This window comes from Mesocricetus auratus, unplaced genomic scaffold, assembly GCF_017639785.1.
Source record: "Mesocricetus auratus isolate SY011 unplaced genomic scaffold, BCM_Maur_2.0 Super-Scaffold_100028, whole genome shotgun sequence".
Classification (NCBI taxonomy): domain Eukaryota; kingdom Metazoa; phylum Chordata; class Mammalia; order Rodentia; family Cricetidae; genus Mesocricetus; species Mesocricetus auratus.
The window spans coordinates 13587046-13731224 of NW_024429209.1; the positions used below are offsets into that span (position 1 = coordinate 13587046).

At 48.3% G+C, this 144179-nt stretch overlaps 1 protein-coding gene and 2 long non-coding RNA genes across 4 annotated transcripts; 2 read left to right on the forward strand and 1 right to left on the reverse strand.

Annotated features, from left to right (window-relative positions):
- Window positions 1-312: 312 nt before the first annotated feature.
- On the forward strand, window positions 313-3808 carry LOC121134486. Its single transcript, XR_005871580.1, has 2 exons — window positions 313-788; window positions 2976-3808. It is a non-coding gene; the product is annotated as an uncharacterized LOC121134486 (long non-coding RNA).
- A 36864-nt stretch (window positions 3809-40672) lies between these two features.
- Window positions 40673-89858, reverse strand: B4galt5 (beta-1,4-galactosyltransferase 5). Of its 2 annotated transcripts, none has more exons than XM_040732641.1 (9): window positions 89692-89858; window positions 56730-56864; window positions 51808-51921; window positions 49743-49867; window positions 48857-48973; window positions 47715-47902; window positions 47065-47187; window positions 44055-44156; window positions 40673-43659 (listed from the first exon to the last, which is right to left on the reverse strand). In XM_040732641.1, the coding sequence occupies exons 1-9, from the start codon at window positions 89804-89806 to the stop codon at window positions 43512-43514; spliced, it is 1167 nt and encodes a 388-aa protein (XP_040588575.1). In that variant the 5' UTR covers window positions 89807-89858; the 3' UTR covers window positions 40673-43511. The 2 variants fall into 2 exon arrangements, with proteins under 2 accessions (XP_040588575.1, XP_040588576.1); XM_040732642.1 differs by lacking the exon at window positions 89692-89858 and adding an exon at window positions 71923-72503.
- A 6531-nt stretch (window positions 89859-96389) lies between these two features.
- On the forward strand, window positions 96390-99876 carry LOC121134505. Its single transcript, XR_005871594.1, has 3 exons — window positions 96390-97706; window positions 98033-98138; window positions 99836-99876. It is a non-coding gene; the product is annotated as an uncharacterized LOC121134505 (long non-coding RNA).
- Window positions 99877-144179: the final 44303 nt, after the last annotated feature.

The window sequence follows — 144179 nt, forward strand, 5'->3', positions numbered from 1 at the left end:
TGGAGAGACTTCTTACCTCTACTGAATCCTCAGACCCAAGGGGCAATTCTGTCCCTAGGATTCCTCAGCCAGAATGCAACAAGCTCCTGTCTGCCCCTACCTTATAGTCCTCTGTCTGCACCCCAGCGCTGTCCTCTGGGGTTTGAAGCCCTGTGTCCTGGAGGAGCCTCCGTGTCCAGCACTGATCTGGAGGAGCCCCTGAACCCCAGCGCTGTCCTGGAGGAGCCTCTGTGTCCAGATGTCCTCCGTCTTCAACAGGCTGACAACTGGGCAAACCTCCACTCAGCCCCTACTCTCCTTCCTGAGGCCACACAGTCAGAGGATAGTGTCAGCACACAGTCTCAGAACCAAGGATCTGCCTGGGAACACACAGTTCTTTGCTCCTCATGGTATCCTTCTTTCTCCTCCCAGGATCCCATCTGCTTCGTGTCTGGGGCGGAAGGATCACAAACCGTCCAGAAGAGGAAACGCCATGGGTTGCTCTCTTCAAGCTGATACCGGCCATCAGGGAAGCCCTGGCCCCAGCTGGGAACTTAGGGCATCGGGATCTTCTCTTAGCTCATCTGCTTCCTACATGGACCCTGTGAAGTAGGCACTGTTGTTATCCCCAGTCTTCAGAAGATGAACTCAAACCTCCGAGAGGGTCAGCAACTTGCCCAAGGCCACACAGCACTTCCTGTGCTAGGCTGGAGTACATGGCCACTTGGCTCTGCTAAGAACACAGAGGCCTCCGACCTCCATCCCTGGCTTGTTCTGCTGGCTGCCTGGATGCCTTCTCTTCTACTTTGGTGGGTGATATACATCAGCTATGGGAACAGGTGTTTGATCAGAGCCCCTATCAGATAGAATGGGAAGACAGATGCCATGGCATGGAGGACATACTAAGTCTACTTCTAGCTTTCCTTTGCTGCCACCAAAACTCTTGAGAAACTAACAGGAAGGGTTCTTGCTGCCCCCTGTTTCAGAGGTGTCAGCCTAGCTAGCTTTTGTGACAATGGGTCTGTGGTGTGAAGAACATAGAGGTGGCGGCTTGTGACAGAAGGGGTCCGCTCACAGTGCCCAAGAAGCAGAGGGGTGGGAGGTTAGGGGGATCACAGTGGCCCACCCCCTCCAGCCAGGTCCCACTCTCTAGGTCCCACCACTTCCAAGACTGATGAGTTCATCAGCGGATGAATCTATTGATGAAGTCCCCACTCCACCCGTGACCCAGCCACCTTCCCAAAGCCCACCTCTGCAGCCCACATGGGGGACCGTGCCTTCAGTGCATAGGCCTCTGTGGAGTATGTCACCTCCAAACTAGAACGGAATGCGCTTGAGAGGAAGCCAGAGGAGGTTGGGAGAAGGGGGAGAGAGTGGAGAGAGAGGGAGGGAAGGGGGGAGGGAGGGAAGGGGAGGGCAGAATGCAAAGGAGAAGGTGGGGGGCTGCAGGGTGTTCCAAGAAGCTAGAGAACTCCCGCCTCCTTCACTGAGCACCAGGAAACATGACTAATACCCATTGCAAGGAAGAGCCATGGTCTCTGCGCCTGAGGCCCCAACTAGGGAGCCCTGAGAAGCCCTTGGGAGCTGTGCCCAGTGTCCCTCTTATGCCCCTGATGCAAAGGTGGCACCCTCCTCTCACAAGTGCTAAACAATGAAGTGACAAGATGGAGATCCCCGCCTGCAGTCTCTGCCGTCTCATGCTCCTGAAGAGAGACGGTTCTGTCTCCCATCGAGAGCTGTTAATAAAAAGCACAAGCTGCACACCAGGGGAGGTACAGGAGAAGGTGGGGACCATGGAAAACTGGATGGTGATGGCCCATCCCAAAACCCAGCCTCTCAGTTCCAGCCAGTACAGCTGGGTAGAGAGACAGGCCCTCATGGCCAGATCTGACTGACGAGAAGCCAGAAATAGCAGCTCAATTTATTTCAAAACACAGGACAGCCAACAACATATATCTGTCTCCTAGTTTGATCCCTGGAGTCTAGCTGTGCCAAGGGCCTGTGTCTTGAAACAATCTGTAGTTGTCTGTATGAGAACCAGCCACAAGATTCTGTAAGACCAAAGAGGGAGGCAGACGGACCCAGGACCTACAGGACCTCAGTTAGGGACACTGGGCAACAAGACCAAGTGGCTTGCACAGGACTGTGAGGACAAAAGTGACTTCATCCTTGTAGCAAAGTCCTCGTTTGCTGGACACCGAGATCAGGGTGGGATGCTCACTCTCTTTCTCTGGATTTTCCTTACAATGTGCTGAGAAACTACAAGAAGCCCCAAGGGTCACTCGGCTCAGTCACAGAGGTCAGGACTCAGGTGGCAATGACCCCAGGGTTTAGTTAAGTTCCTGCTTGTCAGCAAGGTGGCTCAGCAGGTCAAAGCATGTGCTCACTAGTCTGACAACCTGAGTTCAAACCCTGGACCTCACTGGAAGGAGAAAACTGACTCCCAAAGTTGTCCTCTGACCCCCACGTGGCCATGTGGGGCACGCACACACACACACACACACACACACACACACACACACACACACACACCACATACACACACACACACACCACATACACACACACACACACACACACACCACATACACACACACACACACACACACCACATACACACACACACACACAATAAAATAGAAAGGACGAAATCTCCAGCACCATATCAGCCTCTCTGTTGGGAAATTTTAAAAGAGAAAGGAAGTACCACCTCATTTCAAGTTTCTGTGCAGTAGATGAAGCGTGTCTAGGTAAGGAGCCAAAGCAAGAAATGACTTTCCCCTAAAACCCAGGCCTTTCCGTTCTCAGCTGCAGCAGCCTCCCTGGGGAGAGCCAGGATTAGGAGGAGAATGTAGTCAGAACAGACCCTGGGGGCCCCAGAGCAGCCCAGATGAACACAGGGCTGGCTGGCAGCCTCTGCTCTTTACCAGGCTAATCCCACCTGGGCCTCAGCTGGGACTGGGAGATGGCATTCATTGTTCAACTCTTTCCCACAGGCTGTCTTCCACCTCTGAGTGCCCAGGACTGGGGTACAGGCGGCTGTGTGGCTCCTCACCAGCCACTTTGGCAGTCTGGAGCAGAGACATGACACAGCCAGCTCTCAACCTCCTTAGCGCCGGCCCGCTGTCCTGCCCAAGGGCCAGCCTGGCAGGGAGAACAGGGAATCGATGCCATTGGTCCAGTCACTGTTCCCCACAGCTGGCTCACTCTCCTGCCACTTTGAAGGGCTCCCCCTCCCCAGCCTGGGATCCTGCTTTCTTCTGTGGAAAATGAGGGCCAGTCATGGCTGTTCTGCTTGTGTCCAGAGGGTGGGGTTGAGAGGACAGGGATAGGGCTGCCTAGAACACTCTCCCTTCCTCCATAACAAAGCATCATGAAGAATAGAGAAGCGAACAAATCCAGCAGAGAATGGAGCCCATGGAGTTTACTCAGTGTGTGGGCGACATTTCCCCAAAGCAGCTGAGAGAGGGGGAGGTCACACCGGGATGTGTGTGTCACTGGTGACACTCTGGGAAGCTTTAGCAAAAACATTTGCCAGGGGCAGATGCATGCCTGTCCTCCCAGCAGAGGCAGCTGGATCTCTGTGATTCTGAGGCCAGCCTGGTCTACATAGCAAGTTCCAGACCAGCCTGGTCTACATAGCAAGAGTATGTCTCAAAACAAAATAAAACACTTCCTGGAAAGTTTCATTCCCTACTGCTACAGATGGAGGAGAGTTGGGAATGGTGGAGGGTGTCTATGATCCCAGTATTGGGGAGGCTGAGCTTAAGGCCAACCTGTGTTACATAGCCGTGTCACAAACAAATGAAACAGAGCAGTTCCTAAATCACATTGGCATGAATGTGGTGTTATTGTTGTTGTACTGAAACAGGATATCACTGTGTATTCTAGGTTTCTTCAAATTTAGAGAAGTCGGGAGAATCCTCCTGCCTCAGCCTCACCACCATACCTAGCTGGAAAACGAATTGTAAAGGTTTTAAACCCTTTCAAAGCAATCAAGTGACAACTGGGTCTGTGAAGGATCCCAGTAAAGCAGAAGTCTGAGCTCAGAAGGGACTTGATAACCAGAAGGTTAAATGAACACGAGGCAGTCAGGACAGCACGGGAGGGACAGTGGTGTGCTCGTGTGCCCTGCATTTCAGGGACACACTCCACACTGGGAAGAGGAGACAGAGCATGGGTGTGACTGCAGCTCAGCCTGAACGTGCTGTCCTGATGGCACTGATATGGCAGGAACCAACCAGATTCAGTGTTTAAGAAGTACCCGAGGGGCTGGAGAGGTGGCTCAGAGGTTAAGAGCCCTGACTGCTCTTGCAGAAGACCCAGGTTCCCTTCCCAGGACCCACACAGTGTGGCTCACAGCTACCTGGAACCCCAGCTCCAGGTTATCTGATGCCCCTTTCTGGCCTCTGCCAGCATCTGCATGCATGGACATATACACAGGCACACACGTACACATAAAAAAAGTTATATCTGTTGTTGTATTTCAAGACAGAGTTTCTTGGTGTATCTCTGCTTGTCCTGGTCACTTTGTAGGCCAGGTTATTCTCAAACTTAGGAGATCTGAACATGGCTTGAAATTATTTAAAAAAAAAAAGTCTGAGCTCAGACATCCAGAGAATGGATGCCCGGAGAGGCAAGCCTGATCACAGGAATGACTGACCACCTTTGTCCTTCCTTCGTCCCCCAAAGTCAGTTGGCTGGGGATGAGACAGAGGTGGTTTTTAAGGCGTTAACCTGCTGTCTTGTCACAGTCTTGGCTCTGTAAGTAAAGAACAGTACAAAGGCTCAGGTCCTGCCTCTACTCATCCACCTCTGAGGTGACAGGCAGTGAGGGCCCTGGTTACAGTCACACACTGGAAAGAATGGGGTAGGGGACATGAGAGGAATTGAGAAAATTAGAGTGTGGAGGCTCATTCTGCAACCACAGCAGGAAGTTGATGCAGGAGGATTGCTGTGAGTTGAAGGTTAAGCTGAGGTACATGTTGAGTTCCAGGCCAGCCTAGGCTATAGAATAAGACCTTGTCTCAAACAAACAAACAAACAAGCAAAAGATAACTTGGAAGGAGCATAAATTAGCCCCGCAGGAAATGATGGAAATAAGTTATGGGAATGAGAGGAGAAAATAACAGTTAGAGGGAGAAAGCATTGGCAAGACTAGACGAGAAGGCAAGTGCAGGAATGGGGTGGAGGGTACAGCTGGGGTCCTTAAGACATCATGACAGCTGAGAAGAGCAAGTGTGAGGAGACGCACAGTGAGCTCCCAGCACTCGGGACGGTCTCTAAAGAAAATGAAGAGCGTCAAGCCGGGCAGAGGCGACGCACGCCTCTAATCCCAGCGCTCAGGAGGCAGAAGCACGCAGATTTCTGTGGGTTGGAGGCCAACCCGGTCTACAGAGTGAGTTCCAGGAGCCAGGGCTACACAGAGAAACCCTGTCTTGAAAAACCAAGCAAATAAACAAAACAATCAGGGGCTGGGAGAGGGTTAGTGGATAAAGGGTCTGCTATACAAACATGAGGATCTGTGCTCCATCTCCAGATGCTATGTAAAAGCCAGTTGTGGTGATCTGCTCCAGTAACACCCCCCCACACACACACACTTTGCCAACACACACTCGGGGAGAGACAGGCAGGTCTCAGGGCTCAGTGCACAGTCAGACTGAGTGAGAGACTCAGTCCCCAAGGGAGATGAGGAAGGCATCTGGCTGGGTGTGGTGGCTCATGCCCTTAACACGGGAGGAGCTCTGCGACTTTGAGTCTGAGGTACATAGGGAGTTCCAGGACAGCCAGGGCTGCATAGAGGTACCCTGTCTCATAAGAGAAAGGAGGGAAGGAAGGAAGGAATGAGGGAAGGAAGGAAAGAAGGGAGAGAAAGAGAGAGAGGGGGGTAGGGAAGGGAGGGAGAGGGAGGGAGGGAGAGGGATAAAGAAAACCCTCTAGAATGAGGAGAATAGGGTCCCAATGAGCTCCATGGAATACTAGGGCTCTATCAGATATTGTAAAGCTGATAATTTAAAATTTTTACACTGGTGTATCAATAGATTGGGGAGGGGATAGCCTAGGAATAAATCCAAGTCCATTCAGAAATTAATATGCAGTAAAAACCAATGTGGCATGTGGCACTTGTATTTTTAAGATTTATTTTATTTTTAATTACACACACACACACACACTCACACACACACACACACACACACACGGTGGCAAGCGGTGGGGGGGGCAAGTGTGTTCAGGTGAGTGCAATAGAACAGTTAACATCACTGAAAACCACTGGTGAACTGCATGTTACTCGCTAAGTGGTGTTGGGGCAGCTGAGAGACAGCCTAAAAGAATTAACGCAAGACTCATGCTTCACACTTCTGTTGGAAACACACATTCCCGGGGTCCCACAAAGAGACACAGGGAAAAAGCAGAAGTAACCCAGCAAGGCCATTTCTTTATTTAAAAAGGTTATTATTCCAAGACCCAAGCCAGGCTAGCAGACAGGCTGGGGCAGGACGGCAACTTGGTTCATATTCTAACACGGGTGTCGGCTGTCTTTTCCCCATTGACTGGGGTCCAACTCACAGCTGGTATAACAGAATCTAAACAAAGGAGAAGCCGCAGAGCAGAGGGAGGGGCTGGCTGATCTGGGGACACAGCAGGGCTCTGTGAAGGAGTGTCACCAGTGAAGAGACTGAAAGATTGGCATAAAGCCGGGCCGTGGTGGCACACGCCATTGATCCCAGCACTCGGGAGGCAGAGGCAGGCGGATCTCTGGGTTCAACACAGAGAAAACCTGTCTGGGGAAAAAAAAGACTGGCATAAAAGTTTCCAAAATGATGAGATTCAGGGAACATTGACCCGTGGGGTTAGGGACTAACTAGATGGAAACTAGGACAGCCAGGGATTGTGGCCACGCCTATAGCCACAGCTTTTAGGAGGCTGAGGCAGATAGATTGCTACTTAACTTGAGGCCAGCCTGGGAGACCTTATTATCAATTAATGAATTAAATTGGATTGGATCAGATTAGATTATTGTTAGAATAAAAAGAAAAGTGCCAGGGATGGAGGCTTACACCTTTAATCCCAGCACTTTGGAGGCAGAGGTGGGTAGAACTCTGTGAGTTTGGGGCTAGCCTGGTCTACACAGAGAGTTCCAGAACAACTAGGATTATGTAGTAAGAATCTCTCTCAAAGAGACAAAACAATAAACAAAAGCATGTAACAATAAAAGCCTTCCTAGTGCCGTGTGCAGTGGCTTTGCCTGTCACCCAGACTCAGGAGGCAGAGGCAGGGGGCCCAGGAATTCAAGGTCACCTTCAGCTGCAGAGCTGGTTTCAGGTCAGGTGGGGCTACGCAGGAACCTGCTTCACAAAAATCAATACAGCAACAACACAACAGTCCTCCCAACAGAAGCTCCTTCATAACCTTGGAAAGGCGCCCCATGAACCCCATCACCAGTCCTAACCTGAGCAGTCTCTCCACCTTCTGGCTGAGGAAACAGGCTTAGAAAGAAAAGTCAAGGAGCTCAGAGGCAACCCAAGCTCCTGCCATCCTGGGCCAGCACCTGGGTGACCCTGACATCTGCACCAACTTTAAGAAGACGCCACCCTGTGGCAGGAGAGCACTTGGGCTAGCAGAGGAAACCAGCACTGGCTCATTGGAAGGAAGAGCTAGCCAGAAGACTTAAAAGACACGGGAACTGTGGCCCCAGGGCGGCAAGGAACAGAACAAGACACCCAACTCCCACCCTGTGCCACAAACACTTCTAGCTCAGTCGTTTCCTTTGTTGCCATTGGCTGCCCTGAAGGACTAAGTCTTTCAAGAGAGTCCAGTTGACTGATCTTGGATTGTACGACACACCCACCCATTAACACTGACGGGAAGCCAAAAAAGGAAGAGTGTCAGGAGGGTGTGTGCCCATTTCACAGATGAGAAACAGGGAGCCAAGAGAAGCACAGGCCTTGGCGAAGTGACCACAGAGCTGGGATGTGGGGTCTGTGGTGTGAGCAGAGGCCTGGTCGCCCCTCACAGAGAATGACTGGCGGAATAGAACACCTCATCATCCCTGAAGGACACAGTGTCTGGGTCTTCCCAGAAGCAGCCCCCGGGCAGGGCACAGGAAACTGCCTCAGAGTGGCCTCATCCCAACCGGGGCCTCAGAGGTAAAGTGACTCCCTTAAAGCCCTCAGTTTTTTATAAAGAAACTGTAGCCAGGGGCGATGCCTGTTTTCCAACACACAGTGCTAACCAAACTAAATATGCCCAGACCTGGAGGCAGCCCAGGCATTGCTGGTTCGTAAGCCCTGGAATGTTCCCTCCTGCACACAAAAATGAAGGCCCTATTTACACAGTTTTCCCGAGGGAGGGGTGGGCTTGGGTAGCAGAGTCCCCAAGTTCAGTCCTGCCACCAAAACTCCCCTGCAGAAACTAGCAAAGGGACTGGTTGGAGCCCAAGGACCTGGTTTCACATCTCAGCTCTGGCGTTAACTGTGCAGCCTCATGTAAGTGACCCAACCTCTCTGGGCTTGGAGGAAGTGAGTGGGGACAGTTAGACAGCAGTCTGGCATAGAGGAAGTTTCACCGAAGGTACTGCTGCAGTCTGTCCAGGCCGGCCTGTGGCGACATATTATTTATGATTTTTTAAAGCTTGCCTGAGGATTCAGAAAGCAAAGTCAGCCACAAGCCATAGAAGCCAGGTATACACCTTTAGTCCCAGCAGCCAGAAGCTAGGAGGTGGTGGTCACACCTTTAATCCTAGGACTCAGGGTTAAGAGGTAGATGGATCTCTGTGAGTCCAAGGCCACCCAGCTCTACACAAGATTGATCCAGTCCTAAAGAGTAACAGCTCACACAAAGATGATCTCAGCACCCAGGATCACAGGTCTTTCATGCCAGCATTAGGGAAGTATATAAGACAAGAGCAGGGTCTCAGTATCAGGCACTCATTGTCCAGTCACAGTGAGGATGGGAAGACATTCAGTCTCAGGATTCTCCAGTAACGCTGAGGAGAGACAGCAGGATCAGCCCTTTCAGCCTGAGGTAGTGGTCAGAGCTAGTGACCAGCTACTTTGTTTTCTGTTCTTCAACTTGAAGTTTGAAACCCAATATCAGTCTCTGAGTCATTTATTTTTTAGTGTTACACCGGCCCATGGTCACGAACACTCACCTAGGAGTCACAGGCCCTGGTCAGGTTTTCTCTCCCGGGGTCAGCTTCCCTGGGGTTTGGGGGAGGCAAGCCACTGTTGGTCTGCCTCCCTCCTCTTTAGAACTCCCAGATGATGTTTGCCTGGCCCCACTTTGGTGACAGGGAAACTGAGTCCCTGGAAGGAAGATGAAGGTGAGGAGGGCCCACTGAGCCAGCCTCGGGGTACGCTGGAACCTCGATGCGCATGGCAGCCATGCTCAAGACAGCCTTAGCCCAGGGGACCGACCACACAGTGAGTCTTTCCCCTGTCTGTGATCCCGTGGTTGGTGATAACACAAGAGGCAGAGGCTTCCATACTCCTCCCGACACATGTCACTTGGTCTCTAAAAGCCCAACGCTCTCCAGCTCATTGGCCAACAGAATAGCAACTTGTCAGGTCATTCCGGGAGAGTCCATGGGTAGATTCTTGGTTTCAGGAACAGTGGGATCCAGGTCTCCAAGGACAATGTCCAAATTCATCCCCACTGCTTCCTGCAGAATGACTCCCCCAGAGGTGGCCTCTGCTACTGTTTCTCCCATGTCTGGGACCTAGATCTCAGGGAGTCCATTTCCACATCTGCTGCCACAGAGGCGGGCCTTAAAATGACTTCGGTGGGTAGAAAGGAAGGCAAGGGCTGGTGACCACTCCCAGCCTGAGCCTCCATGAAGCGCCTTCTTTGTCCATGGGAGAGCCACAGTGACTGTCAAATGAGGGATCGCATAAGGGCCTTGGAACAGGACAGTACTTTTGACAGCATTGTCAGTGGCAACCTGTATGTGTGTGGGTGAACATGTGAACATATGCACGCAGATGTGGACATGTGTGTGGAGGACAGAGGACAGCCTCTGGCATTAATCCTCAGGTGCCTCTCACCTTTTATTATTATCATTGTATTATGCAAATGGGTGTTTTGTCTGCATGCACATCTGCACATCGTAAGAGGGCATTGGATCCCAAGGGACTGTAGTTATAGACAGTTGTAAGCCACCATGTGGGTGCTGGGAATTGAACTCAGGACCTCTGGAAGAGCAGCCAGTTCTCTTAAGACCAAGGCCATCTCTTGAGAATTATTATCATTTTTTTAAAAGAGAGTCTCTCCTCAGCCTGCAGCTCAGCCAGTAGGCAAAGCTGGCTGCTTGGCTGGTGAGCCTCAGGGACACTCAGGCCACCATGCTGACTGGGGATTAACTCCCATCCTCATGCTTTTCCCAGAGTTCATTCAGAGCCATCTCCCTGCCTCCAGGTCCCTGCACACAGTAGGAACTCCCTGCTGTGGGACCTGCACACAGTAGGAACTCAGAACATCAATGGCAATGGAGTTCTGTTACTCTTTGGTGTTTCTGTCTCCTCCAGGAAAAGGAGCTGGTGGAAGCTTCTCTCCTCTTTCTGGAAGGGTGTGGTGAGGTCTTCCGGCTCAGCATCACTGAAGTGTTCTGAGTCACGACACTTCCCAGCTGGAGGCTGGATGTCTAACTGTTAGTGGGGAGCTGGGTCCAGATAAGGTGCGTGGGGAGAATTGGCAAGCCTCAGTGGCTAGGACACTCACTTGCCTGGAACTTGGCATGATGGTTAGACCTCAGTGCCTGCCAGAGATGCTGACCTAAAGCCAGAGGAGTGACCGTATTTCAAGGGGAGTGGCCCAGACACCTAACTCAGACAGGCACAGGCTGCAGTGGCCAGCCCTGCACCCAGAGCCCGGGGCTAATCAAGTCCTCGTGGACCAGGAGGAGAAACAGCCGGTTGTGGTAGCACATGCCACCATGGTATCCTGAAGAGTACAGATTCAAGGCCAAGGCCGAGCTTTGCCTGTGGGGACAGCATTATGGTCTGAGTTTCGTTCCTGGGCCCACATGATGGAAGGAGAGAAGTGACCCCCTTTAATTGTCCTCTGTGTGTACCTCTGACCTCTGACCTCTACACACAGGTACTCAGGTGCCCACACCGAAGTAAATAAAATGCAAAATAAAAAAAACATATTAAGTTCCTGGCTAAAAAACAAAAAGAAGAGTTGGGGCATGGTGGCACGTGCCTTTAATCCCAGCACTTGCAATGGAGAAGCAGACAGATTCCTGTGACACGAAGACACGAAGCCAGCCTGGGAGTGTGTCCCAGACCAGCCAGGACTCAAGAAAAGAGGAGAAACAGAGGCCCAGAGAAGAGTGAAACAAGGTTATGCTGTGAGTCTACTATCCAAAGCCACATGCAGGATGCTAGCTCCCAGCCTGGTGTCTGCAGGAATGGAGCACAATGAGAAAGGCCCAAGGGCATTGCACACAGAGAGTGCAGAGTGCAAATGCCCAGGGGTGACAGAAACCAGGCCCTCTCTATACTAGGGAGAGCAACGGGGATCCCAGAGTCTGTTTCCAAGTATGATCCACACACCACCAGCACCAGGACCCACACACCACCAGCAGCAGGAATTACAGCAGGGCTGTCAGGGCTGATCAGTACATGTTTCTGGGACCTACTGTTTTCACTGCTCCTTCTCAAGGGATTCTGAAGACCCCACTGTTTTTGTCAATTTGGGCGTGCTGCTGACATCCCAGTTAAAAGTCCTGGTCTCAAGGAAGTCTGGCTTCAAATCTCAGCTCTGCTTTCTTTTGGTCAGTTTCTGTATCTCTCTGAGTCTCGTTTTCTCCTTCTTTAAAATGGAGACACCCTTAATGTTTGTCCCATGATCCTGTTGTAAGGAATGTTGAGGGCGACATTTGTAAAGCATTCAGCATCAATCCCAGGCCCTCCGAGTATGGTGCTGTAGTGGGGGAGAACAGGCCAGAGGCAGGGAGGCAGGTGGTGCTGTAGAACCCAGAGTCAAGGCCTGTGGCTGGCTGCGTCGTCCTGGGTCCCCTGGCTGCTCTGAGGTGGCAGATCTACCTTAGTATCCACTTCAGCCACCACGGTCAGGCGCATGACAGCCCATGTCTTTTGCTTGGTGACACGCCCTTCCGCGGCCCTCCCTGAGAGCTGGGTAATGCCTCAGGAATGTTTTCCCTCGACTGAAACAACTGACAGCATCCCTAGACTGGGCCAGCAGGTGAAGTCAGCCATTGTTCAGATGTTGCTGTGCCTGAACTACACAGGGGAGCAGCTGGGAGCCCAGAGACCCCCAGCTCCGTGCCCACTGTCACCCAGCAGCAGAGCTGGAAGACGGGAAAGAAGCCAGACACAGGGTCCCGGGTGTTAGCCACTGCTATGAAGAAGTCTCTGCTGTGGCAGACCCCTTGTCTGTGTGGGAGGTATCGGGACAGTGTTTGGTCCCAGGAGGTGGCTGCCAGTGGCTGTAAGCAGGTGAGTGGTAAGGAGGACATGCAGAGTCACTGAGGGCAGTTTACAAGCTGGAGATCACAGGTAGCCAGATCCACACAACACCGCCAGGTCTTCCCCAGGGGCCATCACTCATTGCTCCCTGACTAGTGCGACCAAGGGGATGGGAGGACCTGAGGGAGGCCAGGCAGGACCAAGATGGCGCCTTCTGGAGAAGCTGAGTGAAGGCTCTGTGCCAGGACACCCACCCCCTCACTCCACCCTGCCACCAGGACACCCACCTCCCACCCCCACCCTGCCACCAAGACACCCACCCCCCACCCCACCACCAGGACACCCACCCCACACCCCACACCCCACCACCAGGACACCCACCCCACACCCCACCACCAGGACACCCACCCTCACCCCCACCCCCACCCCGCCACCAGGACACCCACCCCACACCCCACACCCCACACCCCACCACCAGGACACCCACCCCACACCCCACACTCCACCACCAGGACACCCACCCCACACCCCACACCCCACCACCAGGACACCCACCCCACACCCCACACCCCACCACCAGGACACCCACCCCACACCCCACACTCCACCACCAGGACACCCACCCCCTCACTCCACCCTGCCACCAAGACACCCACCCTCACCCCCACCCCACACCCTACCACCAGGACACCCACCTCCCACCCCCACCCCGCCACCAGGACACCCACCCCACACCCCACACTCCACCACCAGGACACCCACCCCACACCCCACACCCCACCACCAGGACACCCACCACCAGCTCCTCAGAAACTGCAAGCTAAATATTTGTAGGGGATTCTCCTTCCCTGCCTGTGTGGGCAGCTAGAGGCTTAGAGACAGGAGGCAGAATCCAGGGGAAGGGGAAAGGCCCAAGGTCAAAGGTCAAAGGCTAGGCAAAAGAACTTCCAACACCCAGAATAGTCTGTCCCCTCCCTCTGTTCACTCCAGTGCCATTAGAGTGGCCGCTGCCACCACAGTCAGCCCCTCGGGGAGGAGTGGAATCCAAAGCATGTTTTGGTTTCCTTAAAGATACTTGGGAATAAAATTACATGTTTCTTTCTCGCAGTTTTGATTTTTTTTTTTAAATCAGGGGAGTTAGAGGTGAGGGCTCAACTAATTCAAAAGAATCTTGCCCAGAGGAGACTGCTCTCCTAAGCCCCTTCTGTTTATCCAGACGGCTGGTGCAGGCCGACTGAGGGCTGAAGAGAGCTGGTGTGGTGAGGAGACCCCCATCTGCTCCCCTCAGTCAGAGTCAGGCAGCTCTGCTTTCCAGGACGGAGCGGAGCGGCAGCTCCTCTAAGCAGTGCTGCTTCCAAGTGAAGGACACAGGATGTAGCCTCTGACTGCTATTTCCTGTCACCTCCGACCTCTAGGCTCTGATGGCCCGCAGGTCTCAATGGACTGCTAAAGGAAATAGATTCTACCAAGAAAATAGCAGGGGGCTGAGGAGGATGGGTGAGCGGCTGAAAGTGTTTGCTGTTGGAGCACACGGACCTGAGTTCAGACCAAGATCTAGGCTAAAGCTGGCCGGGGCCAGGGAGTCTCCCAGGAGTCTGCAAGAAGGACCCACCTGAGGCTCCCAGCAGCAGCGGATCCATAGCCAAAACTGGCCATCTCCTGTGACCAGATTGGTGCCTAGCATCATCAGAGTCGTCATCCAACAACTGATGGAGACAGGTGAGGACCACAGCCAAACATCAGGCAGAGTTCAGGAAGAGGAGAGGAGAAGAGGAGGAGAGGGGACTCTGGGAGCCAGCGGGGTCAAGGACACCACAGGAAAGCTGTCAGAGTCAACTATCCTGGGCTCACTGGGGCTCACAGGGACTGAGGCAATGGCCAGGGAGCCTGCACGGGACTGACCTAGGCTCTCTGCATACATGTTTCAGATGTGTGACCTGGTCCTCTTGTGGGACTCCTGGCAGTGGGAACAGGGACTGTCTCCAACTCCTTTGCAGGCTTTTGGACTCTACTGTCATGCCGGGTCACCTTGCCCAGGCTTGATGCATGGGGAGGTCCGTGCTTAGTCGTGCTGCAACTTGATACATCATGCTTTGTGGGTACTCATGGGAGACCTGCTCTTTCCTAAGCAAAAGTGGAGAGACAGTGGGTTGAGGGGTATAGAGGGGAGATAGAGGGACTGGGGGCGTGACCAGATGTAAAATAAACAAATAAACAAATAAATAAATAAATAAAATAATTCTTTAAAAAAGCTGTCATGGCCGCACACACCTATAACACCATGAAGGGGAGGAAGGCTCTTCCTGGGGCTCACTGGCCAGCCAGTCTAGCAAACACTGCAAGCCCTTGGATGACTGACAGATCCTATCGAAAGGTTTCTACCCCATAAGCCTCTCCGCTGAAGCAGCAATCCAAACCGGACTAAATCAAACTTAATTAGAAAAAGCCCGAGTTTAATGGATACAACGCTCCCAGATGGCCTTCCAGCCCCTCAGAGAGGAGACCCAGGAAGAGACCAGAAAACCACATGTCAGTTTAAATACCCTTTGGGAGTGGTCTTGAGCATCTCTGGGGGGAGGGGTCAAGGTTTGGCGGGCTTTCTGAGATGCAGCAGGGTTTGGAGGGAGATAAGGGAGTGGGTTCTTGGATGGAACCTCCACTATAATATTCCATACTCTTTGGGTGTATGGATGCCAGGGGCTGGGGTGAACCTCCGCCATAACACCTGTCTCAAACATGTAAGGATGGAGACTAAGAAAGACATCTACACTAACCTCTGGACTCTACTCATGTTACAGGAACGTACCTACACCCACCTCTCCCTGACAGACACACACACACACACACACACACACACACACACACTCAAAAGTATCAGTGAAGTTACTAAAAACAGAAACCAACAACCCCACTTTATAAGTAGTGGGGAAATTATATAAACCAAGTTCCCCTCACAGTGATGTTATCATTCACCAAATACTGCTGTTGATGGAGCCTTGAAGCCCAGGGATGACTCAAGGTCTCACTATGTAGCCCAGGCTAGCTTAGAACCCACAGTCCCTTGCATCAGTCTCCCAGCTGCTGGAGTGTCAAGTGTGCTCCCCGTGGCCAGCCTCCATCTTTCTTACAAAGGATGTGGTAGATGTCAGAGAGGCTCGGGCAGGCTAGCTCCGTGCCGAGACTGCTTTCCTGTCACTTTAATCTCTCATACCCCAAACCTTCTTCAAAGAGACAAAGCCTCTCATGGGCTCCCCCTGAAACCCAAGCACAACGGAGCCTGTGAGTGACCTAAGATTCTCTTCTCCACCAGCAATGGTAATTTTCCTCCCTAGTTAGCCAACCAGTATCTCCATCACAGAAAAGTCTGAGTCCCTCATCAAGAGAGTCCAGTGATCTCACTTATAGGAAGAGGCAGAGAGGTGACCACACAGAACTAATAATCAGTGCTTATTGATACCCACAGAACTCCAGGCCCGTTGGGCGGTGGAGAGTGCCTGGCCTCACTGAACCCTTCACAACCTCTGTGTGAGAGGTGCTGTTTATTCTCTGGCAAATGAGGAGACTTGGACCTTTGGAGCCAAGTGGTGAAGTCCCGACTTAGGCCATAGCAAGGATACACTAGAGCCTGAGGGTTCCAAGAGGGAGGGAAAGTGGGGTGACATGGATCTCTCTGAGACTAGGGTGGTGACTTAGCTTTCTCCAGACTTAGTTTCTCAGAATTAGGCCCTGGCCATGCATCCATAAATTTCCCTTCTACCATCCTTCCATTCAGTCATCTACCCACCCACCCCACCCATCCACCTACCCCCCATCCATCCACCCAGCCACCAATTCACCCATCCATCTATCCATCCATCTATCCATCCATCCACCCATCCACCCCCATCCATCCACCCATCCACCAATCCACCAATCCACCATCCATCCACCCACCCATCCATCCATCCATCTATCCATCCATCTACCCATCCACCCCCATTCATCCACCCATCCACCAATCCATCCATCTACCCATCCACCTCCATCCATCCACCCATCCACCAATCCACCCATCCATCCATCCACCCATCCATCCTCCCATCCATCCTTCCATCCATCCTTCCATCCATCCATTCATCCACCCACCCATCCACCCATCCATCCATCCATCCATCCACACATCCATCCATCCACCCATCCATCCATCTATCCATCCACCCACCCATCCATCCACCCATCCACACATCCATCCATCCATCCATCCATCCATCCATCCACACATCCATCCATCCATCCATCCACCAGCTCATTTATCTGCCTACCCACCCAGCCACACAGCCATCCACTCATATCCACCCATCTTTATCCCTCTTTATTCATCCACTCACACTCATCCATTGTCACATCTATCCATCCATCCATCCATTTCACATCCGTCTATAATCCATCTGCTCACCTATCCACCATATATGTCTACTCACCTACTCATCTACCAACCCACCATTTATAGTCCCAACCATCCACCAGTTATTCACAGATCTCACCATCTACATCCGTCTATCTGTCCATTCACTCATCCATTCTTCCATCCACCATCAACCCATCCATCCATTCCCCATCCATCCATTTGCCCATCTGTTCATACTTACATCCAAACATCTACCCATCCAGTCAAACGTTCATCCCTTTGTCCACTTAACCCTCTATCCAGTTATTTTCTCACATTCAGCCAGCAATCAGACATATGTTGCAGGCCTACAAGGTGCCTACATTGCATAGGTAGGGTAAAGAGTAGAGGCTGGGTGTGCCTTTCTGAGACCTACTCATTCTGCAACTGGAGTTTCAGGCCAAAGAGTTCCAACATATCATGTCTCAGTTACAGACATCTCAGAGAAGAAACAGGAAGGAAATTTAGCCAGAATGGGCATTCCAGAGTGTCTTAGTTAGGGTTTCTATTGCTGTGAAGAGACAGGATAACCACAGCAACTCTTAAAAAATTTTAATTGGCACTTGCTTACAGTTTTAGAGGTTTAGTCCGTTATCATGGTGGGACATGGTGCTGGAAAAGGAGCTGAGAGTTCAACAGGAAGTGAACTGCATCACTGGGTATAGCTTGAGCATAGGAGACCTCAAAACCCACCCCCATGGTGACATACCTCCTCCAAGGTCACACCTACTCCAATAAAACCACACCTCCTAATAGTGCCACTCCCTGTGGAGGCCATTTTCTTTCAAACCACCACAAGAGGCTGGAAAGCAGGAGCCTTGCCCATCTCCAGGGCGCTGAATGGGCTTTCCACTTAGAGAGTTGGGGTGGGAGGGACACATAACTAAGCAGCCTTTACGACACAGGGTTCGGTTGATCATGACCACTACCCTGGTTCTGCATGACCCCCCAGAGAAGTTCCTGTCACCTGAGGGAACAAGGCGTACCCCATCAGATGATTGCTCCTGCTTGACATCATCATGGGATTATTGTCTGTCAGGAGCCTTCACCTTCCTGGAACCAGACGTGACCCCAGGTTTAAGACAAGACTGGAGACCCCAAGTGTCTCTCGGGTCTAGAGCAGGACACAAAACCCAACTATAGGGAGCCTTGGAGAGGCTTTGCCCCTTCAGCCTCCAAGGGGATGAGATAGGTCAGCTGTCAATATTTTCAAGACAGACAATCCACAACGACTCACAGTTCTCCAGCAATGCCCCTGAGCAGAGAGGCAACCGATAGGCGAGAGCCCAGCTACATCCTGTTTCTAGCTCCCTTGAGGCCCGGGTGGCAGCTCCTCTGGGGGCTGATGCTTCCCCCGCCTCTTGGACGAACCTCTCCTGGGTGGCTGGCTGGGGAGCAGGCAGATTAGGATTCAGGGGCGTCTGTCTGCTAGGGCCCATGTTGTTCGGAAAAAGTGAGAACCTGGGCTTGGGATTGCAGTGGGGCCAAGCTGAGGCCAAGCTGGGATGGGTTTTTGGGAAGTGGTTGTGGGGTCAGATTTCTTCAGGAGGTTCCTGCCAGTGCTGCGTCTGTTCCTGGGTTGGAGCAGGTGAGGGGGGTGCCCAGAGGACTGCCTGGAAGACAGACAGCTCTGCCGTCTGACCTGAAGCCTATGACTCCCCAGGGCTGGGCTGTCTCTGACCCTGGGCTGTCTCTGACCCTGCTCCCTCACTCACCAGGTACTACAGTTTAACAGTCAGCAGGAGGACAGAGGACTTACTCACCCTGGAGTCAGTCAGAACCTTCTCTGCAGTGAGAAATAGTTACCACCACCAACGTGATCACGTGGACATAGGAGGGGCCCCATCAGCTCCCACCTCAACCTGGTGTCTTCCCTGGTTCCAGCCCCTCTCACCCTGTCCTGTCTGCTCCTCTTCATCCAGCCCAGGTTTCATGCACACTCTGTAGGGGCCACTTGACTCTGGGAGCCACCACAACAGAGCTCTGTCATCTGCTTAGGGGCCGCGGACTGGTCAGAGCCAGTACTGAAGAAGTCAGGGCCAAAGGCCATGGGCAGCTTGGGTCAGATGCACACCCCATCCTGATGCGTGGCTCTGACCACCACACGTTCTCTCTGAGCCTCTGCTTGTCACCTGAGAAGTAGCCAGACCAGCCTTGTCACTTGGTCCCATGTGTACTTAACATTCAAGGGATCAGGACGTGGTGGTACACACCTATATCCCAATATCTGGAAGGCTGAGACCAATGGATTATTTTGAGTTCAAAGCCAGCCTGGATAACATAGCAAAACCCTATCTCAAAAAAGGGAAGAAATATGCCAAGTGTGGTGGTGCACACCTTTAATCCCAGCAGAGGCAGAGGCAGGAGGATCCCTGTGAGTTTGAGGCCAGCCTGGTCTACATAGCAAGTTCCAGGACGGCCAGGGCTACATAATGAGACTGTATCTCAAAAACAAAAGCAAAATAATAGCAACAAGATGAAAGAGAGAAAGAAAGGGAGAAAAAAGAATCAAGGCCAGATGGCTTGGTGGGCAGGGACTGATAACCTGAGTTCAATCCCCAGAACCCATATGGTAAGATCGAGAAAACCAACTCCCTAGGGCTGTCCTCTGAGTGACAGCCACATGTGGAATGCATGCGGTGCGCACACATGGGTTGTAGTCCCAGGAAATAAAAGGGGAAGGAAGGAGGGAACCTTAGAGTCCCAAGCTGAAAACTCAGCTTGCGAGAGCCCAGGCAGGAGCCAGCAATGACCACAGAGCTGGGTGGGGACCTGGCAGTGGCTCCCTCAGCCTGGTCACCCACAAGGCCAGATCCTCCAATTGCTCAGGAAAAGCTAGGACGCTTGAGTCCAGGAGTTTTCTCTAGTTTTGAGTGTTGACAACTAACTTAAAACACGTAAATACATCCGTGGACAGGATGTAGCTATCGGCTGTTCATTTGAGGCCCCTGATTAACCTGGGCACTCAGGGCAGAGGGGAGCTGGAGGCCCAGAGAGGTTGAGCCACCAGCCCCAGGCCATGGAACACAGGAAGGGAGGAGACACGATGACCTTTCTTTTTAGGCCGCAGACAGCCGCCCAGATTTGGAATGGCCATCCTCTGACCCTCAAGTAGCCTCAGCCTCACCCTCTGGGCCTGGTAGCTGGTGCTAAGGGCCATGCTGTCCTGACCAGGGTGATGTAACCTCCTCCTCTCTGGTCTGCCCAGTCGTGTCAGATACTGAGTGTTGCATGGTATCCACCAAAGAATGGGTTTAAGCCAATAGAAAGTCTTTATTAGCAGCTGGCGACTACAGAGGGGATTCGGATTCCAGTGCAGCCCGAGGCTTTCTCTGGGTGAGATTTTGAGCACAAACACAATGTTGTGTTGACATACTTCAACTTACAAGATATGTTCGCCAGAAACAGATCTACAGAAGTCAAAAAGCAAGGCATGTTTAGAGGCTTTCCCATAGCCACGGACTTGGATGGATTAGGCCTTTGTTTCAAGTTTTGGCAGGTGGTACCGTCTGCATGCTGACAGTACCCTGAGGAGCACTTCCATCATGGAGTCGGTTGTGCTAAGGTCTGGGGCCTGCTACACTGAGATCAAGAGAATGGCTCAAGAAGGAATCGCCCAGCAGGCAAGAGCAGGAGGTGGCAGTGAGGAAGGCCACTCCTTCATTGTTTTGGTGACCTGGACACCACTATGGCAGGCTCGGGCAGAGCTGGGGAGGTGGGGAGAGGGCAATTAAGGTCAAAGACCCTGATGCGTGGGGTCCGGAACTTGGTACAATTGCTAAAGCATACATCACACGAGCATGAGGACCTGAGTTCAATCCCCAGCAGCACAGAAAAGCCAGGTGTGGCAGCATGCACCTGTAATCTCAGGACGGAGGGCAGAGGCAGGGGGTCCTGGAGGTTCTCTGGCCTGCAGTCTAGTCAGAGCAGCAAGCTCCATGCTCAGTAACAGACTCTATCTCAAAAAGTAAAATGAAGGGCATATGAAAAGGCTATCTGACATCAACCCTTTTTAGACACACACACACACACTACACACATACCACACACATGCATACACACACACATGCACACACACACACACACACACACATACCACGCATGCACACATCTACCACACATGCACACACACCGCTTTCTGGCTGCCTTCACACTCCCCTTGCCTTCTCTGCCCAGCCCGCGGTGCTGCCTGTACTGAGGATGTACCAGATGTGCCCGCACCTCTGGGCCTTTGTACTCCCTGCTCATCCAGCCTGACTGACTTCCCTCATTAGACACGTGACTTGCATTCTCACCTCTTTTTTTTTTAATTTTTTAATTTTGGTTTTTCGAGACAGGGTTTCTCTGTGGCTTTGGAGGCTGTCCTGGAACTCGCTCTGTAGACCAGGCTGGTCTCGAACTCACAGAAATCCTCCTGCCTCTGCCTCCCGAGTGCTGGGATTAAAGGTGTGCACCACCAACGCCCGGCTTATTCTCACCTCAATGTCACCTTGTCAGTCTGGCCCTGCAGGATTCCCTTCCCTTTGCTCGCACTAGCCAATCAACCGTCACAGACTCGGTAGCAGAAAGCAACATGGAGTTACTTGGAAGAGCCATTTGGATCTCGGGAGGTTAAGACTGAGGTGAGGTGAGGGTCCCCTCTGGAGCTGTCTCTGGTCTTTTGCAGCTTCTAGAAGCTGTTGCGCCTTGGCTGGCAGTTCCCTCTGCAGTCTTCCGAGACGCCATGCGTCTATCCCGTCCTGTGTTGTGTTCTTCCTGTCCTGGCTCCGACCCCCATGCTTCCTGTTATGACACTGGAACCCCCTGGCTAATGGGGACAGTGCCCCAGACTGAGGTCAGCTGCTCGGTCACCTAAATTCCACCTGTGGCTTTTGTCTTCTTTCCCACAAGCAACCACAGTCAGAGACCCCATCAAGAGGCCCAGGTGGCGTTCTGTGACCACACAAGAGTGAACACACATGAGAACTCCTGTGCACCAAGTGTCGCCTTCAGGAGGACACACGCTGCTGGCTCTACTTGGAGCCTGGCACGGTGGGTGGCTTTATGGCCGAGCTCACGGGTGACAGAGAAGAATGTGTGACTGAAGGAGGCGGGGCAGGAAAAGTTACTCAGACAACCTCACGTCGTCTCATCAGACAGAAGGGACATGGAGGCTTGCAGGGGCCTCCACGCCAAGGGCCAGGGACCAGTGTTGACAGCTTCTTTCTCTCACTCAGGACACACCTGGGGAGACTGGCAGTCCCAGAGAGCAGGCTGGAGGTGTGGGGGTAGGAAGCCTGGGGGCGGGCTTTGGACAGGCCAGGCCAGGTGGTGGGTAGCCCTCGGCTGGGCCCCAGGGGCAGGACCAGGTTATTCTATGGCAGTCAGAGTGAGGCTACTCCCTCCTACCCTGAATGTCTTCCCAGCTTTGGCGTCACAGCAGACAGGCTCCAGCCCAGGTTTCCTCACAGCTGAAAAATGTTCTGGCTGGGAGGACGCGAGCAGGAGGGCTCAGGAAGGAAACAGAACTAAAGAGCGTTCAGCCTTGGGCCAGGCGCTGGCCCACAGAGGTCAGGAAGCAGAGGAGAGCTTGAGACACTCAAGAGCACTGTGGCGTACAGACAGAGCCTGGGTACCAAGGACCTTGTCCCTGCCAGCCCTGGCCCTGGGCCAGGGCCTGGGGTTCTGTCCCCTCAGTGACCACCTTGGCCTTCCAGAAATTTCCAGAGTTGGGACCCCAATTCCACCCAAACCTCAACCCCATCTGCCGAGCCAGTGTCCCCATGTCACCTCTGCACCCTGCCCAGCCTGTTCCCGCTGTCCCACTCCCCCACACACCTCCTGCATGGCCACCATTCCCTTCTGCATTTGGAAACAGTCTTTCCACATTCTCTCTTTCCAGCATTCTCGCAGCTCTTGGCTGCCTCGAGGCCCAGAGCCTGTGTGTCACCTGGACCAGTCCCTAGCATGGAGGCCACATCCGTTGCAGCCTCACGTAAGCAGGCACAGTGCTCACAGCAGGGACTCGTGCCCTCTCTGGACAGGAGAGGCCTCTCAGCACAGATGGACTCCAAAAGCATGATTCGCACCATGTGTTCGTATATTGGAACACGTGGTCCCCAGCTGGTGCCATAGTCCTGGGAGGCTATGGAACTTGGGGAAGCTGTAGCCTGGCTGGTTGTCGGTGAAGGTCAGAGCCCTGCCCTGATTCCAGTCCTGACCCACCAACAAGTGAGCACTTACACTGGAGGTGCCACCAGCACAGACCCAGCTGCCCCAGCCACGTCTTCCGCCATGATGGGTTGTGGTTCCTGTGCAAATAGGCCCGCCCTTTCTTCCTTCCTTCCTTCCCTCCCTCCCTCCCTCCCTCCCTCCCTCCCTCCCTCCCCCTTCTCCTCCTTCCTTAAGTTGCTCCCTAATACTGGTGGGGACCTGGAACGCCTAGGGCAGGGAAAGCCCAGGGACAGAGCTTGGCAAGAACTGATGGCCGGAGGAGAAAGCCAAGGTCTGATGGGCATCAAGCAAGCCCGGAGGCAAAGCCAGGGAGAACTGAATGCAGGGAGAAATGCAGCAGAATGTAGGTTTGTAAATGTTATTTTATATGAATAGGTGTTTTGCCAGTACATACTGCTGTGTGCCGTGTATGCGCCTGGTGCCATGGAGACCGGAAGAGGACATCGGATTCCATGGAACTGGTGTTAAGGACAGCTGTGAGCCACCAAGTGGGTGCTGGGAATAGAACCCAGGTCCTCTGGAAGAGCAGCCAGTGCTCTTAACCGCTGAACCGTCTCTCCAGCCAGCATTAGACTTTCTTTCTTTTTTTTTTCCTCGAGACAGGTTTCTCTGTGTAGCCCTGGCTGTCCTGGAACTCACTCTGTAGACCAGGCTGGCTTTAAATTCAAGATCCACCTGCCTCTGCTTCCTGAGTTCTGGGATTATAAATTTAAAAAAGAAAGTATGTATTTATTTGCTTGTTTGTTTATTTATTTATTTTTACTTCCCGGTCCATCAACATGTGGGGTGCAATTAAAAACTTCTTACGTTCTGTTTATTTATCTAGTGAGTGCACACACGCGCACTCCTGCAGACCACAGCACTCTTGGGGAGATCAAAAGCAACCTTCAAGGAGTCGATTCTCTCCTTCCCCTGCGTGGAGTGTGGGAATGAAACTCGAACTTGGCGACAATTGCCTGTATCTGCTGAGGCATCCCTTCATCCCTCTTGTTACCTTGATTTGTTTTCAATTAAAAGTCTTCCAAGGGACCCAGCACACGGCTTTCAGCAGGTGGACATGGGCCAAAGTTCCAGCCCCAACACCATAAAATGGAATCGCCCCCCTTGTGATAAAAATACAGAGTGGTGGACAAGCCCCCAGGAATTTCCCTTCCACCAACTCACCCAGCATCTTGGATGGGGGGTCCCAGACCCCCAAGACATTCAGGGAGGGGGCGTCCCAACAAGTGTTCTCCTCTGCACGGCCACCGGCTGTTGGCTCAACCTCTGGGCTCCACAATGACCCCATGTGACCCCATGTGAGTCCCCCTCACTGTATGTGTCACACCCACAAATATTTGTCAAGTAGGTGCAGGGGGTGTGGTGGGTTGTGAGGGGGTAGTGGCAGCTTGCTTGCTCAGGGAGTAACGGTTCCTCGGTCCCCATGTCTCCCTTTCTCCTCTGCGTGAGGAATACTTTTTAAACTCTTTCTTAAAACAGATATTGTCAACTAGGCAGTGGTGGCGCACGCCTTTAGTCCCAGCACTCAAGGAGGCAGAGGCAGGCGGATCTCTGAGTTCAAAGCCAGCCTGGTCTTACGGAGAGTGTTCCAGGACATCCAGGGCCACACAGAGAAACCGTTTCTCAAAACAACCTACTGTCCCTCCTCTGATGCCCCTTTCCAATTGTATATCCACTGTTGTACTGGGGTCAAGCCACAATTTTGGGGTGCGGTCTGTGGAGTAGCTGACCTGGGGCCTCTTCAGGGTGATCCTGAGTCTGGCAGTAGAGAGCTGATTGGGCGAGGCACCATACTTTGAGGCTGCAGACGCCGCTCAGGGCCCGTATGTTTGCGTCCTGAACTCAGTGACAGAAGGACACGGAATCATCCCACAGCCCCGGGAAAGTCCCGAGCTGGCCCAGTGCCTTGTCCCAGTGAGAGTGGGTGGCAGGATGGTCTGTAATTTCAGCCTTCCTTGTCCCTAAAATATTTCCCATGTGACATGGGTTTTCAAGCCCTGCCTAGGAAAGAGTTGGTGGTACAGGGAATGGTTTGCTACACAAAAGAAACACAAACAAAGAAAAGAATTCAAATCTCCTAGCAGATACCCAAGGCTCCGGAGGCCAGGCTGAGAGAGAGAGAGACAGAGAGACAGAGAGACAGAGAGACAGAGACAGAGAGACAGAGAGAGAGAGAGAGAGAGAGAGAGAGAGAGAGAGGCCTCTGTCTGGAAGAGCAGAGGGGGAGAAGGAACAGTGGGGTTCTAACCCAGGATCTCCCATCCTACCCCGAGCCTGGGCAAGGGTGTGGTGGACATCCGTCTGGAGGCCTCAGGCAAGCCGAGAAGATGTGGCCACCTGCGGCCAGGGGCAGGTTCTGGGTCACACAAGCCAGGGCGTTATCAGCTGGGTGCTGTTTTATCCAGACTCTTTGCATCATTGGGTGGTACCCTGGGCTTCCTCCCTGCTGTCCTCTGACAGGGCCCTGTCATGGGACAACCCAGCAGCTAGAGCCTGTAGGAGTGTTCTGGGCATTGCTTTTCATAGCTGTGCCATGAGGATGGTCATGAGTACGTTCTACAACAGCGCCCTCTCTCGGTCATAAATGGTACTTCTCTTCCTTCAGTGGGCAGGCACACCCTCACCTTCCCTGCAGGATCCAATGCAAATGTTTACACTCACATGCTTTGTCCCAAAGCATGGGACCTTCCTCCACATTCCTACAGGAAGTGGTGGGGCAGCACCGCCTCTGGCTAGTGACCACCCTTGTCCAGTGTTGGTCACTGCCTTTGACTAGCAGGGACGTGTAGCTCTCGGTAAAGGCTACAGGGAGAAGTGAGTGCTCTGTCCAGGGAAGAGGGCCAGTAGAGCCCCCAGGGGTGGGACAAGGAGAGAGCTTAGACCCGGGAGACAGGACATAGGCTGATGGTTTCCTGCAGTCACCGAGGAATCTGTAGACTCTAGTCGCCCCCTGCTGGCCACCATGCAGAATGACAGTCTGGGCCTGGGCCCCTCTGAGAGCTTGGTAGCACACCCTCAACACCAGCACTTAATGAGCACCTACTGTGTTCACAGGAGGAGCGACCAGGCTGAACACAGCTCTCCCTGGCGGGGACTAGAGGTGGAGAAGGAGGCTGGGAATGGTGACTACACTGTCCTAGAGCAGTCAGAAACACTGGCCTGGTGCCTGGTGCCTGGTGCCCTGCACACATTTGCTGAGAACCCACTATGTGCTGAGGCTGCCTCATGAGTGCCGGGATCACAGGTGTGTGCCACACCTCTCCCTGGCCTCTACCTTGCTATGCAGCCTGGGCTTAGCTGGGCATGCTCATGGGATACAATAGACTTAGGACTCTCAGAACATGAGCGGGGAACATTTTTTTTAATATTTATGTGTTTTTGCATGTGTGTGTGTTTTCATGTGTGTGTGCGTGTGAGTGTGTGCATGGGTGTGTGTGTGGGGTATGTGTATGTTCATGTGTGTGATGTGTGTGCATGCATGCATGTGTGTGATGTGTATGTGTGGTGTGTGTGTGTGATGTGTGTGTATGAGTGCATGTGTGTGCATGCATGTGTATGTGTGTGATGTGTATGTGTGGTGTGTGTGGTGTGTGTGTTCATGCGTGTGTATGTGTGTGTGGTGTGTGTGATGTTTATGAATGCATGTGTGTACATGCATGTGTATGTGTGTGTGATGTGTATGTGGGGTGTGTGTGTGTGGTGTGTGTGTTCATGCGTGTGTATGTTTGTGTGATGTATATGTGTGTGTGTGGTGTGTGTGTATGCGTGTGTCTGTGTGTGTGTATGATGTGTGAAGGTGTCCCTGGAGGAAGAAGAAAGCACTGGGTCCTCTAGTGCGTGTGTGTGTATGATGTGTGTGTGTGTATGCGTGTGTGTAGTGTGTGTATGATGTGTGTGTATGCGTGTGTGTGGTGTGTGTATGATGTGTGTGTATGCGTGTGTGTGGTGTGTGTATGATGTGTGTGTATGCGTGTGTGTGGTGTGTGTATGATGTGTGTGGTATGCGTGTGTGTGTGTGTGTGTGTGTATGTGTGAAGGTGTCCCTGGGGTAAGAAGAAAGCATTGGGTCCTCTAGCGTGACTGTGGGTGTTGGTCCTCTGAAAGAACAGCAAGCGGTTTTTAAAAGCTTTTTTCCATTTTTTTTTTGAGACAAGGTTTCTCTGTGTAACAGCCCTGGCTGTCCTGGAACTCCCTCTGTCTCACAGAGATCCATCTATCTCTGCTTCCCAAGTGCTGGGGTCAAAGGTGTGGCCACCATCGCCTGGCACAGCCAATGCTCTTTACCCACGGAGTCACCTCTCCAGCCGCGATGGGGGCCACGCTTAGAGCTGAGGCCTAGCGCGATTTTAACTGTAGGCGGTGGGGTGGGACGAGGAGCCACAGTGTAAGGGTGGGCGCTGCCCTCTCAGGCCCTGCCCTGGCCTGGTGCCTGGTGCCTGGTGCCCTGCACACACATCCATCCATCCATGTACAGAACAAACGTTTGTGGGCTCCTACCTCGTGACAGGCACTGTTCTGTGTGCTGCCTGAGGAGACATGAGTGATATCAGGGGCAGCAGTGTCCCCAGGAGCTGTTCACAGAGAGGATGTGGGTGAAGGAAGGTGTGGCACTTGGCGATCCTGAGGCATAACAAGGTAGAGGCCAGGGTGAGGTGTTGCACACACCTGTGATCCCAGCACTCATGAGGCAGAGGAGAGGGGGAGGTCACCCAAAGTCAGCCTTAACTATGCGGGGAATTTAGCCCTAGGGAACTAAAGTGCTTCTGAGCTAGGCCGTGCACCTGTCTCAGAAAAGGGGGCTGGAAGACAACAGCTCAGTCAGGTACGCGCATGGCACATAGACACACAGGCCTGAATTCCATTCCCGGCATCACGTAAAAAGCCGAGCATGGCAGTGTGCACCCCAGTGCACAAGAGGCTCCCAGGAGCATGCTGACCATGCACGCTAGCCTAGCCTGAGTTCCAGGTCCAGGTGACAGGCTGCGTCTCAAAAGAAGGTTGGGTTGGTGAGTGGCCCCACAGACAGAAGTGCTCACATGCTAGCCCGACAATCTGAGTGGCCCCAGATTCCAGGTCACACTGACTCAGCTGTGAGTCCCAGAGTGTCTACAGCGGTGCGGTGGGAGGCAGACAGAGGGACACCCAGAAGCCTGTGGACCATGACCTCACTATGAACCAGGCAGGAGACTGCGGGTTCTGAGCTTGGAGGGGTCCACCTAGTCTTACATGTAGGCTTCTTCTGGTGCCATGAAGAGGCCAGGGTGGAGGGGGAGCCTAGGAATGACATGATGAGAGGTGCTGGCCTTTGGGGGGAAACTGAGTCACATTCTGATCACCTCTCGAGAGTGGGTGAAACATGGGGGATAAACAGCATTCAGGTATGTTGGGGGCACAGAGGTCCTTGTGTTCACAGGTAAGTGCTAAGGGAACCAGGAATGTTTGACATGCAGGGTTGTCTCTTCAAAGAAAAAGATGTTTTCTGCTCAGAAGCTGGGGGGGTGGATATGGCTAAGTGTCTGGTGTCCTCTGTGCTATCTGTAGGGACAGGTTACACCTGGCTTCCCCAGACTCTCTCTCCCTAGACCCTTATTTTGAGCACTGTTTCTCAGTCAACGAGAACCCATTCGTATGGAAGACATCAACATGTACTCTGAAAAGAGTTTCGATATAATCATGTCTTAACCTTTGTTGTACATACGGGATTGAGTTATGTTGGGGGATATTTGAACACACTGTGAAACCTGAGGTTGCATTTGTGTTAATAAAATTATCCTTGGACCAGGAGGTTGAGTTAGCAACTAGTTGACGGGAAGTAATCATATCATAGAGCGGCAGAGGGCATCTGGGAGAGAGAGAGAGAGAGAGAGAGAGAGAGAGAGAGAGAGAGAGAGAGAGAGAGAGAGAGAGAGAGAGAGAGAGAGAGAGAGAGAGAGGTGGCACGGGAAGCAGTAGGAAGGGAGTTAGAGTGGCATGATTTTTTTGTTTTTTTGCTTGGTGGAGCAGAAGGATACTCTCTGGGGAGATGCCAGCAAGGAGAGAAGGGCAGCTAGTTGTTACTCAATCTCTCTGAGCTAGCAGGTTTTCACCCCAGCCTTTGAATCTCTAGTCTTATTTATAAATAGAATGATTGTGATTTAGTTAAAGCCCCCTTTAGCAGCAGTGGCAGAGCCAGTGCTGTGGAAACAGAATTCCCACCAGGCTGTTGCCTGAGCAGCCAGGCCACTGCCAGAGAAGCAGGCCAGTAACTGTGGGGTCAAAAATACTGCCTGAAAAAAACAAAACATAAAAAATACTGTCTGGAATAGCAGCAGAGCAAGGCCCAGCCACTGTACCAAAGTTAAAACAACTTAACTACCACCAGAAACTTCTTTTCCTAAAACAACTTAAATACCACCAGAAACGTCTTTTCCAGAGTTGCGCTGTGCTCAAATACGCCTAAAATAACTGCCAGGGTCACACTCTACAAGTTTGAACCAACATTGGCTACTGGGTCCTGCTGAGCTGGACCGACTTCTTGCCTCACACAGATGACACTGGCCTTGGAGGTCGTACACACACACACACACACACACACACACACACACACACGCCTTAGTTTACCTTCTGTTGCTGTGATGAACACCATGACTAAAAGCAGCTTGGAGAGGAAAGGGTTTATTTCAGCTCACAGCTTATAGTCGTCCATCAGGACAGATATCAGGGCAGGAACCCAGAGGCAGAAGCTAGCGCAGTAGCCACGGAGAAGTGCTGCTTACTCGTCGTGACTGCTCCCTTAGGTATGGTTCCTCACAAGCTACCTGCTCTTTTTGGAACACTGAAAATATTTTAATGATATGGCTAAGAGCACAGGCTGCTCTGGCAGGAGACCCAGGTTCAGTTCCCAGCACATACCTGGTGGCTCACAACTGTCTGTAACTCCTGTCCTAGGTGATCTGACACAGTCTTCTGAGCATACCAGGCACACACATGGTGTGCACACACACATTCAGGCAGACGCTCATACACATAAAAGAAAATACATAGATCTTTAAAAGGATCAGGCCTGTGTGAATGTGAGTGTGGGCTCTGTGTGCATGTCTAGAGGTCAGAGGACGACTTTGGGGGTTATTTTTACTTTCCAGAAACATGGAAAGCCATGACCAGCCCTGCTGTTATCCTGGTGGCACTAGTACTTGAACTAGAAGCTAGTGTAATGGGACCCTTAGGCCCAAGAGGGCCTTCCAGGTGAAGCAATATCTTCTTCAGCCACCAGGTGGCGCCAGCCCCAACTGCAGACAGAACTGGTTTCAGTCCAGCCTGGGCAACTGTCAGTGCCTGAGGTTCAGGGTGGATATTAGGGCAGCCTTGGTCTATTAATTCAGGCCTGTGGCACGCCTCTTTTCTCACAGAGAGCCCGACATAACTGTCTCGTGACACTGCCGAGAGAAAATGATGCCCCAGAAGGGTCGGGTGTGGTGGTGGCGCACACCTTTGATCCCAGCACTTTGGCAGGCAGAGAGAGGTAGGTGGTTCTCTGAGCCATCACTGGGACTCAGGTCAGCATAAGCCAGCTTCCATGTGACCCATGTCCTGCCCTACACTGGGCACCCCTGCAGGGGTTCCGTCCCGTCTCCTCGGCCCACCACCCCTCCCCAGGCCCTGAGCAAGCCGTGCGGTCTCCTTGTAGCCCCACAGAACCTGTCCTGCTGGGCGGGGTCCCTCCCCTTAGTGACCCCAGCACCCGACGGCCTTCTCGCAGTGAGTGGGCCTCACCTGGCTGCAATCCCTTCTCACCAGCGTGTCCCTGGGAGCTCCCCTAGTGAGTCAGCTGCTCGAGAGCTTGTGAGGGAAACTGAGGACAGAGGGAATGTCAAATGCAAGGGTCGCACTAGCCGGCCTGCTCTCAGGAAGTGACTGGCTCACACACCACACACAGCGGCTGTTGAGCGTCTTGAGTCGTCAGCAAGCTGAACGGTTTGAATACGGAGAATTCAGAGGCTGCTGGAAGAGACCGGGGACTTCTGATAGCAGCGGCTCCCTGCCTTGGCCGGCAGGACAGTTATGGGAAAGAGAAAATGAGTTCTCAGGCCATCGAGTTTCCTCAGAGCGGGGAAGACAGGCAGGGACCCGGCCACCTGGCCACCAAAGGCAACTGGCGGCTGTGAGGGCGCATCATCACTCTGGCTGAACAACTTGAACCGTGACATGTGTCCCTTAAGCCTCCGCCTCAGTGCCCAAATACGGGTGAGAATGGACCAGCCCTTCCTGGGAGGAATGGGCCTGGCCTGGAGGGTCACCACAGAGGTCAGGTGCTGTGGAACCACCTTTTTGTACACTGTGAGGATGTGTCACCCAGGTTGGTCTAATAAAAAGCTGAAGGGCCGATGGTTAGGCAGGATTTTCAGGGCAGAGAGGATGCTGGGAAATAGAAGGGCAGAGTCCTGCGGAGACACGGGGAAGCAGGATGGACAGTACACAGATGAGATAAGCCAGCCTGTGACAGCACACACATCCATAGAAATGGATTAATTTAAGTTGCAAGAGTTAGTTAAAAACAGGCCTAAGCTATTGGCTGAGCTTTCATAATTAACAATAATTCTCCATGTTGCTATTTGGGAGCTGGCTGGTGGGACAGAAAATTCCACAGTCATATGTGGTATTCACGTTAATGGTCACTGTGATATCAGCGCTGATGGACTGCAGGAGTTCACTGTGATGTCATATGGTGGTCACTGTGATATCAGCCCTGATGGACTGCAGAGTTCACTGGATGTCATATGGTGGTCACTGTGATATCAGCCCTGATGGACTGCAGAGTTCACTGGATGTCATATGGTGGTCACTGTGATATCAGCCCTGATGGTCTGTGTAGTTCAATATGATGTCATATGGTGGTCACTGTGATATCAGTGCTGATGGACTGCAGAGTTCACTGGATGTCATATGGGGGTCACTACGGTAGTCAGCTGGGTAATTAGTTGAGGCGGTCACTATTGTGACCAGCTGTAATGGTTGTCTGTAGCAGCCAGTATGAAGGTCAGGTGTAATGGTCCCTGTGATGGTCAGCCATTAAGTGTTCAATGTCACAGGCAGTGGTGGGCTGACACAGTGTTATCATATCGGTCATCTGTGGCGTTCACTATCAGTCAGCTGTAGTGGACATTTAGATTGTCAGCTGTGGAGGTCATCATGGTGGCCAGCTGTAGTTGCTAGTATTGTGGCCAGCTGTAGCAGTCTTTTTGGAGGTCATTGTGGGGGTCACCTTGGTGGACAGTTATAGTGTTCTGTGTATTGGTCAGCTGTGGACACAATCAAAGAAATACACTCTGACCCTGAAACCAGAGCTAAAGAAATGCACTCTGCCTCTGACCAATTCATCAGGAAAACCAACTAAGCCCTGAGGAGGAAAACCAACCAATACCTGAGGACAAAATCCAGCCAATTCCTGAGTTTACAAGCTTACAAACTCAGGAATTGAAATCTGACCAATTCCCACCCTGAAAAACTCTGCCCCTAAGAAAGCCTGTATAAGCCCTGTGCCTGTTCAGTCGGGAGCTGTCTTTTTCCACCCTGGCAGAGGCAACCACTCTCAGATTCCCCCCTCCCAGTAAATCTCTTGAATGAGTTTTGGGTGATTCTTTCTCCCAAAGTGAAATCAGGGCAGGGAAGTAACAATTTTTGCTGGAGCAGGAGCAAACTGCTACATTTCTGTGAGGGGTGGGTCGTGTCCCTTAGCAGAGTGGACATCTGCGGGGAAACTCTCTTAGAGTGAAAGACAGGGGAGCAGTAACCGCTCTCGTGGAGAGGAACACGATTGCTACATTCCTACCTGGAAATCATGCCCCACTGGAACACAGATACAGGTATAGCCTGGCTTCCAAGAGCCAGGATGCCTTTCTCTGCAGAGTTGTAGGTATAGGCATCAGGGGTAGCAGCCAATCTTTGTGGTCATTCCGATAGTCAGCCGTGGTGGTAGGCACTATGGAGGTCAGCTGTCTTGGTCACCGTGGGGGTCAGTTGTAATGGCAAGCTATAGCAGTCACTGTGGTGGTTGACATAATGGTCACTGCTGTGGTCTGCTGTAGTAGTCAACTGAAGCGGTCACTGTTGTGGTCAGTTATAGTGGTTAGCTGGAGATCTTTGTGAGCAGTGGGGTGTGACTGGGGACACACAGGTCACCAAAGGCCAGCTGTCATCCGTGTGGCTCTGCTACCCGTCAGCATCTGGGTACACCAGCTGACACACATGCAGGGGTCCCTGGTAAGCATGAAGAACCAGGTGAGACCAAAGCAAGGACACGGAGTGGCCTTCTGAGCTGTCCAATGCAGAAGAGGATGCCATCTAGGGACCTCAAGTCAGACATGTGGAGTGACTGTCCCAGTCTCAGGCGGGCGGCAGCTTCAGGGGTCTCTGTCCTGAAGAAACGCCCAGAGCTCTGGGGGCTCCACCATGTGGCTCCGCTCCACCCCCAGTCACCTCCATCACCATGTGGCTCCGCCCCCAGTCACCTCCATCACCATGTGGCTCCGCCCCCAGTCACCTCCATCACCATGTGGCTCCACCCCCAGTCACCTCCATCACCATGTGGCTCCGCCCCCAGTCACCTCCATCACCATGTGGCTCCACCCCCAGTCACCTCCATCACCCATCACCTCCCACCGGGGCAGGGCCACAGGCTCCCCGGGGGCCAGGTCCATGCTGGCTTCCTTCCCGTGGCCCAGTGAAGCCTCGGGCTGTTCTAGGGCATGAGCTTGCGTTACCCCCTCCTCTCCGTTGCCCACAGCCTCCCCAGACAACATGCAGTGAGGTCCAGCGGCTCACGTGACCTATGTGGCCCTGTGCTGCCTCTGCCCACTTCAAGCCTCCCATAGTGAGTGACCTCCTCAGAGGCATTGGCCTGACCAAACTGCTTGTCTGTCACCACCCACCACTCACCCGTCTTCTCCCTGGAGAGTGAGGCGGCCGGCCATCATCCTGGCATTTGTTTCTGTTCCCTGAAGCTCAGACAAGCACTCATGGTGGGTGTTCCATGCATTCAGAAAGTGCCTGCGCCTATGTTCCCTCACTTCCCCCAGGCTGCTCTTCCTGTTTCAGAGATGCTGGGAATTCTCTTACCACCATTACCAGTCCTGAACCCTTTTCCTCAGTGTACACGAGGAGTTTTATGCAAATGAGGCAAAGGCTCAAACACTGGGTTTCACCCAGTTCAGCTCCTTCCCTGCCTCCCTCCTTCCCTCCCTCCCTCCCTCCCTCTTGCCCTCTCTCCCTCCCTCCCTCCCTCTTGCCCTCTCTCCCTCTCTTTTATTTTAATTTTAAATAGCTTGTTTTACATGTCAATCCCAGTTCCCTCTCCCTCCCCTCCTCCCACACCCTCTCACCCCCCACCCTCCCACCCTATTGCCAATTCTTTCCGCATAGGGAATATCTAGATGTCATTTCATTCAGGGCAGGGTCCAGGCACTCCCCTAGGAGTCCAGGCTGAGAGAGCATCCCTCTTTGTGTTATGGACACACGATGTCTGTTTGTATGCCAGGGATAAACACTGATCCACTGCCCAGGGCCCCATAGGTTGCCCAGGCCTCCTCACTGACTCACATTCAGGGGGTCTGGATTAGTCCCATGCCGGCCTCCCAGCTGTTGGTCTTGGGTCCAAGAGCTCTCCCCTGTTCAGATCAGCTGCCTCTGCTGTTTTTGCCAGCCCATTCTTTGCCAATTTGCTCTTCGCTCCTCTCTGTCACTGGATTCCATGGGTTCAGTTCAGTGTTTAACTGTGGGTCTTTGCCTCTGCTTCCATCAGTCACTGGATGAAGGCTCCAGGATGGTTGTAGACATCAAGTTCACTATCAGGAATGGGCATTCGAGGTGGTCTCTACACTATTGCTTAGCTTGCCAATTGGTGTCATCCCTTTAGATCACTAGAGGTTCCAATGGTGCCTGATCTGCCTTCTAATCTATGATTCCCTCTTCCCCCTATCCTACCCCCCCCACTCGACCTTCCTGTTCCTCCACGTCCTACTCTCTCTTCCTCTTCTTCCCTTCTCTATTTCCCAGGTCCCCCTTCCCCCCACCCCTTGCCGTGTTCCCCATCTGTTCAGAGGATCTTGTCTCCATCCTCTTCTCTTGGGTACCATGCATATCTTTTATGTTCTTTCCTGTTTCCCAGACTCTCTGTCATTGGAAGTGCAGACTGGCACTCTCCTAATCCATGTCTAAAATCCATATATGAGTGAGTACATACCATGTTTGTCTTTTTGGGTTACCTCACTCAGGATGTTTTCTTCCAGTGCTATCCATTTCCCTGCGAATTTCAAGATTCCATTGTTTTTTTCTGCTGAGTAATACTCCATTGTGTAAATGTACCATATTTTCTCCATCCACTCTTCAGTTGAGGGGCATCTAGGTTGCTTCCAGTTCTGGCTATTACAAATAATGCTGCTATGAACATAGTGGAACAGATGCCCTCGTTGTATGAATTTGCCTCTTTTGGATATATGCCTAAGAGTGGAATTGCTGGGTCTAGTGGTAGATTGATTCTCATTTTCCTGAGGAATCTCCATATTGATTTCCAAAGTGGCTGTACGAGTTGGCACTCCCACCAGCAGTGGAGGAGTGTTCCCCTCTCTCCACATCCTCTCCAGCATAAATTGTCTTCAGTGTTTTTTATTTTAGCCATTCTGACAGGAGTAAGATGGTATCTCAAAGTTGTTTTGATTTGCATTTCCCTGATGGCTAAGGATGTTGAACACTTTATAGAGGAGGCCCTCTCTCCCTCTCCATCTTTCCTTTTATGCTTCTTTGGTTTGTTCATTTTCTTTTTCGAGACAAGATCTCCCAAAGCCCAGGCTGATCTTGAATTTGCTACATAGCTGAGATGCTCTGAACTTTCTCTCTCTCTCTCTCTCTCTCTCTCTCTCTCTCTCTCTCTCTCTCTCTCTCTCTCTCTCTGTCTGTCTGTCTCTGTCTCTCTCTCTCTTTCCTTTGCTTGGATTTTGGTTCTATGTATACCCTGGGTGTCTTGGAACTTAATCTGTAGATCAGGCTGGCCTTGAACACGGAGATTCACCTGCCTCTGCCTCCCAAGTGCTGGGATTAAGGCATGTGCCACCATTCTCAGCTTTAAATGAGCATTTTTTGTTTGTTCTTTGCTTTCAAGACAGGGTTTCTCTGTGTAGCCCTGGCTGTCCTGGAACTCACTCTGTAGATCAGGCTGACCTCAAACTCACAGAAATCTGACTGCCTCTGCCTCTGCTTCTGGGATTAAAGGTGTGTGTTACCACCTGTCTAAACAAGCATTTAAGAAGACATTACTTGCCTCAATGCTTGGACAAAGTGCCTAATACAATCAGTTTAAAGATTTGTTTTTGCCCAGTCTGAGGGTGCAGTCAAGGTGTGGAGGGCTGCAGCAGGGGCTTGAGGTGGCTGGTCACGTGGGGATCGGAGTCAGGAAGAGAGATGAACCCTGGTGCTCAGCTCACTGTCTCCTTTTTATTCTGTACAGGACCCCAACCTTACGAGACAGTGCAGCTCACACGCAGGGTGGCTCTTCCCTCCCCAGCTAACCCAGTCTAGAGGCTTGCTCACAAACATGATTCCATGGCGATGCTAGAGCCTTTCAAGTTGATGGCTAACCCTGAGGGATTTGGAGCTCCCTGAAGACTTTCTCCTAACTGTGTGAGCGTACTAAGTGCAGTTGGCTTGGAGGAGTCAGTGAACCTGTGGTTGCCCATTTGCTGCTACGCCACACTGCTCCTTTGCCTCTCAGAATCCATTTCCTGTCTGTAAGGCAGGCTTAGTGACTCTGGGGGTGGCACGATGACTTGGGTCATTGCGCAAAGGTAGAGAACATAGGTTTGTCTAGAGGCCACCCCAAAACCCCCTGTTTTTCTGAGGTTGTATGTTTACCCAGGGTGGCTGGGGAGTTGTTGAAGTTATAGCAAGCAAGGGGACCAAAGGCCTTTCCTACATCCCGTCATGATGTCACTGCTGTAAGCCAGGTCCTCAGACTGTTGGCTCCCCCATACCCTGGCCCTTCAACACTGCAGTATGAGTGAGATGTTCTACTTCATAGGTTTTCTGCCCCCCATAGGTTTCTCTACCAATGCAGACAGAGATGAGCCAAACTGAAAGAGTTTAGCAGCAGGTTTATTGAGAACAAAGCAACTCCTGGCCAGGTTCACTGTTCTCAGAGAATGAGGCCAGGCACCTGAGCTAAGGCAGGGGGGTTTCATAGATTGCAGACAAGGGATGATGATGTGTCTGATACAAGCTGGGTTTGTGCCCAGTAGGGTCAAAAGCACTCAGACAGGGACTGGGGTGGCTGGCGGTAGTTGCCAAGAATTTAGAAATGTGCTGTTGGTGCCTTTCCTTCGTTCAGAGACTCTGAGCAGGCAGGGGTTGGAGAGAGAGAGAGAGAGGGAGAGAGAGACAGAGAGAGACAGAGATACAGAGAGGAGACAGGCAGAGGGAGAGAGAGACAGAGACTGAGACAAAGAGACACAAAGAGAGACAGAGAGGGAGAGACAGAGAGAGGAGAGACAGAGAGACAGAGACAGGCAGAGGGAGAGAGAGTCAGAGACTGAGACAAAGACACAGAGAGAGACAGAGGGGGGGCTTCACAGGCTGTGCAGGGACGAGCCCGAGGCTCCAACCAAACACTACTGGCCTCTGAAACCATAAGCAAGGAGGCAATTAGAGCACTTTCTTTCATAAGAGTTGTCATGGTCATGGTGTCTCTTCATAGCAATAAAGTGACAGAAAGCTACACTAGTAGGGACATTTCATTCACTCATTTACCATGTCATCCAGTAGCACCTCCCAGCAGACCCTGCTCTCGACAGCAGCGAGAACTAATGACCCTTCCTTCCCCACTGATGGGAGAAGGCACACCAATAGGCTGGAAAAATAAGAAAACATCAACTATCATTTGGGGGTCACTGGCAGGAAGACTTCTTTCCCTCTTTGAGGCAGGGTCTCACTATGTAGTCCCAACTGTCCTGGAACTGAAAATGTAGACCATGCTGGCTGCGATCTCGGAGATCCTCCTGCCTCTGCCTGGCTGCTATGCCACCACCATGCCCAGGAGGAGTTATTGACTGGCCGTCCAGCAAGGAAAAAGCCCCTCCTTCCTGGTGACACACTTCAGGTTCACTGCTCCCACCCATCGGAAAATACAAATGTTTGTGTGTGAATACGAGGAGGCCATGACTACTCTTAGGTATGATGGAGGTTTACTATGGAAATGAGAGCCAGCATAGCCAGAGGCAGAGACATCTGGAAAAGTCCAGAGTGAATATGACCCTGAGCAGGGTCATGTAAGGAGAAGGGATAGGGGAGAGCCAGAAGACCCTGAAACTAAGAGGCAAAAACGGTCCATAACCAAGATGGTTGGGTTATTTAGGAATATATATCCCAGCCGGGCGGTGGTGGCACACGCCTTTAATCCCAGCACTTGGGAGGCAAAGGCAAGCGGATCTCTGTGAGTTCCAGACCAGCCTGGTCTACAAGAGCTAGTTCCAGGACAGCCTCCAAAGCCACAGAGAAACCAAAAAAAAAAAAAAAAAAAAAAGGAATACATATCCTATATGTAAGCTGGGGTAGGGAAAGTCAGCCCAGTCCCTGGATAGAGAAGCTTAGGGTAGGACCGAGACATGCCAGCCTATGGAGGACCCTGTATCAGGCAGGGACTGAGGGATGCTGGGAGAACCTGGTGGCCAGAGTCTACTTTGCTATGTTAATAGGCACCTTAATAGTTTGTCTGGGGTTTGGAACCTAACTGTGATGGAAGGAGGAGTTCTGGAAGTCTGGGGAAGCAAAATGCAAAGAGGAGAGATGCCTTAGCCTGGATGTTCACACAGGGCTCTCAGGGGAGGTGGCATTTGTGAAGTCATAAGGAAACACCAATCGCAGGGCCTTTTACAAACCATAAACTTATCCCCCACACACGTAAGTGTGTAGGTAAACTATTAAAGCGGGGACCTGACACCCCCAAACATAAACTCATTTATTGCTTTTATAATAAAGCACTTTTAGGCTATGCCTGGAAAAGCTTTTAAGAGCCCACAACAAAAGACAGCTGTGGGCTGCCAGGGCAATGACTTTCTCCTAGGGCAGTGCTCTGCAATCCACTCTCTGACCTCAAGGCGTGCATTCCTGGCTTCCTTTCCCCTAAAGCAACTGCCGCCTGAGTCATCTGAAGTCTGGTGACATTTTTGGTTGGCACTTAGTGGCAGAGGCTGCTGGACACCCTATATTGAGGAACAGCCCACTGCCCACCCCCAGGCCCACAGGAGACTCAGGCGAGGGTAAGATGTGAAATTGACATGGGACCTGCTTCTCCAGAGGAAGGGAGATGGAGACCTCTTCACAGCATGCTCTGCACAAACAGGGCACCAGGCCACTTTTTTCATTGCAGGACATTCAAGTGCAGGCCATTTGCAAGTGGGAATGCACTCTGACAAATTCAGTTCTGATCACTGGATGGAGCCTGTCCCATGACATCACATTTGTCACTACCAGGGCTCCCCTCTCACCGGGACCTTCCCTGCTGCATGCAGACAGTTCCTCAGGGCCAGCACCCCTGGGTCTTCCTGCCACCTTCCTTGGAGCACAGGGCCTGGCTTCCTTAGCACCAATTCGCCATTTTCTACCCCTCATCCCTGCAGCTTGTGGACTGAATCCGGTGCTTCTTGAAATGCCTGACTTGCCCTCTCCCGTGTCCTTCCTGCCACAGCTTTTTAGGGGTGCAACACGGCTCCGTGCTTCCCGTTGACAACATCACAAACCCCACCCAGATCTACACCTCTTGTTCTCTGTGACTGTGACCCCTGCTGCCCCTCATGAATCTGGTTTTCAGCTCCCCTGCCCCAACTCTCTATTCCCGCACCCTCGCTCATCTGAGGGACTGACCCACTGGGCCTGGGTGGCCCCTTCCCTGATGCCCTCACCAGAGCGTAGAGCTGCCCGCTTGCTATTCTTGCATGGTGGTTTCCACAAATACAATACAGAAACCGGAGCCATGCAAGTAGGGAAGCTGGGCTCTCCCAAGGGCTCCTCCAGCCTCCAGCCCTGGGTCCTACCCCAGCATCTTCCCTACCTGCAGCAGCCTTACATCTTAGTTCTCTCAGCCTCTCAGCTGCTAACATCCCTAACCCTGCTGCAGAATCCCACCATACAGCCCTGACTGCCTACCCCAACTCCATTCCCCCAGGGTGTGCCCAGCCTCCTTCCCTGATCCACACGCACTGGGCACAGACATTCAGGCAAACATCAGCAATCATGAAACAAAATAGCAAGAAAGACTGGGCTGGGCTCCACTGGTGCAGAGTTATGCAGACATGCCCTAAGTGTGAATTCTATCTCCCCCCACAAACTTGGTGGGGCACACCTATCAGAAGTTCAAGGTCATCTTCAAGGTACATATACATAACACTAACACACACACACACACACACACACACACACACACACACACACACACACACACACGCACAGAATGGTAAACCCTCAAATCGTAAAAATCTGTGAGTAGAACCAGGTACAGGTCTGCTCATAGAGAATGTTCTAGAATCACATTGTCACCTATGTGTGGTGTTATACAGAGGAGGGGAAACCTCCCTGAAAGGCAGTTACACAGACACGACCACCAAAGTTTGGTTCTTGAATATGTATTTTTTACTGAAAAAATCATTCATAAATTAACATACAAAATGTACAAACACATGAGTGAATAATGTAATGACAAAGGACTATTTCTGTGAAAAGTGTTTTTAAAACATCTTTAGATTTCAGTGCAAAAATGTACTCCTGGCACCTTTTAAAACAGAGAGCAAGCTCAAAACAAACAAAAGTAACGATGGAAAAATCTAGCTGCGTTCAATGCCTCATCAGTGGTGTGTGGGTACAGTCAGTGCCTGCTCCGCTACTGTTCTCTGAGGAAGGGAAGTGCTGATAAGAGTCCCTGTTTTAGCAAAACCAAAGTTTTGCAAAACCCCTCTCCCACGAAAGAAACCCCGTGTGTAGGGGAACCTTCCACACATAAGGCAATCAAGGGCAAGGTCGGTTTAAGGGTCACATAACATTGAATAATCTCAGCTGCCAAACTACACCAAGGTCACACTGGTTGTCATTTTCTTTAAGCATCCCGTGGCCTAACCTGTGACCTGCTAGTATGGTTTTGACTGTGACATTTCCCACTCAGCATGTGACTTGGTGGACAATGATTGACAGTGCCCACTAAGAGTCCACACTAAAAACAAACTTGGACATGATTGCAAAAGAATACAAGCGACCCTACTTTGAGCAGCAAAAAGACCTTTTTTCATCCCCAAATCAGCATTTTCTTTCTTAAATCAAATATCAGCCTTTGGCCCAAAACAGTAGTACCCTGTGGCAAGTGTGAGATCGCAGAGCTCCACCCGGGACACATGCTGCATGCACCACTGTCCCTCTCTGGGAGCCCCTCCAAAGGACCATTGCTCTGCCACACTGAAAGCAGCTCCCGGCCTTCAGTGCAAAGACAGGAGAGTGAGGGGAGTAAGGGCTGGGCCCATGGCTCAGTGGCAGAGCACTTGCCTAGCATGCCAAAGCCGTGAGTTTCATCCCCAGCATGTAAAACCAACAAGAGAAGGGCAGAGGTGGGGATGGGGACCCACACAATCTCTATTGCTGTGTGTACCGTAAGACAAAGGCAAGTCAACGCAGCCGTGCAGCTCCTTGCCCAGTGCAAACAGATGACGCAGCTCACCAGCGCTCTCAAGGGCAGACACCTGCTCTCTCATACGAGCGGGAAGCATTCTGCATTGCCATCTGTCCCCTAGATACCACTCTATTCTACAAAAAGAACAAAAACAAGAAGAAAAAAAAAACAAGGCCTGGCCAATCACTCCCACAGTCTGTGGGGATCATACAGAACCAACTTGTGCAATGCAAAAACCCCAACCCCACATATTTACACACCCCACACCCACCTATGTAAACCATGAGCGTCGAGGGCGCTGAAGGCAAAAAGGCAAAGAACAGAAAGAAGCTGGAGGCCTAAAGGAAGCACTCCCCACCACACGCAGAGCCCGCTGTAGAGATAGGGTCACAGCAGACACAAGAAGGGCTTTGGCTCAGGGAGGAGGGATGTTTTTGAGTGCAGCTTAGGAACTACCATCAGGAAGCGGGGGCCTCTGCTGGCTGCCGGTCAAAGCTCTGGTGAAATCTCACCTGGACTCTGGCTGACACATGCACCCCTGTGCACCTGCTCCTTGGCTGTGCCCTTCCCAATCAATTGCTTATTAGCACAGCATCCTCCCAGAAACCAAAAGGGGAAACGGAGAAACACTGAAGCCCGCTGTCACGCAGGCACAGCTCTGAGAAACTGGCCAAGTTCCCAAAGAAAAGGGAGTGTCACTCAACAGCCACTCTGAGATGGTGAAGAGACAAACAAAGTTCAGAGTTGGGGTATGTGGGGACCCTGCTCCACAGCACAGGTCGGCCTGGAAACTGCTATGTAACCCACACTGGTCTCAAACGTCCTGTTCTCCAGGCCACTGCCTTCCACATTGGAGTGATAGCCCCATGCTCCTGCCTCCCAACCCACACACACCCTGCATGAGGGGTCTGTAAGAGGGAAGAACACTGTGGCCCTAAGGGCGTCCCTGCTTAGTTGTTAAGTCTCTGGAGGGGGAGGGGAGAGAGGGGCTGTGGTGAGAAAGGTTCTTTGCTCTGACCCATGTCCACTCCCAAAATGACAGGGATTTGGGAGGTGACGCTCTTCAACTGCATGGTAACTCAATTATGTTTGCCACCCAAGGTGATCTAATATACGAAGCCCTCACTTTGAAGTGAAGCCAGCTATAAAATTAAATTTTAAAAAGGCATTTTACATGGCTTATTTACAATTACACTTCTTCAAGAAGTGACTGTTATGTGTCTATCACCCCAGGTCCCTCCCCTCCACCCTTAGTTCCCACCCAATGCAGGTAATTTTCTTAAAAAAGAAAGAAAAAAAAGGAAGGAAGAAAGGAAGGAAGGAACAAAGGAAGGAAGGAAGGAAGGAAGGAAGGAACAAAGGAAGGAAGGAAGGAAGGAAGGAAGGAAGCCCCAAAACTAAACAAAGTGAAAACCAAAAAGAACAGAGAAAACGGTGTGCAGTCCTCCTGCTTCAAGCCAGGGGTAGCTGGCCATGTAGCCTTGGGCTTGGCCATTCATTTGTCTGAGGGGCACCTAGGCTGGCCCTCCTGGGGTGGGGACGGAAGAGAGCAGCAGGGCAGACATCTGTCTTGTAGAATGAAGCCAGTGCTGATGAGAGGTGTCTCCAGGTCGCCTGTCCCTGTGTGGGCCTACGGCGAAGGTCTTTGTGCGTGTGCTCTGTGACATTTTCTGGAACCCTATGGTCCTGCACTCCACTCTTTCTGTCCTCGTCCTGTGTTGACCCCCAGGATGGCACATCACAGCGCTTCTGAGGAGGCGATGGGCAGGCGGACAGGGTTTCTCTCCACATCTCAGTACTCAGTCACCTGAGCCAGCTCGGGTGTCAAGTTGACAGTTATGTTTTTATACAAGGCGTCGTATGTGATGTTTGCAAAGTAGTTCAGATTGTTGAGGCCATCTAGCCCTTGTCGCTCCTTTGACTTCCTCAGAAGAGCGTACCTGGGAAGCCGAGGACAGAGAGGGACTCAGAGACAACATCCCAGGTCCACAGTCAGGGCAGCTGCGTAGGCTAGTTTTACAGCATCTCATCTAATGCCTCTCAGGCCAAAGGAAATGCAGGCTCAAGAGAATGGCCCAAAGCCAGAAAGAGAGTACAGAGGAGGGAACAAAAAGCAGCCAACCTTATAGCCCTGTGACTCCCTCGGAGACAGCTTCACAGTGCAGGGGTTAAGCAGAATGTGACCCCAACTCTCAGGCTGCATGGGAGCCTCACTATCTAAACCTCACCAATGGTCACCCAAAATGTCTACCTTGGTTAATCTGAACAGACATGGGTGATGCCTAGCCACACCACAGAGGCAGAAGGGTGGTGTGGCAACTTAAATGACACCAACCTTCCAAGAAACTGGACTTCTCCTCGATGGTGGTGAGGAATGGACTTGTATTTTCCTGTGTCTCCTTCCGGCCGACTCACGGAATAGCCTGCATTTTGTACCCTGTCCAAAAACAAAAGGACAGCAGTGAGGTGCTGGAGACCCAGAGACCAGTAAACTCCACAGCCTCTCCAACAACACCCAAGCACCTCCTCACTCATCCAACCCACCTGGTATTTATTTTAACCAGCTAACATTGTATGTGCGTGCGTGCGTGCGTGCGTGCATGTGTGTGCACGCCTGTGCTTGGAGAGATCAGGTGAAAACCCTGCATGTCATTCCTTAGGCCCTGTGAAACTTTTCCTTTAGAAACATGGTCCCTCACTGGCACTGGCTTGGAGCTCCTCTTTCCCATTGCTGGGATTATAGGCGTGTGCTACTGAGACCAACAACTTTTTTTGAGACAAGGTCTTACTGTGTAACTTTTGAGTAGCCTGAAACTCCCTATATAGACCTTTCTGACCTGGAACTCACATCTTCCTGCCTCTACCTCCCTAGGGCTGGGATTAAAGGCATGTGCTAATACGGTGCTTTGTATCTTGTGGGCTTCATTTATTTGAACACTTGGTCCCTAGTTAGTAGTGCTGTGGGGGGGGGGGTTAAAAGGTGTGGCCTCTCTAGAAGGAGTCAGTCGCTGGAAGTGGGCTTTGAGTTTAAGCCCCCTTGCAGTCTGCTCTCTCTGCTTCATGCTTGAGGTTGAGATGTGTGCTCTGTGCAGCCTGCTCCAGCCACCGTGCCTGCTGCCTCCCTGCCATGATGGACACTTAAGGGCAAACAAACACACTCTTTCTTCTATAAGTTGCCTTAATCATGGTGTTTTATCACAGCAACATAAAAATAACCAATACAGTCACTAGTCCCAGCTTAAAAAAAACAAAACAAAAAACATGGTTTCAGAGATCAAACTCAGCACTTTAACAACTGAACTATTATCCCAGCAGTGTGTGTGTGTGTGTGTGTGTGTGTGTGTGTGTGAGAGAGAGAGAGAGAGAGAGAGAGAGAGAGAGAGAGAGAGAGAGAGAGAGAGAGCGCTAGTGTGCACTAGGAAAGTGCTCCATCCCTGAGCTATACCCAGCAGCTGTCACAATGTGTTTCTTGACTGTCTAGTCACAGTAGGCATTGAATTTTCTGGAGAGATGCCTACACACGGGAACAAAGGATGGCACACTCCTATAGAAGGCCTACCAGCAGAAGATTAGCATTTCTGTCTGTGGCTATTGAAAATGATGGCTTGGGGGCTGGGGAGATGGTCAGCTAATAAAGTGCCAACCATGAGGACTTGAGTTTGAATTGACAAGAACCCATGTAAGAGCTGAGCAGTGTTGTGTGTCTATTACCCCAGCACTGAGCAGAGGGAGAAGGGGATGGACAGCTGACCCTGGCGTTCAGTGCTAGCCAGTCTAGCTCAATAGATGAGCTTCAGTGAAGGACCCTGTGTGAAAACACAAAGTGGAGAGCTATTGAGGACGACCCCAACACCCACCTCAAGTCCCCACCTGCACGCAGCTACAGACAGCAGGGACATATCTGTGAACAGCTCACCAGGCACTCCACCCCTCAGCTTGGGGTAGGTTCCACTGATATGGGCACACAGTGCCCAGAAAGCCACATGGAACATGGGAAGCATTGTTACAATATGACTCATGAGCCCTAACAAACACATCACATTCTGACCAAATTCATTTCTAAGATCTTCTCCTAAGTTCCAGTGGGAATGAGACGATCTATTAAGTTACCACCTGTGTGCATGGGAACCCTGAAGGCTAAACATGCAGCAGGAAGCTGTGTGATTTCAGACAGCATCCTACACAAGACACCCTGGGTTTCTAACACGTGCATCACCTGGGCCCCAGGGATACTTACGTGAGCCTAAGGCAGCTGCTACCTATGGGTCTGATAAGCTGACATAGATCTGATGTTTTAAAGACAAACTAAAATAGTGACAATGTTGTTTTGGGGTGTAAAGACTGGGGCAGTTTATTTTTATTCACGTACAACTTTTACAATGCACACACTTCTTCCTTCCCCTGTTCTATGAAGGAAGACTTACTAGGTAGCCTAGGTTGGCTTTGAATTCAAAGAACCCTCTTCCTCACAGCCTCCCAAGTGCTGGAATCATAGGTCTGAGGAAACACCACACCCAACTATTATTTTCTTTCTTTCTAACATTTAAGTATTGAAAACTTTTTTTTACACTTTATGTGTATGTATAAACACCTTGTGCAAGACTGGTACCCTTGTATGTCAGAAGAGGGCATCAGATTCCTTGGAATTAGAGTTATAATAGACAGTTGTGAACTGCCATGTGGGTGCTGGGAATTGAGCCCAGCTCCTTAGTAAGCGCACCAAGTGTTCTAAACCAGCAAGTCATCTCTCTGGCCCCAAATTAATCTCTACATTTTAAATTATATGTGTATGTTTGTATGTCTGTGTGTGGGTATGTGCAGGTGAGTACAGGTGCCTACAGAGGGAATGAGATCCTCTGGAGTTACCCAGTGTGTGTACTGGGAACCAAATTTAGGTCCTCTAGAAGAGCAATAGGTGTGCTTAATGCTTGAGTCATCTCTCCAGCCCCCATACGTTATTATAACTTTTTTTTTTAAGTTTGGTTAGAAGGGTTTTTCTGTTGTTATTTAATGTTATAACTATAATTTTTAAAAACAAACTCCCAATACTCATGATTCCCAATATCCATCTCCACATGAAAGAACAAGGCAGCAGCTCCAGAATGCAGCTGGAAAGGTTGGGTGGAGTTGCTGTGCGGTGCGGCTGCTCACAAGGGGAAAACTGGGACAAGTGTGCAAAGGCGGTGGTGGAGGGTCACCCGGGGAACACCCTATAGTCTCGCACCAACAGTGTGCTCAAGTGTTCGCTTGCACATAGATCTTTCCAATGTGGCTGCAAGGATACTGGGTGACACATGGTCTCTGAGACGTGATGGGGGTGGGGGGGGCAGGATGGGGATATATACCTGTTCCACAGATCGTCATCTTCTCCACCCCAGCCCCAGAAGGCATTAGGAAAGCCGTTGATTTTCTGAAACTGTTCTACAGTCAGGCCACTCACTCCACCAAAAAACTCTGCATAGGGAAGCCTGAAGGAAGGACAGCAGTCACGTTAGATCTAGAGTTGAATTTCTTGATGAATTTGTCTTTGTTTTCCTGCACTGCAAAGATGAAACCTAGAGGCTCACACAGCCAGGCAAGAGAACTGAGCACCACTCCAGGCTCCTAGCAACAACTTTATTGTGCAGTGAGGGATAGAACACAGAATTTACTCTGTGTACTCAGTGACTTGTGCAACCATGGCCATCATCAGTGTTCAGTTACTCCATCACCATCACTGGCTGTCACCATCCAACGTGTCTGTCTGTCTGTCTGTCTGTCTGTCTGTCTGTCTGTCTCTCTCTCTCTCTCTCTCTCTCACACACACACACACACACACCAGTCACACTACTAACCCACAATGAACAAAATGGTGACACTTGGCCCCAGCCTGCTCACTGTTGAACTCCTCCTATACACAGTACTATTACTCTGCAAGCCACCCATCAGCGGACACAGCCAGTCAGCCAGCTGTGTCTCCTTTCTGCACTGGCCTCTGGGAAGAAGAGACACTCACAGGTACATATATTTGTCCAGTTTGGTTGCGAAGTGCCTGGGCATCTGTCCGCAGCCATAGTAGTTGCGGTCGCTCTCAGGTATGTGATCCACATCATGAAAGATCAGGCAGTCCCAATCCAAGTCCTTCATGGCTTCTAGAAAGCCGACATTGAAAAGCATGGCTCGGTTAAAGGGCTGGGTGCCAACCTGAAAGAACAAAAGATCTTGAAGCAAAGACCTCACTGCCTTCGCGGCACACCAGAGTCTGCAGCACTGCTCAGTACAGTCACCCAGGGAGTCCACTGGATTCTGTCTTGTTTCCTCAGAAAGCACTGCAGTGACAAATGTTACAGGTGAAGACGAGGCCCACGGCCACAGGATATACGGGAAAGGCCGCACACTGCCGAGTCTAAGTCTACGCTCTCACACGGCCCATCACCGCCACCAGCACAGTGCCACTCTAAGCACGTCAGGGGAAAGAAGGTGCTCACCTGCTCACCTCAGCTTCTTTACTATGACGGTCCCACTACAGCAGCCATGACTTCTCTAGGGACTAATGTCTGAGGGTTATAAATTCTGTGCCAGGTAGAGAGACTAGCTCACACTGGTTATGGCCTAGTTGAACTACATGTTAACCTTCACTTACCCAGCCAGTACCAAAGCCTACACCCAGGACAGGTGCAAGGGAGGCGCTGGTTGGTTTTGATGTGTGTCAGCTTGACACACACCTACACATATCTAGGAAGAGAGACTTGTTTTTGTTTTTCAATACACGGTAGAGTTTCTCTGTAGCAGCTCTGCCTGTCCTGGAATTCACTCTGTAGACCAGGTTGGCCTTCAACTCAGAGATCCACCTGCCTCTGCCTCCTGTGCTGGGATTAATGGCGTGTGTCACCACGCCCAGAAGAAAAGGGACTCTTTTTTTTTTTTTTTTGGTTTTTCGAGACAGGGTTTCTCTGTATTGTTTTGGAGGCTGTCCTGGAACTTGCTCTGTAGACCAGGCTGGCCTGGAACTCACAGAGATCCTCCTGTCTCTGCCTCCCTCCCGTGCTGGGATTAAAGGTGTGCGACACCCTGGGCTCTTCACACTGAAGACAATGTCACTTGCAGCTTTCCCGATGTGGACTCAGGAGAGAGAGGAGGAAACTAAGGGGCACTCACTTGCTCGACCACATAGAAGGCAAACTGCAGGCGCTGGCGCTGAAGCATGGGGAGCAGGTGTCGCAGGAGGACTGGGAGGTGCTCATGGCGGTTCCGGAAGGGGATGAGGATGGCCACCTGCAGTGGATCACAGGACAGGGGCCACAAGTTAGCTGCGGGCCCTAGCTGCCCAGTTAGTTCTTTGCGTTGCTACACAGTTGGGTGCTCCTGGATGAGAAACCCTTAGGGAATGTTGAGGTCCCTTGACATCCTAATGCTGACCTGTGCAAGTGATGCCACCCTGGAACTAACTGGACCACAGCCTTAGGAGGCATACATACCCAGGTCTCTCTAGAGGCACACAAGCACAAAATGAGCCAACTTCCTCAATGCTGCACAGAGTTCGCTCCATACTGGACATCTGTGGACGCCTGCCGCCATGCACTAAGTTTATCCAGTGGCTTGTGTCATGGCACACAGGGCCAGTAGCACTCAAGTCCTTTATTAAACACTTGGTCGAAGAATGGCCTTAAGCTTCTGCCCCTTGCCCTGATACAACCATCCTCCAAGGGCCCAGGGCCCCATTGCACAGCAGCACTGCAGTCCACTTATCTTCCAGGAACTTGGGAGACCAGACAGGAAACATAGGTTCAGCAGAGACACAGCCCATGTGTCAGCTGACCTGCCAACCCCATCTCCTGTAAATAACCCTGCCTGGGAACAAAGGGGTTCAGAGCCTTCACACACCAACCGGGTGCTGCCAATCTCTATGACTACAGGGGAGTCCTTAGGGAAACCCATTTCTCGAAAATGAGAAGGCAGAGCACAATTTCCCGGATGCCACAGTTCTTGAGTCCCAGCAATCCCAGATGTGTTTCCAACACCTGGGGTCTGACTCATAGCCCACCTTCCATCGAGGCACACAGTCTGAAGGCTTCCAGTGGCCTCCAAGCTTGATAGCTGGGTCTCTGGAGAAGAGCTCGTGAATATCGTCCATTCTGATCTCACTCATGTTTATGTCTATCGGGCCCTCTGGACAGAGAGGAAGGAAAAACAAGAGTTATGTAGGCTGAGCCTGGCCCTGTGCTGTCCATCTCTCTGCCCTTTAGTGTGCCACTGCCATCTGACAAAGAAGTGTACCAAAGGGACAACACGGTGACAACATTTTATTTATGACCTAACAAATAAAGCTTGCCTGAAGATCAGAGTGTAGAGCTAGCCACACTAGTTAGCCAAAGAAGCCAGGCAGTGGTAGCACACACCTTTAATCCCAGCAATCGGGAGACAGAGGCAGACAGATCTCTGTTAATTCAAGGCCACCTTAGGCTACATGAAATTGATCCAGTCTAAAAGAGAAACAGTTTACACAAAGGTGATCCCAGCACTTAGAGTGACACACCTTTAATCTTAGCACTAAGGAGGCAGACACAGGAAGGGATATGCTGGGTGGAGAGAGGAATATAAGGCAGGAGGAGACCAGAGCTCATGACGGTCTAGGCAGTCTGTGGCAGCTGTCTGAAGCAGGCAGTGTGAGGAAGCAGTCTGAGGACAGGATCACCCCTTTGGTCAGAGCACTGGCAGAGGTGAGAACTCTCCAGTGGCTGGCCAATTTGCTTCTCTGATCTTCAGTTTTCACCCCCTGATAGTTAACTCTGAGTTTTTATTATTAATATAATAATACTCATGTATATAACACCTTAGAGACTGGCTCCTGCCAAGGCGGAGAGAGAAAGGAAGACCTTGAAACTGAGGCGAGGCAGCTCTTTTGCAAGACCCCTCCCTGCTACAGGGAGCTCCTATTTCACTTCTCAATAAACTGCTTGCCCTTCAAAAAAGCCTGAGGCGGCAGCTGAATTCATCAGAGGAGGGACAGAAGAGTGGCACACTTAGGTCTGGCAGCTCATTCAGAAGCAAGGCCAGCTGCCTATGTCACCCCAGGCACCAGTGAGTAGGAGCTCTGACTAATGGTGCCCAAACTAAAGAGCACTCATCTTTGCTGAGGCACCAAACTGAAACCATGACAGTCAATAAGTGCTGGGAAGCCAGGTGTGGAGCGCATCCTGATTCCAGCCCTCAGGGAGGCAGAAGCAGGAGGATCTTTTTGAGTTACAGGATAGCCTGGTCTACATAGCTAGTTCCAGACAACCAGGAGTACTAGTGCTGGGAATAAAGGTGTGGCCACTGTGAGAGCCAAAGCTAAATTTAAAGTTTTAATCACTATGCCTAAGAGAGCCATGAAACAAAAATGCCTGTGATCTGCAAGCCCCTTGCCCAAGGACAGACAGTTCCTGAAATGTTGGCTGTTGTTGACAGGAGATAACAAGCCACATGTTTTCACTCCCTTTGACCCAGATGTGCTTGATTACGTATGTGTGGGAGGTTCACAGGATGAAGGGACATCAGGATGTACGCTTGCCTGTGATTGGACTTGATGAGAGAGGCAATGAATTATGGGTTTTCCTTCTTAGGCCTCTACAAACTATGCTTCTAAGCTATTTCCCAGGAACCTGGATATGGACCTGGCCAGAGCCCATCCACCTGGCCAGTATTTAACTAAAGCTTGCTTCAAATTTAGCTTTAAACTATGGTAGTGGTCTTATCCTCAATTGGTGGGACTAACAACCACTATGCATGGCTTGAATTTTTTTTAAACCAACATTTTGTTAAGAAAATAATTTCTGCTGGACCGTGGTGACATACACCTTTAATCCCAGCACTCAGGAGGCAGAGGCAGGTATATCTCTGTGAGTTCAAAATCAGCATAGTCTACAAAGGGAATTCCAGGACCCTATCTAAAAAACAAACAGAACCAACAACAAGAAAATAACCTCTAGCAACCAGCCAGAGTGGAATGGGAAAGAAATGTGGGGTGAGCCATTTCACTATCCAAAGAGGCAGGGAGGCCACCTGGTCACATTCTCCCTTCCAGACACCTGCCCTGAAGCAGCCTGGGGCAAGCCAGATTTACTTACTCATGGAAGGGAGCCTCTCTGGGCAAGGATTGTTGGCAAAGTAGGTAAAATCTTCAGGAAGAAATGTTGTGGTTGGGGGGAAGACTTCACTGTGGTTCAAGTCCAGAGGATAATCTAGGGAGGGAAGAGAAAGACAGCTCAGTCAGGCACTAGGATTCTGACTTCTTCAGCTCCTCAGAAGGGTTTGTAGCTTGGTGGGAGCAGGTGGTTCAGTGCTGGAGCTAAAATATGAAGTCATCACAGGAGGAAGAGTAGAGGGGACTGCTGTAGGGCTGGCTCCCTTCCCATCTGCATGTGGGCTTCTGGCACTCAAGTTTACAGACAGTGGGAATCAGAATGAAGTCTAACCAGCACAGATGGTCCCCCTCCCCCAACACACACACCTCTTATTTTACCAGGCATTTCTGACCTCTGAAAAGCTGCCTTGGCATTTGCACTTGTTCACAGCCAAAGAGCTCATCCCACTAGCCTGTTTCTGGCTACCTCTTCTATGCATTCACTCTAGATGAGGTAGGCCACTACACTTCCTTTCCACTGCCTCCATGCCTTGCCTCTTCCTGTCCTATCGTCTCCCAATTACTTGCCATAACTGGACTTCGGGCAATAGTTGGTATTAATCAGAAGACGCCATAAACGTCAGTCATAGCTGAGGAGTGTGGAAGGTGATGCTATGTTTTGGAGCTGTTCTCATCTTCTGCCTATATCGGTTTTATGTGGAATTGATCCCCATTGAGCACTGGGCCCTCCCTCTGCACTGCTTCTCAGAGAAGGGTAGGCACCTTCTTGCTGTGACAGTGCCCCCCCCCCCAGATCTTTCAACACTGGATGGCCTTCACCCTGCATGTAGAACTAACCTCATTTTTGAAAGTCCTAGTCTCCTCATCTCACTCACTATAGAGCAGGTTCTCCAATGGCTTCCTTAAGGAGGGTGGGGAGCAGAGGGATGGCTCAGTGGTTAAAGCACTGGCTGCTCTTGCAAAGGACTCAACTTTAGTTCCCAGCATCCACAGCTCACAACTGTCTGTAGCTCCAGTCTCATGCATGGATCCCATGTCCTCTTGTAGCCTCTATGAGCACCAGGTATGTATGTGGCACACAGACATACATGCAAGTAAAAACACTCAAATACACACAAAAAACTTTTTAAAAGATGTGGTGGGGTGGTTGTGGCGCACACCTTTAATCCCAGCATTCAGGAGGCAAAGGCAGGAAGATCTCTGTGAGTTCAAGGCTAGCCTGGTCTACAGAGGGAGTTCTAGCACGGCCAGGCCTACAACATAGAGAAAATCTGTCTAGAAAAACAACAGCTACAGAGCTGGTGCATGCTTTTGAACTTAGTGTATCTGATAATTTCTGTTTCTCTCACTTTGCTTACAGTGGTTGAGCTAGAGCAGTGTAGGCAAGTTCCCATTTACAGCTGTCTGCTGTCTTCTAGACTGTGGTGCTGCAAGCAGCTGGTGCCATTCAGATGCCTGGCTTTGTAGGCGGCCAGTAACTTCTTTTTGGAAGTAGAAGATTGTTCTTTGCTCAGGAATTGCAAACAGCTGTGCCTTGCTGGGAATCTACTTCCAACCCTGTGGTGGCTGTTCAGCAGGCTTTTCAAGCCTGGAAACTCACTACTCTCTGGCCCTGAAATGTTTAGGGTGAGGTATCACCTGGTGACAAGTCTTCCCTTCACTGGTCTGCTTCCCTTGTTTCTGTATCTATTTCGGTAGTAGTGTTGCTAAGCATTGGAGTGGGAAGTTGGGCAGCTGTTAGGGTGTGGACACCAAGTCATGTGGCAGGCTGTTCTGGCCAAGACATTGTTCAGAGTTGTTGTCCCCCCCAGTATCTTCAGGTTTTTCACTGGTCTGATCAGACTCCCCAGAGAAATGTGTTCTCGTCCTCTGCCATAACTGCAGTCCTGAGTTAAGTTAGCACCCTGGCACAGAGGGCAGAAGCACAGACACCCAAACCAAGGGGACTGTTTACACCTGGGAGGTTCTGGGGCTCCAGTTCTTTGGCAGGCTGGGGACACAGCTCTAGGCATCAGGCTGCATGGCCACTTTCAGCCTTCCTCGATCTTGGCCCCTCACTTCATTCCCTTCCAATTTTTCCAGACAAGATTCTCTAGGCTGGTCCTCAAACTTGCTATGTGATTAAGGATGACCTCACCTTTATTCTGATTCCCAAAGGTTTGGGACATTGGCCATTCCTGAGCTTTGAGAGATTCTGGGGACACTCTGGACAGTGAGGCTCTCTGTTGTATTATCAATTATTGGTTGGCTTCCATGAGTCTGTGAAGTCCTTGTCTTTTATCTTTGCTTCCCAACCTAATGTCTCCCCACTGTGATCTTCTTATTCTTAAGGCTTTGTACTACTAAACACACAAAACACACGCATCACACACACACCACCCATATACTACCACACATATCACAACATACACCACACACATACCACCAACACATATAGGCACACATGCATACACACAAACACAAACACACCACCACACACATATAAGCACACATAACATACCACCACACACATACATGCGCACACACATACCACTACACACACACATTTTTCCGACCGCTTGAATGGGATCTAAGAGTGTGTAAGCAGATGCCTCTTTTTCAGGGTAGCAAAAGGGCCGTGACATCATTCCCATATAAGGTTCAACAGAAGCACCATGCAGAAAACTCCCTCCAGGAAAGGGCAGGGCCAGCAGAGCAGTGGTGGCTGCACCACATTTTTGCAGACTGTCTCTTTTGCTAGAGCCCTTTAGATTCACACAGGTGTGACAACACTAAAGCTGACTCTCATCCACTCTGTGGCTGGAACTGGAGAATTTTCAGCTCAAATTGGGTTTTGCTGTTTTTTTCTTTCTTAAAGACTACTAAGAGGGTGTCTAAGAGATAAATGGCTAACAACTTGAGGAGTGCTGGTCCTGTCTTGAGAGTGGGGGTAGGAAGCAGAATGCTGTCCTTTATTTGGAGAGTTTTTAAATGGCAGGATTGTACTCTTTAAAAAGCTTTTTAAATTTCAGATGTATTCACTTTATGTGTATGGGGTTTTCGCTTGCATTTGTCTGTGCACTACTTAGTGCCTAGTGTCTGCAGAAGCCAGCTGTAAACTGGAGGTACAGATGCTGGTGAACTGCCATCTGGGTGTTGGGAACTGAGTCAGCTCCAGGGTAGCTGGAGGTTCTGCACACTGGGCCCATCCAGCACATGGGTTCTACCTTTGCATTACCAATCTCCACACTCAACAGGAGAGCAGCGTCTCTCCCCTGGAGCTGGGGGCTGGCTCTGGGCTTTGTGCACATGAGACAAGTATTCTCCATTCATTCAGCCACAGGCCATCCCTGATTAATTAATTAATTAATTCATTCATCCTATCTATCTTTCTAATCTATCTGTCTATCTTCAAAAGGTCTCATGGTATATGCTCCTCAAGTGTTAGAATTTCGGGTATAGCACTTCAATAACAGCTATTATTTTAGAAGATTCTGAGAGCAATATTGTTTCTCTTTAAGAAAAAAAAATGAAGCTGGAGAGATGGCTCAGCAGTTAAGAGTACTTACTGAGGGCTAGAGAGATGGCTCAGTGGTTAAGAGCACTGACTGCTCTTCCAGAGGACCAGGATTCAATCCCCAGTACCCACGTGGCAGCTTACAACTGTCAGTAACTCCAGTTACAGATGACCTGACATCCTCACACAGACATACATGAAGGCAAAACACCAATGCACATAAAATAAAGATAAATAATAATAATAAAAAAAGAATGCTGAGGGCTGGAGAGATGGCTCAGCGGTTAAGAGCACTGACTGTTCTTCCAGAGGTCCTGAGTTCAATTCCCAGCAACCACATGGTGGCTCACAACCACCTTGAATGAGATCTGGTGCCCTCTGTTGGCATACAGGCAGAAGACTGTATACACAATATATATATATATATATATATATATATATATATATATATATATATATCTTAAAAAAAAAAAAAAAAAGAGTGCTGAGCCGGGTGTTGGTGGAGCATGCCTTTAACCCCAGCAATCGGGAGGCAGATGCAGGTGGATCTCTGTGAGTTCGAGATCAGCCTGGTCTACAGAGAGAGCTCCAGGACAGGTTCCAAAACAATACAGAGAAACACTGTCCCGAAGACACCAAAAAAACAAAAACAAAACAAACAAATAAATAAAAGAGTGCTTAATGCTCTTGCAGAGGACCCAAGTTCAGTTCCCTGCACCCCTACTGGCCAGCCCATACCCACTTGTAACTCCAGATTAAAGGGATCCAACATTCTCTTCTGGCCTTTGTGGGCACATGCACTCAAGTGCGCGCTCTCTCTCTCTCTCTCTCTCTCTCTCTCTCTCTCTCTCTCTCTCTCTCTCTCTCTCTCTCTCTCTCACTCACACACACACACACACACACACACACACACAATGAATCCTGAAAGAAGGTAAGAAATGAGATCAGTGAGATGGTTTAGTGAGTAAATGCACTTGCCACCAAGTCTGATGATCTGAGTTCAACTCCTGGGACCCACTTGGTGGAAGAAGATAACCAAATTCCATACTCCATGGCATATTCATGCCCCAACACACACAGGGCGGGTGTAATGATAAACACCTTTAATCCCAGCACTTGAGAAGCAGAGACAGATCCAGCTAGGACTATACAGGGTGACACTGTGTCAAAAACATAACAAAAAGCCATGTTCTGAAAGACAACCTTGAGTTCAGAATGAAAATGCAGCCTTCTTGCTGCCTTAACACACCCTGAGCAGGAGTGAAGACTCCCTTCCAGCCCTTCTCTCAACACACTCTCTTTAGGAGGTAATTACTTAGCCTCCCCGGCCAACTTCCTCCCACCCCACCCCCCACCCCCAGCCCTTGGGAGAGAAGACATCCCATAGGTCCCTCTTCACTAGTACTTACCAGAGTCGTTCAGGCTACTGTTCCTCTTGGCATAGGCGCTGCGGACCACCTGCTCATACACCTGGGCACCAATGGTCCTCACATTGTCCCGAAGCAAGATGCTTTGAGCCTGCACCATGAAGAGGTAGGTATTCACTGTGGAAAAGACAGAGGAGAGTTGAGTAAGAAGAGCGCGCGCACGCACGCGCACCTATCACACGACACACAACTGCGGGCTTTTACTCTTTTTAGACCTTCAGTTCTAAGGCCTTCCAGTCTCATGTCTGTTTTCCACTCTGGATTCAGATACTCTTGGGTGGCCAGTAGAACTCAGGGGAATTTCGGCCAATCCCAAGTGTTATGATAAAGCGCAGGAGGGGACCATGTCGGATTCCATGTTGGGCAAGGTTGACCGAGGCGGAGGGACAACCATGCCAGGCAGACAGGGCTTAAGTGAGAAGTTTTATTAGAAGGGAGAAGGAAAGAGAAAAGAGGTAAAGAGACACAGAGACAGAAAGACAGAGAGAAGACAGAAGAAAAGAGGGACCCCAGGGAAACAGCGGGAAAGAGATCAGAAAGAAGGCGTAAGTGGGTGGAGGTCTTTCTTTTAAAGGGGGTCCTTCGCACCCGGGCTGACCAGGGCACTGCCTGAGTGCATTTTGCCAGGTGACAGGGGCAGGCCAGCATAGTGCCTGAATCCTTATAGCAAGTAGTTGTAGGAAAGCATAAGTGCAGCTTCGTCCCACCTAGTATGCAAGCCTTCACAGTGTGCTCTAGCACAATGACAATTAGAAGGACCTTCACAGACCAATGGAAACACTTGCATATCACTTTACAGCTACAGGCCACTCTGCTCCCCCAGGCGCTGAAAGCTGTGTCCCAACACCTTTGCAGAACGGTGGACTAAGATGCCCCACCCAGCCTGCCAACGCCCAAAGCAGTAAGGCAAGCACAGCTGAGTGCTCTTCAGGTAATTTGAGCAAAGGAGCAGTTGATGGTTTTGTCTTCAGTCTCTCCAGGAGGGAGCTACAGTAAGATCCACTTTTCCTGGCCAGCTCCTCCATAACTCACTCCCTCACAGGGAAAAGACTGCCTTACAAGGGTGGCCCATTTCCAAGCCGCCCGTGCTAGGATCTGAAGTGGAATCTTTAATGTGTGGCTGGCCTCCAACATGGCCTCAGGCTGTAGTACAAGGCTTACTGTTTTGGCACTTCTCTGTGCTCAGTACGCATGGCCTTGGGCTGTTAACTCTGGCTCAACAAGCTGTGTCTTGGTGACATGCTTTCTTGTCACTGTATCCCATACATAATGGGCGATAGTAACAACTGAAGGATAATGCCAATTTACTCCATTCCAGCCATGGAGTCTGGTGTTACACTGGGAGTGGAGACAAAGCGGCTGGAGAGTGTGGAGACTCCAGGCATCCGGTATAGGATAGATTCATATTGAAGACACCTTCAGAACAGAGTCCACATTATCCAATAGAGCTCTGTGTTAGAAGGCACATGCAAACCTGCCCCACCTTTTAAGATCAGAACAGACACATGGCTCATTGTCCAGGGGGGCTGGAAAACTTCAGAATTTTATTTTCCTTTTAGTTTTAGTTTATGGGGACTGGGACTCTGTGTACCCTAGCTGTCCTGGACTTGCTCTATAGACTGGCCTCCTGGGCTGGCCTTGAACTCACAGAGACTCATCTGCCTCTGCCTCCCAAGTGCTGGGACTAAAGGTGTGCACCATCACCAACGAACTTCTAAACCTTTAAGATGTAGCTCTGAAAAGCTTATACACAAAACATTATTATCTATTTCCAACTTGCAGTGCAGTGTAGGGTCACAGCAGGAGGGCAGTTCACAGTTTATTCATTAAAAAAACAAGAGTTTAAATTTCCTATCAGATTACTTGCTTGCTTCTGTGGTACTGTTCTGTGCTCCCATACCCTGGTCTTCCTTCATTTCCACACCAGCTGTCGGAAGTCACCTTAAAACAAGCTGCTCTTCATTCAATGGGTGCTGGTGGGTGTACATGTATGGTGCACGTGTGTGAAGGCTAGAGGGCAGCCTTGGATGTTAGCTTCAGGAATGTCAAATGCCTCCTTTGAAACAGGAATTCTTTTTGGCCTGAAGCTGACAAACCAAGCAAGACTGGCTGGCCAGAGAGTACCAGGGACTATCAAGTCTCCATTGCCCCAGTGCTGGGATCACAGGCACAAGGCACCATACCTGGCATTTTCATGCAGGTGCTATGGATGGAACTCAGGTCCATTGGAAGCACTTTACCAACTGAAGCATCTCTGTCCCCAGACAAACACCCCTACCACCCCATGTGCTGAAAAGGCAATGCTACAGAGAGGCTGCACTGGCACAGCTCAAAGTCTCTCCCCAAAGTGAGTTCAGAAAGCCACTTTCCTGCGTCTGCCCTCCGGCACTTGAACTAGGGCAGTCAGGGTTGAACCACTAAGTTGTGGCAAGCTCACAGGTGATACCAATACTGCTAGCCCAAGGGTACACCTGGAGACACACTCCTACAAGGAACGTGAGCTGATGTGCGTTAATTCTTTCTCTCTCTCTAAGGGAACAAAGAGGAGAGAGAGAAGTCCATCCATGCTGCAGTGCCCTCTACAGCACCTTCAGCAGTCACCGGTGAAACAGGATAAGTCACCGTACCTGGGCTCCACCACTAAGGGCTTTTGGTTTCCTTTGGTTTGGATTTGTAGGGGATGTAAAGCAATGTGGAGGCCAGAGGTCAGCATCATGTGTTCATCTACCAACTCTCTCTACCTTGTTTTTAAAGACAAGGTCTCTTGCTGAACCTGGTGCTCATCAACTTCAAAGGCTGGCTGGCAGTAAGCTCTGGGGAATCGATCCCTGTCTCTGCCTGCTTAGGGCTGAACTGCAGGTACAGGCCAACCATACCCAGCCTTTTGTTTTGTTTTTTCATGACATTGTTTCTCTGTGTAGCACTGGTTGTCCTTGAACTCATAGATCCACCTGCCTCTGCCTCCCCTGGGATTAAAGGCATAAAGTTGTACATGCAGATAGAGCACTCAGACATTAAACAAATTTTAAAAATCTTGGAAGGAAGGGAAGGAGAGACAGAGAGGGAGGGAGGGAGGGAGGGAGGGAGGGAGGGAGGGAGGGAGGGAGGGAGGGAGGGAAGAAATTCACAGACACACACCAGTAAAGCCTTTCTGTTTGACTACAGGAAGGTGCTCAACCCTGAAAAACATAAAAGACCAAGACCCACAAGGAAAAGAGGGACCAAGAGAAAATGTGCTGACGTGTTTCTTGTAGACCTATGTACTTGTTAGTGTGCCTAGAAAGCCAAAGCATCTAGGAACAGAGCTCAGCATAGTAGGGAGCTGGAGAAAGAGGACAATCATAGGAACTTCCGTGACACACTCGGTACAAGCACGACTCTGAAGAAAAGGTCCAGGACTAGACTTTTAGAGAGCCAACTAATGGGAGATGCTCAAACAGGTAAAGCCCCCACCGAAATAGCAAGGTTCCAACACCAAGTCTGGGCACTTGTTCCTGTAAAGTTTTACGTGGAAGGCTGAGGCACGAAGAGGCCAGCCTGGTCTACAAGGTGAGTTTTGGGCCACCCTTGGCAATAAAGTGAGATCCTGTCTCTAAATAAAGTACATAAACTACAATAGCACAGGACTGCAATGCTTATATGTGGGAGACAGAAGCAGGAAGCCAGTCTCCAGTTCAAGGCCAGCTGGTCTGCACAACAGTAATACTCAGTCTTGGTCTGTGAGTTAGGGAAATGGGTAAAAAAGCCAAACCTAACAATCTGAGTTTGATCTCAAAGACCTACATTGTGGAAGGCATAAGGGGTGAACACGGAGATTCAGAGTACATATGTCAGAGAGCCGTGGTGTGACTCCCAGTGAGCTGGAATACCTGTGAAGCCGCCCGACCGAGATCCTGTATGTTTATGGATAGCTGAATCCCGCCTTAACCACCGAAGATTATAGAGAATCAGCTTTCACAAAGGTTCTCAGTGAAGAATGAACCCACTGATCCTGGGTCTGCATGGTTTCCTATGGAGTCAGTGTACTTCCTGCATCCTGCTGTACTAGTGTTTCCTAATGCCTCTGTGTGTGTGTGTGTGTGTGTGTGTGTGTGTGTGTGTGTATGTGTGTGTGTGTGTGTGTGTGTGTGACCCCAGGGGTCACTGACATGCAAGTTGTTGCCTCTGAGTCACAGAAGCAGGAACAGAGGTCTGCCTATGTCATCTGACCCTGTGAAGTCAGATTTCACAACAGGGCTTGGGCTCTGGAGTCCAGGTCTCCCAAGTGCCCAAAGGCATCCTCTCTTCTTTATTTGATGTGGGCTTTTTACTGTTGGGATCACATGCACAACTCGCACCAGTATTTTCAATGCTGGGCACCAACATGACATGCCAGGAGGCATCCTGAGTCCCTTTAGAAAGTTTTAAAAAGTTGATGCTGGAATGAGAGTCACCGATTTACACATTTCAAATCCACTCGCTGCACATGCTGGGAGGCAGTAAAAACAAAGGTTATGGCACACAGCAACACACAAATTTCCTTAAGAAAAGGAAAAAGGGCTAGAAAATTGGAAAGATGGCTCAGCAGTTACAAACACTTACTAAGGGGGCTGAGGAGATGGCTCCACAGGTAAGCGCACTGGATGCTTTTTCAAAGGACAGGTTCGATTCCCAGCACCCACATGGCAGCTCACAACTGTCTGTAACTCCAAGATCTGACACCCTCACACAGACAGACAGGCAGGACATAAAAATGAATAAATTATTTTTAAAAATGCTTACTGAAAAATCATGAGACCAGAATTCGGATTCCAGCACCCATGTAATGAATCTGACATTCCAGCTCCAAGGTGGATGAGCACAGACAGGGGATCCCTGGGGCTTGCTGGCTTGGAGTCTAGCTGAGGAAACTCAAGCCCTAGGTCCCTGGAAAAAACTCTTCAAAGGCATAGGGAGAAAGTGATAGATAGGGACACTTGGTGCCATCTGACACCCATGCACACATGCCTGCACACACTTGTGCACATGTATTTAATCCCAGCATTTGAGGCAGGCAGAGGCAGAGATATTTACACATAAATATTTACACACAGATATTTATACACAAATAATTTTTTAAAACTACATTTCTTTTCTCTAAAATGCAGGAAGTATTTGCATGCCTGCACTGTCATATCCTTTCTGGAGCAGCAGAAAATGTTTAAGGAAACTGGAAGTGGAATCCCACACAGGGCAAAGGACAAAGGTTTTTCAATTCAGGCTGACTCTGGAAAGAACTGCCTTGCTCTCTAAGGCCATGCCATCCCTGGCACAACAGCCATTCAGTCCATTACAGGTTGTTTCCAGTCAAGTTTGTTTTTTGTTTTGTTTTGTTTTATTTTATCTTCAAGTGGCCAAGCAGTGGTGGAGCACACCTTTAATCCCAGCACTTGGGAAACAGAGGGAGGTGAATCTCGATAAGTCTGAGACCAGCCTGGTCTACAGAGCAAGTTCCAGGACAGGCTTCAAAGCTATAGAGAAACCCTGTCTCGAAAAAACAAAACAAAAAAAGTGGTAACATCAACAGCCATGCAGTGTCTTGAAAACAAGCCTACAAACCTGCCAGTCTTTTTAAAATCTGGATTATTAAAAGTTACACGATTAGATGTAAACACATATCTAAACAAAGCTCACTAGGCAGTTCAGAACAGGCAGGTAAGCCACAGCTTCCACTCTCACAGTCTTTATGGGAATTTGAGTTCTTTGCACATTTATATAGGCAGGAATATAAATTCTAGCTTCAACTTAAGAATTTTTAATTATGAATAGTGTGACACTGATCAACCCTCACAACTGCCTACGCCAGCATATGCCCCACAGAGAGTTCAGCAAAGATGCCCAGATCTCATACCACATGACCAAAGGGAACCCTGGGCCAGAAGAAACTGCACACAAGGCTTCAGACACTGTCAGCATCACAGACATGTTATCCAGCACCCACTATGCACTGGACTAGGTGAAGCAGAAGAAAAGATACTGTGAGAGGTGCAGCCTCCCTCTTCCAGTTGCAGCCTTGGTCTGTCCTATGGTATCAGATTCCTGCTGCTGACACTACTGCTCACGAGCTCTTACCTTTCCTGATGCCTCTCCATCCCACTGCTGGAACTGCCCACTCCTATTTCCAGCCATGCCTGCTTCATGAAGAGGCACCTTGCTCTTGAGTGAACTGGAACATGGCTATGGCCACTTGTGACTGCCATACTTGAATGGCCTCTGCTTTACAAAGATCAACAAGGGACATCACGTTCTCAAACTTCCCTTGTCTTAAAGCCCAGAAGAGCTTCCCAGAACCATTTACAGAAACCAAGAACTAAGGTACTGACAAAGGCACCAGCACTCCTCTCCTGGGAGTGCATTTATACCACACAAATGGCAGACACGAGAGGGCTAAGAGTCTTCCTCTGGCTTTGGGTGGCGGCTTGAGCCACCTTTAACCTTTAACCTTGGCTAAAGGTTAGGCCAGGATGAACAGATGGGAGGACCAGAAAGTCAAGGCTACATACCAAGTTTGAGGCTATCCTGGACTACATGAGCCTCTGTCTCAAAGGACAGCAAAACAAAACTTTATTTTCTTTTCTTTGTTGCAACAAGCCGTTTCCCCAACCCTACGGGAAAGCTATTATATGATAAAAAGGGTACTATGTCAGACTTCACCAATTTTCTGCTCTCTGGCATACAGTCCAAATCAAATGTCTTCTTTTTCTTAGGTGACACATCTCACTACAACCTAGACTGGCTTTGAGCTTGTATCCTTCTGCCTCAGCCTCCCACCAAGGTTCCAAACATCATCTTCGATGCAGCCTCTCCACTAACCCCCTTTTGGAAGGCCATCTCTCTCTGTGTCTAGTGAGGATGATACTGTAATCGCATTACTGTTAGCCAGGAAGATCCTGGTAGATTAACAGGGTTTTCCATTCTTTGTGAATTTCAGTTTCTAAGAAGGCATCATGCCAGTTCACATTAACACCCAACTTGCCAAACATTTGAGGTAAGAACCAAGCTTTCATGACAATAGTCAAAGATTCAGAGAAAGCACCAGAAACTGCCCAGGGTAACAAGACACAGCGAGTAAAGCAAGGCTTTCCAGAGAAGTCTGAGGGCGGAGTCCTCCTTCCAGTCCAGACTCCAGGCTGCAGATATGGATATATATATATATATATATATATATATATATATATATATATATATATATCTGCCTGTAGCCCCAGGGAGTGGGGCATGCAGAAGACAGAGGCCGCAGAGGATGGCACGCACTCCTCTTCTCACCTGTTATTCTTTTCTTGATCTAGAATGTTTAGTCATTAACTTTCCCCCTTTGGCCTTGTGCAGGTAGTAAAGTCATTTCTGATGAACCAAGTCCACAGGGGCAGAGGAGTCAATTGCTTGCTCTATAAAACAAGAATGACTAACAAAGCTGAGAGCAGCCGGGCTGTGGTGGCACACACCTTTAATCCCAGCACTAGGCAGAGGTAGGTGGAACTACTGCGTTTGAGACCAGCCTGATCTACAAGAGCTAGTTTCAGGACAGCCTCCAAAGCCACAGAGAAACCCTGTCTCGGAAAAAAAAATAACAAAAAAACGAAATCAAAAACAAAGCTGAGAGTAGCTGATGTAGTGGTCCTTTTAACTTCAGCACTAGGGAGCAGAGCCAGGTGGGTCTCTGTGAGTTCTAGGTCATCCAGGGCTGCATAGTAAAATTTTGTGAAAGCAAAGTTGCAGAAGTTTGATTTTGGAAATATCTAAATTGCCAACTAAACCTAAGTCAAAATATATTAAAACTAAGGATTCTGTAAACAAATCAAGGATCATAATTCAAAGATAGAGACCCCAGTTTGACTGTGTATGAAGTTAAAAGCATCCAATGGCTATTCCATATCTCCCAAACCATTATTTGGTTTATAGGATCAAGAATACCATTTATTGGGCTGAAGAGATGGTTCAGGAGTTCAGAGTGTGTATTACTCTTCCAAAAGGACCTGAGCTCAATTCCTAGGACTCACCTCAGGTGGCTCTCAAATGCCCATAATTCTAGCTCCGGAGATTGACACCTCTGGCCTCCAGGGATACCCCCACACGTGGTATACACACACATATACACATGATTAAAGGTAAAATTATCTTAGTTCCAAATTTTTGTGTTTTGCATGACTTAGAAGAGAGTCCATGAAACAGGTAGGTACTGCAGTGCATGCCGGCAAGTCTGGAGTTTAGCAAGTGAAGGCAGGAATACTAAGGGCTCAAGACCATCCTTGTCTCTGCAGCAAGATCTTAAGACCTTGTTTCAAAGCACACACACCTGGGGGGTGGGGTGGCACTTGGCCATTTCTGTTCTTACCACTCCAACAACTGTCAAGAGCAGCTCTGTAGGGCCAGCCATGACCCCAATCAATGCCCCTGCTACATATCTTGAACTGAAAGACCCCAAACCAAGATTTCAGAAACCAACACTTCACCACAGCAAAGCATGCACTCTGGAAGAAAGATAGGGACAGGGAGGAGGGACAACCAAAGTCACATTTGTAAGGTATACATGAACAGAAGTTAACGTTCCTGATACTCTCATTCAAGGCATCACATACAACAATTAAAAATAAATAAATAAATAAATAGGTAAATAGTTTAGCAGTAAAACAGCCCGCACTAATGCCATGCTGGTGACCATATAGTTCTGAAATTCAGCAAAAATTAAATTACAGTGGCTGTAATAGATTTGGCACTTTATTTTTAAATATTAACAAGATGCCAGGGGGAGGACATTTATCAAGGGATGGAGCTCAGCAGCAGCCCTGCTCACTCAGAGGCCAATTAGCATCCCCATCTTGCCTGACAACAGCCTCTCTGGGTGCTCAGAGCCTCTTGGGACTCTGGATTTGCAGCTCAGTCTCTGCCAGAGCGTCTGTGGATTGGCAAACCAGGGGCTCTGCATCCGGGCTAACCCAGCAAATCTATCTTGCTTTCTTTAGTTTCTCTTGCCATCTGAAGATTAAACTCTACATGGTGGTACAAGCTGGTAATCCCATCCCATGGCAGTCAGAGGCTGAAGATCAGGAGTTCACGGTAAGCCTGGGCAACGTGAAACTGCATCAAAACACCAAAGAGGCTGGCAAGATGATTCAGCAGGTAAAGGAACTTGCCACCAACCCTAATAACCAGAGTTTTGTAGAATCCAGAATCCATACAGTAAGAGAGAATCAATTCCTGCAAGTTGCCCTCTGACCTCCCCAAGTACATCAAACACACACACACACACACACACACACACACACACACACACACACACACCAGTCACATAAACAAATTAAGTAATGTAGAATAATCCCCAGAAATTAAAATAATAGAAATTAAAATAATAGAAGACAAGGGACCAAGGGGTTAGAGAAACACAAAACCTTTGACTTCAGTGACCAGTACTCACATTAAAAAGCTGGGTGCACTGGGGTGCACTTTTAACCTAGAGCTGAGGAGGCAGAGACAGCAGATCCCTGGTGTAATAGGCAGCCAACTTAGCCTACTTGGGAAGCTCCAGACCGGGGAGAGACTTTCTCAAAAAATAGAACAAGGTAGATGGCAACTGAGGAACTGAAGTTGACCTCTGACCCCCACACATATTTGAGCATGCACATACATGCGTGCATACATGCACACACACAACATTCAGGTTACTTGATGTTTCTCCTCTTGCCTTGTCTTTCCCTCCTGACTCATCTTTGAAGTCAGCCAGATCTGGAGAGATAGCTCAGCAGTTAAGAGCATTTGCTACTCTTCCAGAGGTTTTGGGTTTGGTTGCCAGCACCCACAAGGAGGCTAACTATCATCTGTAATACCAGAACCAACATTCTCTTTTGGTCTATGGGTACCAAATGCCCACATGTACAGACATGCATGCATACAAAATACCCATTCACAAGGAAGGCAGAAGGCAGAAGGAAGGAAGGCCAGCTGAACCCCAATATTCAGATTCACCAAGGTCAGCTGAACATCTTAGTTCATGGTCAGGAGTTTGCAGCTGTGGGTTTCACTCTATGGTCTGGAAGATCACTGGAGATTGGGTAACCTCAGTTTTTAGAGTAGGGGACTGTGTCCTGGGGCTTCTCCAAGAGTCATTCCTGAATTCAAACACCTACAGGCCCTTCCAAAGTCTTTAAGAGTCAATGTTTACTTAGCTCTAGCTTGGGCAGCCCTCCCACAGAATGGCTCTGTCTACTGAGAGGCAAAACACAAGTCCCTTAGAGACTATAATGCAATCCAGTGTGGCAGTACATGCATTAATCCCAGCATTCAAGGAATGATGCAGGAGGACTACAAGCTAAAGACCAGCCTGAGCTATACAGTAGAACCCTGTCTCAACAAAAAAACAATAATCTGTGCTTGTTTCAACTACAACATCCTACCCTAAACACCTCTCTTAGCAGGCTTTCTGGAAGTGTCTTGCTAATTTGCAGTTAGAACAAACACATTCAAGAAAATGATGTTCCCAGCAGGATAGCAATGCTCCATGTGGGGATGAGAATGGCCTTGCATTTTGGTCCAATAACTGATGCTGGGAGCAGCAATACAGCAGAAATGAAGTCAAGTTATTGAACTGAGGACTGTGCTCACCTGCCCCCCAAAAGAGGATGAATGGTCCAGTTCCACTTAGTCGTGTCAATCCATTTCACCCTTCCTAGCATACCCATCAGTTACAGAGCAGGATCATGGACTAACCTAAGGAAGAAAGCCAGAGCAGGGAGTTTATGTAGCTCAGCGGCAAAGTGCTTGTTTCTCTTGTAGGAAACCCTGGGTTCACTTGTAGCACTACAAAAGGAAGAGATTGGAGGTCAGCTTAGTGATGACTACCCCAGAGCTGGCATAGGACAGGTAAGGAGACTCAGAGCAAAGCTGCAATGTCACAGATCAGCAGATATAAGAGTAGTCTAGCTGGCAAAAAAGCCCAGCCCTTTGTTCCTCTGTCCCAGGTGCACAGGAACTATCTAACTATGGGCATAAGACAAGTGCTTGCCACAGCTTAAGTGGGCACACTCTCTGGCATGGAAGCTGTCTGAAGGACAAGGCTTGTAATGAGCCAAGAAGTCAACTGGCCCATGTTCAGTGACTTACAGCATGACTGAGCTCAGGAGTTAGCAGGGACAGGTACAGCAGGGCCCTGGGAGCGCCAAGTGACAGGCTCTTCCCAGATTTCCCAGACTTCAGAGTCTTTGATAAAAAAGGTTTTACTATAATCCCTATTTTACAGAAACAGGCCAAGAGCCAGCTTTGATTTGGCCAAGAGCCACTATTACAGGGGCTGCTAAGACTTGGGAGAGTCCTAACTACCTACCTGTCCACCTCACTGTGAGCACTATGCTTTCTCCATTGTCCTAGAACTATGTAGACCAGGCTACCCTTGAACTCAAGAGATCTGCCTGCCTCTGCCTCCCCAGTACTGGAATTAAAGGTGCATGGCTTAACCCAGCTCCATTTTTAAAAATACCCTCTTGCATCTAACTTTCTTTTCCACCTTTTAAAACACTAAACAATACTTTTTTGAAACTGCTAGTCCTGATATAAAACTAAATATTAACCTTTATCTGTCCTGCCATTCTAACACTGCCAGGTCTTACTGACAAGCTGAATGTTGGCTAATTATATAAGTGCCCTGTTACTGGTCAAGCAAGCATTTCTTTGGTGGACTGGACTCCTGAACCCCAGAGTCAGGTTTCCCATGACACACATCATGGACATAATGCTGCTGCCAGCAGGCAGGGCAAACAGGAGACTGAGGAGATGCGGGAGAGCACTCAGTCAGGCTGAGAGGGAACAGAGCAGGGTGCTTAGCCAGCACCTAGGAGGTCCTGGCTTCAAACCAAGCACCATCACCAAAACCCAAACAAAAATCCCTGTGAACTAAATAAATAAACTTTGGGGCTGGGGAGATGGCTCAGTGGTTAGGAAAATGGACTGCTCTTCCAGAGGACCTGAGTTTAATTCCCAGAACCCCTGTGGTAATCCCCCTGCTTGAGCAAGTACCAGGATTACAGGTGTGAGTCACCACACTGGGCTTGGGCTGGCTACGATAATGATTTTGTTTACCCTACAATGGTTTGGCAATTAGTGCCAGGCAAAATATCAGTAATGTCAAACTGGACCCCACATGAAATTTCACCAATACTTAAGTCCATGCTCAACTCAGAAGCTACAAACTGCACACCATCATTGTATCTGGTCTACCAACAGTTTCTGGGTTTCACTATCTCTTTATACAGAATTAATTAACTGCAAGGTAAATAGCCCAGTGGTTGAAACTGTCAATTTTGGAAGAGAATCCTCTTACATCCTAAGCTGCCAAGTGACTCTAAGCAAAGTAATCATTCTGAATTTGTTTCCTCAACCATAAAATGGGGATAAGGGCACGCTTCTCTTACTGAAAATGAAATAAATTGGCTGGGAGGTGGTGGTGCATGTCTTTAATCCCAGCACTTGGGAGACAGAGGCTGGTGATGGATCTCTGTGAGTTCGAGGCCAGCCTGGCCTACAGAGTTAGTACCAGGACAGCCAGGACTGCTACACAGAAAAACCCTGTCTCAAAAAACGGAAGGGGGGGAAAAAAGAAAATTTAATAAGTTAAATTTATTATTTGAATAAAAAATGGAACTAGAGAGATGGCTAATGGGTAATAGTGCTTGCTGTACATGCATGAGGACCCAAGTTTAGATTCCAACACCCACTTAAAAACTGAGGTAGGCTGGAAGTGGAGGCGCACACCTTTCTTTAATCCTAGCACTTGGGAGGCAGAGGCAGGTGGAGCTGTCAGTTCAAGGCCAGCCTGGTCTACAGAGCAAGTTCCAGGACAGCCAGAGCTATGCAGAGAAACCCTGTCTTGAAATACAAAAAAAAAAAAAAAAAAAAAAAAAAGAATATTTTTTCTTTCTTTGAACAGAGTGACTACCCTAGCAGCTTCCTTTCTGCTGGAAGATCTGCAGGAGGACTCTTAAGTTGCTCCTGCCATGTCTCTGAGCTCTTTTTGTCTTTCTTAAAGGGGGGGACGCTCTCTCTCTCTCCAGATCCTTCTCATTTGGTCTAAAGACTTGCAGAAAGCAGCTTCTGCTTCAGTACTACTGAGAAACTGTGCCAGACCAGAGACCCCAGAGAACAAGGAAAACTTGCAGACTTTGGAGAGCTGCCAAGGCCAACAGAATACCAGGAGATGAGATTCTGTAGGAGAGTTCCAGGGGGAGACATCACACTGCAGCTGCTCTGCCCCATGGGGCTGTGGCCAATTCAGGTGCCAGGAAGAAGGCTAAGGAAGTGCCACACAGCCTGGCACAGGACCAGAAGCACTAATGACAATAGAGAACCCTGCAGACCTTGTGACAGCATCTCAGGTCCAAAGAGACAAAAGAGGACAGCAGGCTCAGCAGAAGTGCTTGAGGGGCACAGCCTAGGTACCAGGGGAGGGGCCAAGAAAGCATCCAGCTCTCTGTTGGCACTTGTAGGGTGCCACCAAACAGGCCCAAAAGGAACCTGACAAAACCTCACCCAGGGGTCAGCTCAGCTGCTGTCAGTAAGCTTCCCATTCTTTTTAGTTTATGTGCATTGGTGTAAAGGTGTCAGATCCGCTGGAACTGGAGTTACAGATAGATGTGGGTGCTGGGAACTGAACCCAGGTCTTTGAAAGAGCAGCCAGTGCTCTTAACCACTGAGCCATCTCTCTAGCCTTCCAGCTTTCCATTCTCATAACAAAATACTTTAGATGATTAGTTGATAAAAAAGAGAAATGATTCATCTAAAAAGAAGTTAAGGCAAGGGAGTTTAATGTTCTAGACCAGCCTGTCTATGTAGCAAGACCCTGCCTCAAACAAACAATGCTGGTGAGATGAATCGGCTGGTAAAGACCCTTGCTACCAAAGGCATCATAATGGCCTGAATTCAATCCCTGGAATTCATACAATTGAAGGACAGAACCCACTCCAGTAAATGTCCTCTGACCTCTGCACTTGTGGCATAGCATGTCTATGTCTGTACACACAAACTAACTGAAAATTAATGTTAAAGGAGCATGACACTAGTGACATACCTATTAACAGGGTGCCTGGCTAGCATGATTATGAGGCCCTGAATTCTATCTATAGAACTGAATAAACTGGGCGTGGTGACAGCACAGAGCAGGTGGAGGCAGGAGGACCAGGCATTAAAAGTTATCCTCCTGGCTGGAGTAATGGCCCAGTACTTAGGAGCAATTGTTGATCTTACAGAGGACCTGAGTTTGCTTCCAAGCGCTTACATCAGGAGGCTCAAAACCACCTGTGCTTCCAGGAACAACACCCTCTTCTAGCCTCTGTGGGTACCCATGCACACATGACTTCACTTGAATACACATATATAAAAAAAGCTATCCTTGGCTACATAGTAAGGTTGAGGCCATTTTGGGATATATGAGATAAACACACACTGAAAATAATCTAGACTTCAAACTGAAATTAGAAGTACATGAATTTACTTTAATATTAGATATACAGGGAAAAAGATGAATTATTGAATTAGAAGACAAATTCACAGAAATATCAGACTGGAGTAAAGAGGAAAACAGAAAACTGACATTGGCCAGCCAGTTTCTCAGTAAGCAGCTTTCCCTCTCCTCCTGCTACACACAGATGACCATGAGTACTGCACAGTCGGAAGAACTTGTGCTCCTTGGTCACCAGCATGGCTTATCAGTGAAATAACTCTTGAACTCAGTCTGTGAGATGAACAGAGTTCCTTCCTTAGCTCCCCCTCTGTGCCCCAAAGCTGGACACACACCTTCCCCTCCACCTTGAAGACACTAACTGCTAACACTGGAACCAATACTCAGCAAGGCGGAAAGAATCTAGTTTTCTCTAAATGGCCAAATGGAATCTTTGGGTGGAGAGCACAGAACACTGTTTCTGCTGTGACAGTCACTGCAACCAGTTCCTTCAACATAACCTGCAGACTGGGTGTGGACTTGGACTCTTACGTAATAGACAGCAGATAAGAGCTGGCAAGGATCTGTATGATTTGCTGTCCCAGCAGGAATTCCTTGAAGATTGGGTAATTTATTCTGCTTTTCACTCTTTAAACAATATATAGATAGGAAACATGAGTCATTCTGATAAAAACAATGGTCACAGAAAAGAGATATTACCATGCTGTCACGTACATAGAGAAGCTGAAGCTGACCTCTATGGGATCCTGATCTCCAGATGTGAAATGGAGTGCTGAACAGGATGGCTGACAAGCTGGAGAGGAAAATGACTTTGTAGCAGCACAGTCAACACGGGACAAAGCTTAATTACAGCCCTGGAAAATTACACGCATACATGTTCAATAACTATGTAACAATGGCAGATAACAGTTAACTACCTCAAAATACAGATGATTTTTAATGTTTCCAACATAATAGATGATGGAGGCAACAGATAGGCCAATTATATGCCAGCCATATACTGTATATACATTTTAAGGAGCCATACTGGAGCCAGACCTGTGATGCACACCTGTAATCCCATCAACTGTGGAGCAGGCAGGATGAGCATAAGTTTGGGGCCAACCTGGGTTGCATAATGAATTCTGGGCCAGCCTAAGTCACAAAGTAGAACCTTGTTATAAAACAATACAATAACTGTAGGGGCTGAAGATGGCTCAGTGGTTAAAAGGACTTACTATTCTTGCAATGAGCCAAAATTCAATTGGCAGCACCAACACTGAGCATCTCATAACTACCTGAAACTTCAGCTCCATGGAGATCAGACACCTCTGGCCTCCATGGGTACCAGCACACAAACAGATACATACACATACTTACAAAACAAAATAAATTTTGTAACGAAAAAGAGATGGGTAGTGGTGGCACATGCCTTTAATCCCAGCAGAGGCAGGATGATCTCTCAGTTCAAAGCCAACCTGGTCTACAGGAGTTCCAGGACAGCCAGGGCTACATAGAGAAACCCTAAAAACAAAACAAAACAAAACAAAACAAAACTCCTAAAAAGAAATGTTGTCACTTCTGTAGCAGGCCTTCCTGGACCGACAGTCCCCAAATTGTGTCATGGAGACTTATTATTAATTATGAATGCTTGGCCTTAGCTAGCTTTTTTTTAACTTAAATTAACCCATTTACATTAATCTACTGCTGCCCCAAGGCTCATTTACCTCATCTATGTACTGTCCATCCTGCTTTCCTGCTTCCTTGTGGTTTTTCTCTGCCAGACAGTCCCATCCATCCCTCCACTGCCTCGATATTGGCAGTTCAGCTTTTTATGAGACCAACAGCAACACATCTCTGCACAGTTAAGCGAAAAGTCTATCCCACAACACAACCTCCCACAGACACAAGCACACCACAGAGCTGCTCTTCCCTTAGAGCACTGCCAGTCAGTAGTCTCTGCCGCCAACTACACACTGACACTTCTACTCAGTACAGACTGTGTGTAGAATACAACAACTATGGTTTGGAAGAACTAGGACACCCTCAAGCAGCTCACAAACACCTGCAAGTGTTCCAGGAGACCCGATGCCCTCTCTGCCCTCCTCAGGCACCAGACACACATGTACAGCCCTCCCCCAACACACAATTTTAAGTAAAAATAAGCTTTTTTTAAAATTTGCATACCAAAATAAAAGGCCAAAAAGAGCATCAAAATGTTAGTGTGTATTATCTCAGGGTCAGAATTCAGGCGGGGTTTTGTTTGAGCTTTGCTTTGTTTCCAAGATTTTACAGCAGATACATTATTTATTTTAAAAATTACCTTTATAGCCGGGTGTTGGTGGCGCACACCTTTAATCCCAGCACTTGGGAGGCAGAGGCAGGCGGATCTCTGTTGAGTTCGAGGCCAGCCTGGTCTACAGAGTGAGTTTCAGGACAGCCTCCAAAACAATACAGAGAAACCCTGTCTGGAAAAACCAAAAAAAAATTACCTTTATTTGTTGTATATGTTGGGGGGCACATATATACTATAGCAAGTGTGTGAAGATCAAAGGACAACTTTTGGGAGCCATTTTCCATGTATTATATGGTTAGGTCCCAGGACCAAACTCAGATTGTCAGATATATATATATATGTATATATATATATTGCTTTTTAAATAATTCTGCCAAATCAGGATTCATCCTACCTTTTTCTTTTTTTTTAATATTTTATTTATTTATTGTGCATACAGTCTTCTGCCTGCATGCCAGCAGAGGGCACCAAATCTCATTCAAGGTGGTTGTGAGCCACCATGTGGTTACTGGGAATTGAACTCAGTACCTCTGGAAGAACAGTCAGTGCTCTTAACTGCTGAGCCATCTCTCCAGCCCCGAATATATTGTTTTTTAATCCAAAATAACTAACAGCTACTTAGGGGGAGGGTAGTAGCGGTCATCGGTTGACCTGAAATAACCACTATGTGAACAATTTTAGTACCCTCATCTTACAGGTACATCCATGTCCTTGCTACCTAATTTATCTTTGTACAACCAGGTTCCCCCAGCAACAAACTTGTAGGCACTGGCTCTGCTTGGTGACCTGGACAGTGTTAGCCTGTTTAAAGTTGTACCTACTACAGTTTTGCTTTCTGTCTTCAGTGTTCTAACCTGCCAAGCTTTCCTTTACTTACTCACTCAAGTCTGAATCCTATAATTAACAGGTATGTCCAGTGTGCTGCTCCTGTCCTGTGACCACACTATTATACAAAGCACTGCTTGGAAAGATGGCTAAATCTATGCATATCTCCAACATTTCACCTCCAGTACTCTCAAATGAGCATCCACTTCAGACTATTGTGACTTCAGATCCACTGGCTTACTCTCTGTATGTGAACCCACCAGAGACTATGTCTAAAATCCTAACTGCCACTAGGTAGAGTCTAAGTGGGAGTGGCAGTCCTTACTGAAAACTCTCACCACTGAGGACTTCACTAAGCACTTCCCTGTCGCTATAAAGTGTTACCTCTTCTCATGAGGCAACAGCAGAGATTCACTTTGCCTAAAGCCACAAAGCCAGTCAATTGCAGGAACACAGACGGTTGCTGGCTCTAAGGTCAAGGCAGGGGTGAGTGGGTTTCTCTTTGTATCAGAGCACAACATAGTTGTACTGTTTGCTAAGTATCCTACAGCCTGCATGGACCACTTTTTATACCTTGGCCATTAGGGGCCTGGGAACTGAGTGAAAATGGCCTTACTATTCTCATGCTTAGATTAGACATCATTAAATGACCTGGAAGCCTGCCTCTGAAGCCTGGTGGTAGTAGTGTACACTTTTAATCCCAGTATTTGGAAGTCAGAGGCAGGTTGATCTCTAAATTCAAGGTTAGCTTGGTCTACAGAGCAAGTTCCAGGACAGCTAGGGCTACACAGAGAAACCTGTCTCAAAAAATATGAATGAATGAATGAATGAATGGTAGGAAGAAAGGTAGAAAGGAAGGAAGGAAAAGAAAGAAAGAAAGAAAGAAAGAAAGAAAGAAAGAAAGAAAGAAAGAGGGAGGAAGGGAGGGATGGAGGGAGGAAGGGAAGGAGGGAGGGAGCCTGGCTTGGGCATAGCTCTGAGGGAAGCTCCTAATGTTTGCCAGGCCCAGCACACACATAGCAAATGTCTGGGTGGCTGCTGATGGTGCCATGCCTAAGCTCCTGTGGCACGAGGTAGGCGATGACAGTTAAAAGGTGCTGCAAACAGGGTAGCAGGGCCAGGTTGAGGCAGTGCAGGCGGCAGCTTTGCATGAAGACACCCGTACATACAAGGAACCCCCACCCCCAGACAGCCACTTCCCCATGGACTGCCAAAAGGGGAATTCCTGAAGGGAAGGAGGGCGCAAAAGTCATCAATCCTGAAAAATACCTCACAACTACACGGTGGTTTATAAGGCAGTGACAGAATGGAGCTGGAGACACCACGTGGGCCTGCAGCTATCAGAGCTCTTACAGAGCAAGCCAGGGAGGGAAGTGTGCCGGAAGACTCGTTTTCAGCTGTTTCCAGAGAAGTTAGGAAGTTCTGCTCCTCACTTCAAAGCCCCTTTCTCTGCACAGGAAGTGGGCCTGGATGGGCAGCACAGGGCCTAGATGGGCCCCTAATGCAGCTCAGGCTTATTTAGAAGGCACAGCAAGTCAGTGCCAGAGCCCCACACAGCAGCATCCGCTTTTGTTTTTCCAACTACAACTTTCTACATCAAAAGGCTCAAACCCAGTGATGAAAGAACTACACTGGGCTAACATCCGGTTCAGTCTCATCAATGGAGACTTCTGCGGTGGGCCCAACCTATGGGCTTCTGTGACAGCTCTACCCAAAGGAAATCAGGTGACTCTGATGAGGAAAATTCTCCAACCTCTAGGCTGCTAGGTTGGAGGCACCTGTATCTCACAGGCTGACAAATGCAAATCCTCAGGGAGGGCCCTCACACCAAGCATGCACTTGGAGGCAGACTAACAAGGGAACAGAGAGAGACCACAAAGCAGCCTAAGGACAAACAAGATGGGCTTCTCACCCAGCAGGAGACTCAATGAAATGACATGTTACCTCAGGGTAACTAAAAGTGTGCAGTTCACAGGAAACAACAAAAAACATCCAGGACAGGGAGAGACACAGAAAAGAGAATACAAGAACCTCAAGTATGGTCACAGTGGCATGTACCTCACACTCACACTCAGAAGACGCTGAGGCAGAAGGAGGAACATTTGGGCTCAGGAACTGGAGACACTCTGGGGAAATACAGAGGTCCTGTCACCAGAGCAGAGTGCTCATTTCAAGCAAGACTAGTTATGGTGACACACACCTGTAATGCCAGCTGCTGGGAGGTGGAGGCAGGTAAAAAGCATTGAATTTGAGGCCAGCTTGAGCTACAGAGCCAACCTGTACTACCATAGTAAGAATTGATTTCAGAAAACAAAACAAAAGAGAGGGGAAAAGCACTCTAGAGGCAAAGGCAGATGGATATCTGAATTTGAGGCCAGCTTGGTCTATAGTGTGATTTCCAAGACAGCCAGGATTACACAGTGAAACCATGTCTTGAAAAAACGTGTGTCTCTGTGTGTGTGTGTGTGTGTGTGTGAGAGAGAGAGGGGGGGGCACTTGGCATACACCTCTATACTGAGAAGAGGAGAAACAAATTTCAGACAGGTGAAAAGGGCACCCAAGAAAGTGGCCAGCTTCCTGGGGGTGCTGGAGTATGAACAGGGTGAAGAAAGACCAACAGGGAGATGAGTATGCTTGGGGTATCTCTCAGGACACCAGGGTGCAACAGCAAGGACACCAAAGCTACAGAGAAACCCTGTCTCGGAAAAAAAAACAAACAAGCAAAAAAAAAGGGGGGTGGGAAAAGAAAGCATCTCTAACCTCAAGCCTGTCATCTCCAACAACTGAGAAGCATGGGGATATCCAGAGTGACTGAGAGAATGGGACAGCCACCACCCTAGAAGGTCTACCCTAATTGAACTTTATTCCTGCAGCCACAGAACAGGGACAAGCAGGCCACCATGCCCACAGTGGTGTAGGACAAGAGAAAGGAAATGCAGGCAGCACAGAGCACTGGCCCTTGGGTTCCAGCTCAAAACAACAGAACCCAAGCAACAGCATGACTCATCTCCAGACAGCTTCCTAATCCCTGAAAGGGCCCCTGCTCAGACGACCAAATCGCACAACGGATCACCAGGCCCACACAAGTTCTCTGTTTTGTTGAACCAACCAAAGAAGGAGATAAACTGTTAAACTTGCACACTGAATCAACCCAAGTATCACACCATCAGTGGAATAAGAGAGTCTCCTTAACTTTTTAAATAGTACTTAGGAATAAAATTAAGTAGATTTGAGACCAAAGCGTCAAGTATTTTATATACCAATAAAGACAACATACTTTCTTTATGGTTTCCATATCAAAAATTCCTTACCAGAAATAATCTTATATCCAGACACTGTATTTATAGTTACAACAGAGAAACAACTACCCTGGAAAAGGCTACAACAAAGAGGCCATTTGGAGGGTAGAGACTGGAGATCCAGAGCTTTACTGTTTTAATCAGCACTAATAAGTTAACAAGGCTAATAACACTAAAATTAGATCTGTGGTGTTAACTGGTGGTTACTGGGCAATGATCTTGAACACAAACCACAAGAGTGAGAGCCAAGCCAGCAGGTGCTTCTGCAAGCCTTCTCCCTTGCAAGTTCAGACTTGGCTCTGCCCAAGGCTGGTGTAAATTAGCAACAGCTTCTCAGAGGAAAGGCCAAGGGCATGCCAGCACACAGGTGCTGTACTAGAAAGCACAGGCCCCTTCACCCTCCAGTTTACCACAGCCTGAAGACGTGGCCCTTGCAGAAGTTCAGAATTGCAAGTGTACAAATGAAGGCTAGGAGTGGCAGGAATTTCACTGAGACCAAGAGCTTCAAGCCCTGCATGGTCCATTCACTACAGACTGCAATCTATAGACAGGAAGCTTCCTGCTCACCTGTACCCAGCTCTCTTCCTTTTGAACATGGCAGCTAGGGCACAGGGACAGTAAGGGGACAGTACTGCATCAGCATCCAATCTCTCAATCCGCCTGCTGTCCCTGCAGGCTTACCCACTGTCTGCCATCCCTTTTCACAGATGGCACCCGAGACCACAGGTCATGTAAAGGAATGAAGCCCAGTCAGTCACTCAAAGCTTCAAAAGTCCAGGTTACAGACTAGCAGACCCCTCTGGCTTGCACTGTTTTATGCTGGGGCAGGGAGGAGCTCTTCTGGCCCTTCCACTGTGTTTCATGGTAAGTCTCTAGTCACATCATGGAGGTCCACTATGCTATTCACTTTATTGTGCCTTTGAAGTTTTCTATAATAAAGTCATTACCAAAGAAACAAATTAGCTTGAGCCCAAAGCCAACCCGTAAAGTAGCTCTTAACCTCGAGTTAATCTTCCCTACGGCCAAGTGAAGTTCAAACAAATCCAAATATTCTAATTCCTACAAATCTTAAGATTCCTAATACTTTAAACCAGAGTGAAAAGAAGCCAGACTTACCAAATCAGCAGCAAAGAAAAAAAAAATCAACAAACGCCAAACCAATTTTTGACTCCTTCCTACTTCCTGCTTCTCAATCTTCTCACTCCCTCGGTTGGTAGCCCAGGCCAGACCCTCACAGTGGGGGATCCAGCAGCCCTGCAGGTGTCTCCTTGGATGTGCTCTGGCCTTGCTGCAATGGAATGGAGTTCTTCCTACCTTGTGCACATTAATGCAGAGCATGGGAGAGTAGCTCCCATGAGGGGCAGGCCCCTCCCATGGGCTGCAAGTTCATAAAAGGCTTGGCTCTTCACTCTCCTTCAAAGAAGTAGCAACTCCAGATCTAAGCAAAAGCTGCCTCTTGAAGCAAACTTTGGGCTGGGCATAGTGAGGTGCTTCTGTAATTACAGCATTCTAGAAGCAGAGCCAGGAGGACTGCCATGAGTTCCAGGCCAGCCTGAACCCCAGTGAACCTTGACTAAAAATCAAGAGCGATGACAGGCACAAGCATGTCAGAGTCCCAAAGACAAAGCCTGGAAACATGGACATGGAAAACATCAACTAAGTGTTCCACTAATTAAAACTAGCAACGACGCCCACAGAAGTTTGTACTTATGTTTATTGTCCTTATGTTTATTGATTATTGCACCTCCATGTTAAGGTTAAAACAAAGCAACACTGCATTCACTTGTGGTGTACAACATCACAGCCTTTACACACTGTATATACTGTGCTTTACTATGATTTGAAAGCATGGTTAAAACACATATTGAGTTCTAAACTGGGGGCTGAGGGAGAATCCCTCTCTTGCCAACAGCCCACAGACCTGTTGCTCATTGGCCAGCAAGCATCTTACTTCAGTGGACATGATGAGTCTACAACTGTGCTATGATTCATAATTCTGACCAGAATCAGCATTTTTACAAATCCATAATGTTCTTAACTGAGTGAGTTCTTTGCCTTGAAGGTTTACTAGTAGTGAGAGCATCAACATACTTCAGCAACAGGGAGCATTCAGAACCTCACATCTGTGCATCTATACTGCTCAACTCTTACCAACAAGTCCTTCCTGAGCATCTGGTAGTCTGGCAACCAGGGATACAGCAGTGACCAAGAGCATCAGGGCCCATGAACTTGATGTTGAATGAGAAGCCTGCTGCAGTGAAAACAGCCCTGAGCTGGTCTATGCTGGAAAGGTGCTGGAGGGACAGGAAGTAGTTCATGACGCAAGACAAACGCTTTCTGAGCACCTACTAAGTGTCACACTGATATGGTCTCACTATGTAGCTCTAGAAGGCCTTGAACCCTCTGCCTCCCAAGTACTGGGATTACAGGTGTGTGCTGCCGTGACCTTCTTCATTTACAGACTTCAGGATCTTTTTTTTTTTTAAAGATTTATTTATCTATTATGTACACAGTGTTCTGCATGCATGCATGCCTGCATGCCAGAAGAGGGCACCAGATCTCATTACAGATGGTTGTGAGCCACCATGTGGTTGCTGGGAATTGAACTCAGGACCCTTGGAAGAGCAGTCAGTGTTCTTAACCTCTGAACCATCTCTCCAACCCCAGACTTCAGGATCTTAAGAGTGTGCACTGCTGCCGGGCGGTGTTGGCGCACGCCTTTAATCCCAACAATTGGGAGGCAGAGGCAGGTGGGTCGCCTTGAGTTCCAGGCCCCTTTAGCTATCTCAGACCTAAGGCAAAAGTGTCAGCATTGACAGGGCAATAAGAGCAGATAGGGGTTTCTCTCGATTAGTTGGGTTTTTTTTGTTGTTGTTGTTGTTGTTGTGTTTTACTCTGTAGCCCAGTTTTTTCACTCAGGTCTTGAACTGAAGCAATTCTGCTTCAGCCTTGAGTGCCGAGATTAATTGGTGTAAGCTACCATTTACAGGTAGGCTCTAGACTTAATTCCTAGCATTGAAAATAAAACTATTTTATCTTTTGTGCCTCAAAACACACTATTAGGAAAATGACAATGATAAGCCAAAGAGTAAAGGTATATATAGATCTTAACATGTGATAAAAGGGTTTAATATTATTCCAAGTATTACACAGGTAGCCAACCATCACAGAAGATGCTGAACACCAACAGGGAAATGGAAACTGAAGTTAGAATGAGATGCCAATTCACTCACACCACAGGCCTTTTCTTACAGTCTACCTAGATCTGAACCTATTATGCCACGGCCTGGTAAGCCCCTGGATGTGATGGGGGAGAGGGCTAGCCTGTCATTTCTGGTCTGTCTGGTTTGACTTCCTCAGACAGAAACCTTCAGTAAGTCAAGTAAACAAAGTGTAGGGCTCCTCTAAGGTCCTGAACCAGGAACTGAAGAGCTGGCTCAGTGGTTAAGAGCAAGCATTGCTCTATCAGAGGACAGGTGTTGGGGGTTCCCAGCACCTACACCAGGTGACTCAGGAATGCCTGACCTGACCTCCCTGGGCACACTCACACACACACAACATACATACATATAAATAAATCTTTAAAAAATTGTCCACCCAAATACTTTATTTCAGAATATTCCAAGGGCTAGGGATATATGGATGGTGGACCCTACCCGTGTGCAAAATCAGAGACCCTCAGAATTGCAATTGAACAAGTCAGTCTCCCTAAAAATCAACAATTCTGTCATTCTTCTGAATGACAACAAAGGTTTAGCTAACACAAATATGGAAGCAGTGTAGGAAAATATTATTTTCTGCCATCACAAGTGGTCCACTGATCCAAATATAAACTCAGCATGAACACTTTAGGCTTTTCATATAAAGGCATAGAAGTAGAATCCCTCAGCTCTATGTGGCTGTTTCGTGAGATGTAGCCCTTCTGTTGGTGGGCTTAACTCGGGAAGCTAAGATGCAGCTTCCAAATTTGCTGTCTCATGTCCAAGAATGAGGAAACTGAAACACTGAGCGGAATGAATGGCAGTTTTATTAAGGAAACATGAGAAAGAATTCCCAAGTGTAGGAAGGGCTCCATACTGTCCAGCTGCCCTGCCCAGTGGTCTTTCATAGCTTTTATGGTGGTGATCAGAGGGAGACTGAGGCATCTTTACTGAGACTGGACATCTTTGAGCAGGTGATGAAACAGGAAAGAGACCACGGGTCCTGAGTTATCCAACCAAGGGAGGGGTTACCAGTGCTCCATGACTAGAGTTCATGATCCACATAGGCTCTGTCCTTCCTGCCCAAGAGAACCAGCTCCTGCGTGAGCTGGATACTGTGGCTCACAGCTGTAAACCCTGGAGAGACAGGAGGATCCTGAGTTCAAGGCCAGCCTGATCACCACAGGGAGGACTCCCCCCCCACCTAAAAGTCAGTAAAAGGGAGAGGATACTGTAGCTCACTGGTACAATGCTTATGTAGCACACAGAGCTCTGGGTCACACACAGGTGGCACATATCTGCTGGGGAAGAACAGGCAGGAAGATGCAAGGAGCCAAGGTCATAAGGTCATACTCTCCCAACACAACAAACTTGAGGCCAACTTGAGTTACATGAAATTGTCCAAAAAAAAGTTTTCTAAGCATAACTTCTAGGATCAGCATGATAACAACCTTTAGTCCCAGAACTTGGGAGGCAGACACCAAGTGGATCTCTGAGTTCAAGGCCAGCCTGGTCTACATAGTGCTTTCTCAAAAAATAAATAAATAAAAAGCAGAACCCTTACAATCAGCAGTTCTGAGGGGAAAATACATTTTCTCTTTTCTCATCTTCCCAAGTTCCCACTTTACTAGACACAGAATTAAGCAATAGGTTTAACTGTCTATAAATTACAGTGGTTAGAACACCCAGAGGGTGGGGAAAAAAGTTCTGCGTACTGATATTTATTACAATGTCTTTGACTTTTTATTTAAAAACGAAGAATTGTGCCCACCAGCATACAGAGATTGATTTAAAGCCCAACTTTATACTCGATTTCTTACCACTCCAAACCCACAACTGTGGCTACTCCACTGCATAGCTCATCTCTATAATTAGGCCACTCCCTATTTCAAAGAGCTATTCCTAACTGCTGCAGGTAACTAAGGCACCTGGGAACAATGTCCAGTCTCCTTCCTCAGGCAGTGTCAGTGTCACCAGAAGAGGAATAATACCCCAGGGCACCCAACTGCTTACCAGAGCTAACAAAGGGAAGGAGGAAAGGCAGGGAATTTGAGAAGGGCCAACTCTCTGAATTATTTAAGGTGCCGCCCATGCTTGGAGAAACTGAATTCATGGGATGATCCCATTTGAATGCTCCTCACACAAAGGCACCATATAAAAGCCCTAGGTCAAAAGGCAAAACTCTTTTCATTTCTCATCCACTCTGCTGGGACCAGAGGAAAAGTGCAAAGGGCCCTTCCTCCCAGTCTGCCGACAAGTTGGATGAGGGGCTGGAAAAAAGCAAGATGCCTCTCTGAACATTAAAATTTAAAGATGACCCCAGGGCAAAGGATGAGAACAAGACAGGTAACATCCCAGAGACACCCAGACCATCCTTTGTAATTCTTTTCTACCAGACACAAAACAGACTTCAATGTAGATTCCAAGGCCAATGTCCTCAAGCAATAGTACTTCAAAAAGCATGGGAACCACACACAAACCCTTCCCCAAACTTGCAGCAGCAGTTTTCCCAGGGAATAGGAGTTCTTGGGGTAGGTGGAGCTCTTGGGTACAGAACTTGCCTAGGATATATGAGACCCTGGGCTCTCTCCCCAGTATGACAGAAAACGGCAGATCAGAAAGTGACTCTGTTCTTCAGTCCACAGGGAAGAAGACCCAGGAAGATCTGCAGCGCAGTGTGAATGGTGCTCAATCCCAATGCACTTAAGAGTAGTGACCATCTGTGTCAGGAACAGCGGCAAACTTACAGGGTTTGGGGCACAGCCCTATGCCAAGCCCTTTTATACCCACATTTCAATTGAATTTTGACAAGCACATAGAGAGGCAGTCTCCTTTATGGACAGGCAGGGAAAGGGAGAACAATGTGTCCTCAAAGTCAGGGCTGACTGGAACAGAGATATAGCTACCACCTCAACTAAGGCTCAGCCCTCCACAGCTGGGCCTGCAGGTCCCACTCTTCTCCTACCAGCCCCTTACACTTTCTTACTCCAGGGCTACTGCATGCCCTGGTCCTCCAGCACCACAGACCCCATCCACAGACTGATGAGTGACAGTATTATTCAGCTTTCAACCAGGCTCTCTGGTTGACCCCAAGATCTTAACATTCTCTCCCATCAGAATAGAAACACAAACCTTCCCCTCGAAGGACCACAAGGTAGAAATACTCTGCCCTCCCCACTTCTAAGCTATCCCACATCTGAAAGAAGGATGCCACAAAGTGACCTGCTGCCTAAATAAGCGAAGCCTGTCTACTTACCTAGGTCTCTCTACCTAGGTCTGCTGGTGACAGACTGACTTGGCCCTTCAGGACATACTGTCTTCCATTTCTATGTGTTTCTTGCAGCTGATCTTGCCATCATCTGTATGGCACGTGTGCCCCTGGGACATCACAGTTCTTAACTCTGGGCAAGTGAATGGCTCGGTCAGGCTGATAATGCCATCTTTGAAACGGAAGCTGCAGTCAGAACTGACCACATGTGGGAACGAGACAGACAGGCAAATGCCAAGTTACTGAGCCATTTTCTTTACTCCTTTTGTCTACAAAAAAACAGAGTAAGACCAAAGGTGGGTCCTGGGACCTGAGGAATGACTGTGAGGTCCCTAATAGCTCTTGACTGACAGGAGGCCTCCTCTCTGCCCACACCCACCTGCTGGCTTCTGATTAGCACTTATCTGCTTAGCTCACCTCTACTCCTGCTATTCCTGGCAGACCTCAGCAGCTCTCCATTCCTCACTGGTTTCCTTTGACTGGTTGTATACCCTCCCCTTCAACAGTCACAAAGCCCAATCAAGCGGACCAGGTGAGTCAGTAGCATCTTGGCCGTTGTGGCTAAGGAATGTTACTCTCCCAAAGAACTCTAGAAATACATGGCAAGAGAGCTTCCTCCCTCCTGGCTTTCATGACCCTGCATGAGAAGCAGACCCCTTTCTCACTGCCAAAGACCAGCTCACTCCAAATCTAAAACCTTCTTTCTTAGACAGAAGAGCTCTGCAAAGGACAAAATAACATGACAGGAGGGGAACTGTTCCTTCTGTAATCTAGCCTGCCCTCCAAATACAGACTCCTCCTAAGAAGGGATACAGGGCGCCATATTCCAGACATCTTTCCACAACTTGGGAGGTGGAGGAAAAAGGATCAGAAGTTCAGTTCATCCTTGGCCATGGGGCAAGTCTGAGGCCAGTCTAGGTTACATGAGACAACATCCCACAGAATACCATCTATGAGCCCGAGCTGGGGAAGGAGCACAGAGGGAGGAAAGAAGGCACCTTAACAGGAGAAGGTGTTTAATTTTCTAAAGTAAAATAACCCATTTACCCCCACTGTAATTCCTCCAGAAAATCCCATGTGTTCAGGGATGGAGACATTCAGAAGGCATTCTGAAGACAATAACAACAAAAGGCTTCTCCTGCCATAGCAGACTTAAGGAAATCTGAACATTTCCAACATTAGGAAAAAATTCTATTTGATTATGTAAAACATGTACTTTCTCCATAATCCAGCATTTTTTAAGAATGTCAACAAACTACTAGCATTCCATGTACTAAATCATTCATTAGCTTGATTGAGGTATAATTTGTTTGTTTGTTTTGTTTTTGGTGACAGGGTTTTTCTGTATAGTTCTGGCTGTACTGGAACTCGATTTGTAGACAGCCAGCCCAAGTCCACTGGCAGAAGATGCCACTACAAGGCTGGACTCAGAGATTCGCCTGCCTCCAGAGTGCTGGGATTAAAGACGTGTGCCACCGCCACCCAGAAAGTATCTGTAATCCCAGATACTCAAGGGGCACAGGCAGAAGAATTGAAAGTTTAAAGCTTGCCTAAGCTAGAGCGAATAAAACCCTGTCCTGTCTCGATCCCCCCTAATTTTTATTAAATTTATTTATTTATTTGCTATATGCCATGGGGAGATTATAAAACTCAGAGCTCGTTCCACCAGATGGGATCAAACCCGGGTCATGAGCTTTACTCACTGAGGCCTCAATTCTCTCTCTCTCACACACTCACACACACCAAATGAGGGAAACCAAATGAAATACTTCCTCAAAATCAGGAGGAATAGCTGAACAACTGGTTCTTTCTTGTCTTTCAAACACTAGCCACAAATCAAACTCTCCACGGGACTAAGCAGACCAAAACGGGAAAACCATTCCCCACATCCTTTCTCCAGCTGTCAAAGAAGCACAGAAAAATTGGTTGAAATGGCAAAACAGAACTTCAAATAGTAAAATTCCAGTAGAGTGCTCAGTTAGCCTTAACCACATGCAGCACCACTCTCAAAGGGTTCCTGGTGTAATGACTGGCAGAGGTCAGCAACCCCACACACCTTGCCCCATGAAGGGACCATAGTTATTGAGATGTCTTCAGACACTTTATACCTGCATCTATCAGCAGCTCAGGCCCAGTCTCCTTTAAAGGACCTGGTCAGGCTGGAAGTACTGAGCTCTGAATTCCTCTAGTCAGAGGGTCATAAATAAGATCAAAGTTCCTCCAGAAAAGAGGGTATGTCAACACTGCAGGTAAAAGTGATGAGAACGAAACATTCCTCAAGCTGTGGAGAAGGAAGGGCTTCCAGGAAGGGTAGCTCACATCTCAAATATCTCCTCCCCTTCCTCTTCTTTGTTAACTCTCAACCCCCAAAATGGGGATTGAAGCCAGGGCCTCACACATGCTAGATTAGTGCTGAATTATAGTCCTGGGGTTTTTAAAATTTATTTATTCCTTTTATTTATGTGTAGGTGTGTGTATGTGAGAGAGACAGAGAGAGAGAGAGAGAGAGAGAGAGAGAGAGAGAGAGAGAGAGAGACAGAGAGAGAGAGAGAGAGAGAGAGAGAGAGAGAGAGAGAGAGAGAGAGAGAGAGAGAGAGAGCGCACAAGCAAATGTGCGCATGTGCATGTAAAGGTACCTAAACAGGCCAGAAGAGGACTTGAGAGCCCCAAAAAATGTTACAGGTAGTTTTGAGCCTCCCCACAAGTGTTCTAACTGCTGAGCCATCTCTCCAGTTTCTAGTTCATTTGGGATATAGGGTCTCACTAAGTTGTAATATATGTAATATACTCTGGAAGTGGTGATCTCTTAAATCTGGAGCACATGGTCATAGGGACTACAAATCAAACCAAAAGTAAGGACTGGAGGGTGCAGGGTGGGAGGGACCAGAACCAAGAGAGCACAAGCCTGTCCTGGCCCTCAGACCAAATCCCACAAGCTCATGTACAAACCTGTGGGCGTGGTCAGCACCACAGGTGTGGCTGGTTGGATCTCTCACTACAACAGATGGCTGTGAGCTGCCATGTACCTGCTGGGAATTGAACTCAGGTCCTCTGGAACAACCAGTGCTCTTAACCACTAAGCCATCTAAGCTCTTTTTTTTTTTTTCTTTAAGTTTTCTGAGACAGGGTCTATTGTAGTCCTGATTGTCCTTAGAACTCACTATTGTCTCACTATGTAGACCAAGCTGCCCTCAAACTCACTGAGATCCTCTTACTTCAGCCTCCTAAGTGCTGGAATTAGAGGCATGTGCCACAATACACAGCTTAAACTCATTTTAATAACCATCTCAAACCCAAAAAAGGATTTTTATATCTGAAGGCTCACAACCCCTGACATTCTCTACACTGCCTCAACCTTTGGGAATGATTTACCACAGCACAGTTAAAAACTGGACATTTGACGCCGGGCGTTGGTGGCGCACGCCTTTAATCCCAGCACTCGGGAGGCAGAGGCAGGCGGATCTCTGTGAGTTCGAGGCCAGCCTGGTCTACAGAGTAAGTTCCAGGACAGCCTCCAAAGCCACAGAGAAACCCTGTCTCGAAAAACCAAAAAAAAAAAAAAAAAAAAAAAAAAACTGGACATTTGAAAATTGAAGCTCATTAATGAGAAGGCATGGAAGGTGGTGGTGAGACGGGTCAGCAAAAAGCAACACTTGCTGCTCTGGGGAGAACCAGGCTTGGTTCCTAGCACCAACACGGTGGCTCATAACCATCTGTAACTCCAGGTCCAGGGAATGCTACTCCCTCTTCTGGTCTTCATAAGCATCGCATGCATTGGTGCACAGTTGTGCATACAGGCAAGACATACAAGATACAAATCTTTTTCTAAAAGGCAAGATAAATAAAACGGCCAAATAGCTAAATGTAACTGTGGTTATGTGAACCCTAAGATCCCTCCTTTTTACTCCATCTCCCTAGCCCCTCTTGTTTACAGTGCTAGCATCAAACCCAGGACCTTGCACACTGCTAAAAGCCACTCTAACGCCACCCAGTCACATTCCAGTCCTGCTGTCCCTACTCTCTACCAACACACTATGAACCCACAAAAAATCTGCTCCCTCGCTTACTTTTAAGAAGCTACTAATGAAATCCCAAGGGTTCCATCTTGCAGTGACGCAGGATTTGGGATTCTAAGTGTGGTGGCGGCACCAGGGATCCACTGACCCAAAATGTACCATTGAGGAATCTGAAGTCAGTAAGTTTAATTTTTGTTGAGAGTCTGGTTTCTACCCTTTCCTATCAAAAGGGTGATCACCATGGAAATACCGGGGATACATAGACACAGACCAGAAACACCTGTCACTTTCACGGAAGGACAAAAAAAAGGATCTGGCTGGAAGATGCCTCCAGATTTAAACCCATCAATTCTCACCCATTTTATGAGAATCTAATATCCTATTCGCTAATGAGCTCTCTTCTCAATTAATTCCACTAATTAGTTATCTATTCTTGTTCAGCCAGAATTCCTGTCCTTTTACTTAGCAAGCCTAACAATAATTACACATCCCTAATGGGATGCTGCTCACCAAGTCACTCCTGACAATCTCAGGTTGGCTTTTCCATCTTCCCAGAGGAGGCTGACAGCATGAAACACCCACATTTAACTTAACCATCAAGGGTAACAATCTCCCTCTCTCTCTCCCTCTCTCTCTCTCTGGAAATTTCTCTGCCAGTCCAGAGTTGCCAGGTCAACAGGGAACAGCGGCATTTACTACTACGGTCTCAAAGGCACTTCCCCACAGCGGCACCCATCTCAACCATCCAGAACTCTCGCTATCGGCCCCACCCCCAACAGCATCTTCTCATTTTTCACCATGGGCTGAAGTTTTCTCTAGAACTCCAAGACCACGCCAAGGTGGACAAGTGGCATTCCTTAGACCTTTTCCCTTCTGTCCCCCAAACTACCTGTAACAGCAGATTTTATTTATCTATTTCGAGGACTCTGGGCATCCGCTATGGTGATAAAAGCTTAGAAGGACACTTATGGACCTCTATTCTTCAAAACCTGATGAGGATGGGACTCATGCCCCCACTTTACAGAGGAGAGAAGCTGAGGGCCCAAGGTCATACAGGACATCTGACCTCGGTGTCCTCTACCCTTAACCCTCACGCTACCTCAGCCGTCTCATCAGCGTCCCTTCTATTCCGGGAAGGGCTAGTTTTCTCCCCAGGCCGTCTCCCCCTCTAAAGGGCGGGCCTTGGAGAAGAATCGCTACCCATTCCGTTCCTTCTCTGAGCGATTCCCTCCCTTCCACCTGGCAGCGGTTCCCCAAGGCCCCCGTCACAGAACCTCCCCCAGGGCCAATTCAAACTTCCCATCGGTGCCCAGAGCAGGTCCGGTCCGCTACGAGGAGCCGCGGGCGAGCAGCGGGTTCGGGGAAGGAGGAGGGGGAAGGGAAAGGGGCGCGCAGCCCGCAGCCCCGCCGGGTCTGGGCAGCGGCAACGCGCGGCCGCGGGGGGCGCGGGCGGCTGCGTCAGGGAGGAGGCCGCGCGTGCGGGCGAGCTGCGGGGCGGCGCGGCAGGAAACGGCGAGTCACGGAGCGCGGGGCCGGCCGGGGCGGCGGCGCGGGCCGCGGAGGGAAGGGGCGTGGGGTGGCCGCGGGGTCGCTTTCCTACCTATGCCGGGCGCCACATAGACGAAGTAGAGCAGCGAAGACGACAGCGAGAAAAAGAAGAGCGCGGCGAGCAGCGAGCGGCGCGGCAGCCGCAGCAGCCCTCGGCGGGCGCGCATGCTGAGCCGGCGGCCGCTCGAGGGCTGGCCCGGGCCCCGCTCCCGCCGCTCCGGTCCGCCGCCTGGGCCTCGGCCGCCGCCTTCCGGGCTTCGCGCGCCGCCGCCTCGCCTCTTTCAGCCGCCGGCCGCCGCGGGCCGGGCCACATGAGGTGGGAGGGGGGGCTGGCGGCCAGAGGAGCGCAGCGGCGGGGGCGGGGCAGGAGGGGCGGGGCCGGGATTGGGGGCGGGGTGAGAGGCGGGGCCTGATGCCGGGGAAGGGCGGGGGCAAGGCAAGGCCCACAGCCTGAGGAGCAGATGGGGGAACCAGGCCTGAGGCAGAGCTGATGGGGACCGAAGAAGGGCGGGGCCTACTGTGGTGGGCGGGACTTGGGCGGGGCCTGATGCTAAGGGCGCCGCCGCGAGCCTGAGCAGCACACCGGCAGGGACCCGGCTTGAGGTCTGATGGGGTAGGGGGTGAGGGCAGGGTCTGAGGAATAAGAGCGTAGCCTAGCGAGCCTAAGAAGCGTTTCGGCGGAGACAGACTGGGCCTGAGGCCTGACGGGGAGGGGGGAGAAGGGCGTGGCCTGAGGCAATAGGGCGGGGCTAGATGGAGCGGGACAGGCTGCGGAGCGCATTGTGGGGCGGGGCCTGGATGTGGGGGCGGGGCAGGCAGGAGACCGCGCGCTTGCACTCTAGCGCTGGACCCTCGCGCGGCCGCCGCCCATGCTGGCAGGAAGCATCTTGCTAGTTCTAGTACGAGTTGGTTCCGGGAACATGCACCCAGCGCAAGGGCCGAGGGGAGGTGGTCAGAGTCTGAATGACCAGGCAGCCCGCTTCCGCAGGAAAGCAGGGATGCCGAGGCCCGGGGAACCGATGTTCGCCCTCATTCATCCAATTCATTTCAGTCACCATTTATGACAAAGTGCCAGTTCCTGGGCTGGGGATGCTCCACGGGGCAAAAAAGATAGAAATCTGTCTTCTAGGAACCTGCATTTATGTGGAGGAGAAAAAAGAAATCGATAATAGCAGATGATGATAACAGATATGAAGACAACTGAACATGGAAATGCTTTGGATGCAGTCTGCACTTGTCGAGAAAGGCCTCCCTCTGTAGGTAGCATGAACACAAGAGTGAGAACCTGTCAGCTGTAGAATAAGATGGAGAACGAGAAGCCCCACCAAGGGCAGCAGGAATAAAATTCCGGAAAGGAAGGAAAGATCCAAACAAGGTCATATCCTACAGGACAGAACAATGGTGACAACTGCCAGTGTAAAGACTCTGAGAGACAGGGCTTCTCATCCGTTAACCCACTCTAAGTCCTTAGGTAGTTGGTTTTGTGTGTGTGTGTGTGTGTGTGTGTGTGTGTGTGTGTGTGTGTGTCCCTGTTGCACACATGAGAAAACGGAAGTTTCTGCAAAGAGAAAAGCAAGTCATCCAAGTTGTGCAGTAAGGGCTCAAATCAAAAGTGACCTGTCACCACAGCAGGACTTTGACCACTAACCCCCACTTCTCATTCTGCCCTGTCGTGTGTGTTCTCCTGAGCCCTGACTTTCCCATCATCTCTACAGCCATGCTTTCATTTATGTATTTCTTTTGGTTTCCCAGCTCAGAGCTCCACAAGGACAGGGATTTTGTTTCATTTTCTGCTGTGTCTGTGCACCTAGCTCAGAGCCCAGAACCCGTAAGAGTGGCGGAGATGTGCAGAGCACCTGCTAAAACCAGATGGTGCGTTCTAGAAGTCCTGGAGCACAGAGCAGGCTCCACTCGAAATACGTGATCTCAAGCAGGATGCCTCAGAACCCTCAGTGAGAGGCACCAGTCATGGCGACACACTGGGCTGACCTCCACACTTGTGTACACGTACACACAGAATAAGTAAAGTAAATGTAATAAAAATTTTAAATGAAACACACATAGAAGGTCAAAGTGTGTTTGGAAGGGGTGATATAGAGTTTTTCTGGACATAGCATCTGGTCCTGGTAAAGGGCAGGAAGGACCCTCAAGACATCTAATTTGACCCCTTCCTTTCTTTTTCTTCATTCTGACAGGTTGCCTCACCTCTGACCTCTGTTTCTCTGTCTGCAAATCAGGCTCCCCCGTTCCTCCTTGCTGATGTCCCACCACCATGAGAATTCAGGGCAGGGTCTCTTTAAAGTGTCCAGCCTGTTCTGGGTACCTAGCAATTTGAACAATTCTTAGTCTTAACATAATGAATCCAAGGGCAGCATGGGCTACATGAGACCCTGTGTCAAAGAAAAAAATGACAAGTAGCAAAGTGCCCTGTTCTTCCCTCAAGCTCTCCTGAGGATTCCAGATGCCTACCCCAAGAAGGCCATTGCACAATGTATAAACAGTTAAAGTGTGATAGCATCTCTGGGCAGGGAGATCTCAATTCAAACTCTGAAGGCAGAGAAAACCAAAGTGTTTAAGGACGGGCAGGTCCTGGAGTTTTCTCCAGCCAGAAGCCTATGTAAGCTGAGTTTAGTTGGCTGGGAAATTCCCTGTGGTCAACTATCCCCTTTCAACGGAAACGAAACTCAAAGTGAAAAGGAAGGTCAGAACTTAGGCCAGCAGCTTTGAGAGCCAGCAAAGCCTCGGGGTGGCACCAGCCTATAACCCCAGCCCTTCAGAAACAGTCCAGGGCTCTTGTTTGCCTCAGCACAGCCTGGCCTGTCTATCCTAACTGATCAAGATTATACTGTAGTGCAGCCTGCTTCTTCGTTCCTTTTTAAAAAGATTTATTTGATTCTAATTGTGTGTACGTGGAGGGGGGCGGCATGTGCTCATGAGTACAGGTGCCTGCTGAGGCCACAAGAGGAAATCAGATCCTTCTGGAACTGCAGTTACAGGCAGTCCAGAGGCAAGGGAATTGCCACGAGCTCAAGACCAGTCAGGGCTACATAACAAGACTCTTTCAAAAGTGAACAACAAGGTTAGGAAGGGCAACACATGGGTAACAGGGCTTCGGTACAAGCATGAGGACCTGGGCTTGAATCCAAAGAACCCACATAAAAGCTAGATGTATAACCCAAGTGTCTGTCTATGTCGCCAGTGCTCCTGTGGGAAGATGGGAGGTGAAGACCGAAGAATCCTCAGAAGCTCACAAGCCAGCTAGCTCAGTGTGCCCAGCACCGCACACACACCACACACACACATACACACACCACACACACATATACAGGAATGGACATACACACACACAGAGGAATGAGCACACACACAGGAGTGAACACACATACACACACAGAGAAGAATGAAAACACATGCAGAGAAATGAACACACACAGAGGATTGAACACATACACACACAGAGGAATGAACACACACATCCATGGATGTACACATATACACATACATATACATACCATGCAAGCACACACAAATACAAAAAAACCAAAAACTTATTTTGTTTAGGGTGTGGGGGAGCACTGTTGAAATGGTCTCATGTAGCCCAGGCTAGCCTGAAACTCTCTTTGTAGTAGAGGCTAACCTTGAACTTCTGGTCCTTCGGCCAGAGACATGGCTCAACTGGTAAGGATACTCAGGTCCTGATGGTGAGAACTGACTCCTGCAAGCTGTCCTCAGATCTGAACTGTCTTGTCATGGCGCATGCACATGCACACAATAAAAGTGAATGTAACTTTTCAAATAGTTAAACATGTGTATTTTATGTGTATGAGTGCTTTGCCTGCACGTATGTCCAAACATCGCATGTGTGGTGTCCATGGAGGTCAGGAAAGGGTGTTGAGTCCTCTGGGAGCTAGAATTACAGGCAGCTGTGAGCCACCGTGTGGGTACTGGGAACTGAACCTGTGTCTTCTGGAAGGGCAGAATGTGCTCTTTTTTCTTTTCTTTTCTTTTTTTTTTTTTCTTTTTTGGGTTTTTCGAGACAGGGTTTCTCTGTGGCTTTGGAGGCTGTCCTGGAACTCACTCTGTAGACCAGGCTGGCCTGGAACTCACAGAGATCCTCCTGTCTCTGCCTCCCGTGCTGGGATTAAAGGCGTGCGCCACCAACGCCCGGCTCAGAGCTGCTTCTTGAAGTGCCACACATCTCTTCCTGAACCAATCACTGACTAATGGAGCAGAGTGTGCTGGTTGGCCAGACCTTGTCTGGTGCCCAGGCCTTCACGCCCTTTAATGTTCCTTTTATGGTGACTGGGAACACAATCTATGTCCCCTCCCCCCCCGCCCCCATCCACTAAGACCCAGTTCTAATACCTTTCCCACCAGGCAAAGTCTCAGAGTTGAAGTGCTGGATTCTATTTATTATTTTGTAACACTTTATTATTGTGTGCATATGTGTGTGTAGGCCAGAGAACACGTGGCATTGGTTCTCTCCTACTATGTAGGTCTGAGGGATCAAACTCAAAGTCCTCAGGATTGACAACAGGTACCTTTATCCCCTCAGCCAATCTTTGGGCCCAGGAGGGTTTTTGGTTTTGTTTTTCAAGACAGGGTTTCTTTGTTTAGCCCTGGCTGTCCTGAAACTCACACTATAGGCCAGGCTGGCCTCAAACTCACAGAGATCCACTTGTCTCTGCTGGGATTAGAGGCGTGCATGCGTCACACCACCTGGATGGACCTAATAGTTCTCAAATGGATGCTTTCAAGCTCCATTCTTTTCTTCTCCACTAGATGATACTCGAAAGTTTCCCATGGTGTACCCAACTCCCCTGCAAGGAATGTGAATGAACTACTTTTGTTATTCCAGGCTTTCTTGGAACTCACTGTGTATGTAGCTCAGGTTGGTCGTGAACTCTGCCTCAGCATCTGAGTACAGGCTGCCATGTAAATGAGGTTTTGTCAGTGAGATTTTCAGAGGCCTCTTCCTGAGCCTGTAGCAGCTGACTAGCCAATCCTGGTAGATGGGAGAGGCATGGGACAGGCTGTCCACTCTCTCTCTTGTCCCCAGTTCGGAGGGTGTTGGGTAACAGGGCCTCAGCTGTGGTGATAGCAGAACAATGGTAGTTTGGCAGTGACTCACTTCCTATATTCCTGATGGTTCTAAGTGTCTGTGTCTCACTATTAAGCCCCTTTTTGGCTAATGTTAGTGGAGTGTCTTTGACCAACTGAATGAAGGTCTGAGCTTCTCCTATGTAGCTTATTGAAGAGTAATTGCCTGATGGAGCACTTCAAACACTTAAAAAACTAACAGAACCCACTAGGTACTGTAATTAAAGGCACCTCAGAGTGCCACACAGACAGGATTTACTCTCTGAGGCAGTAGTGTCTAAGCGTAGAAATGAGAACTCAGCGGTGCACACTATAATTCAAGCATTAGGAAGGTGGATGAAAGAGGATCAGAAATTCAAGATCACCCTCAACTATGTAATGAATTCAATACCAGGAAGGACAATATGAAACTCTGTCTCAAAAAATAGAAAAAGAAGCAGGGTGGTGGTGGCACATGCCTTTAATTCCAGCACTCTGGCAGGCAGAGACTGGCCTGGTCTCCAAGAGCTAGTTCCAGGACAGGCTCCAAAGCTATACAGAGAAACCCTGTCTCAAAAAACAAACAAAATAAAACAACAACAACAAAAAAGAAAAATAGCCAGACAATGGTGATGCACGCCTTCAATTCCAGTACATGGGAGGCAGAGGCAGGTGAATCTCTGTGAGTTCGAGGCCAGCCTGGTCTACAGAGTGAGTTCCAGGACAGGCAAGGATACACAGAGAAACCCTGTCTGGAAAAAAAAGCAAAATAATCAGGGCATGGTAGGACTGCCTTTAATTCCAGCACTTGGGAGGAAGAGACAGCAGACGTGAGTTCCAGGCAAGCCAGGTCTACATAGCAAACACACCAAGCTCCAGGACAGCCAGAGCAACGTGGAGAAACCTTAGCTTAAAAGAAATAGAGACAGAGACAGGGAAGCTAGCCTGATGACTAATGAGTACCTTGCTCAATCTATCCAGTAATAGCTGGAGGAGAGCACTTTTTGTGAGCCTCATTTACAGAGGAGGAACTGAAGGGTGGAAGGGTTATGGAACCCGCATGAGCTCACACCACCGATTTCTCATGAACTAGATGAGACTGTGACTCTGCTCCATGTGTCTCTTCCATCCTTGCTCCCAAGCGCCTAAGCAAGCACTCAGCACACCCTAAGTGTTTGATAAACATTGACTGAATGGATGAGTGAATAGTCTATGAGTTCAACAGAGTCTGCTGTTATAACACAAAATAATAACAAAAACTCCAAACATTAGAACTACATTTTCAGGTGATATCCTCCCTGCCCTCACACACACACACACACACACACACACACACACACACACACACACACACACACACCAGACCTCATGGGACAAACTTCATAGAGCAGAGAATAAACACTTTGGTTTTACGGGCTGTATAATCTCTGTCACAATCACTGAGTTCAGCTAAAACTGCCACAGAGAATATGTACATGCATGTGTGACATACAACTTTATTTACAACTTTTGCTTCCTGCACTCAGAATGAGTCTAATTGCATAAAGCTGTTTACTTTAAATGACTACACTTAGTTAAATCAAAAGCCTAAACCAGGACGGGGGGGGGGCTCATGCCTTTAATCCCAGCACTTGGGAGGGAGAGGCAAAGGCAGGCAAATCTCAGTGAGTTCAAGGCCAACCTGGTCTACAAAGCAAGTTCCAAGACAGCCAGAATTGTTACACAGAGAAACCCTGTCTTGAAAAACAAAAACAAAACAAAAGTCTAAGCCAGCGCAAGCCTCCTTCTTCCCACTGCCTACTGATCTGGATGCAAACTCTGAGCTCCTTCTCCTGCACTGTCTGCCTTCATGCTGCCATGGTGATAATGAACTAACCTCTGAGTGTGTAAGTAAGACCCCAATGAAATGCTTTCTCTGATATGAGTTGTTTTGGTCATTTAGTCTCTTCACAACAATAGAACAATGACTATGACGCTTCAAATGTCCCAGTGTTTGATCTGCAGGCAGGAGCTCAGCCCACGTTCCAGCATCCTACACAGATGAAGGGATCCAGCAAACATTCCTCATTCCTGCCAAGTGGAGAAGGAATCCCTGCAGATATCCATTAGTACCACCCAAAGATGGCTTCTGAAAGCTCCTATAACAGCCCAGAAAGGAGCTGGGGAGCGCTAAGGATTTGGTGGGCTATGGCCAATTGGGCAGATCTGCCAGTGGCCAGGCAGTTTCACCAATAGATGCACTAGGTAAAACATGGTTTAAAGGGTCCAGTAAGGGGACTGGAGAGATGGCTCAGCAGTTAAGAACACTGGCTGCTCTGCCAGAGGACCAGGGTTCAACTCCTAGCACCACATGGCAGCTCTCAACTGTCTTTAATTTCAGTAGCAGGGAATCTGATACCTTCATACCAATGCACATAAAATAAAGTTAAATAAGTTACAAAAAGAAAAGATGCTTGAGATATGGTTGGAATGTACTAAAGAGACAGAATCCGTGCCTAGCATGCACGAGGCCCTAATCTTAATCCAAGGCCATAAAAAGAAGAATTAAAATTAGATACTTAATCAAGGCATAGTGGCACATGCCTTTTGTCCCAGCATTCAGGAGGTAGGGAGGCAGAGGCAGATGGATCTCTGTGAGTTTGAAGTCGGCCTGGTTAGTCTATGTAGCAAGTTCCAGGCCAACCAGGGTACGTAGTGAAACCCTGTGCCAAACAAATAACAACAACATAAACAAAATAAAACTATAGATGCTTGAGATCCAAACAATATTGATTCCAAATGAGAAAACACAAAATTAATCAATGACCAAATAAAATGTCTAGGGGAAAATGTATTAGGCCAACTAGCCACTTGCCTCTGCTCTCATATAGTTCCATGTATCAAACGGGCCATATGGAGGGAAGTGATTTTCTTATGCTTTATAGAATATGGAAGAGGCCTGAAAGCCAATCAAGGACCCTGGGCAGCTCCTGAAATGGCTCCAAATTGGTGAGTTGCTAGAAACTCCTATGGGAAGACTCCTATGCAAGCTGCCTGCTGCAACTGCTGGGCTGCCCCCCCCCCAGCAGCAGGGTGCGGCTCTCTCTGTGCCCCCCAGCAGGGTGCTGCTGTCTCTGCTGGCCCCCTCCTGAGCAGGGCTCTGCTATGCCCATCCTGACTCTCAAGAGATGGACAGAATTCAGATGTCATCATCTGATTTGAAGAAAGGCCACAAGTAGAAGCCTCAGGCATCGTGCTGTGATAGGTGTCATAGAAACAGCGTCACTGGCTCAGGAACGGATAACAGCTGTGTCAGCTTTCCCTTACAACTACAGGCACTCCAGGAGTCTCTGGGGAGATCACTGAGCCAGTCACACCACAGAACTGGGGACAAGAGAAGGAGCCATGATTGCCACTAAGCCCCAGGCAGGATGAGAGACAGTGAGTAAAATGGGGATGGGGGTTGGAGGGGTGTTGGGGTCTTTCTACATTTATTTATTTTGTGGACAGGGGAAGGTTGGGGTGTGCCTCGTTGCACTTAAGGAGATCAGAGGACAACCTGTGGGTGTCTGTTTTATCCTTCTACTTATAGGTCCCAGTTTTTAAACCAGGATTGAACTCAAGTTGTCAGGCCTGGCAGCAAGTGTCTGGACCCACTAAACAGCCTTTCCAGTCCTGAGTTCAGGACATTTTTGTTTTGTTTGAGACACAGTTTCTTTAATAGGCCTCACTGGTTTGGATCTCACTCTGTAGACCAGGCTGGCCTGAACTCACAGAGATCTGCCTGCCTCTGCTTCCCTAGTACTGGGATTAAAGGCGTGCGCTGCCACACTCAGGGAGTCCAGGATCTTAATGTCCCTGTCAACACAAAAGCACAAGGCTCACCTAAGAGAGATGGACAAGTGACCATGGCCCAGGAACATGGACCCTGGGTCCCTTTGAACACCATGATCCAGTCAGCAGTGTTTCAAGCCGACCTGTAGAGCTGTGCAGTGACACTGTCTCCAAAAAACAATTCCATTGAGTTTTATATTTACAGGGAAAAGTCATAAATCAAGGTAGAAAGGTATATGCAGAAATCTCTATTGTAGGCCTCAGATGCTATCTCGTGACATTCTCAGCTTTGAGTCAGTGAAAGCTAGCGGTGTGTTAAGTTACACACAAGTTTCACAAGACAGTCACAGGGACGTTAGGTCACACACCCGGTGGGCAATGAATGCCTATTGAAGGCACTGAAGATAATTTGACTACAGATTGGCAACACTGTGACTCTTTCAATCTAAGATATGCTAATCAGTGACACCAGCTATTTGTCTGATACAGGCGTGGCATATTGGCTTCGAGGCTTCCTTTCTAGGAACTTCACAGTGCCAGAGCCCAGCCCTGATTAGGCAACTCGAGGGTGGAGGGTGTGGGTCGGGGAGATGGGGGTGGGGGTGGGAGAGATGGTGGAGGTGGGACATGGGGGTGGGGGGTTGGGTCGGGGTGTCTCCTGTTCCGGTCCTGTGTTCTTTACCTGAGACCCTAAAAACTAGAACGGTCAGACAGCAGCTCATGAACCTACACACCCAGCATACACGTGGGAGTTGTAGATAAAGAAAGTGGCCCGAGAAGGAGGGGCTGCAGAAGGCTGGCTAGCAGAGTGAATAACTTCCTGAATGGATGGAAATTTCTTTTATAGAAGGAAAACTAGCCAGGGCTTGTGGGTGTGTTGGCTCCTGCATGGGAGCCACAAAAAAAAAAAAAAAAAAAAAAAGGAAGTGGAGAAAAACAGCTGGATGGAGTGGTCACGTTTGTAGTAAACATGATCGGAATACACTGAACACATGCATGGAATTATCAAATATATATATTTAAATTTTTATCTTTGTTGCCTTTTGATATTTGTTTTGTTTTTTGTTTGTTATTTGACACAGGGATTCTGGAACTTGCCCTGTAGATCATTTTAGCCTTGAACTCTACGATCCACTTGCCTCTGCTTCCAGAGTGCTGGGATCATAGGTATGTGGTACCATGCCCAGCTTTTACTTTTGTTTTATTTGTTTGTTTGTTTGTTTTGTTTTTTCGAGACAGGGTTTCTCTGTATGGTTTTGGAGGCTGTCGTGTACTTTTGTTTTAATTAGCAAAGTTTCCTATAGTCCAGGCTAGCCAGAAGAAGAAGAGGAGGAGGAGAAGGAGGAGGAGGAGGAGGAGAGGAGGAAGAAGAAGAAGAAGGAGAAGGAGAAGCAGAAGGAGAAGAAGAAGAAGAAGAAGAAGAAGAAGAAGAAGGAGAAGGAGAAGCAGAAGGAGAAGGAGAAGGAGAAGAAGATCATCATCATCATCATCATCTTACTTCCAGGACAGTGTTACCAGGGAGAACACGCCCACCATGCAGCTGTTCCCTCAGCTCTTTTGTGGACAACTGGGAGATTACTGGCCTGATTGTCTATGCAAAAAAAACCTTGGTCACCTTGCGCCTCACCCCACCCCTCCAGCAGTTTGGCACTGCCGCCCCAGGATCTACAGTTCCAGCCTCCCTGTTCCAGACGCCGATCTCTTCCCTGTGGCTCCAGAAGTCATCAAAACCTGGAGGCTTGGTCCTGTGCAAATAACTGTCTGTTCTGCTTAATCCATCTGTTGTCAGTTGGTACCAGCCAAACCTCAGAGGATGGAGAGAAAACAACCCTCCACCTCCACAGTCGAAACACAAACTTGCCACCGCCCCTCCTGGTTCTGTCCTCTCAAACACACCCATGCCATCTCAATAGCCTTAAAGGTCTTAAAACAATGAGTTCCCAAGGCAAAGTCCAAAGCCTCTCATCTAAATGTCATGCCATGTCAGGTAGGCATGGCTAAGACTCTGGGCATGATTCATCAGGAGACAATGTGTTCTCCAGATGGGAGCTTGTGAGGTCAAGCCTGACATGTGCCATGGCTCAATGAGCACAGGCTAGACCCTCAAATTCAGGAAGGGAGAAAGCCCCCAGCAAACCTCAAAGCTTACAGTTGGAAAGTGTTCAGCTACCAGCCTCTGCTGTCCAGGTCACGGGGCCAGTTCTGCCTTTGCAGTTTTCCTTTCTGGGCAACAGTTTGACACCTGAGGCCTGACAGCCGCTCCCCTGGTTTTGCTCATCACTGCTTGCACATAGCTCGAAAGAGCCACGGTCCTGAGTCACAGGCTGGAATGACACTTGGGTGGCTGGCTACCACAGGCTGGCTGGGCAGACTCAGGGAGCCCGTCTTCCACACCTCTACCTGTAGGAAAAAAGGAACCAGCCAAAGAAACACATCTTGAGCAGAGCCAAAGAAACACACTTTGGCCCTGCAACCAGAACCAAAGAAATGCACCCTGACCCTGAAACCAGTGCCAAAAGAACACACATTGTCCCTGGAATCAGAGCCAGTGAAAGAAATACACCTGGCCCTAAAATTGGAGCCAAAAGGCTAAAAAGGATCAGAGAAAGAAACACACTTTGGCCCTGAAACCAGAGCCAAATCTGACCCTAACCCTGTGCAGAAAACTAACCAATCCTTGAGCAGGAGCTCTAGCCAATCTGAGCTCAGCATTGAAATCGGACCAATCCCCACCCTTAGAAGCCCTATATAAACCCTGTGTCTGTTCAGCTTATGGCTGTTTGTACTACCCAGCTGTCCTCTGCCACTGTGTCAGAGGGCAGCCACTCTCCTGGATTATTCCCTCCCAACAAACCTCTTCAATGAGCTTTGGGTGAAGACCTTCTTTTGCATGGGGAGCAGAGACGACCCTGGGCAGAGCAAAGCTAGCAAGGCTGTAACACTTTTGCCAGGGAAACCTTCCCCTGGCAGAGAGGAGTTGTTACACTCTGCTCTCCACTCTCCGGGAGCAGAGCTGAACTGTAGCAATTTCGCCCGGGGAACCTCTTGCCTGAGCAAAACTGCTTCTCTGGGCAAACATCCCCAACTGGAAGACCCTCCTGCTGGAGCAGAGTGGATACACTGGGGAAGCCTTTCCCTGAGGCAGGGCTGTAAGCTGCTACACTTACTGATAGTCCTTGGCTCCCGAGCTCCAGGATACCTTTCCATCTGAGCTGTGTAACACTCAGTATTCTGTGACTCCAGAGTGCCAGAATACCTGACCCACCCGATCCACCCAAAATGCCTACACTGCCAACATGGGGGCTTTGGTCCTGCAGCTGTTTCTTTCCAGGGGTGCCACACAGCTTTGGGGACATTCTTTAAACTCCAGGCAGAGGCCACCACACCTCAGAGTTTTTCTAGGCACAGCAAGAGCCACATCAAGGCATGCCCTGAATGGCTTTGGAGGAAACCCTCTACCCACAACTCTGGCATTCTGGGCTGGTGATGGGAAGTGCACCCCAAGATCTAAAAGTGCCTGTGGGTAGTTCCTTCTTCATTTTCTTAGACAATGAAGCCAGAACCTGGCTTCCATGAAGATGGGAGAGGGCTTTGTACTGTCTGCTTATTCAGTGGCTGTTCCATCACCCTCTTGTCTTCTCTGAAAGAAGCTTGCCCACTTCCTCCCTCCTTCTTCCCTTCCTCCTTCTGTCTGTTTCTCTCTCTCTGACAGGGTGTCATTCTAGTCTAAGCTGGCCTCAAACTTGTAGCAATCCTCCTGCCTCAGCCTCTCAAATTTCAAGGAATACAAGCTTGAGCCACCATACCTGGCTCAGCTTCTCACTTTTCCCCAGTGTAGACAGACTCTGAATCTCCTGAGTGTTGGAATTCTGCTTCCTCTGACCCACAGCTCCCTGGGAAACCCACACACACACACCGCCATACGGCCTTTGCTTCTGAACTCAAGAAACAGCAAGCCACAACTTCCATGCTCTCCTAAGAAACAAGCTTGGGGAAAAACTCCAACTCATAAATTGTTGCCTTTAATCCCAGCCCTCCACTCAGTAGGCAGAAGTAGGTGGATATCTGAGTTCAAAGACAGACTGGTCTACAAAACAAGTTCCAAGACAACCAGGGCTACACAAATTTATCTTGTTAAACAAACAAGCAAAACAACTTGTGCCTTGCACAGCGCTTTGATGTGAACACTACCCAACCAAGTTCACAGCCTCCTAATGATGAGGATGACTTTTCCAGTTTGCATGGACATGTGTGGCATCAGGCCATGCTCACATTGTCACTCATTCTGTTCTCTATCACACAGACTTCTCTAAGAAGTTGGGGGTTGGGGACAGTGTTTGTCATAGCTCATGGGGCACGTAAGAACTGTCCACAACTCTCTCCAGAATCACCTTTGAAGCTGTCTGTGGCTGTGTGGTCTTGCAATTTGAACCTCAGAACTCTTTCAACTCCCAGCCTAAGGATTACAAAGTTGCTATGTTTCATTTCATATTATTTTAGTTGTTATTTTGATGGAGACAGGGTCTCATGTAGCCTAGCCAGGCTTCAAACTTGCTACATAGCTAAGACTAACCCCGGATTTCTTTTATTCTTATATTTTTACTCTATTTGTGTTTGGGGGGTATGTGCATACCATGGCATGTGTGGCAGTCAGAGGACAATTGTAGGAATCTGTTCTTTCCTTCCACCATGTGGGAGATCAAACACCGGTCCGCAGTCTTGGTGGCAAGAACCTTTACTCACGTTAGCCGGTTCACCATCTCTGACCTTGAATTTCTGATCTCCCTTCCTCTACGCCTGGGATTACAGCCCTGCACCGCATGCCCAGCTCGGAGTTTCTCATCTATTAGGGCAACCTCTTCCCCATCTCTTGGAAGCAACTTCTAGCCTTAGTCTTTCTGGCTGTGAGGGTAGCTTACAGGCAACAAGAATTTACACTTTTTACCGTCTGGGCAGTTGTTTATTTGGATTTTTTTAAAAAAATTTGTTTTTGGACCATGGTGACACATGCCTTTAATCCCAGTACTGGGTTTAAAGGAGGCAGAGGCAGATGGATCTCTGTCAGTTTGAGGCCAGCCTGGTCTACAGAGTGAGTTCCAGGACAGTCAGGGCTACAAAGAAAAACCCTGTCTCAAAAATCACCCCCCAAAAAATGATTTGATTATTTTTATTTTATGTGTATAAGGGCTTTGCCTGCATGTGTGTATGTGTACCACCTGTGTGCAGTTCCTATGGAGGCCAGAGGAGGGCATTGATTCTCTAGAACTAGAGTGACTGATGCTCGTGCCGCCACATAGGTGCTTTTCGAGAACAGCAAGTGCTCTAAATTGTTGAGCCGTCTCTTCAGCTCTCTTGTTTAGATTTGAGTCAGGTCCTCACTCTCGGGTCTAGACTGTCCTGGAACCATGTAGCTCAGGCTGGCCTTGTGCTCACTATAATATTGCTACCTCAGCTTCCCGAGTGTCAGCATGACCTGAACCATCACAAGCAGTTTCACAACTCTGCCCTGCTTCTCTGGTGGAGACTGAGCCTCTAGATTTATTTATGGAACAACAGGGTCAATGGTGGATGTCGCTGTGGTTGAACGGGTGCTTACAGTGCACAAGGTTCCAGGTTCTATTCCCAGCACCACTTACAGAGTACAAGGTTCCAGGTTCTATTCCCAGCACCACTTACAGTGTGCAAGGCTCCAGGTTCTATTCCCAGCACCACTTACAGCGTACAAGGTTCCAGGTTCTATTCCCAGCACCACTTACAGTGTGCAAGGCTCCAGGTTCTATTCCCAGCACCACTTACAGTGTGCAAGGTTCCAGGTTTTATTCCCAGCACCACTTACAGTGTGCAATGTTCCATGTTCTATTCCCAGCACCAGAAGAAGAAAACGACGAGGAAGAAGCTGGGGGGGGGGAGCACAACAACAATGGTAGCATCTAATACTTTTTTATCTAATATTTTATTATTTATTTATTTATTTATTTATTTATTTATTTATTTATTTATTTTGGTTTCTCACTTCTCTGTGGCTTTGGAGGCTGTCCTGGAATGAGCTCTTGTAGACCAGGCTGGTCTGGAACTCACAGAGATCTGCCTGCCTCTGCCTCCTCCCAAGTGCTGGGATTAAAGGCGTGCGGATCTAATATTTATTGTTCCAGACACACCAGCAAACTTGTAACACAAGTACTTCAGTCCACGTATTGCATGCACAATACATGTTACTGCGTGTGGAGGAGTTATGTGCAGGTGCTGTTCCCCAGGAGTTGTCATCTTTGCTTTTTGAGGCAGGGTCTCTCACTGGGACCTAGGACTCACTGCTTAGGCTGGAGAACCCCAAGGGTCTTCCTCTCTGCCTCCACAGTGCTAGAATGACCAAGTGTTTAGTCAAGCCTGATCTCACTTCCAGGCCTATTGTTAAAATCCCTTCCTGGGGGAGAAAGGCAGCATCTACCTCTTCTCCTAAGGTCCCAACAACAAACCAAAGCACAATTTCACCAAATTCACTCCGAGAACCAATGAGTTTATTGGGCTTCTTTAGAGTAAGTGAGATGGCGCTTACAGAGATGCACGTGCTCTTCCCACAATAGGCCACACCTAAAAATCCTTTACCCAGCAGGGATGAGGGGATCTCTACAGCCTCAAAGATGGAGGCTGAGATCTATTCTCTCCTGGCTATACATTCTAGCTCCTTCTTGAGGCCACATGCAATCAGGGCAGAATTGCAAACTGTAGGTGGGCAGGTTGACCCTTCCCAACCTTCCAGGAGGGGACACAGCCAGCCAGCCCACATGGGATGATCTTTTTCCAGCAGGCATCACAGGACTTTCTAAGATGACAGCTGCTTATTTAGGAAGGTAGTCCCTCACAAGGCCTCAGCCTTCTGTCCATCCTTAGTATTAGGAATACAGGAGTCTGCTGCCACACTTAGCTTCTCTTCTGCTTTATTCAGAGTAAAATCCAAATATGGGACTAGGTATGTAGCTCAGCTGGGAGGGTGCATGCCTAGTATGCACAAATCCCTGGGTTCGATCCCCAGATCTCCAACACAGCATAAATTGGACATGGTGGTGCACAGTGTAACCCCAGTACTGGAACAGGGGCAAAGGCATCCTTGTCTACAGAGCAGAGTTCCAGGTCATTTCTAACTGGGATACTTGCTGTTTTGTTGTTGTTTTAGGGTTGTTTTACGTGTATGAATGTGTACCGTGAGAGTACCTGGAAGCTATGGATGGTTGTGACCCACATTTCAGGCACTAGGAATTGATCGTTGGTCCTCTGCAAGAGCAACAGGTACTCTTTTTTTATTTTGTTTTGTTTTTCTGAGACAGGGTTTCTCTGTGTAACCACCTTGAGTGTTCTGGAACTCACTCTGTAGATCAGGTTGGCCTCGAACTCACAGAGATCAGCCTGCCTCTGTCTCTAGAGTGCTGGGATTAAAGGCCTGTTTTTTTTTTTTTTTTTTTTTTTTTTTTTTTGGTTTTTCGAGGCAGGGTTTCTCTGTGGCTTTGGAGGCTGTCCTGGAACTCGCTTGGTAGTCCAGGCTGGTCTCGAACTCACAGAGATCCGCCTGCCTCTGCCTCCCGAGTGCTGGGATTAAAGGCGTGCGCCACCAACGCCCGGCTCTAAAGGCCTGGTTTTAACAGGTACTCTTAACTTCTGAGTCATCTCTCCAGGCCCTGATTACTTGCTGTCTTAAAATACATAAATACATCTAGAGTTGTTGAGATGGTTCAACAGGTGTTCTGGCTAGGGTTTCTGTTGCTGCAATAAAACACCATGACCAAAAAGCAAGTTGGGGAGGAAAGTTTATATATCACCAAAAGAAAGTCAGGACAGGAATTCAAACAGGGCAGGAACTTGGAGTCTGGAGCTGATGAAGGGGCCATGAAGGAGAGCTGCTTACTGGCTTGCTCTGCCGGCTTTCTTTTCTTCCTTTCTTTTTCTTTTTCTTTTTTCCTTGGTTTTTTGAGACAGGGTTTCTCTGTGGCTTTGGAGGCTGTCCTGGAACTCGCTTGATCCTTGGGGCCCATCAGAAAACAAGAACCAACTCCAAATTGTCTTCTAGTGCCCATTCATGCGCCCTGATATGTGTCACTAAATAAATAAATAAATAAATAAATAAATAAATAAATAAATAAATGCATAAAGAAACATTCAAATGCCTCCCGGTAACCTCCGGGCCCTTCCTCTTCTGTCGCTCAGCTCAAATCACTACAGCTCTCCCAGACCTCACAGCTTCCGCCCCTAAGCTTTGCACGTGTTCTTCTTTGCCCCTAATGCTCAAGTCCTTCAGGTGGGCCCGTGGCGTTATTCCTGACTAATGGTTGATGTGGAGGCTGTGATGCAGTGTGGACAGTGCCGCCCCAGGGCAGGTGGTCTAAGCAGGCTGGACAGGTCACAGAGAGCAAGCCAGGAAGCAGCAGTGTTCCTCCATGATTCCTGCCTCTGTTCCCGCTTGAGTTCCTGCCCTGACTTCTGTAAGGATTCAGTCATTATGCTGGCCTGCCCCTGTTACCTGGCAGAATGCACTCGGCAGTACGTTGGTCAACCCAGGGTTCCATGAGTAGTACTCTACAAGCAGGTGCAAAGGACCCCTTTAAAAGACAGACCCCCTGGCCGGGCGGGGGTGGCACATGCCTTTAATCCCAGCACCCGGGAGTCAGAGGCAGGCGGATCTCTGTGAGTTCGAGGCCAGGCTGGGCCGACAGCCTCCAAAAAACAATACAGAGAAACCCTGTCTCGAAAAAAAAAAAAAAAAAAAAGACAGAGCCCCGCCCTCTTGCTCTCTCTTGCTCTCTTCTCTTGTCTCTTACTCTCTTGCCCTTACTCTCTGCTCTTGCTCTCTCTCCGACCCTTCTCGCTCTTCCCCCCCTTTAATAAACTCCATGGTTAATGTACCCTGCTTTGTGTTCCATCGAGATGGCACACTCTAATTTAAACAACAGACAACCTTCCCCAGAGATTGTGATCAGGAAGTATAAGCCAAATAAATTCTTTTCCCCAAGTTTCTTTGGCCATGGGGTCAATGATAGGTGCCAGGAGATGGTGGCATGTGTTGTTATTTTTTTTATCGTTTTATTATTATTGTTTTGTTTTGTTTTTAAGACAGGGATTCCCCATGTAGCCATGGCTGTCCTAGAACTTATTCTGAAGACCAGGCTGGCCTCGAAGGTGCACAACTTTAATTCAAGCACTCAGGAGGCCGAGGTAGGCAGATTTCTGAGTTCCAGAGTGAGTCAGGGCTACGTAGAGAAACCCTGTCTTGAAAAACCAAAAATAAGCCAGTCAGTTGTGGTACACTCAGCACTCAGGAAGCAGAGGCAGGCAGATCTGTGAGTTTGAAGCCAGCCTGGTCTACAAAGCTACCCAGAGAAACCCTGTCTCAAAAAAATAAAAGGAAAGAAAGAAAAAGCAAAAAAAAAAAAAAAAAAGGAATGATAGGCAAAGTAGGACGTCAGGAAAATGAATTCAAGTATGCTCCAAACTCTACCATAGCTCCCCAGTGCCCCCAAGAGAAAACCCGAAAAAAATATCTCTCCAGGCTCTGGATGAGCCAGGGCCTGCCACTCACTCCCCTAAGGTTTCCTACTGGGTTTCTTATCTCAGAAACATCACACACTGGTTTCCTTTAAGTCACTGAAGGTGGCATGCTAACTCACTGTGTGTGTGAAATATTTCCTCTGGAAACCTCCCTTCCCCTTCCCAGGGTCTCACCCATGCGCTCACTCTGCAGGAGCACTGGCAGAAGTCAGGGCAGAGGGTGTACCGGGTGGGTGTGTGGGATGGACGCAGGACCAAGGCTAAGAGCAGACCAGCAGCGGGAGGCAGAGTGAGGGATTGGTAGGGGAAGATACTGTCTTCTCTGAGGTGGGGGCAGGGAAATGTGGTCTGATTGAAATCTTCTCCCAACTGCCCAGAGGCTGGTAGAGGCCCAAGCACAGTCACTGTTAACTCCCTCATTCTGTGCATCCATAGCTTGCAGCAGAGTCTTGATTTCTTCTTCTCTGTGCGCCAATCATTTACATACAGCAAGTGCTCAAGCATGGCAGTTAAGCCCCAGGCCTTGATGGAGCTTCTGTAGAAGTGATAACTGTCCCGACTCCTATGGGAGGTGATGAGGATGCAAAGGAGAAATCTGGGCTAAGGGACTCCGGGTACAGTGAGTGCTCACTAAACATCAGTGGTTAGCCCAAAATGTCTTGAGTGTAACTTTCTGCAGAGCTCCGGATTGCTTTACACTAGGCCACATGCCAGGCGTGGAGTCTGGGCTAGCTGGCTGTAGAAGCTTCTTGATCCCAGTCCTTCCTTCTTGGCCTCTTCAAACAGCTGCCTGCAGAAACCTTCCCTTAACAGTTGGGAGGAAGCTCTGTGGGTTTCCTGGACACGGGTAGAGATCCACAGGAACATTCAACCACCCGGAGGGCAGGGCCCCTGGGCCGCTGAGCTGCTGAGCCAATGGGAAGTAAAGAAATGGGGGCTAGGCCAAAAAAAAAAAATAATAATAAAAATAAAAAAGCCAGGCGGTGGTGGCGCATGCCTTTAATCCCAGCACTCGGGAGGCAGAGGCAGGCGGATCTCTGTGAGTTCGAGGCCAGCCTGGTCTACAAAGTGAGTTCCAGGACAGCATCCAAAGCCACAGAGAAACCCTGTCTCGAAAAACCAAAAAGAAAAAAAGAAAAAAAGAAAAAAGAAAAAAAAAAGAAATGGGGGCTAGGAAGAGGCACATACAGCAAGTCAGTGTAAGATGCAGGCAGGAACCCAGGCTTCCTCTCTCTGGGTACATTGGCTTCCTTCATCGAGTAGTGGAATGCTTGCCTAGCACTCATGAAGCTTGGGACTCAGTCCTAGCATCACATAACGGGCATGGTGGTACACGCCTGTGATCCCAGCACTCAGAGGTGTAAGCAAGAGAATCATAATTAGCACTGCCTGAACAACTCAGTAAGCCACTGTCAAAAAAAAAAAAAATAGCTGGGCAGTTGTAGCACACGCCTTTAAACCCAGCCCTCGGAAGGCAGAGGCAGGTGGATCTCTGTGAGTTCTGAGGTCAGCCTGGTCTACAAAGTGAGTTCCAGGGTAGCCAGGGCTACTCAGTGCAACCCTGTCTGGAAAATAATACTAGTAGCAGTAGTAAAGCAAGGGCTGAGATATCACTGGCACGCTCAGCTGCATGCAGCAGCACAGTCTGTAAACCAGTTACTCAAGGGCTGGAAGAAGAGTCAGGAGCTCTTCTTATGTCTGAGATAAAATCTTGCTATGTAGCCCTAGCTGGCCTGGTACGGTGCAGCCCAGGCTAACGTTGAACTTGCAGCAATCTTCCTGTCACAACCTCCAGATAGCTGAGATTATGGCATGCTTTCTTACCTTGTTCTGACAGTGTCAACACAAGACTCAACTCCGGTTGGGGAGGGACCTCATGTCCGTGTCCCCGACCCCCGTGCTGCCCCTCCCTCTGACTTGGGCCTGTGCGGGCCTTGTGCTCGCTGCCACAGTCTCTGTGAGTTCGTTTGTGCCTTAGCCTTACTGTGTCTAGAAGACACTGTTTCCTTGGAGTTGTCCGTTACCTCCAGCTCTTACAACCTTTCCACCTCCAAACAACTGATGCCCACTGGAAGAGGAAAAGTCAGTTCTTTTCGATGGAATGTCACAGAGTATATCACCCACACTCCACGGCAGGCCTCATGTCCAGAAGTATTTGGCCAACACACAATGAACTCCGTGTTGTTGTTGTGTGTGTGTGTATGTATACCTTTTGTTTTGGTACTTTTCCTCTTACTATTTTTTGTTTGTTTGTTCCTTTTGATTTTCAATGTTGTATTTGTGTGTGTGTTTTAAAGAAAGAGAGCTGGAGAAATGGCTCAGCAATTAAGAGCACTGGCTCCTCTTCCAGAGGACCCACCCAGGTTCAATTCCCAGCATCCACATGACAGCTCACAACTGTCTGTAACTTTAGTTGCAGGGATCCAATAACCTCACACAGACATACATGCAGGCAAAACACCAATGAACATAAAAAAAAAAGAAAGAAAAATAAAGTTGGGGGAGTAGGGAGGTGAGAAGGATCTGGGAGGAGACAGGGCAGGGGAAACATTCCAAATATGTTATATGAAAAAATTTTAATAATAGAAAAAGGAAAGCCGACCATAGTAGTGCATACCTTTAAGCTCAGCACTTGGAAGGCTGAGGTAGGTAAATCTCTGAATTTAAGGCCAGTCTGGTCTATAGGGCAAGTTCCAGGACAGCCCAAGTTACACAGCAGAGGGATCCTGTCTCAAACACACACACACACACACACACACACACACACACACACACACGCACGCACGCACGCACGCACGCACGCACGCACGCACACACTTCGTTCATTCTGGAGACAAATATGAGTGCCACGACCCATGAACACAGATTTAGGTTACCCCAAATTCCATGCTACATGATAACAGTTTGATAAAGTTTTTATAGTAACAGTAATAAAAACATGAATTGAGACACTTTTCAAACATGTTGGTGGTGACATTAAGTAGGTGGCTTGGGTGGAAACAGAAGAGCCACAGCTAAGAAGGCTACCTGATGACACTTTTCTTCCTTTAGTTGGTAGAAACTAGGATTCTGTGAATGCATTCCAATCGTTTCTTATCAGTTAGTCACAGCTGGGTCTGACATAGAAGAGGCAGGGATAGTTACTTAGGAGTCTAAAGATAGCCTAAGATAGCTAGACATAGTAGTGGCGCACACCTTTAATTCCAGCACTTGGGAGGATCCCTGTGAGTTGAGTTTGAGGTCAACCTTGTCTACAGAGCAAGTTCCGGCACAGACAGAGTTGTTACACAGAGAAACTGTCTCAACAACAACAAAAAAAAAAAAAAAAGGAAAGAAAGGAGAGAGAAGGGAGGCAGAGAGAGAAGGGAGGAAAGAAGGAGACAGAGAGAAAGAAAGAAAGGAAGGAAGGAAGGAAGGAAGGAAGGAAGGAAGAAAGAAAGAAGAGAGGGAGGAAGGACTGAAGGGAGGAGGGAGGGTTGAAGGGAGGAGGAGGGGGAGGGAGGGAGAAAAGGGAAGGAAGGAAGGAAGGAAGGAAGGAAGGAAGGAAGGAAGGAAGTCCAAGATAAATTGTAACCATGCTCTACATCACTGAAGCTCTACTGTCAAATGAGCCTTGCAAAAGGTGCAATTTCTTTCTAGGAACTTTTGCTACAACAACCTTCTTCTCCTACTGACCAGGCTTGAAGCATGGCTACTGCCAGGTAGGAGCTGAATGTTACTTCTTATTTAATTTTAATTGATTTGCATTTAAATGTAAATAGTGACAACGAGTGCCTAGTGGCAGCACGTGACTGAGCTGTCCTTGGCTTTTTCCTGTGTACTTCCTGGTATGCAGGTGACAGTGGCCACTTTGCATTTTACCACTTTGCATTCATTTCCATGCCTCATTTTATTCTTCTGATGCTTGAATTTTTTTTCCCACTGAGCATTGTATTTGAGAGTCTTTCCAGACCAGGCCATAGAGAGCTATGGTAGTCTTGCTTTTAAGATTATTTAAATTACATTTGTTTGTGTGTGTGCCTAAGAACGTGTACGTGCCATAATGTTCCCTGTGTTCACCCTGTGGGTGCAGGGGGGAGGGAGTCGTTAGGCTTGGTGACAGGATCCTCCACCCTTGAACCATTTCCATCACTGAACCCATGCCTCAATCTTTTAAATCACTACTCAGAATTCTATAGGACAGATGAGCCATAATTTGTTCAGCTATCCCCTATTGAGAGACACTTAGATGTCTTTCCATTTGCCCTACATCAGAAATATAGCTACATCCAGGAACAATCCTAGGCTCCAGGAGTGGAGGCAGAGGGATTGCCACAAGTTGTAGGCTAGCCAGGGCTATGCCTGTCTCAAAAAGAGTATAGCCTGTGACCTCAGCATTACAAGTGGAAGCAGGAGGAGCAGACACTCAAGATCGTCCTTGGTTATGTAGCAAGTTTGGGCTAACCTGGGCTATAAAAAGCCCTGTCTCAAAAATAAAACAATAAATAATAGAGATCTAGAAGGAATTCTGCCTCCCTGGGGACATATATGGTCCCTCCCCTCTGATGAATACAAGTTTCAGTAACCCTTATCCAGAGTGCTTGAGACCAGCAGTATTTCTAATTTTAGGTTTTGGGACTTTGGAATATTTAGACTCAGCCAGTTGGACACTCTTATTTGGAAGTCTGGATGTGTGTGGATCTTTTTGTTTGTTTGTTTGTTTGTTTGTTTGTTTTTTTCGAGACAGGGTTTCTCTGTGGCTTTGGAGGCTGTCCTGGAACTCCCTTTGTAGTCCAGGCTGGTCTCGAATTTACAGAGATCCACCTGCCTCTGCCTCTTGCTGGGATTAAAGGCGTGCGCCACCAACGCCCGTCGTGTGTGGATCTTATAGACTTCAGATTTCATGTTTTGGGGTTGGCAAACTCAAACTATGCTATTTTGTTTTTGGAGGTGGAATTGAAGTAGGGTCCCACTCTGTAGTCCAGGCTGTCCTCACACTCGGGCAATTCTCCTTTCTCAGTTTCTCTTATGTTTGGATTACATTTGTGTGCTATCATAGTGTACAAAAGCTATTCTCAGTTTTTTGGGGGGGGGTGTCATGTAGCCCAGGCTAGCTTCCAAGACCAAGGGTAGCCAAGGATGACTATTGAACATCTGATTCTCCTGCCTCTGCCTCTTGAGTGCTGAGATTACAGTCGTGGGCCAGTACCCTCCAGTTTATGTGGTGCCAGGGATGGAACTCAGGACTTCAAGCATGCTAGACAGGCATGCTGCCAACTGAGCTCCACCTACACCCCTAACAGTTACTATTTTAACGTAAGAACTCCTGGGGAGAGCTTTTACTGTGTGCCAAGCATTCTCTAAGTGCTTTACTTATATTGATGTTTTGTTTTTCTCCAGTACTGGACTTGAGCTCAAGGCCCCTCATGCTCACCAATTGCTCTACCACTGAGCTACAGTCCCAGCCATGATCAATTCCGCTTGTGGCTGAACAGAGTGGGGTTTTGTTGTTGTTGTTTTATCTCTATAGTACAGACATGGAAAGTGAGTGCTCCTTCACAAATTTGCCCCAAGTTACAGCCGGTATGTAAGAGAGATGTTTGAATCTAGACCTATGGAGCCCCTCATGTCTGCTTCTGTTCTCCTAGTCTTGTCACACACAGGGTCTCCTGCCACACACGCAAGGGTCTAAGTGCCTCCAGCTACCTCTACAAAGCTCTTTCTCCAGAGTAGCTTGGCCAAGCTCCTGCACCACACCCCTTCTCCTCAGTCCCCTAGCTCCCTCCATGGCCACGGATGTGCTCAGAGCACTCTGGAGCCGCAGCAAGAGAGAGAACAGAGTGTGTGAACTCAGTTATGTAAGCTGTGGAAAGCAAGACCCACCCTGCTAACTGGAAGCAAGCAGGAGTCACGCAGGGCTTCCTGGAATCCAGGCCCCAAGCTGCCAAGAAATGGGCCTCTTGCTTAAGAACAATTGAATGTCACTGGGGTAACCCAACACTGCTGGTCAGAGAGGCCTCCTGCCCACGGGCTCACAGTGCAGCCCGTGTGAGCCAGGCCAGGCTCCAAAGGAAAGAAAGGACTTGGCATGATGCCCTTCAAGGCCATCTGGGGAGACACTATATAGACCCTGGCTCTGTGTGGGCTGCCACCTAATAGACGCAGATCATAGACTGAGGACATTCCTAGGTGAGTTTCAAACACAGATAGTGACGGAGGGGGGCTCTAGCCTGGAAGACAAGCCTGAACTCCTAAGCCAGGACCTCTAGATTTCCTGTTCTGTGCTCTTGGCCATGCATAACTTCTCGGAGACTCGTGGTTTCCTGGTAGAAAGTCCACTTAAGGCTACCCATGTGTGGAGCCACCAGCCAGAGCATGCACAGCCTACAGGTGAGGGAATCACATTTTATCTAAAGAGAGTCTCCTTTTATCTAAAGCACTCATGGAATAGTGTTTTTTTATTTTTGGTTTTGGTTTTGTTTTGTTTTGCTTTGGGTTTTTGTTTGTTTTTTGGTTTTTTTTGGGGGGGAACTGGGTCTCACGTACCTCAGTTTGGTATCAAACAGTGTATGGTCCACTTGCTTCATCTCTCTTTCTTTTCTATGCTTTGGGGGAATTTTGATTTGAGTTTTTTTGTGGGGAGGGCTTGGTGGGGAGCATGGTCTCACTCTAACCCAGCTGGCCTGAAACTCAATGACCACCTGCCTACTTCCGCCTCCCTCCCTTTCACAGGCTTGCAAATATGAGTCTGGAGCCGCAGGGTCAGGTTTCATGTGATGTTTCTGTTTCAACTCAGCCTCTGGAAGAACTTTCACTTAACATGAAAGCAAAGCGAAGTCAAAGAGGGGGAGGAGAGAGGGCTCAGCTGTTAGGAGCGCTTGCTGCTCTTGCAGAGGACTCTTGAGTTTGATCCCCAGCACCCATGTTGGGTAGATCACAGCTGCCTATAACTCCAAGGGATTCAAAGTCTTCCTCTAGTCTCCAAAAGGACCCACACTTGTGTGTGTGTGTGTGTGCGCTCGCGTACACAGGTGATCAGGGAGATACATGAAGTAAAAATAATTTTTTAATTTAGAAAAACTTTAAAAAGGGGTCAAGGTTTACTTTACTCCCATAACTAGGGAGGGGAGGGAGTGGAATCAGCATCTGAAGGCAGGTAACATCATTTTGGTCCTTGACTGTCACCTCTCCAAGCTTTTCCCAGTCACAAGAAATTTGATGCACTTTCTCAGGCTTTCACATTACCAGTGACCTCTGCCAATTGATCCTCAAATAAACAGCTATACCTGGAATGAGGCCAAAGTGCACCAGGTGGGAACCTCAGCCCTTGTGTCAGCAAGTGGTTAGACCTGGGAACACACTGGATGCTGACTGGGACAGGTGGTAAACAAAGGTCAGGCTTCGAAATCTAGAGTCAGGTTCAAATCCTGCTCGGGGTCTGGGGGATGCCACGCCAGTCTGGGTGTCCATGTCCTCCCCGTCAAACCTGTCAGCCTGGACCTGCTCCTCTCTGCCAACTTGAACCAATGGTGATGGAGCTGTTACAGGGCCTCCCTCACAGGACAGTGGCGGTGACTGACGCTAACGCACTCTCCTCCCTGGATCAGTGGAAATTCTCATTTCTTTTTTTCAAAAGGGAAGAGCAAGAAAAGGATCTGAAGTGCCCAGTCCAGACTCCTGGGAATGGAGTGAACTTGGCTAGCCTGAGTGTTAGATTGGAATCTAAAGCAGCTGGGACAAAAAGGGGACTTGCTGAAGAATGTCTCAGCCAAGAGTGACTCCAAGACCACAGGAAGGATGAACACTGGCTCACTTCACTGAAATCACAGGACTTGGTCTGAGGTGGAGCTCAGTGACAGATTGCTTGCCTGGCATTCGTGAAGCTCTGGGTTAGAATCCCCGACACCGCACACACACACACACAAACAAAGCATCAAAAACTGGGTGTGATAGTGTACGCCTGGACCCAGGAGCCTGAGGCAAGAAGAGTGCCCTGACCTGAGGCAAGTAAAGCAAAACAAAAAACAAGGACTGGCAAGATTGCTCAGGGGGTAATGGAGCTTGTGGCCAAGCCTGATGACCTGAGTTTAGTTCCCAAGACCCACATGGTAGAAGGAGAGCACTAGCTTCCATCCATTGTCTTCTGAACTCCACAGGGTAAAAACCACCATGGTGGTGGACATCTGTATTTCCAGCACTCAAATGGCAACTGAAGAATCAGAAGTTCAAGGTCATCTTCAGCTATATAGTGGGTTCAAGGCCAACCTGGGCTACATGAGATTCTGTCTCAAAAATGAGGGTAGGGTTGACAAGATGACTCCCGAAAGTGGGGTGTTCTCTCTCTCTCTCTCTCTCTCTCTCTCTCTCTCTCTCTCTCTCTCTCTCTCTCTCTCTCTCTCTCTCTGTCTCTTTCTCTCTCTGTCTCTGTCTCTCTCTCTCTGTCTCTCTCTCTCTCTCTCTGTCTCTTTCTCTCTCTGTCTCTGTCTCTCTCTCTCTGTCTCTCTCTGTCTCTCTCTCTCTCTCTCTCTCTCTCTCTCTCACACACACACACACACACACACACACACACACCTTCTTTTAAAGATGCCAGGATCAGCACTAGCACAGCTGCACCCAAGGGTTCAAATGTCACCCTGGGACAGTCCCTCTGTCCCTCCCTCCCCAGCTCTGCTCTCCAGTCCTCCTCATGTGAATCCCACACTCAGGAGGTAGCACAGTCACAAGCAGCCCCTCAGGAAGCCCAGAACTGTGCTGTGGGGTCTTACTGGGCGGTGTGCCCACATCTGACCCAATCACTGTGACCTCAGCAGATAGATGCCTGTGACTAGCCAGCCTGGAGGCAGGGCAAGAGGAGCCAACAAATAGCTCTCATTGTGTGCCCAGCATTTTAGATAGAAATAAATCTTAAAAAAAAAAGCCTGCATCCTCTTTGCAGAGCCATGCTCTGCTTATGCTGCACCGAGAATAAAGTCACCAAGTTCCATACTGCCTGACTAACCGTGGACATGCCACGCACAGGTTTCAGATAGTTTTCAGGTCTTGTCTTCCTTGGCAGAGTAATGCAAGATTCGAATGAGAAAAATATTTAATACTTAATATCAAGCATTAAAAAGAAGCCTGAAAACATTTCAATGGGTCTTGATGCAAAGATTAGAATAACAATAAGGGAAAGTCCAGGACCAACAAGAAGGCTCAGCAGGCAAAGGAGCTTGCTGCCAGGCCCGACAGCCTGAGTTTGATACCCAGAACCTACATGCTAGTAGATGGAGAGCACCAGCTCTGGAAAGTTGTCCTCTGGCCTCCACATGCTTGGTGTGACACACGCTCCCACACAAGCAATCAAGGTAAAGACAAAAATAAGGTCAAAGGAGAGAGAAAGAGTTTTGTTTTGATTAAATCCAAACACACCTGCATTGGTAGTCAAAAAGAAAGAATGTGGGTGGTAGTGTCCCACATCTGCTATCCCAACACTCAGGAGACTGAGACCAGAGGGTCAATGCAACTGTGTGACCAACCTCAGCAACTGTGTGACCAACCTCAACTACAAAGTATGCCAGGCCAGCCTGTTCTACGTGAGACTTAGTCTCAAAAATACAAAAGCTAAACCACGCATGATGGCGTACATCTTTAATTCCAGCACGCAAGAGGCAGAGGCTGACTGATCTCTATGAGTTGGAGGCCAGTCTGGTCTACAAAGTGAGTTCCAGGACAGCCAAGGTTGTGTACAGAGAAATCCTCCTCAAAAAAACCAAAACAAACAAACAAACAAACAAACAGAAAAGAGCAACAAATGTACCGTGTACTTATCCACAGGAGTGCAGTTGAGTTTTCTGTTTGTTGTTGATGTTGTTTTAAAAAGTGTCTGTCTCTGTGTAGCCCTGGCTGACCTGGAATTCACTAAGTAGACAAGGGTGGTGGCTCACACCTTTAATTCCAGCACTTGAGAGGCAGAGGCAGGCAGATCTCTGTGAGTTCGAGGCCAGCCTGGTCTACAGAGCGAGTTCCAGGACAGCCTCCAAAACAATACAGAGAAACCCTGTCTCGAAAAAAAAAAAAAAGAAAAGAAAAGAAAAGAAAAAAAGGCTGACCTTGAATTCATGAAGGTCTGTCTGCCTCAGCCTCCCGAGGGCTGGGATTCAAAGCTTGTCTCCACGTCTGGCCCTGGGGTGGAGATTTACTAAAGCACCTGTGATGCCTCTATGGGCCCAATTCCCCTGGTCTACAGGGGCTCCAGGATAGCCAAGACTGCTCAGAGAAACCCTGTCTCAAATAAACAAACAAATCTACAATTCCCGGGGCCAGGGAGAGTGCTCCGCAAGAAGAAAAGCTTGATGCCAAACTGAAAACCCATAGTGGAAAGAGAACACCAAATGCAACAAGCTGTCTTCTGACCTCTACACATACAAACTCATGTGTGCTGCCTCCCGCACCAAAACAAATAAATAGGTAGGTAGAGAGATAGATGATAGATAGGCTTTTAAAAATCTGTTATCTCAATTATTGAAATGGAGAGTTCAGAGTATTGCCTGATCCATTTATTGAGCTCCAGGCCAGTTAGGTCTATATAGGGAAACCCTGTCCCAAATTAAATGAAATGGCGGTGTGTGTGTGTGTGTGTGTGTGTGTGTGTGTGTGTGTGTGTGTGTGTGTGTTATGGGCTGGCTTTCGTGTCTAAGCATCACTTGTGCTCTCGTATCAGGAAGCTCAAATTTAACAAGGTCAAAACCAGGCTGTTGCTTTCTGACTGCCGGGAACCCATCTCTCTGCCTGGATGCTTTCTTCCACTTGCTCCTCACTCCCAGGGGCCCTGCTTGCAGGTCCAGCTGTAGTCAGTGGATTTACATGTTGCAACCCAAGCATGAGGGAGGCAAAGAGGCGAGGTTCAGGAGGTCAAGGTCATCCTTGACAACAGGACATCTGAGACCAGCCTACAGTCTCATGACTCTGCCTCAAACCAAAACAAAAAAAGTCACCCTGCTAAGTGACGAGGTCTAACTTATCAGTGCAGCCATGACAGGCTGCAGACGAACAATACTGGGACTAGGCCTCACCCTTACAATCACCAAGAAAAACCACAAACTCTACCTTGCAGGACACCAATCAGAATTGAGACAAACAAGTACTAGACGCTCCAGAACATTAAGGATAGCTTACCTAACTTGTATATAGGTTGCCAATTTCCTCACAGCAATGCCCGTACAAACTCCTGTTTGACAAGACTCCTGCTGGCCCACTCCTGCCCAATCAGGAGTTGAACCCCCATCTGAATCTTGAATTCCCTTACCCCACCCACCCACCACCACCACCACCACCCACATCCTTTACTCCTTAAAAATCCTGCCTCAACTGAGCTCAAGGCTCTCTGATCCAACTGCGGTGTCAGAGCGGATGGAGAGCCCAAGCTTGCAATAAAGGTTCTTCACTTTTGCACACACGAACTCTGACTCCTGATAGTCTCTGGGGGCTCATGATGCAGACATAACACTAGGATAGGGAGTCCTTGTTGTTCTCATGTTCCCAAGGGAACCTACATCTAGACACATTCTAAGGCCATAGGACACTGAATTTACAGTCCAAATCATCCTAGAAATGCCTACGACGGGAGAAGGAAAAAAGAATGCCCAGGCTTCTGAGAACCAGGCCTCCAGGGGACTGAGGGACAGACTTCCTTATCCTGTGGACACACAGACAGACACACACACACGACACACATACACACACACAGCACACACACACACACACAATACACACACATACACTCACAACACATACACACACACCACACATACATACACATGTGCCCACCCACACAACACACACACGTTTGTTGCTTCTGAGGACAGGATTTCACTGTGTAGCACAAATGCTGGCTTCAAACCCACAGCAACCCTCCTGCCTCAGACTTCCAGGTGCTGGGATTACAGGCAAATACTGCCACACCCAATCATTCTGGATTTTAAAAAATAAAAATTAAAACAGGGTCTCACTATGTAGTCTTGACTGCCCTAGAACAAACTGTGTATTCCAGGCTGGTCTTGTACTCCCAGAACTCTGCTGGCCCCTGCGTCCTAAGAGCTGGAACGAAGGGCGTGCTCCACCATGTCTAGCACTGGATTATATTTTATTTTAGGTACCCACATACACACATCCATATGTAATGTGGGATTTCCCACCTGGTTCCATAGCGCCTCAGAGCCCCCAAATAAACACACGAGATATATATTAATTATGAAACTATTGGCCAATTGGCTTGGGTTTCTTAGTGGCTAGCTCTGTCTTAATTATTAACCCATAACTACTATTGTAAGTATTTCCACGTGGTCTTCTCTTACCAGAGAAAGGTCCAGGGACCTCTTACTCCTCTGGTATCCTACATCTCAACTGTTCAGTGTCTCAGCAGTGAAGAGAGAAGAGAAGAGAGGAGAGGAGAGGAGAGGAGAGGAGAGGAGAGGAGAGGAGAGGAAAGAAGAAAGTGATTTTCTGTTTGTCCCTGCTTATATTGATTTTGCCCAGCTATGTCACTTCCTGCCTGGCCAATCAGCCAGTGTTTTATTCATTAACCAATAAGAGAAACATATACACAGAAGGACTTCTCTCATCATCTCCTCTTTTCTGTCTAAATAAAAAGGGTTTTACCTTTAACATAGTAAAATTATATATAACAAAATGGTTATCAAGTAAGAACTATAGTTACAATACTTAGTCTATTAACATTTAGCAAGATTTTTAAAGAAAATATTCTATCATCTATCCTATCTTTGTGAGTCTAAAGTCTTATATGTAACTTATCTTTTATCCTAACTAAGGAAAACTATAACCATAACTGTCTTCAACTCCATCAAAGACCACAGAAGGATAATATATAAACTCTAGAATTGACAGAGACATCTTGCCACCTGGATAGTCATCCAAAGTTCTTTTGTAATTTTGGGGCACCCATCTTCAGCGCATACCACAGTGTGTCTGGCAGACTTCTGAGTGAAGTAGGAAATTTTAAACTGTCCACCTGCATTGGCAGGTTGCCAGTCATTTTTCTGTGTTCTGCAGAATGTCTGGCAGACTCTTCCATGAAGCAGGAATCCCTCAGGACTGTTCTGTTTTGGCAAATTCAGCAGTTACTTTCCTGTGGGTTCTGCATGTACAGTCTATCAAACAGCTCAGGCAAGAGCAGTTTCTTGCCCAAATGGCTAATCTTGCCATGTTGAAGGCAAACTCCATATTGAGTTTCTTTGGTGCCCATCCTCCTTTCTGACGTAATTGGTTGTGTCTCACTGTCATGAAAAATCTTAAGCCATTTTAAATGCCATATTCTGTAGGTCTTTGAAAGGTCTGAAGACTGTCTATACATCTCAAATATATCTCTGTATATCTAGAAAACCTAATTAACATAGCTATAAGTTTGATTTTGTAGGTGACTATATATAATCTATATTTAATTATACATTACATTTTTTTTTTGGTTTTTCGAGACAGGGTTTCTCTGTATTGTTTTGGAGGCTGTCCGGGAACTCGCTTTGTAGACCAGGCTGGCCTCGAACTCACAGAGATCCGCCTGCCTCTGCCTCCGGAGTGCTGGGATTAAAGGCGTGCGCCACCAAAGCCCGGCTCTATATGTTACATTTTTAATGAGCTATACAAACAAAATACCTAAACAAGAGGAGAAATATATGTATCACAAAAGTGACCTTAAATTTGTATCAATAAGTGAAAATCCATTCCAATGCAAAGTATTCATTTCTCTATCACATTTCCCTTTTTTTCCTTTAAAAAGAGATTAGCTGTGATCATTAACCATTTATAACCAATCCCATTTAAATGAAAACAAACATTTATAAACAATATTTGGGAATGTGGGCATTGTTCTCTCCAAACTGCTTCCTGTTGTCTGGGGGCACTGAAATATCATGGGGATCCTAAGAAAATCCAGAAATCCTGGCTGTAGTGGTCTGCAAGGCTGCCTTGTCCCCGCTGTTCTGAATGTTGGATCACCTGGGCCTCTGCTTCAGGGGGCCTTGCTTCATCAAACACTGTTAGTCTGCAAGGAATTCACAGCTTTTCATTTTCTGCGGAAACACAAATAAAATCTCTTCCAAAGTAACATATTCTTATACTTAAATTTTGAAGTCAAAGCATTTTTAAAATATATAAGTTGGAGGCCGGGCATTGGTGGCGCACGCCTTTAATCCCAGCACTCAGGAGGCAGAGGCAGGCGGATCTTTGTGAGTTCGAGACCAGCCTGGTCTACAAGAGCTAGTTCCAGGACAGCCTCCAAAGCCACAGAGAAACCCTGTCTCGAAAAACCAAAAAAAAAAAAAAAATATATATATATATACATATATATATATATATATGTTGGATTAATCCAGCAGCATTTCTTTTAGCTGTTGTTGCTATTTTCTCAACAGTCAAACAATTCAAAGACAACACGATAGCATACAGTATCCAGACTGTGTGTATTCTATCTTTACATGGCATGTTTATTTATTTATTATTATTACCCTACTTCTTTTATTTTTTCCTTTTATGAGATAGGGTTTCTCTGTTTAGTTTTTTAAAGATTTATTTACTTACTGTGCATACAGTGTTCTGGAATGCCTGCCAGAAGAGAGTATGGGATCTCATTATGGAGAGTTATGAGCCACCATATAGTTGCTGGGAATTGAACTCAGGACTCTGAAAGACTAGCCAGTGCTCTTAACCTCTGACCCATCTCTCCAGCACCTCTCTGTTTATTTTTGCCTGTCCTGGAATTCACTCTGTACACCAAACTGGCCTTGAAATCACAGAAATCTGCTTGCCTCTGCCTCCCGAGTACTGGAATTAAGGGTGTGTGCCACCACTGCCCAGCTACTCTATTCCTTTCTTTAAAAAAAAAAATTATCCTGTTTCTTTTTCTCTCCCAAGTCTACATATATTTTTAATCACACTGTAAACCTTTTAGAGGTTTTTCTTTATTGAATCTGTCTTTACTGTAAATCTTTACCTTTTTTGGCCACGTGTCTTTTATCTGCTAAACAACATTGTTAAATTTAAAGCCTAGGCTGTTTTAGCCACTGTCTTTCCAAGATGGCAGGGGTACGTTTACTGCCAGCACTGAGAGCTGTGCTCACCACCTTGGTCTATGCTGCCATCAAGCAGCATGCTGTCGGCTAGGAGATGTGGTCACTCTTAAAAGAGCCCTGCAGTTTTTTCCACTTATGCCGAGTCAGGAAGACTCCCTTAAAGGAGCCACGGGAGTCTCTGCTTGTCTCTAGCAAAGCAGAGACCACCTGAGAAAAATGCTGCTACCAAGAAGCCATGCTTCTCTCTGTTCTTCTGTTTCTAAAAAAATCTCTTTTTAAGCTTTTGTTAAGTGGAAATTTGTGCCCCAAGTACCGGAGCCATTTTGTAACGAGCATTCTTCCTGCCAGTCTGGTCCCAGAGCCATGTCAGTCCCAAATGAACACGCAGGATGCTATATGAATTATGAAACTATTGGCCAATTGCCAATTGGCTTGGGCTTCTTATTGACTAGTTCTGTCTTAATTATTAACCCATAACTACTATTGTAAGTATTTCCACCTGGTCTTATCTTACCAGAGAAAGGTCCAGAGACCTCTTACTTCTCTGGTATCCTACATCTCAACTGTTCAATGTCTCAGCAGTGAGGAGAGGAGAGGAGAGGAGAGGAGAGGAGAGGAGAGGAGAGGAGGGGAGGGAGGGGAGGGGAGGGGAGGGGAGGGGAGGGGAGGGGAAAGCAATTTCCTGTTTGTCCCTGCTTATATTGATTTGCCCAGCTACATCACTTCCTGTCTGGCCAATCAGCCAATCAGTGTTTTATTCATTAACCAATAAGAGAAACACATACACAGAAGGACTTCCCCATCATTCGTACATACAAACATACATACATACATTTGAGACAGGGTCTCCTGCAGCCCGCTTGCCTCAAACTCCCAACAGAGCTGAGAAAGACTTTGATCTCCTTGACCTCCTCAATCTCCTGCTTCCACCACAGGTATGTGGTGCTGAGGATCAAACCCAGGGCTTCATGCATTCTAGGCAAGTGCTCTATTGACTGAGCCACACTCCTAGACCCTATCAGGCTGTGTGTGTGTGTGTGTGTGTGTGTGTGTGTGTGTGTGTGTGTGTGTGTGTGTGTGAGCATACACACTCTCATACATGGAGTGGTACGCACAGGCAGGTGCATTGGAAACAGAGATCAAACTTGGGTGACATGCCTCAGAAACTGTCCAACTTGTTTGAGAAAAGATCTCTCAGTGGGAACCCCAGTGATCTGCCAACCCACCTCCCCACCTCTCCCCAGAGTCCAGCTTTTTGCATGGCTGCTGGGGAGTGAACCTGGCTTGCAAGCAGCTTCCCATCACCCACCCCCCCTACTCCTGGATATTTTTACTGTGCTTGGAGTTTGCTAACTTGAGGTCAGCCTTCACCATTCCAAAATCTGTGTAGCAAGACTTCAAAGTCAGCCCAACAACTGAGTTTTCATTTCTTTGAAGCACATGAGATAAGCCTTTTCATGGGTCAAGCCTGGCCACTGCAGAAAGCCTCTGACGCTGTCCCTCAGAAAACAAAGGAAGATGTTGGCAGGCATAACAGCTAACAGGTCGGAGGTGATGCAGCACCACATCCCAGGGACTCCCAGCATCCTTCCTGTCTGCCTGTCACTCCCCTGTTCCCCAGTCCTGCATTTCAAAGGTTTCCTGAGTGCTCCCAGGCACCAGCTGTACCTCCTTGAAGTTCTTTTGAATGTCAAGTTCAAATGAGTCTGCCTACATTCTCTTCAAAGACGGTACAGAAAGTGTGGCCAGCAGCTGAAGGACCTCAAAGGTGGTCTTGTCCTTTGTTACATAAGGCAGGCGGCTGGGGTTCTGGAGAGGAAGTTTTTCCAAGATGACACATGGTCAGTGACAAGGTATAAGTCACCAAGGATTCCCAACAGTACAACACCCTCTCAGCATGGGTCTTCCATGCCTGGGTCCTCTGTTCCCCTATGCCATCCTGCCCAAGGGGTCTCCTATGTTCTAAGAATACTAGCACTGGGTGACCCCTATGGAAAAACAAAAACAAGCAAGGGTGGGGATACAGCTCAGTCACTAGAGCAGCTAGCTTGAATGCACAAAGCCCTAGGTTCGAACCCCAGCATTGCATGAACAGGTATGGTGATGCGTGACTGTGACCATAGCACTGGGGATGTAGAGGTCAGAGGATCAGGAATTCAAGACCACCCTCTTCTACACAACAAGTCTGAAGCCTGCTTATCTATCTGTCTGTCTGCCTGTCTATCTTCTATCTATCTATCTTCTATCTATTTGTCTATCTATCTATCTATCTATCTATCTATCTATCTATCTATCTATCTATCTATCTATCTGTTTAATGAGGCAACTTCTCACTATGCAGCCCAGGCTGGCTTGGAACTTCAAATCCTCTTACATCAGGCTTCCCACTGCTGGAATTACAGGTGTTCACCACTGTGCCTAGTTGTTTGTTGACAAAGCCCAGGCTGACTAGGAACTCCATAAATAGATATAATAAGAAAACTTTTGTTTGTTTGTTTGGGACATGGTCTCACTCTATAACCCAGACCTGGAACTTATTTTGTAGCCCAGGCTGACCTCAAGCCCATGTGATCCTCCTGCCCCTATCTCCTAAGTGCTGAAATTACAGGTAGGCACTTCTGTCTCTTGCAGTATTAGGCAAGGAATTATGCATGACAGGTAGTGAGCCTAGCTCCATTCTTTACTGTGTGTGGGGTGGAGCCCAGGGGTTCCCCTCCTGCTTGGCAAGCACTCTACATGGGAGCATCCCAGGTCCTAGTCATTTTGTTTTCATAGCCCGGGTCAGTATGAGGACATGGGCCAGCCCACTATGACCCTCTGTCATAAATGCTGGAATAAGGCTAGGGCTGCAGGCAACTCCCAGATTAACTATTAGATTTCTGAGGCAGCTTAAAGAGACAGTAGTCTGAGCTCTCAGTAGCCAGAATGGGGCTTATGGTGCATAGAGCGAGGGACGGACCCTCCCAGGGGAAGCTGAGCAGTCTAGAGAAAAAAAGAGGGCCCTTTCCAGAGGCAGAAGCAATTGCAGCATGTAGCAATCATTTCTCTCCTGCAGTCCCTCCCTCCTAGAGGTGCCTGCCCAAGGTGAGACAGGTTGTCCCAGCAGACACTCTTACAAAGCCCATAGTGACAGACCCGTCTATCAAAATTTAAATTTACAGTGTGAGCAAAGACAGTTGTGAATTCTAAGAGTGTGTGTGTGTGGGGGGGATGGAGTGCATTCCTCTCCTTCACAGGGCACAGCCACCTTCTTGGCAAAGTGAGGGAGAGGGTTTCTCATTCTTTCCAAAGACCCAGAATTGAGAAATTGGAAGGGGATGTGTCAACAACCCTAACAGCCACCTTCCACCTCCTTCCCTCTCCCTCTCCTGACTGCTCAGAGTTCCCAAAGCAACAGGAAACTGAAGGGGAGGATGTTTCACCCCCAAAACCACATCTTTGTGGCCAAGCAGGGAAGGCAGACCTGTGGACAGAAGAGAACAAAGGACTCAGCCCTAACCTCGGAAGAGAAGTTGAATTGCGGGTCTGTAGCGCATGAGAGCCAAGGGCGTGTGCAAGATACGCTATCTCCGCTCCTCTATTTTAGCTACAGGCTCAGGGACATCTGGGTTCCAAGCCAATACCCTGGGCTCATAGACATCTCCCCTAAGATGTCTGTAGATGGAAACAACCATGTTAGAAAAGTATAAGGAAGGGGGGAGGATGAAGAAGAGGAGGAGGAGGAAGGAGAAGAAGATGAAGAAGAAAAAAATCAGTAGTCCTGGAACTCACTGTGTAGCCCAGGCTGGCCTCAAACTCACAGAGATCCATCTGCCTCTGCCTCTCTAGTGCTGGAATTAAAGGAGTGTGCCACCTGACAGAAGAAATCTTTAATCCCAGCACTTGAATGGCAGAGGCAGGTGGATCTCTGGAAGTTCGAGGCCAGTCTGGCATACCCAGTGAATTCCAGTCAACTAGAGCTACAAAGTGAGACCCTTTCTAAAATAAATAAATATAGTAACATATTCCACCTGAAGGAACTAGAAAAAGAACAGTTAGCTATATACAAATTTAGCAAAAGAAATGATATCAGACATCCTAGGTCAAGGCAACCGCTGGCCCTCAGCCACACAGGAACCCAGCGGGCAGGTGCTCTCTGCTTAACCCACCCAGAGCATGCCTGCTTCAGTAGCAGGAGGTAATTGGTCACTAGTGGACATGCTGTTCACCAAAAGCTCCATGAGTTCCCCAAGGTTCCAAGGAAAAAAAGACATCCAGATAAGGAGCCATTCCAGGAAGAAATAAAACCTTGGCCTGAGGCCCAGACTTTCAGGGAAAGCCATTGGCCTGCTGGGTGGGGGTCACCTTGAACTAAGTCTCCACACCACTGTCTCTTAATCATTCATTCACCAACTATTTATAGGTGTGGCATTATTCATTCATCCAACGCATTCTTATTAGGAGGGGCAAATCGACTTCACTTCTGAGCATAACCTATGCCTTGTAGCTGGGTCTGTTTTCTATAATCACAGATCCCTGTAGTCTACTCTCATCCAACAGTATCAAGTGGAAAATTCCAGAAATAAATAATTTCTAAACTTATTTTTGAAACAGGGTCTCTCACTACACAGTTCTGGCTTGCCAGAGACTCTCTGAGCTAACCAAAAGCTTACAGACATCCTCCTGCCTCTGCTGCCCAAGTCCTGGGACTGAAGGTGTCCACCACACCATGTAAGTCTTAAACTGGGCACCACTGCCAAATAGCATGACGAGATTTGGATCTGTCTTGTACCATCTCCTCAGGAGGCCATTCCTCATGTGCAGTTAGCTTACATACATGCACTTTGTCATGTTCTAGAAGTGACTTCATAGCCATTTTGGGTCTGAATCCACTCTTTTTTTTTGTTTTTCGAGACAGGGTTTCTCTGTGGCTTTGGAGGCTGTCCTGGAACTAGCTCTTGTCGACCAGGCTGGCCTCAAACTCACAGAGATCCGCCTGCCTCTGCCTCCCAAGTGCTGGGATTAAAGGTGTGCACCACCAATGCCCGGCCCTGAATCCACTCTTGAGGTACTAGTCTGTTCTTAAAAATTGTTCTGGTAAAAAAAAAAATCATTCTGGTTTATCATTTGCTTAATCCGTGTGGTATGTGTCAGTGGTACAGCGATGGAGAGGGCCTAGTGACGTCTGTGGTTTCAGGTTTCCATCGAGGGTTTGGTCACCTCCTACCCCAGTAAAGACGCTCCTCTATATGCTTTCTCATGGTCAACATTCATTAGTACAATCAATACTATGCTTTGGTTGTTCTGATAAGGTGTGTGTGTGTGTGTGTGTGTGTGTGTGTGTGTGTGTGTGTGTGTAGACCAGACCAGAGGTTGATGTCTGCTATCTTCCTCATTAATTCTCCACAAGATCATCACCATTGTCATTAACAACATTATCACCACCACCATCATCGCCATTATTACCATTATCACTATCATCATTACCAGCATCATCTTCATCATCATCATCAACACCATCACCATCATCATCTCTGCCACCATTACCACCATTGTCACCATCATCACCATCATCATCACAATCACTGCCATCACCGACACAGGCATCACCATCACTATCATCATTACCATCACTTATTTTTGGTTTTCATTTTATTTTGCTTTCTTGTGGTAGGACTTGAACCCAGAGTCTTGGGCATACTAACTATGTTTTACCACTGAGCCACAACCTAGTCTTTGCGTATTATTAGAGAAGCGCAAATAACAGTGTATGTGAAGTCACTCCCACCAGCATACCTGAGAAACTCTGCTCAGGGTTATATTGTGTCTCCAGATAGGCTTGCAGCAAAGTCACAGAACCAATTTGTTGGCAGAAACACAATTTAATTTACACTATTTCAGAAAGAGAGCTTAAGTGAACTGAGCAAAGTAGAGATGGAGGGGCAACAGTTAATACAACAGAAGTGGTCACCGAGACTGAGCCAGGCAGAGGTGAAGGGCGTGGTAAGGGCTGGGGGTGTGGATAGCACAGCAGTAGAGTGCTTGCCCACAGTCCCAAGACAATGCAACTGAAATGGAGAGTGGGCGCTGTGGGAAGATTTAGGAAGGATGCTGACCCCAACTCCAGGAGCAGGGGTGAGGCAGGACTGGAGGTGCATGCTGGCCACGGAGTTTAGATGGCATTGGAGTACCAATCAGCCAGGTAATTAAAAAAAAGGTTAAGTATTTTTTGCAGGATAAATCACAGAGTAAACCTGCTCAGCACAACTGGATCCAGGGACGGGGCATCAGAATACCCATCTGGTGAGCTAGTTCTGCAGGTTCTTGTGACACAAACTGAGCAACCTGAGTCTGATCCCCAGAACCTACAGTAGAGGGAGAGAATGGATTCCCACAAGTTGTCCAGTGACCTCTACACATGCATCACGGCACCATCACACACACACACACACACACACACACACACACACACACACACACACACACACACTGGGGGATGTCCTTCTGCATATATGTTTCTCTTATTGGTTGATGAATGAAACACTGATGGCCAGTAGCCAGGCAGGAAGATAGGCAGGGCTAGGAGACCAGGAGAAGGCTGGGGGAGGAAGACAGAGAGAGGCTGAAAAGAGACGCCATGTGGACCAAGAAGTAACCTGCTGGATTACGGGAAAGCCATGCAGCCTGTGACAATACATAGATTAATAGAGATGGGTTAATAATTAAGACAGAACTGGCCGATAAGAAGTCTAAGCCATCAGCCAAACAGTATATAAATTAATATGCCTTTGTGTGTTTATTTGGAGCTAATCAGCTGCTGGACCAGGCGGAACAGAAACCTCCTACACACACACAATAAATAAATAATCTTAAAATACAACACTCCATCTCCTCCATCACTCTAACTCTGATCTACTCTGTGTGGATTCATTTTCACTCAAGCTTTCTGTGCATGGTGACACCCATAGCTTAGGCCATGGCCTCACTTTCACTTCTGGAGTGGTAGTGAGTGCCTCTGCAAGCTCTCCTGTGGCCCTATTCAAAGGGAGCTCCTATTGCTCAGCAGTTCCAGCAAAAATACTGAGAATGAGTCTAATTGGTCCAACTGGAGCCAGAAGCTGGTCCAAGAACAAATTTCAACAGCAGGGAAATTCTCAAAACCATGGCTAAGGCTTGGGGACCAGTCAGAGCTAGAGTTCTGTGGGTAAAGAGCCTTAGGTTTAACTCCCAGGACTGCATATAACTGGGCATGACTCAGAGCACTATAACCTAGCACTCAGAAGGTAGAAACTCCAAAGTCAGACACTCAAGGTCATTCTCTCTGATATAGAGTTCGAGGCCAGCCTGGACAAGACAAATGGGCAGGGGATGGCTGTCTTCTGATGAGAGCATGTAAAATCTGTCACACATGTGAGACAGAAGACAGCTTCCTGGAGAAGATGGCCTTCAAACTGGAAACTCGAGGGTCAGCTGAGCTTTGTCAGGTGACAGGGAGGAAAGGAGCAGAAAGGTCACAGAGGGAGATGGGTCTTGTTCTAGCAAATGTGAGTGAGTGCTTGTGGGGAGGTGCTACTGTGGGGCAGGCAGCTTTAGCTGAAGCTTCCCTTCCCTTCCCAGGGCCCTGACCCAGTCACGGGGTTTAATTCTCCTGGCCCAGGCATGGCTCCCGTCCAAGACAGTGTCAGGTTGTGCCATCCACTGACCCAGACCGCAGCTTTGGAATGTCAGCTGATTCTACACACTGAGCCACGTATCTTCTGTGATTGCTCAAGGGGAAAAGGTCTCCCACTTTGAAATGGGGCAGGTGTTGCTATGGCATATTCCCTTACACTGTGTGAAGATATGTTACTGTAATTGGTTTAATAAAGTGTTGAATGATCTGTAGCTAGACAAAATTTCCAGGCACAGAAGATGCTGGAAAAAAGAGTCGCAAGGAGACACATAGGAATCATGACATGTAGATAACAAGCCATGAGCCAAGTGACAGCAGGTAATAAAAATGGGTTGTTATAAGAGCTAATTAGAAACAAGCCTAAGCTATTGGCCAAGCTTTCATAATTAATAATAAGACTCCATGTGGTTATTTGGAAGCTGGCAGGCAGGACAGAAAAATCTGCCTACAAGGTATTGCTGTGCTGTGGTTGCTTGCCTCACAGGTACCCAGATGGCTTTTGTTTATCTGGGAGAAGGGCACCTAATAGGTCTGTAGCCACCATGTTCTCATCTTCTCCCCACAAATGTTGTGAGGAACCTTTCCTTGGAAGAAAGGAGAGGAAGAAAGGAGAAGGAGAGAGGAAGGGAGAGAGGAAGGAGAGAGGGAGAAAGAGAAGGGAGGGAGGAAAGAAAGACAGAGGGAGAGAGGGAGGGAGAAAGGAAGGAAGGAGAGAGGGATAAAGAGAAGAAGGGAACAGGGAGGGAAGAGGAAGGAAGGGAGAGAGGGTTGTAGTCTGTGGCTCAGACTGGCTTGAGGCTTCTTATGTAGACCAGGCTGGACTCAGTCCTCAACCTCTTTCCCAAGCATGGAACCCGGGTCTTGTGCAGGCTAAGCAAATGTTTTTCACTGAGCCACGCTCCCAGCCTTGACTGACAGTAGATCCTCATGTAAGATATAGGAAAAATGGAGACTCACAGTGTGTAGGCAGCTCACCAGAGACAGCAAAACTGTGGTGCTCAGAGGTCATCTTGAGGGAATAGAAAATGGTGTGGCGCTTCTGGAAAATTGTAGGTACCAGAAGTTGGGCCCCCAACTCATCAGGTGACAATCAAAACCACCCAAGTGCCCCACAACTGGCAATAGATAAGAAGTGGAGATCTGAGCCAGGCAGTAGGGAGGGGCACATGCATTTTGTTGTTGTCGTTGTTGTTGTTATTGTTATTGGTTTGGTTTGGTTTTTCGAGACAGGGTTTCTCTGTTTATCTTTGGAGCCTGTCCTGGAACTCGCTCTTGTAGACCAGGCTGGCCTTGAACTCACAGAGATCCTTCTGACTCTGGCTCCCGAGTGCTGGGACTAAAGGTGTGCGCCACCAATGCCTGACTTGGCACATGCCTTTAGTCCCAGAACTTGGGAGGGAGAGTTAGACCTATTTCTGTGAGTTCGAGGCCAGCCTGATCTACGGGGTGAGTTCAAGGTTAGCCAGGATTACACAGAGAAACCTTGTCTCAAAAGGAAAGAAAGGGGGGAGGGGGAGGAAGAAAGTGAGATCTGTCCACACAAGGGAAACCTAAGTAAGAGAGTCGGAGAGGGTTGAGAGTAACACAGACAGACAGACACACACACATAAACATGAAAAAAAGACTATAGATATTGACAAAGCGAAGTAAAGAAAGGACACTCAGAGAGTCAAAACCGTGTCTTTGGAGATCTATTATGATAGAGTTTTATTTTTAGATGTATGTGTGTAGTGCTCACAGAGGCCAGCAGAGGCCATCAGATCCTTTGGCGCTAGAGTCACAGATGTCAGCCTGTGATGGGGATGCTGGGAACTGAACTCAGGTCTTCTGAGACTCTCAAGCCATCTCTGCAGCCCTTCAGAAAGCTAGTGAGGCAATGTCTCACTAGTGTCAGCACAGGGACTATGCTTTTAACACCTCAGAGCCCTCTAGGATTCCCACTTGTCTGCACTGGGAGGCCATGGTGCTCAATTGTGTTTCAGTGTCTCTGGCATGACTGGTTGCCAGCTTCACCTCAGATAATTCTCCACAGAAGACAGTTTGCATCCACAACATGAGCGCCAGGAGCCTGTGTTGTAATTTATTTTAAAACACCATGAAGAAATCTCATGCCATGCAACAAGGCTCACAAAGGAGATTTATTTGAAGAAGAGAGAGAAGGGGCACAGAGACAGGAAGATTCCTCTGCTGGCCATCCAGTTCAGTGAGAGACCCTGGCTCAAAAACTAAGGTGGAGACCGAGTGTGATGATGTATACCTTTAATCCCAGCACTTGGGAGGTGGAGACACTCTGTGGGTTCGAGGCCAGATTGGTCAACATCTAGGAATCCAGGCCAGACAGGGCCATATGGAGAGATACTGTCTCAAATTTGTGTGTGTGTGTGTGTGTGTGTGTGTGTGTGTGTGTGTGTGTGTATGTGTGTGTCTGTGTCTGGAGCTACGGCTTAGTAGCTAAGAGCACTGGCTGTTCTTCCAGAGGACCAGGATTCAGTTCCCAGCATCCATATTGTGGCTTACAATCATTTTTTTTTCTTTTTTGATTTTTCGAGACAGGGTTTCTCTGTATTGTTTTGGAGGCTGTCCTGGAACTCGCTCTGTAGACCAGACTGCTTACAATCATTTATAATTTCAGTTTCAGTTCTGAAACTGGCCTCGGCAGACACTAGGCATGCACCTGGTGCAGAGACATACATTCAGGCAAACATTCATATACATAAAAATTCTTTTAAAAATTTAAATTTCAAATAAATTAATGCATTAAATAAGGTGACAGTGGTAAAGAAAGGCACTCAAGTGTGATTTCTGGCTTCCATCCAAGCAAGCCACGAGTATGCACCCATATACACATACATGTATACTCTCCACACCCACAAATCTTTTTTAAGGATTATGTCAAGCACTAACTGGCTTGGCACAGTGCCTAGAATTTTTGTCTACTCAGTGACTGCTTCTTACCCATTTCCATTTACTTGTTTGATTGAGTCATAATTTCGAAACGTAGAAGAGGGTGAACAGTCAGACGGCCTTTCCCCACTTCCTGGAGCCACATACTGAAGACACAGCCAGAAGAGAGGATTTCAAAACCATTTCCACGTTACAGAAATGCTGCAAGAATTACCCCGAGAATTCCACACTACTGAGGGTCATCCCATCCTTTAGGAGGAGGAGGCAGGATAAATAGGAGTTCAAGGCCAGCCGGGGCTACATGAAACCCTATCTCAATAAAAAGGAACAACTGTGTGTGCCGCTACAAGCCTGGGCTGCCAGCACTGGGGAGACAGACGACAAAAACCCTAAAGCTAAACTGGGCATGGGGGGTGGCGCACGCCTTTAATCCCAGCACTCAGGAGGCAGAGGTAGGCAGATCTCTGTGAGTTCAAGGCCAGCCTACTCTATAAAGAGAGTTCCATTACAGCCAGGGCTACCTACGTACAGAGAGAAACCCAGTCTTGAAAAACAAAACAAATCAAAACCTAGAAGCTAGCTTGGACCTTGTAGCAAGTTCCAAGCCAATCAGAATCACCTATTTATTTGTTTATTTAATTTGCTTCTTCTTTCTTTCTTTTTCTTTTTCTTTTCTTTCTTTCTTTCTTTCTTTCTTTTTTTTTTTTTTTGAGATAGGGTTTCTCTGTGTAGACTTGGCTGTTCTAGAACTCGCTTTGTAGACCAGGCTGGCCTCAAACTCACAGAGATCTGCCTGCTTCTGCTTCCTGAGTGGTGGGATCCACGGCGTGCACCACCACCCCTGGCTTGTTTATTTTTACCAGTACCAGGGACATAGGTCTTTATACATGCTAGGCAAGCACTCTACCACTGATCTATAACCTAAGCCCTTGTTTCTTTTTTCTTGAGATCGAGTCTCATGTAGCCCAGGCTGGCCTCAAACTCAGTATGTAGCCAATGATGACCTTGAACTCCTGATCCTCCTCCTCTATGTTGTGGTTACATGCCCACACACCGTGCTCAGCTCAACCACCTATTTTTGGTTAGCCTATTAATAAGAATGCTTATTTTGAGATGTGAGCCCCACACCACACGCAAGTTCCCCCTCAACATTTCAACACGTCCCCCAGGAACAGGATATGATTGCTCACAACCACAGCACTTTTAGTGAATTCGGATAAGTTACTTCATTAATACGTATTTCCTAATGGTGGGTATGCTCTGAGAAATGTGTCCTTAAGCAATTTGTACTTGTGTCACCACCATGGAAGCAGTCACTGTCCTACATTCCTATTTTGATCCAGGCTTTGCTTGTTTTTTGTTTTTTTGAGATGGACTCTCACTTTGTAGCCCGAGCTGGTCTCAAAAGTGCTGCAGGGTTTCTACCTGGTGCCCCCTGTTGGCCGGGGTTATGGGATCACACCACTCACTTGACAATTCTGGGCGCATGCTTGCATGTATGCGAGTGCCCTCAGAGGCCAGCGAACGACCTCCAGTGTCATCTCCAGGTGTCATTCACCTCCTTTTATCTGTTTGTTTGTTTTGTTGTCTTTTTTCCAAGACAGGGTTTCTCTGTGCAACAGCCCCAACTGTCCTAGAACTCGATCTGTAGACCAGGCTGGCCTTGAACTCAATGAGATCCTCCTGCCTCTGCCTCCAGAGTGCTGAGTTTTAAGACTGTACCATCACATATGGTTCCTTTGTGTGTGGGTACAGGTTTTCACTATGTACTTCTGGCTGGCTTAGAGCTTTGTCTGTAGACTACACTGGCCTCCCACAGAGATTTGCCTGCCTCTGCTGAGGTTAAAGTTGTGTGCACCACACAAGGCCCTTTTTTTTCTTTTTCCTTTTTTTTTTTTTTAAGACAGGGTCTCTCATTGGCCTGGATTCACCTGTCTCTAACTCTCTAGTTCCGTGATTACAGGTGCACACCCTTGCCATGCCTCCTGTGACATTGGTGTTTTTGTACATCACAGAACAGTGACTCTATAGACTGTCTTAGTTGGGGTTACTATTACTGTGATGAAACACCATGACCTTGGGGGGAACGATTTATTTGGCTTACACTTCCACATCACTGTTTGCAATCAAAGTCAGGGCAGGAACTCAAACAAAGTAGGAACCTGGGGGTAGGAGCTTATAGGCCATAAGGGGTACTGTTTATGAGCTTGCTCCCCATGGCTTGCTCAGCCTGCTTTCTTTCTTTTTTTTTTTTTTTTTTTTTTTTTTTGGTTTTTCGAGACAGGGTTTCTCTGTGGCTTTGGAGGCTGTCCTGGAACTCACTTGGTAGTCCAGGCTGGTCTCGAACTCACAGAGATCCGCCTGCCTCTGCCTCCCGAGTGCTGGGATTAAAGGCGTGTTCCACCAACGCCCGGCTCAGCCTGCTTTCTTATAGAACCCAGGACCACCAGCCCAGGGATGGCACCACCCATAATGGATGATTTGTCCTACATTAATCACTAACTAAGAAAATGCCCCACAGGCTTGCCTACAGCCTGATTTCATGGAGGCATTTTCTCAATTGAGGTTACTTCCTCTCAGATGACTACCTCCAGCCAAATTGACATCCAACTAGCCAGCCTTTCTTACATGAAATGTTTTTTACTCTTTTGGGGTTTTGATGGCCCCACCACACAGCTCCCAAATAAATCACACATAGATACTTATTGTTACTTATGAATGCCTGGCCAGCTTTTCTTAAATTAACCTGTCTACCTTTTCCCGGGCTTTTATCTTTCTTACTTCTGTATATCTTACTCTCCTTCTTACTCCGTGGTTGTCTGGGTGGCTGGGTGGCTGGGTGGCTGTCTGGGTGGCTGTCTGGGTGGCTGTCTGGGTGGCTGGGTAGCTGTCTGGGTGGCTGGGTGGCTGTCTGGGTGGCTGGCCCCTGACTTCCTCCTCTCCTTGTTCTCTTGCTGTTCCTTTTTTTCTCCTTCCATTTAAACTCTCTGCCTGCCAGCCCCGCCTATCCTTGCTCCTGTCTTGCTATTGACCACTCAGCTCTTTATCAGAACCATTGGGTGTTTTAGACAGGCACAGTAACACAGCTTCACAGAGTTAAACAAATGCAGCATAAACAAAAGTAACACCTTAAAATAATATTCTACCACAGCACATAGACTGTGCCTCCTTTGGATTAGTGTAACAGTAACAGTAACTGTAACAGTAAAAGTAATAATAACAACAGTAGCAAAAGACCCTAATCCTGCAGGACTTGAGTTCAGAGAAGGCCCGCACTGAAACGCTCTGAGATTCCTGGCCTGGGTAGGAGCACTCAGGTTGTTTGGCTGAATCATTTCGAGGTTCCTTCATTCCTTCGACTGGTGGCAGATGCCAGTTGCTTACCAGGGCCAACTTTATTCAACAGTAGCTGCCATCTTTATTCAACAGTAGCTGCCAAACTGGGCAGTGGTGGCATACACCTTTGATCCTAGCACTTGGGAGGCAGAGGCAGGTGGATTTTAGTGAGTTTGAGGCCAGTCTGATCAAGTTTCAGGACAGCCAGGAGTGTCACACAGAGAAACCCTGTCTTGGGGTGAGGGGTGGGTAGCTGCCATGTTCTTGATGGTGGGAAAAATATTTTGAGGATAGCCTGTCTCCATCTTCCCTCATGTGCTGGAATGGCACCTCCTCATTTTCTTCAGTTCTTGAATTTTATGTTACCTTCCCAAGGAGATTTCCCTAACACTACTAAAGATTGGGTGTAAAGTCAGATGTGGTGGTGCACACCTAATCCTAGCATTGGGAAGGCAGGAGCAGATGGATCTCTGAATTCAAAGTCAGCTAGTGCAGGTCTCCATAGCAAAATTCAGACCAGCTAGAACAACATAGAGACCCTGTCTCAAGAAAACAAAACAAAAGTGAAACCAGGGTCTGGGAAAGTGTGGCCAGTAAAGCACTTGCCTTGCAACCACAAGGCCTTAGCTCCACTGAAGAACTTGCATAGATCCAGACATGGTGGCACTTCTTTGTAATCCTAGCCCTGGGGAAGTGGAGACAGTAGATCCCAGGGGCTCAAAAATTAAAAAAATAAAGGTAAATGATGGAGAAATCCTGTGTATATGGCAATTAAAGCACTGTTGGCCAATAGGGAAGCAAGATAGGTGGGACTAGGAGTCCAGGAGGACTCTGGGTAGGAGAAACACAGGGAGTCACGATGTAGCCTGCCAGAGAAGTAAGATGTCCAGAACATTTCTCTGTTAAGAAAAATACTTAGATTAATAATTATGGGATAAATACTTAAGTCAGAACTAGCCAGTAAGAAACAAACAATGGCCAACAGCTTCATAATTAATACAGTGTCTTGTGTGTTATTTGGGGACTACAACGTGGCAGAGCCCAGGCGACTGGTGGGGAAAAACCAAAGTGGTTTGCAAGGAAAAGGCTTTTCTCTACAGGTAAATGATGCCTCAAGAATGACATCTGATATTCTCTGGGCTTTAATTTGTACACATTGGCACACACATACTTATGATCTAGATGAGCATGGCTGCCCAAGCTATAATCCCAGTTCCCCGGAAGCTGAGCTGAGATAGGGGGATCAATGCAGTTCAACGCCAATGTAGACTACAGAGTGAGACTCTTTAGGAAGGAAGGAAGGAAGGAAGGAAGGAAGGAAGGAAGGAAGGAAGGAAGGAAGGAAGAAAGAAAGATATTAGGCTGGAGAGATATCTCAGTAGCTGAGAGGGCTTTTTCTCTTCTAGAGGACCCAAGTTCAATTCCCAGTACACACACAGCAGTTTGCAACCATCTGTAACTCCAGTTCCAGGAGATCAAATGCCCCTTTCTAACCCTGAGGGTACCAGGCACACACACGGTTCACAGACACACCTGCAACAAAAACACTTATACCACCAGGCTGACTTTGTGCTCACAGAGATCCACCTGCCTCTGCTCCTAAGTGCTGAGATTAAAAGCGTGAGCTACCATTGTCCAGACTTTTTTCTTTAATTGGAAGCCTCCTAAGTTGGCACTCAGACCATCTAATCCACTTATTTCTGTCTTCCACCAGAAACAAACAAGCACCAGGATAGCACACAGATGTATCTGGGACCTGGCACTGTGCATAGCAGATGCCCAATAAATACTCCCAATGCTAAGCATGGTGGTGAATGCCTACAACCCTAACACTTAGGATGTGGGGCAAGAGATCAGAAGTCCAATGTCAGTCAGGCAGTGGTAGTGCACACCTTTAATCTCAACTCTTGGGAGGTAGAGGCAGGTGGATCTCAGTGAGTTTGTGACCAGCCTGTCTACAGAGTGAGTTCCAGGACAGCCAGGGCTGTTACACAGAGAAACCTTGTTTTAGAAAACCAAAAAAAAAAAAAAAGGTAAAAAAGAAAGGGAGAGAGGGAGGAAGGAAGAGAGGGAGAGAGAGAGAAAAGAAAGAAATTCAATGTCATACTTGACTAAAAAGTGAGGTTCAGAGCCAGGCAGTGGTGGTACACACCCAGTACCTGGAAAGCAGAGACAGGCAGATCTCTGTGAGTTTGAGACCAGCCTTGTCTACAAGAGCAAGTGCCAGGACAGCCTCCAAAGCCACAGAGAAACCCTGTCCCAAAAAACAGAAAAAGGGGGGGGAGTGAGGTTCGGGCTAGCCTGGACTACATGAAACCCAGCCTTCAAAAAGAAAAAAATAAGTACAATAAAACAAAATATATACTCATTGATGGGAAAGTCTTTCTGTGTATGTTGTCTTATTGGTTGATTAAATAAAGCACTGTTGGCCAATAGGGAAGCAAGGCAGGTGGAACTAGGAGTCGAGGAGGATTCTGAGAAACAGAGGCACAGTCAGTAAGAGGTCTGGACCCTTTTCTCTGGTAAGAGAAGACCACGTGGAAATATTCAGATTGGCAGTTATGGGTTAGCCAATAAGCAACCATGCAAAAGGGCAAAAGCTTTATAATTATTTGTGTGTTATTTGGGGGCTAAAGCGGCAATGGGACCCAGGAGGGAATCCCACAACAATGTGGTACCCAACGTTAGACTCATAAAGTTGGGAATGTGTATTACTGGTAGAGCATATTGTCCAGTACATGGGAGGCTCTAAATTTGATTCCTCAGAATGATAGACAGACAGATGATAGAAGATAGATGGAAGACAGATGGATGGATGAAGATAGGTAGAAGATAGATGGATATAGATGGATGATAGAAGATCAATAGATGATGGATAGATAACAAATGTTTGTTACAAAATGAAAGACAGGTTAGCCAGTTCTGCTGGGTACAGCTTCTCTACTGAGAACTTCACTTATCTGTAGCAACAGCCTTTAAGGCATCTACCTAATAATAACTCACTTTACATGCACGGTTTCAGCACACCAGCCATTGCTTCAAGTATCCACCACCCAAACACCTTCTGCCTTCAAAAGAAAGACAGACACAGAGAGGTTAAAACGTATTCCCAGGAGCTGGGATTGTAGCTCAGTGGAGACAGTGCTAGCCTAGCATTCACAAAGCCCTGTGTTCAATCCTTCAGTCCCTAGGGCTCCATAAAACCTGCCATGACGGCACACACCTGTAATCCTAGCACTCAGGAGATGGAGGCAAGAAGACCAGTTACTATTCAGTACTTTTTGAGTTTAAGGCCAGCCTTAAATCAAGGAGGAGGAGGAGGAGGAAGAGGGATAATGTTCCCAGGCACTGGGATTTGAAGCCAGGTCTATCTGACCTCCAGGTTCTTGTTCTTGCCCACTGTATACTCTTTATCAATAATTTGATCATTATTAAGCACCTTCTTGGTTTAGACACTACTCAGGACTTATAGTCTCTCTCTCTCTCTCTCTCTCTCTCTCTCTCTCTCTCTCTCTCTCTCTCTCTCTCTCTCACACACACACACACACACAGACCTGTATGAGTAACTTGCCATTGTCCTTACCTAGCTGGCAAATGATGAAATTGGGATTCAGAGAGGTTAAGACATATGCAAAGTCACACAGCCTACTAAGGCATAAAACACTGTTGTATTGATTTCTAACTACAAAGCAAGCACCTGACATGTATGCATCTTTTGTGTGTATCTACTGAGTTTTAAAAAGGACAGTGGTAGCTGTCACGTTTACCTTTGGTTCAGCTTCATTGGGTCAGATAATTTGGAGAAAGATTCTGAATGATCCTTGAACATATAGTCCTGACTGCTCTGACAGTTTGGCACATGTGATCTGGCCGCTTCACATGATCCTTCCTCACAGCTGGATGTAGCCATGCCCCTCAGCTATGGCCAAGGGGAAGCTCTCCTGGGCTGACTCTTCCAGCCCACCTCCAGCTCTTGTGATTCAGTGTTCCTCATCCTGCTGTTGGGATGGCAGATATGGTGCCAGGCAGGCATCTGGGGCTACCTGGAGGAGGATGGGTCTCTCAGGATGCTGGAGTGGCAGGTTCCCCAACCCTGTGAAGTCCCACAGCAATGCCAGGCACATGGTGCTGAGGAGTCTTCTCCAGGACAAAAGGAAGGAAGAAAGGAAAAAACACAGAGCCCAATGTGGAGGACATAGAGGCAGGAGGACTAGAAGTTCAAGGTCATCCTAAACTTAGAGAGTTAGAGGCTAGCCTGGGATACATGAGAGTCAGCTCAAAAAACCAACAAGACAGGGCTGAAGAGATGGCTCAGTGGTTAAGAGCACTGATTGCTCTTCCAGAGCACCCAGTTTCAATTCCCAGCATCCACATGGCAGCTCACAACTGTCTACAACTCGAGTTCCGAAGGATCCTATAACCCTTGAACAGACATATATGCAGCCAAAACACCGATGAACATGAAATTACAGTAATATATAAAACCAACAAAATATGGTTGTTTGGGTGCCTTGGTTTTACCCTAACATACGGTGCCCTGCTGTATGGCTTGGGTGACGTCCCTTGGTCTGTGCTGTCCAGAGGTGATCGACCTTTAAAACGTGGGGAACTATGAGAGTTTACATTGCCGGGTTGTGTCCTGGAAAGGGATGGCAGGACCTCTAAGGGCCCTCTTTCTGTTTTGTTTCCTGGTTTCACAGGGAGGCACTTGGCATTCCATGAACTCCACACCATCTGGGACCCCCGTCAAGACACAGAGCTTTAAAAGTGTGAACCCATGTAACTGTCTTCTCTCTATAAATTTACCCAGCCCTGTATTTTAGTATAGTAACAGAAAGCTGTCCAAAGTCCACAAAGAAACCTTGTCTGGAAAACAATTATGTTTGTGTATCTGTCTATGTGTATGATAATGTGTCCCCTGTGCCAAAGAAGGCCAGAAGAGGGCATGTGACCCCCGGGACTGGAGTTACAGATGGCTGTGAACCACTCGTGGGTGCTGGGAATTGAGCCCAGGTCCTCTACAAGAGCAACAACTGCTCTTAACCACAGACCTCAGCTCATGTATGTTTTTACCTTTATGTATTGAGTGTGTCTGTGTAATCTGGCTGTGGTGGAAATGAACTCAGGTTGTTAAGCCTTTAAGACAAGCACTCTGTCCACTAAACATCTCACCCTCCTTCATTTTTTTCAAGACAAATTTTTGCCCATAGTTGTCTTGAACTCACTTTGTGGCCCAGGAACTCACGGTGGTCCTCATTCCTTAGCCTCTTCTATTGGCTAGCTTTATGTCAACTTGACACAAGCTAGAGTTTTCTGAAAGGAGGGAACCTCAATGGAGAAAATGTCTCCATAAGATCCAGCTGTAGGCATTTTCTTAATTAGTGACTGATGTGGGAGGGCCCAGCCCATTGTGGGTGGTATCATCCTTGGACTTGTGGTCCTGGATTCTAGGAGAAAGCAGGCTGAGCAAGTCAGTAAGCAGCACTCCTTCATGACCTCTGCATCAGTTCCTGCCTCCAGGTTCCTGCCCTGTTTGAGTGTCTGACTTCTTTCAATGATGAACAGTGATGTGGAAGTGTAGGCCAGAGGAACTCTTTCTTCCTCAAGTTGCTTTGGTCACGGTGTTTCACCACGGCCATAGTCACCCTGACGAGGATACCTGAGTGCTGGGATGGCGATGAGCAAGAAGCCCAGCGAGCATGGATTTTGACCAGTGGTCAGTATCAGCTCCCCACTCCCTCACCACAGCACCCTGCCACCTATGCATGGTGTTTTTTACTCCATGCCCATGTGAGGCCTGTGGAGTTTGCCTGAGCCATGGCTCCAAGAAAGGCTGAATCTGCCAAGCTGGTCAGTCAGCAAACCTCGTTGCTCTGCTTGCAGAATGGATCTAGAAATGATCCTGTATCCCAAGAGGCCGATGAGTCAGCCTTTGGAATTTGGGAAGCAGGGAGTAGTTTGTTTTTCTGGAAACAGAACTCACTACATAGTCCAGGCTGGCCTTGAATTTATGATCCTTCTGATTCAGCTTTTCAGGTGCTGGATGATAAGTGTGCCAACACACCTACCTCAATCCTTGGGAGTTTGCTAGAATTATCAGGAAGGCATTGATTTTTCTTTTTTTTCCTCTTCTTCCTTTTTTATTTTATTTTATTTTTTGTTGTTGTTTGGTTTGATTTTGGAGACAATGTTTCACTGTGTAGCCTTAATTGTCTTGAAATTTGCTTGCAGGGATCTGCCTGCCCTCCTTAGTGCTTGGATTAAAGGTGTGTGCCATAGCCACGTGTCTAATTACTTTGAAATTTTAAAAATTACATTTAGTTTATTTATTTTGTGTGTGTGGCATGGAGGGGCACACATGTACTTTGGCACTTATGTGAAAGCCGAATAGCAACTTACTAGAGCCAGTTCTCACCTCCCACTTGATGGGTCCTGTTGTGAAACAGTATCTTAAGATGTGTTACATTCGTTTACGCTGTGGAACATTTGTTTTAACGATGCAAAGATGTGTTGCATTCTTTTGCTGCATTTGTTTAACTCTGTGAGGCTGTATTAGTGTGCCTGTCCAAAACACCTGATTGATCTAATAAAGAACTGAATGACCAAATAGCAAGGGTACGTGGGGATGGCAGGCAGAGAGAATAAAAGGAAGAAAGAACGAGGGAGATGAAGAATCAAGAAAAGGGGCCAGCCACACAGTCAAGCATAGAGTAAGAAGAAAAGAAAAGATATACAGAACTAGAGAAAGGTAAAAGCCCAGAGGTAAAAGGTAGATGCTGGCAAGACCAGGCATTTGTAAGAAATATTAAGCTTCCGTGTGTGATTTACTTGGGATCTGGATGGTAGGCTGCCAAAAGATCAAAGAGCCAAAGGTTAAAAAGAAACCAACATTTTGGCATCCCAACATGGGGCTAGTGTAGGGAAACGGGGCCAGTCAAAGAAACACACCCTGAGCAGAGCCAAAGAAACACACTTTGGCCCTGCAACCAGAACTAAAGAAATGCACCCTGACCCTGAAACCAGTGCCAAAGAAACACACTTTGTCCCTGGAATCAGAGTCAGTGAAAGAAATTCACCCTGGCCCTAAAACTATAGCCAAAAGGCTAAAAAGGACCAGAGAAAGAAACACACTTTGGCCCTGAAACCAGAGCTAAATCTGACCCTAATCCTGTGCAGAAAAGT

Bases quoted from the DNA above. Each gene is read 5' to 3' on its own strand.
- B4galt5 (XM_040732641.1), bottom strand. From the start codon at position 89,806: ATGCGCGCCCGCCGAGGGCTGCTGCGGCTGCCGCGCCGCTCGCTGCTC. The intron at 47,903-48,856 runs GTGAGTGCCCCT...TTGTTCTTTCAG, and splicing joins CCTTCTATGTGGTCGAGCAA to GTTGGCACCCAGCCCTTTAA. The intron at 47,188-47,714 runs GTGAGTGTCTCT...TCCTTCCTTCAG, and splicing joins CTGGACAAATATATGTACCT to GCTTCCCTATGCAGAGTTTT.